Below are 144,179 nucleotides of genomic sequence, written 5' to 3'. Positions count from 1 at the left end.
CCAGTCTATGTGCTGTGGGCAACATACAGTAAACCTCTTCCACCTGGTGGGAGTTTCAGTATCTGCAAAACAGCTCAAAGGATATGGACAGAATATTATCTATAGCCCTGGAGGAGGAAATAAAGGTCCTTGACTTTGTTTGATGGCTAAAATATTGTTATTCTGTCTTGCTTGACAGTTTTCCTTTCTTTTTGCGTTTTCTCTCTTCTCTGATTAAATTTCCTTTTTTTTTTTTAAATTTACTCTTTGACTAAAGTTTTTCTACAGACAAAAGGAAGGCGGAGGACATGGGTGGGGGTCTATGCTGGGAAGGCTTCATAGGGTCCTACTCAGTTACACCCACCCTACCCCAGTATGACCTCATTGTGACTTAACTAATTACATCAGCACCAACCATATTTCCAAACAAGGTCACGTTGTATGAAATTGACATATGTCAAAGGGGAGACAATTAAACTCATAACAGAGGCATTGGGAAAGTAAAGGTAACTGAGCTAGGGGTGTGGGGTGGGAGGGAACCTTCTCCAAGAAGGTGGGGTTACAGTTGAGCCCTGTTGTCAGAGAGGGTCTTGCACTAGCTTGGCTTGAGACAAAGGGCAGGAATCCCAGCCCCAGGTGGTGAGGTTTAAGTCAAAGAACAACTGAGGGAGGTTGGGGTCTGCTCACTCATGGTCCCCATGACCCACATTGCAGAGGGATGTGAGGTGAGAGAAAGAAGGAACTTTCACTCCAGTGGTTCTCAGATGGAGGGCACATCAGCATCACCTACAGGGCTTATTAAAACACAGCTTCTGGGAGTAAGTCTAGAATGGGGCCCAGGAATTTGCATTTCTAACAAGTTATCAGGTGATGCTGATATGGCTGGTCAGACTCATCCAGGGAACCACACTTCAAGAATCACTGTTTTGCAGCCTGGGTCCATGTCTGGTTTATAAGCAGAAGCAATCTTAACTCTGCAAACAAAACAGAAAATGAAAACCAATACCTGTATGAATCTGTGCCAGCCAGAAATCTCATAGAGGCCTTCCTCTGAGACATGGGGCCCCAGTCTTGCCCACATAAGAATCACCCCTGTGTACGAGAGGGTGGAGAATAGGAAAAGGAGGTGTTGAAATCCAGATTTTTGGTTTCCACTTGCTGAACTCAAATTTCCAGGGAGAAGAGAGGGATAAATTAGGAGTTTGGGATTAACATAAACACACAACTACATATAAAACAGATAACCAGCAAGGACCTATTGTATAACACAGGGAACTATACTCAATATTTTGTAATAACCTACAAGGGAAAAGAATCTGAAAAAGAATACATATATTATATATGTACATATAACTGAATCACTTTGCTGTATACCTAAAACTAACACAACATTGTGCATCAACTACACTTCAATAAAAAAATTAAAAAGTATATCTATCAGTTAAAAAACATTTCCAAGGAAGGAGCCTTGGGCAAGTTCTTTTACCATCCATGCAAGCCTCAGTTTTCTCACCCTTAAAATGGGTTTGTCTGGGAGATTTGATGAACTAACAGGGTAGATTTCAAATGGTAGGGTGCGTCACCTGCGGGGCAGGGGTTTATAGTACAGAAGGATTAGTCCCACCACCAACGTTTCTGATTCAGTAGGTCTGGGGTGGGGTTGGAGAACTGACATTTCTAACAGCATCTCTAGTGATGCTGATGGTCCGGAGACCACTTAGAAAAGCACTGAGCTAAGGCTCTGAAAGGCTGGCAGAACAATGCCTGGTACTCTGTGAGTTTCATAATGGAAGCATCCCCCTGGGATTCTAAAGGTCAAGCAGGCTTAAAGATGCAGCTCTGGGGAAGTGTTGGACTAAATTGGCTAAGAGTAAAAAGCAGTCTGAGGCTTCCCTGGTGGCACAGTGGTTGAGAGTCTGCCTGCTAATTCAGGGGACACGGGTTCGAGCCCTGGTCTGGGAGGATCCCACAGGCCACGGAGCAACTAGGCCCGTGAGCCACAGACTGAGCCTGCATGTCTGGAGCCTGTGCTCCGCAACAAGAGAGGCCGCGATAGTCAGAGGCCCGCACACCACGATGAAGAGTGGCCCCCGCTTGCACAACTAGAGAAAGCCCTCGCACGGAAACGAAGACCCAACACAGCAAAAAAAAATAAATAAATAAAAATTATATATATATTATAAGGTTGTTACCAAAAAAAAAAAAAAGCAGTCTGTGTTGGAAGGAAGATCAAGTTCAGTACTCAAATGGTAGAATCCAGGGCACCTTTATTCAAAATGACATGATATAAAAGGAATTAGCCCCCCACTTCATACCCATTAAGATGCCTACTATAAAAATAAATACATAAATAAAATACAAAAAAAACCCCAAACAAGTATGCATGAGGATGTAGAGAAATTGGAATCTTTGTGCACTGTTGGTGGGGATGTAAAATATAGAAAATGGTATGGCAGTTCCTCAAAAATTTAAAAATAGAATTACCATAAGATCCTGCAATTCTGCTTCTGGATATACACCCAAAAGAACTGAAAGCAGGGTCATGAACAGATATTTGTACACCATGTTCATAGCAGCATTATTCGTAATAGGCAAAATGTGGAAGCAACCCAAATGTCTGTTAACAGATGAGATGAATGGATGTATATAAAATGTATAAATACAGAATGGAATATTAGTCCTGAAAAAGGAGGGAATTTCTGACACCTGCTTCAACATGAGGACAGTATGCTAAGTGAAATAAGCCAGACACAAAAGGACAAATATTGTACAATTCCATTTATAGGAGGTCCCTAGAGGAGTCAAATTCACAGAGACAAAAAGTAGGCTGGTGGGTTGCCAGGGGCTGGGGGAGGGGGACGGGGAGTTAGTGTTTAATGGGGACAGAGTTTCAGTTCAGGAAGATGAAAAACGTTTTGGAGACGGACGGTGGGGATGGGTGCACAACAGTGTGAATGTATTTAATGCCACTGAACTGTGTACTTAAAAATGATTAAGATAGGGCTTCCCTGGTGGCGCAGTAGTTGAGAGTCCGCCTGCCGATGCAGGGGACACAGTTTCATGCCCCGGATCCCACACGCCGCGGAGCGGCTGGGCCCGTGAGCCATGGCTGCTGAGCCTGCGTGTCCGGAGCCTGTGCTCTGCAACGGGAAAGGCCACAACAGTGAGAGGCCCGCGTACCGCAAAAAAAAAAAAAAAAAAAAAGATTAAGATAGCAAATTTTATGTTGTGTGTATTTTACCACAATTGTTAAAAAATAAATAAAAAAGAATGAACCTAATGCCTGCCATCCAATTAAAACTAAATATTAGCTTTTATTGAGAATGCAGATATCATTCCATTGTTATTAACATCGGGGTTTGACATGGTGCTGAGCCAATGAGCATGAGCGATCCTAAAAGCATGGTGGTTATTATTATCGACTATAATGGTTTGATTTGTGCTGGGATTTGTGCTAAGCCTTTTGCCCCATAAGTCCTCGTAAAAACACTCTGAAATAAGCAGTGTTATACATAATTCCAATTTACCAAAAGGGAAACTCAGGCACAGAAAGGTTGAATGCTTTGTCCAGGCCACACAGGATTCGAACCCAGAATTAACGGCAGAGTCCATTATGTCACTATAAAATTATAACAACAAACTGGGCCATCTCTGGCTTCCTGGGACTCATAGACTGGCTGTGTAGATTAGCAAAAAATAAGAAGTGACGTGCAGTTGTTGGAGAAATATAATTGAAAACCATGAAACCACAAGTGTGAATGTGACGCACTTCACAGGCAATTTGCTAAGAGATTGCGAGACAGAAAGACATCTCACCTTTTTCCACAGCCGTGCTGATACAACCTATTACATACACATTTGCAAGATAAAGGATAATTAATCCTCAAGTCAGAGGACTTGACAACACCATTTGCCACACCCACATCGTCCGAGATTCACCCTGGTAATTGGAGTGACCATTTGTGTTAGCTAATTGGCTTTATCCACAGCAAAACCAAATTTCTCATCTCTTGGTGACAGGAGGTAATTTTGCAACTTGGAGCAAGGGACCAGCTAAAGTTAGCATCCTATGCTCCCACAGAAACGGGGAGACGGGGAAATTTAAGCCTCTAATTTTTAATGTTTATTTGTCCTTCCACAGACAAGTCCAGGATATAAAGTGAAAGGGAGCGAAATGCGGACGGGGTTGTAGAGAACTCTGTACCTTCTACCTGCTGGCGGGATGTAAAGTGGTAAGAGCACTAATGAAAACAGAATGGAAGTGCCTTAAAAGGTAAACATTGAGCTACCATATGATCCGGCAGGTCACCTTCTGGGCCTATAAACTAAGACCACCAGAATCGAAAGACAGAGGCAGGCAAATGTGCTCTGCAGCAATATTTAAATAGCCAAGGCATGGAAGCAGGAAAAAGGACCATAAACAGGTGTATGGAGAAAGAAGAAGTGATATATCTACAGAATGGAATATTAGCCACGAAAAAAATAAAGCAATGCCATTTGCAGTGCCACAGATGAGCCTAGAGATGATCACACAATGTGAATTAAGTCAGAATGCAAAAGACAAATGTCCTGTGATATCACTTATGTTATCTGAGGAGAGAGGAAGATTGGGGGTGGTTTGCCTTGTTTTTGTTATTCAGGGGACTGCAAAGAATTCACAAGAATTGGGTCTTACAGGAGCAAGAGTGAGAAGGGTCTGAGGTGAGGGCAACTGAGGCATGAATAGAGACCCAGAAAGATTGAAAAACCACCTCCCACTCCCCTGTTTATGCTCCCAGGCTCCTGTCCTCGGGATAAAATCTTTACTCCTCATGTAGCCTAAAACCCCTGCTTTCTTTTTTTTTTTTTTTTTTAATGTGTGCTTTAAAAATTTTTTTTATTTATTTTTGGCTGCGTTGGGTCTTCGTTGCTGCGTGTGGACTTTTCTCTAGTTGCTGTCGTCTTCGTTGTGGTGCTTGGGCTCCTCATTGTGGTGGCTTCTCTTGTAGTGGAGCACGGGCTCTAGGCATGTGGGCTTCAGTAGTTGTGGCCTACGGACTTAGTTGCTCCGCAGCATGTGGGATCTTCCCGGACCAGGGCTCGAACCCATGTCACCTGCATCGGCAGGCGGATTCTTAACCACTGCGCCACCAGGGAAGCCCAACCCCTGCTTTCTGCCCTCCCGCCTCTTAGCCCCTTCCTCCAGCTACACTGGCCTTTGCTGTTTCTGGAGAGGTTTGGACCACAGGGCCTTTGCACTTACTATTTTGCTCTGCCTGAGTGTTCTCCCTCTCCCCAGGGCCGGCTCCTTCTCATCATTCAAGGTGTGACCGGCTTCTTTTACAAAAATAAATCAGGAATGCTCTGTTTTAGAATCCTCAGAGCACCAAAATACTTAAAATTACCTTGTTTGTTTAATGATTATGCTTCCCTCACTAGACTATATGTTCCATGACAGTGGCACCCATCTGAGGCCCCACAGCCTAGACTGGAATCCCAGCTCAGATGTGTGACATGGGGCCTCTCTGAACCTCTGTTTCTTCCTCCATAAGAAGAGGAACATAGAAGAGTTTCAATAAGGATTAAATAAACAACTCTTAGAACATGTAGGGGACACAGAATAGGGACTATATGTTTAAGCGTCTGCTGCTTTTGCTGGTTATGATAGTAATAATCCTTAGGTTCTAGCATAGAATTTAGCATATGTGAGACACTCAGTACATATTTATTGGATGGATACACAGATGGGTAGCAGATTTTTGAGCAGAGAAGGGCAGTACTGAGCCCTTTCCAAGCTCTACACATGGCTTATAACAAAACAGAAAGCCTGGCTGGGGGTGGCCAGGGGCTTCTCAGCTTATACCCCCAGCCTTCAAACTCCCACTTCAGAGCTCAAATATCAGATAAAACCAATGGGAGAGAAATTATCTAAGTAAATGTGGTCATGTCTGCCTTTGAAGAGCTGGAATCTTTAAAACCAAGTTTCATTTTAAAGGAGCCCCAGCTGACTCAGCTCTAAGCAGCCCGAGGGGAACACAGCCCTTGGCTCAAAGCCAGAAAATTTCTATCTTCAAGTTTCTATTTGTTCCAACTCACAATTTTATTTATTTTTTTCTCCTCTGCAGTCTTTGAAAGAAAAATGAATGCTCCCTGCATGCAAAGGAGGGGGAACCTCCCCACACTCCAGTCCATACTGCTTTATTGTTTTGTCCCCAGGGCTGCTTTTGTGGTCTCACAGCAGGAAGTTACCTGGAGGCTTTCTTCAGTGTTGTAAGCCTCTTAACCAATACTGTTTGATGAGAATTAAAGAATGTCAGAACTGCTCAAGTCTTCCCAAGGCTTGCCAGGAAGTCAGTCATATACTCCAGGCCTCCGGGCGGTCTCAGGGCTCAAATGTCAGTGAAAATGAAGAGAGAAAAGGATGGGAGTAAACGAGAGCTTGTCCTCTTTGTCTTCCTCCTCCCACTTTCCACTGGGGGTGACAGACGTGAGGAGTTGAAGATTTAAAAAAAGAGAGAGGGCTTCCCTGGTGGCGCAGTGGTTGAGAGTCCGTCTGCCGATGCAGGGGACACGGGTTCGTGCCCCGGTCCGGGAAGATCCCACATGCCACGGAGTGGCTGGGCCCGTGAGCCATGGCCGCTGAGCCTGCGCGTCTGGAGCCTGTGCTCCGCAACGGGAGAGGCCACAACAGTGAGAGGCCCGCGTAGCGCAAAAAAAAAAAAAAAAAAAAAAAAAAGAAGAGAGAGATGGAGAAAGAAAGGGAGAGAGAGAGAGATGGAAGGGAGAGGGAGAGAGGTAGGAGGTGGGGAGAGAGAGATAAAGTGAGGTGTCTGTTTTTCTACATTTCTATCCCATCTATCAAGCGCCTACTTTGTCCCTGTCACAAAATACAGCACAGGGACATGCAACAAATGTTTATTGGATGAAGAGTCCGAGGCATTTAAATCAGGGGCTCTCAAGCATATCTGAATGCCTGGAAGCTTTGAAAACAGTTCTACGTCAGCACTCCACCCCAGACTGGTATTTTTCTTTTAAAAAAGCTTTCGCAGGAGATTTTAATGCATAGCCAGGATGGAGAACCATTGATTAATATCAAAAGCCGTGCCACGCGGCTTGTGGAATTTTAGTTACCCAACCAGGGATTGAACCCAGGCCCTCGGCAGTGAGAGCGCGGAGTCCTAGCCACTGGACCTCCAAGGAATTAAAATCAAAAGTTTTGAAATGATGGCCTAGGCCTTGATTCAGGCCTAAAGATGATGTGTTTGTTTCGCTGCACCGTGTCTTAAAAATATTTGCATTCCTCAATATTTCAAACTCTGGTAGTGCATAAACTTTCCAGGTTTCCAATTTTTTTAAAAAAAGTCTGAAGTTCCAGCCATCATAGGTGTACCTCCCAGCAGAAGCAGAGCAGCACCTGTTCCTTTAGATGGAGCAGAAGGAGGTTTTCAATTTGTCACCGTTCCCACCACTCCCTGTTGCCCCCGGATGCTGAGTTGGAGGACCCAATTCCCCTCCTCTTCACAGTTGCACAGCTGGTTCTTCTTTGGAATAAAGTTTAGGAGAAGGTGAAATATTTGTCTACAGTTAGCATCTCCAAGTCAAGTGGGAAATGGGAGCCTCATATTCCCAGGAACACAAGAAGTATTTCTTTATAGAAGTCAAGTTTATTCCTCCACATTTCTCATACAAAGTTTGCCTTTCTTACAGCTTGTTCAATCACAGACACTATATGTCAGGAGGTGAAGTGTGTGGTTCAGAGAAATGATCCCAAAGTCTGCTTCTCAATACGATAGCCTCTAGTCACATGTGGCTGTTTTTATTTAAATTAATAAAAATTAGATAAAAATAAAAATTACGTTCCTCAGCCATAGTAGACACTTTTCAAGAGCTCAGTAGCTGTGTGGGACTGGTGGTTACTATATCGATGGTACAAAACATGTCTATTGCTGCTGAAATGTCCAGTGGTCTGTTGGAGAGCAATGCTCTGGAGTGAGACTTGCAGGGTTTAAAACCCTGCTTTGCTACTTCCTAGTTGTGTGACCTTGGGCTAGGTACTCTACCTCTCCTTGCCTTAGTTTCCTCATCTGTAAAATGGCTTTGTTTAACAATAGTACTGACATCAAAGTGTTGTTATGAGAATTACATGACAATACATGTAGAGCTTTTGGAACAGTGCCTGGCACATGGTAAATGCTTATTAACATTGTAAAAGCATTTAATATCTATGTGTTGTTAATACAAATAATTATTAATATCTATTATTAATACTATTATATATTTAAATAATAATATATTATATAATTTAATAATTACATAATTATATTATGTAATATTTATATTATATAATTATATAATATATAATTAAATATATACAATAAATACCTAGTATATATAATAAATGTAATATATTATACTATACATTATAAATGTTATGTAATTATATAATTATTATGTATTATTATATATAATTATAATAACCTATTATTATAATTATATAACATTAATTAACATTATTAACATTAACATTTTATTTATTTTACTAAAATAATTATTTACTATTATATATTACTTTTATATATTATGTATAATTATATGCTATAATAATCATAATTACAATAATCTATTATATACTTATATGTAATAACACTTGCATCTAATATTATTATTTATTTTACACTAATAATAATGATTAGTAATAGACATCCCTGGTCCAGATGAGTTTCCCATCCCCTTTTTTTTTTTTTTTTTTTTGTGGTACGCAGGCCTCTCACTGTTGTGGCCTCTCCCGTTGCGGAGCACAGGCTCTGGATACGCAGGCTCAGCAGCCATGGCTCACGGGCCCAGCCGCTCCGCGGCACATGGGATCTTCCCAGACTGGGGCACGAACCCGTGTCCCCTGCATCGGCAGGCGGACTCTCAACCACTGCGCCACCAGGGAAGCCCTCCCATCCCCTTTTAACCCTCATTCATAATCTGTAAAGTTTACGAATTTAGATTCATATAGAGTGTAAATTATCCACTCTATACTACATATGAAGAAACTGAAGATCAGAGAGGTTTTGTCACTTGCTAAAGATCAACAGCATCTGCAAGGTGTAACTGGGATACAGTCCAAGATTGTTAAATTCTGATGCCCTTGCCTATTCACTCTACCATGAGGTCTCTCAAGGTGAAAGGCTAAGCAGAGGTCCTGGGGTAGACATCACCAGGTGTGTCTGGCCTGTGGTGCACTGGCCAATTTTGCTGGAATGCAGGGTATGTGAAAGGGGGGTGGCACCAAAAGGAGGGGTAAAATCTTAGCTATAAGGAGGGATTGGAACCAGCCAGAAATTGAGCAACAGCCTGAGGATTTGAAGGCTTCATTTAGGGAGCAATATAGTTCTTTAAAAAGCATCTGATCTGCCTGCCCTTTGGCTTATGCCAGTCAAAAGAGCAGCCCACGGGGCTTCTCTGGTGGCACAGTGGTTGAGAGTCCGCCTGCCGATGCAGGGGACGCGGGTTCGTGCCCCGGTCTGGGAGGATCCCACGTGCCGCGGAGTGGCTGGGCCCGTGAGCCATGGCCGCTGAGCCTGCGCGTCCGGAGCCTGTGCTCTGCAACAGGAGAGGTCACAGCAGTGAGAGGCCCGCATACTGCAAAAAAAAAAAAAAAAAAAAAGAGCAGCCCACAACTATTGAGCAAAAACCATTTGCTGGGACCAATGCCCATGGTCCTTCTCACAAAACCCTTATGAGAACCTTTGGAGGAAGGTTTTATTATTGTCATTCCCACTTTACAGATGAGAAAACTGAGGCTCAGAGAAGCCCACACAGCTGGCCAAGGGTGGAATCAGGATTGCACCTCAGTGCCTTCTTTCTGACCTCGTTGCAGCACTGTTGGGCCAGGGACTTGCTTAAACTCTTACTTCAAGGAAGGTCTTACCATGGGTGCCAATTTCTGGTGCTGACAATGCATTTTCTCCAGAAGAATTTGCATAACAAGGATGTTGGGATGCCTTTGGCCTCTGAGAGCTTCCAAAGGTGTGTGACATCACCAAAGTCAGACCATGGCCCTGTGTGAACTGGTCCCTCTCCCCTAAGTGGACTGGCTCCTCCTCCTCTCCCTCTGCCTCCCTCCTCCTCCTCTTCTTCTCCCTTCTCCTCCTGAACATCCACTTAGAGAAATCCTTAGGGGCTTGTTCGAGGTGTAAATGCATTGTTATGATTAGAAGTGCTTAGAACAGGGACTATCACATCGCAAGTGCTCAATAAAATCTGTTGTTGATGATAATAATACTGTTGGATTATTATCATTGTCCACACAGAGATAACAAGACCTACCCCAATTTCAGGAGACTAGATGAGGAGAGAGTTGTAAAAGTTGCCTTAGGTTATGGAGAGGCTGTGACATACAGCTTTTGAGGGAGGTATGGACCCTGGTGCCTCAGACATCTTTGTGATGCTTGAGAAAATAGAAACAATTTCCCATGGTGGGAAAAACCTTTGGCAAAGGGTTTTGGGTGGAATTATGAAAGGAAACTGAAATCTTTTGAATTGTGTGTAATGTTATGTGTGTGTCTGTTAGTTCTCACTGGGGTCCACAATCTCCTGCCACAAAAGTTCAATAATCATTCATTCATTCATTCATTCAGTACATGTTTATTGATTATCTATAATATGCTAAGAACAGATTCAGAGGTCAGTATAAGAGGTGGTATAACTATTATGATTAATGATTATGTAAATCTTTATAATTATTAGTCATATTTAGGTAAGAAATATTATTGCAACTGCTCACTTGTGTATGTTTGGTAGTCAAAGAAACCGAGGCTCAGAAGGATTAAACAACTTGCCAAGAAACATAACCAGTAGGTGACAGAGGTGGGGTTTGAAGGTCTAGATCTGGGGGGGCGGGTCCAGGTCCACATCTGTCTTCAGCAGGAGAGGAAAGGTAAGGGAGGACATTTGGGGGTGGCTAAGAGGAGGAGAAAGATCTGGGGTGAAGGGGAGAAAGAGGACAGAAGAATTTGAATAGAAGCCCTTTTCCATCATTTATTCATTCCACAAACATTCATTGAGCATACTGTGTGCTAGGCACTGCACTGGGGATGTAGTGGTGAGCAAAACGGACATCGCCTTTGCCGTCCTGGAGTTGATGTTCCAGAGAAGAAGGGGTTGACAAACGAGCGAGGAAATGTATCATGTCTGGTGGTACTAATGCTTTGGGAAAAAGAGAAGAGAGATAGTGGGTGACAGGGGTGTAGGGATGGTTCTTGAAGAGATGACATCTGAGCTGAGGACTGACCGGGGTGAGAATGGACTCATGTAGATATTTGGCAAAAGGATGTTTCAGGCAGTGGGAACAGCAGGTGCAAGGGCCCTGAGGCAGGACTGAATTTAAGAAACAGTAACGAGATCAGAGTAAGGCACAGTGAATGAGTGGGAGAGAAGGAATTAGGGGAGGGACACAGGCTGGGGGTTGGGGATGGGGAGATAAATCAATAGGTCCTCAGAGGTCATTGTAAGGAATTTGGCTTTTACGCTGACCTAAATCCAGGGCCATAAAGCTTGGTCCATGGTGCTCTTATTCTTTTTTTTTTTTGCGGTACGCGGGCCTCTGACTCTTGTGGCCTCTCCCGCTGAGGAGCACAGGCTCCGGACACGCAGGCTCAGAGGCCATGGCTCACAGGCCCAGCCGCTCCGCTGCATGTGGGATCCTCCCGGACCAGGGCACGAACCCGTATCCCCTGCATCGGCAGGCGGACTCTCAACCACTGCGCCACCAGGGAAGCCCTCTTATTCTTATTTTTTAACAATGTTCTTCTGGCTGCTGCCTGGAGAATAGATTGGTGGGGGCAAGGGTAGAAGGCAGAGAGGCCGTTAGGAGGCTACTGTGATCATCCAGGACAAAGAGGATGATGACTGGGCTTGGGAGGTAGTGAGAAGCGGTCGACTTGTGAATAGATTTTAAAGACCTTGAAGGATTTGCTGATGGACAGGTCACTGGAAATGGGGTGCATGCATGCAGGGGATTCAGGTGGTTGAGAAGAGAAATTAAGCAGTGCCCCAAATTAGTATTTTCAGAAGGGTCGTGGGGTGAAAACCCTCAGTAGATAAAAGGAACAAGCATACGCTTTTTATCACGTTCATAGAAGCAGGGAAAATGTGGCTTTGCTCTTGAGTGATGGGAAATGTCCTCCATCCTTGTCAGATGGTCCAAGGGGCCTGTGAGAGGAAGCTCTGGGGCCAGGTAGGTATGGTAGGTGAGGAATTGGGAGATCCTGGATCTGTTGAGATGTGTGAGGTTGGGGAAGGGGAAAGTAAGAAAGATAACTACAGATCCCTTTTACTGAGCGCTCATTATGGTTGGGGCATGCACAGAGGGATTCAAAGAAGATATTAACTCATTTAATTACCTCTACAGCCCTCCAATGTGGCAGCCATGCTCATCCCCATTTTCCAGATGAGTAAAACTGAGTCAGAGCACATAGGAAATATACCAAAATTAATAGCCTCTTTCTGGTTCAACAAAACAGACACAGTCTTCCACGTTCCTGGAGGTGAAATTCTGGAAACAGGGACGGACATTAAACAAAGATGCAAATATATAACAACAGGTGGAACTAAAGGGATAGTGGGTGACAGAAGGAAAGTGGAATGAAACCAGCCAGGAATTTACCTGAGGCAGGTGTGTTGGAAGTAGAATCACAGAGTCATTGGATTTCTGACATCTCCTGCCTAAAAGTCTTCTGTTGGTGGGTTCAAGCTCCTGGAAGGAGGTAATAACAGATCTGGTCCTCAGGGTGAGGGCTGTTCTCCACCTGGTACCTTCGTTGAGGTCTCTAGAGTTGAAATATCCTTTCTTTCCATCCCTGGCCCAGCGTTCTCAGCTTGGTGGGGGCAGCTCCCTCTCTTTCCAGCTTGCCTGGCAACCCCGGCTTCCCTTTGATGGCTCTTGTGTTCCTTCTAGGCTGCATCTGCAGTTTGAGTCCATTTGCCAGAGCTGTGCAGTCCACTAAGATAGCCACTAGCTTCCCGTGGCTACTGAGCACTTGATATGTGGCTGGTCCAAACTGAGCATGAGACAAAGGCTTAGTTAAAAAAATTAAACAGAGTAAAGGAATGCAAAATTTCTCATTGACACTTTGGAAATGTCAGGTTCAATAAAGTACATCATTAGAACTAATATCATAATAGTGACAAAAACCCTCTTCTTGATCAAACTTTAGTCAGGCTCTTCTGAGTCCTCTTCTTGAGTTGACCTTGACCTTGGCTTTCTGTTTCCATTCTATCCTTGTCAAGGCTGCCTAGCCCAGTCTCAGCAAGAATCTGGCGAAGGCAGTTTATCAAGAATCCCCCTATCCTTGATATCTGATTATCCCTGACATCTGATCAGTTTCCTCATCCCTCACCTTTGCTGTACAAATCTTTGACCTACCTTTAGCAAGAATCCTGGTAGTTCAGTTAAGCAAGAATCCCCCTCCCCTTGAAGTCTCCTCAGTGATATTTCCGTGCATGGACCTCCCCTGACCCTGCTCCTTGGCTATAAATCCCCACTTGTCCTATTGTATTCTGAGTTAACCCTGATCTCTCTCCCCTACTGTAATTCTTCTATTAAATAAAGTAGTCCTCACCATTTTAACAAGTGTTAGAATATTTTTTCTTTTAACAGTAGAAAATTTAAAATTATCTTTGTGGCTTGCATTTGTGACTCATTTCTAAGGAACAGCCCTGCATTGGAAGGTGGCACAGTATCCTCCCCTCCTACCCTGGGGCAGATTTTCCTAGACCTACTTTCATTGCTGACTATGAGTTTAGTTTCTTCTTTCCATTCATCAATCTATCTCTCCAGTCTGCTTAGCATCCCTAGGTAAAGGTAATGGCTGGCACACCTATTTTTGAAAGGTTGCTCATTCCTTCCTTCCTTCATATATTCTGCCAGTGTTAAAGAAAAAAATACTTAATGACATTTTAAAAACATGGTAAAAAAGACTTTACACAAGGGGAAGACTATCAGGTATAGGGCCCACTGTGATGGAATTTTCCACTGGGGGAGTGCAATTGGGCTTAACTCCATAAACAACATGGGCCAGTGGAAAGTTATAGCTAAAGAGCAGGATGGCAGGTTGGGGGTGGGGCAGGGTCAATGGATAAAAAATTACTAAGAGGAAACATCAGGGGCAAGGAGGATTTTGGCAAAACCAGCTAGATAATAGATATCATTATATTATATTACTATATTAGGCATTAGATATTGAAAGTGATCAGGGTGGAGAGGTTCTTGCTAAAATTTAATTTTCCAAGGAAGTGCACACACGCGGCTATGAGAAGTTTCTGAAGTCTGATTAAAGTTTGGTCAAGCAAAGAATCTTTGTCACCAGCCAACCACCCAGCTAGCCTTCTGTGATATTGTAATTTATAATAAGAAGTATATATTTGGTCTTCATCCAGTTTCTGGCACAGAGCTCCTAAAACCCTTGGAAGTGTTGAAAGTGATCAAGTTGTCTTTTGTTATGTTAATGAGGTGACTTTTGGTCCTCACCTAAGGATGGGGGCTGGTTGCCAAGGACACCTAACTGTTGATTAGAGGGGGAGAGGTAAGGGGCTGGAGGTTGAATCAGTCTCCAAAGGCCAATGATTTAGTCAGTCAGGCCTATGTAATGAAGTGTCCATAAACACCCAAAAGGACAGGGTTTGGAGAGTTTCTGGGTCAGAGGAGATTTGGGGAAAATGGCAAGCCTGGAGAGAGCGTAGAAGTTGCATCCTTTCACAATACATTGGCCTGTGCATCTCTTCTATCTGGCTGTTCCTAAGTTTTATCTTTTTATAATAAACTGGTGATCTAGTAAGTAAACTATTTCTTTGAGTTTTGTGTGCCATCATTTCTAGCAAATTACTCAAACCCCAAAAAGGGGTCATGGGAACCTCTGATTTTATAGCCAGTTGGCTGGAAGCACAGGTAACGATTGCGCTTCTGAAGGGGGTGGGGGTGGGGAGGCGGGCTGTCTTGTAGAACTGAACTCTTAACCTGTGTAATCTGATGCTGCCCCTGGGGAGATAGTGTCAGAATTGAGTTGAAATCTGCTGGTGTCTGAGAACTGCTTGCTGGTGTGGGAGGAAACCACCACATACCCTCACCACATTGGAATTTGAGTCTCAGAGCACCGAAAGACCTTCTATATGCCAGGATTTATGCTGAGCCCTGGGATTACCACTCCTTGGAGAAAGGACTTCACGGTGTTCCAGGACAGCTTCAGATGCTAAGGACACGGTGATGAATTTGGCTGAGAGGAGAGACAATTTTCGGCAGCAGTGGAGAATCTGAATGTCTTAGTCTTCTCAGACTGCCAGAACAAAATGGACTGATAGCTTAAACAATCAAAATTTATTTTCTAATAGTTCTGGAGGTTGGAAGTCCAAGATCAAGGTGCCAGCAGGGTTGGTGTCTGGTGAGAGCTCGCTCCTTGGGTTGCAGGTGGCTGTCTTCTTAGCTTCTCACTGTGTTGTCATATGGCCTTTCCTCTGTGCCTTCATGGAGAAAAGAGAGCGAATCTTTTCCTATAAGACCATTAATCCCATCATGAGGACCCCACCCTCATGACCTAATCTAATCCTAATTGGATCCCAAAGGTCTCATCTCCAAATACCACCACACTGGGGGTTAGAGCTTTAATATATGAATTTTAGGTGGAAGCAAACATTCAACTGAAGCTTTGTTCTACACATCCAGGGTTGGAGATGCCTCGTAGGCATCCACAAAGAGATGTCAAGAAGTTTGGTACAGGAGAATAGAGCTCAGTGGAGAGAGAGAGAATGAGAGAGAGATTTTAATTTTAAGTAATTGACTCACACAGTTATTGAAGCTGACAAGTCCCAAAATCTGTAGGGTGAGTCAGCAAGCTGGAGACCCAGGAGAACAGATGGTATAAGTTCCAGTCTAAGTCTGAAGGCCTGAGCACCAGGAGAGCCAATGATGTGGTTCCCGTAAGAAAACCTGAGACCCAGGAAGAACCAATGTTTCAGTTTGAGTTCAAAGGCTGGAAAAAGCTCATGTCTCACTCCAAAGCTAGTTAGGCAGGAGGAATTCTGTCTTAGTTGGGGGAAGGTCAGGCTTTTGATCTCTTTAGTCTTTCAACTGATTGGATGAGGCCCACCCACTTTAGGGAGGGCAGTCTGCTTTACTTGGTCTACCATTTCAAGTGTTAATCTCATCCAAAAATACCCTAACAGAAATATCCAGAATAATGTTGACCAAACATGTGGGCATTCGTGGCTAAGTCAAACTGACACATATGCTTAACCATCACAGAAGACATTGATGATTCTTGTTGAATCTGTTATTCTTATCATGGTTGCAAAATGTTGGTTTTCTACCTCCACCATTTCTTCTGCATTTATTGGCTGGCATTCTACTGTGAGGAAAGCTTTCTTTTTTCCTTCATTTAGGTAAATATGATTCATTATTAATTTATGTTAGCATAAACTCTTGATTCTTAGTGCGTTCAACGGAGTATCATTGGTTACTATCATCATTTATGCTGATGCTCAAATGATCTCAGCTTTAGCCAATAGGAGCTCTTCCAGGATGCCTCCTTTGTCCTATCAACATGTCCCCATTAATATATGAGCACTTCCTTACTTTCTGGTACAAGATATCCCAGGACTTTTTGCTTTTGATACCCTCCAAGACAGGAATCTTTGTTTTGCTTGTTGATGTTTCCTAAATGTTTAAAACAGTGCCTGGCACACAGTAGGCACTCAATATATATTTGTTGAAAGAATAAATAAATGAATGAGTGAAGTGTCCCCGGCTAGAGTTTGAGAGGGATCAGAACACTCCTTGCTTGTCTGTCAACGCCCTTGGTCTCATGTATATTTGTCTCCTCACTAAGATCTTGGCGTACATATATATGGGTAGTTAAGGGAGTGTGGGTATGTCCATGAATTGGTATATGTCAATATACAAACTTCTGTCCTCTTGTGGTTAAATCTGTGTGCTGATCAGTTGGTGAGTGATGCTACTGTTTGCCTGGGGGTCATTCAGTATGTGGGGGTCAGTTCCTGGTGTTGCTTATTTGTGGGTGTACATTCAGGGAGCTGGGGGTTCCTGTGTAGAGTATCTGTTAGAAAAGTGTGTTTTGGTTGAGGAGACTGAATGTCTGTGAATATATTTGAGAGTAAGAATTTATATTTTTTAAAGTTTTAATTGCAACATAATTAACATGTTATATTAGTTTCGGGTGTACAACATAAAGGTTCAATATTTGTATATATTGCAAAGGATCACCACAGTAAGTTTAGTTAACACCCATAACCCCACATAATTACAATTTTTTTTCTTGTGAAGAGAACTTTTAGGATCTAGTCTCTTAGCAACTTTCATATATACAATCCATTATTATAAACTATAGTTACCATGCTGTACATTACATTCCCAGGACTTGTTTATTTAAAAACTGGAAGTTTGTATCTTTTGATCCCCTTCACACATTTTGCCCATCTCTTACCCCCTGCCTCTGGCAATTATCAATCTGTTCTCTGTATCTCTGAGTTATTGTTTTGTTTTTAGATTCCACATACAAGTGAGATCATATGATATTTGTCCTTCTCTGTCTGACTTATTTCACTTAGCATAATGCCCTCAAGATCTATCCATGTTGTTGCAAATGGCAAGATTTCCTTCTTTTAACAGATGAATAATATTCCATTTTATATATATGTGTATATATATGTATATATATATATGTACACACACACACACACACATATATATCACATTTTCTTTATCCATTCATCCATCGATGGACACTTAGGTTGCTTCCATATCTTGGCTATTGTAAATAATGCTACAGTGAACATGGGTGTGCAGATATCTTTTTTTTTTAAACAAAATTTTCACTTTATTTTATTTTATTTTGTGTGTGTGTGTGTGGCTGTGTTGGGTCTTCGTTGCTGTGAGGGCTTTCTCTAGTTGCGGAGAGTGGGGGCTACTCTTCATTGCGGTGCACGGGCATCTCATTGTGGTGGCTTCTCTTTGTTGCGGAGCAGGGCTCTAGGCACGTGGGCTTCAGTCGTTGTGGCACGTGGGCTCAGTAGTTGTGGCCTGTGGGCTCTAGAGCACAGGCTCAGTAGTTGTGGCGCATGGGCTTAGTTGCTCTGCGGCATGTGGGATCTTCCCAGACCAGGGCTCGAACCCATGTCCCCTGCATTGGCAGGCAGATTCTTAACCACTGCGCCACCAGGGAAGTTCCACAGATATCTTTTTGATTCAGTGTTTTCATTTCCTTCAGATAAATACCCAGAAGTGGAATTGCTGGATCATATGGTAATGCTATTTTTAACTTTTTGAGAAATCTCCATACTGTTTTCCATAGTGGCTGCACCAATTTACATTCCTACCAACAGTGCACAAGGAGAACTTCTTTATTTTTGCTTGTTAACATTATTACTGCTGTCAATTGCTATGTAAAAAACAAGCAAGCAAACAAAAAACTCCAAAATGTGGCAGCTTGAAACAACAACCAACATCTAATGGTTCCATGATTTGTCTGGGCTGATGCGGGAAATTCTTCTGGCCATAAAGTGTTAGCTGAGGCTACAGTCATGTGAAGCGTTGACTGGACTGGACCTTCCAGATGGTTCCCTCCCGTGGGTGGGAGCTTGGTGCTGGTTGTCAGTGGAGCTATTGACCAGAGCATCTTGACTCTCCTCCACTTGGTTTGGGCTTCTCACAGCATGGTTGATACAGATGTCCTAAGGCTCAGCTTCAGAAGTCTCACAGTGCCACTTCTGTCATGTTCTAAGTTGGCTAAAAACAAGTCACGCAGCTGAGTCCACCTCTCGATGGGAGGAAGGATTTGGGGCCATCTTGCACCCACTGCAGCTCTTGCCATCGTCACACATCACAAAATTAATGATGCTTCCTAAACATCATCAACACCCAGTCCATGTTGGAATGCTCCTGTTGTCTCTGATATGGCTTTTACGATTGGTTTCTTTGAATACAAGAACACAAGGTCCACATATTTGGTTGTTTCTGTCTTGACTCTTTTTTAAAATTTATTTTATTGAAGAATAGTTGATTTACAGTGTTATGTTCATTTCTACTGTACAGCAAAGTGATTCAGTTTTACATATATATATTCTTTTCATATTCTTTCCATTAGGGTTTAATCACAGGATATTGAATATAGTTCCCTGTGCTATACAGTAGGACCTTGTTGTTTATCCATTCTATATATAATAGTTTGCATCTACTAATCCCAAAATGCCAATGCACCCCTCCCCCACCGCCCCTTCCCCCGGGCAACCACAAGTCTGTTCTCTATGTCTGTGAGTCTGTTTCTGTTTTGTAGATAGGTTCATTTGTGTCATGTTTTAGATTCCACATATAAGTGATATCATAGGGTATTTGTGTTTCTCTTTCCAACTTACTTCACTTGGTATGATAATCTCTAGGTCCATCCATGTTGCTGCCAATGGCATTATTTCAATCTTTTTTATGGCTGAGTAATATTCCATTGTATATATGTACCACATCTTCTTTATCCATTCATCTGTCAATGGACGTTTAGGTTGTTTGCATGTCTTGGCTATTGTAGATAGTGCTGCAATGAACATTGGGGTGCATGCATTTTTTTTTTGTCTTTATTCCTGTCTTACCCCTATGTTCTTCATGACATTTTTTTTCTTAAATTCCATATATATGTGTCAGCATACAGTATTTGTCTTTCTCTTTCTGACTTACTTCACTCTGTATGACAGACTCTAGGTCCATCCACCTCATTACAAATAGCTCAATTTCATCTCTTTTTATGGCTGAGTAATATTCCATTGTATATATGTGCCACATCTTTATCCATTCATCCGATGATGGACACTTTGGTTGTTTCCATCTCTGGGCTATTGTGAATAGGGCTGCTATGAACATTTTGGTACATGACTCTTTTTGAATTATGGTTTTCTCAGGGTATATGCCCAGTAGTGGGATTGCTGGGTCATATGGTAGTTCTATTTGTAGATTTTTAAGGAACCTCCATACCGTTCTCCATAGTGGCTGTACCAATTCACATTCCCACCAGCAGTGCAAGAGTGTTCTCTTTTTTCCACACCCTCTCCAGCATTTATTGTTTCTAGATTTTTTGATGATGGCCATTCTGACTGGTGTGAGATGATATCTCATTGTAGTTTTGATTTGCATTTCTCTAATGAGTAAAGATGTTGAGCATCCTTTCATGTGTTTGTTGGCAGTCTGTATATCTTCTGTGGAGAAATGTCTATTTAGGTCTTCTGCCCATTTTTGGATTGGGTTGTTTGTTTTTTTGTTATTGAGCTGCATGAGCTGCTTATAAATTTTGGAGATTAATCCTTTGTCAGTTGCTTCATTTGCAAATATTTTCTCCCATTCTGAGGGTTGTCTTTTGGTCTTGTTTATGGTTTCCTTTGCTGTGCAAAAGCTTTTAAGTTTCATTAGGTCCCATGTGTTTATTTTTGTCTTTATTTCCATTACTCTAGGAGGTGGTCAAAAAGGATCTTGCTGTGATTTATGTCATAGAGTTTTCTGCCTATGTTTTCCTCTAAGAGTTTGATAGTGTCTGGCCTTACATTTAGGTCTTTAATCCATTTTGAGCTTATTTTTGTGTATGGTGTTAGGGAGTGATCTAATCTCATACTTTTACATGTCCCTGTCCAGTTTTCCCAGCACCACTTATTGAAGAGACTGTCCTTTCTCCACTGTACATTCCTGCCTCCTTTATCAAAGATAAGGTGACCATATGTGCGTGGGTTTATCTCTGGGCTTTCTATCCTGTTCCATTGATCTATCTTTCTGTGAACATTGGGGTGCATGTATCTTTTTGAATTAGAGTTTTCTGTAACAGACATGGGGTAACTTGTGATCTGGCAGGGTAGATTTAATAATTACAGAGGACTCCTATTGGTCTGTTTCTGGTTGTGTACTTCTTTGAAATGTGCAGTTGTAGAGAGAAATAACAGTGTAGTATGTTTCTAAGGGGATGGGTTTGTGTGAAAATCCTGTGGAGGTATGTTTCTGAGTCTACGTGTCCCTGAGGGAGCATACCTGTGGGGGGTGAGGACCTGTGACCAGCTACGTGTGTAGTGCAGGTTTGGGACGAGTGAGTCTGGGTGTGAATATCTCTGACCACAGATCAGTTTGGCTTTAGTGATAGGTGACTGTGGCTTTAAACAGGAGGACTCCACAGGCAAGGAAAAGAGGTAACATTCCTCTTTATCCTTTTCCTGAGAGGCTGGTCCCTGAAGTCCCAGGAAAGGTATTCACTCTGACCAGCTGATGACCTTTCTGCTGATAACAGGTGTCCCTGGAAGCTGGGTGGTACCCTTAGCTCTGTCTCTAGGGCCAACCACATTCAGAGAGAGAGAGAGAGAGAGAGTTTTGTTTACTTTAAACCCAATCATCCAGAAACACAATTGTGTTTTGTTCCACACGTCACTTTTTCTTCTACTTGATGTTGGCAAATATTTCCCTCTTGCTATGGGACTGGGCTCCACAGGAAGAAGCTGAAGATTCGCCCTGGATGTGAATCTGTCGGGGAGAGACAGACAAGTCCAAACGTGTTGTTCAACTCTTGGCTTTCTCTGTCCAGTGCAGACAATCTTGGTGCAAGGGTTCCCTCCTGGTGTGGGGGCTGGGGTCTCTGATCCTCAGATATCCCTCCCTAGACTTCCCCCACTGATGTATGAGGAATTTGGGGGCCATGACAGTGGCTGTACACTGGCTTTGGAGCCACCTGTTCTTTTTTTTTTTTCTTTAATTTTTTTTGGAGTATAGTTGATTTACGGTGTTGTGTTAGTTCCTGCTGTACAGCAAAGTGAATCAGTTATACATATACATATATCCACCCACTCTTTTTTAGATTCTTTTCCCATATAGGTCATTACAGAGTATTGACTAGAGTTCCCTGTACTATACAGTAGGTCCTTATTAGTTATCTATTTTATATATAGTAGTGTGTATATGTCAATCTCAATCTCCCAATTTATCCCTCCCCCCTACCCCAGCTGCTTCCCCCACTGGTAACCATAAGTTTGTTTTCTACATCTGTGACTCTATTTCTGTTTTGTAAATAAGTTCATTTGTACCATTTTTTTTAGATTCCACATATAAGCTATATCATGATATTTGCCTTTCTCTGTCTGGTTTACCTCACTCAGTATGACAATCTCTAGGTCCATCTATGTGGCTGCAAATGGCATTATTTCGTTCTTTTTTATGGCTGAGTAGTATTCCATTGTACATATGTACCACATCTTCTTTATCCATTCCTCTGTTGATGGACATTTAGGTTGCTTCCATGTCTTGGCTATTGTAAATCATGCTGCGTTGGGATGCATGCATCATTTCGAATTACGGTTTTCTCTGGATATATGCCCAGGAGTGGGATTGCTGAATCATATGGTAGTGGAGACACCTGTTCTTGATTCAGATCTCAACTCTGCTACTCACCAGCTGGAGGACACTGGACATGTTACTTAACCTCTCTGTGCCTCAGTTTGCTCCTCTGAGAAATGAGGGTAATTGTAATACAGCACTGCCCAACAGAAATATAACGTGAGCCACGTGTGTAATTTAAATTTTTTGAATAGCCGTATTTTTTTTTTTTCGGTACGCGGGCCTCTCACCGCTGTGGCCTCTCCCGCTGCAGAGCACAGGCTCCAGGTGCGCAGGCTCAGTAGCTGTGGCTCACGGGCACAGTTGCTCCGCGGCATGTGGGATCTTCCCGGACCGGGTCACGAACCCGTGTCCCGTGCATTGGCGGGCAGACTCTCAACCACGGCGCCACCAGGGAAGCCCTTGACTGATTTTAAAGCCCAAACTTGACTGTCTCCATGGCCTTTCTGCCAACAGCTCTTAGGAGGAAAAAAGGCAGATATTTTTCCACAGAAGGGACAACCCCAAGGGCCTCCTACGTAACTAAGGGGTTTCACTGTCACATGTGACCCCAGCCTGGGGCTTGCTAGCTGCCCGTGAAGAAAGGCTTGGGCAACACCAGGGTCTTCATTGCTCTGAGTGTCCTTCTTCTCAGTTTGCTCTGGACAAAATACCCACGCAGGAGTTTCCCATTTCTCAGTTGCATGCTTGAGATCTTTTTTTTTTTTTCTCTAGGCTTCTTGAGCTACAATGGACATATACCATTGTGTAAGTGTAAGATGTGCAATGTAGTGATTTGATACAATGATATATTGCAAAATTATCACCATCAGAGTTCAGCTAACTCCTCTATCACATCATATAATTACCATCTCTTTTTTTGTGTGTTGAAAGCATTTAAGATCTTATATAGCCAAAAAAAAAAAAAAAAAAGGGGGAGGAACTGAATATACGTTTTTCCAAAGACACACAGATGGCTGACAGATGCTGGGCATCAGTAGTCATGGGGAAAATGCCAATCAAAACCACAGTGAGATATCCCTTCACACTTTATTTTATTTTTATTTATTTTTTAAACTTACTTTTGTCTTTATTTCATTTATTTGTTTGGCCGGCAAAGCATGGCACACAGGACCTTATTTTCCTGACCAGGGATCGAACCAGTGCCCCCAGCAGTGGAAGTGGGAAGTGTTAACCACTGGACCACCAGGAAAGTTCCCCTTCACGCTTTAGAATGGCTGATATCAGAGACCACAAGTGTTGGCAAGGATACATGTTTGAGAACTTATCCTTTAGGGAACATTATCTGCCCCATTCCTGTGGCTTTCTCAAGGGCCTGGGGGGTGTGGCATTGTATTCTTGGAACTGTACATTCAATGTTTAATTTTTTAAAAGCTTTCCACTTCAAATCAGGCTTCTCAGTGTCTGCTGAGTCCATTAACCTCCCAGGTGTGTGTGCGTGACCCTGGTCACTCATCTGAAGAGGAAAGTGGTGAGTTAGCCCCAAGTCAGGAGGGGCCCAGCCCTCTGGGGATGCTTTGTCCTAGAATAGGTTCTTTTCTTCTGGGCGCTCACACCTGCTGTTTCCTCCCCCTCAGGTGTCATCCCAGCACTTAGCAAGGTGTGTGATGACCTGTCTGGGAAACACCTTTCTTCTGGTTGCAGGGAAATGAGTCTTGCTGGCTTTGAGAGATGGGCACTGTATCTATTCCCCACATATTTCTATATCATCAGCGTGGAGTCTGTCCTATTTCCTAGGATATGCCAGGCTGATCTGCAACTGTGATGCTTTTCTGGGAATATTACTGTTACAAACAGCACCCTGACATTTGCTAGCTCTGTGACGCTGCCACACCTTCTCCCTGAGTCTCAGTTTCCCTACCTGTAAGGTGTCTCTCGGTAACACCCACCTTGCTGGGTGGCTATGACAATTATTATAATTAAACAACAAGAATGACCTTTACCCAGATCCTGCTAGGCAGCAGGCACCAGGCCAGAAGGCTTTTCAAAGTCATGCTGGCATTTAATAACTGGCATTTAGGGATTCCTGTATTAAAAAATTTTTTTTGAGTAGGCTGAAACTGAGACAGGCTGGGACCTGAAACCTGGGACCTGGGACCCTTTGCTGAAGTGCTTGCACCTGGACACACATCTCCTCTCCTTGGGCAACACAATACAAAGAAACTACAAGGGACTAAAAATAACTGCGTGCATGTGCAGTTGGGGCAATTTCTGGACAAAAGATACAAAAGACCAAAAAACCCAACTGCCACTTCTGAGGAGTTGGGAGCAAAAGCAGGGTACTGCGCATGCACACTGCACACAGCACCACCAAAGGGTGGGCAGACCACCCCTCTGGCCTGACCCCTGGACACACCTCTACCCTCACCCCATAAAAGGGATCAGCTTGCCCCCCTCAGCGAGCATGGGAACCTGTTACATGTTTTCATTCCAAGCCTTGCCTGAATTTCCTGTCTGGCCTCTTGTCAATTTCTATTAATTAAGGAGTGTAAGAACCCTGGTTAGTAACAAAACCATTTCAATAAATTCCCTATGGACTCAAATGTTTGGTCCTTGGTGAGCCTAAAATTGCACTCCGAGGAAATTACTGAAGAAAAAATGGGGAAGGGGAGAGAGAAAGAAAAATAGAGGGAAAATATTGGCCTCATCTTGGGGTATTCCCTTAGGACAATGGAACATATAAGCTGGTTACATTTCTCCCTTTACATTGTCTCAGAGTCAGTTATACCCAATGTTGACTTAATATAAGGCGTTTTGTTAACATGAAAAATAGGCATAAACATTTTTAGACATTGCTTCATTTTTCTCCTCTGATCTCCTCACGTAAGTTTTAGCTTGCTGTGTGTAACTCTATATTCCTTTTTCACTTTGAATGAGGAGGGGTTTATGTGCATAAATACTATATTAATGAGAAAAATGCCTCAAAGATGCACAGACCATCCAATTTTTTTTAATTAGGGGTTTTTAGACTGAAGTCCATGAACTCCTGTGTAGGGTATAAATAGACTACAGATGGCCAGTAATCTTCCTGAATATTTAGGAGGGGCTTGGGTATCTGTGCATCCCCTCTCTGCACCCAGAGAATTAATAGATTTCATCAGATTCTCCAATGGATCCACAACTCCCTAGATATGATGCACCTCTGCTGTAGATAGTATAAATGTAATTCTTGGATCAAGCCAGACCACCAGAAAGTAACCTGTATCCCTCATTGGTATGGCCCACCATCAGCAAGCTTTAATCCATTGCGTCCAAACTGAGCTGATTCTGTCCCCAGGGGACATTTGGCAATGGCTGAGGACATTTGTTTGTCACACCTGGAGAGAGGGGCAGACGCTATGGCATCTAGTAGGGAGAGGCCAGGGATGCTGCTGAACATCTTACAACACAAAGAACAACCCTGACAACAAAGAATTATCCAGTAAGTTCCACATATCCATAGGGCAAAGTTGAGAAACCCAGCTTGAACAAAATCTTCTGTTGAAACCTCAATCCTGGCTTGCAGCCAGGGACGTTGCAGAAACTAATGGTTTGAAAGGCAACATTGCATTTATAGTACCAATGTCTCGGTGCACACGATCTGTTGGGCATCGCTCAGCACCCCATTTGGCCCAATTGCAATGATCCAGCTGAGAAATTTCTTTCAGAATCGGCGTCAGCCAAAGCTTGGGCTCTCTTGAGCAAGAAGTGTCACCGAACGCAATTTCATGTGCCTGATGCACAGTGAGGCCAAACAAACCTAAACGTCAGAGTTTGGAGCAGAGAAAGGTTTATTGCGGGGCCAAGCAAGGAGAATGTCGGGGTGTTGGGCAGGGGGGTGCTTATGTTCCAAAAAAACTCCTGAACTCCCCGAAGGATTTCAGCAAAGCATTTTTTTTAACATCTTTATTGAGGTATAATTGCTCTACAATGGTGTGTTAGTTTCTGCTGTATAACAAAGTGAATCAGCTCTACATATACCTATATCCCCATATCTCCTCCCTCTTGTGTCTCCCTCCCACCCTCCCTATCCCACCCCTCTAGGTGGACACAAAGCACCGAGCTGATCTCCCTGTGCTATGCGGCTGCTTCCCACTAACTATTTTACATTTGGTAGTGTATATATAAGGCAAGGTGAGAGAGAAGCGTGGTTGATTGCTGCAACCTTCTTGGTTCAGGAATCCTTTGTTCTTGCAGCTGCCCATGTAGGTCAGGTCATGCTGTTCCTGTAAACCTCCGACTTTTTTTTTTTTTTTTTTTTTTGCGGTACGCGGGCCTCTCACTGCTGTGGCCTCTCCCGCCGCAGAGCGCAGGCCCAGCGGCCATGGCTCACGGGCCCAGCCGCTCTGCGGCATGTGGGATCTTCCCGGACCGGGGTACGAACCCGTGTCCCCTGCATCGGCAGGCGGACTCTCAACCACTGTGCCACCAGGGAAGCCCTGTTCTGTAAATTTTTATCTCTATATGAATGGGAAAGTGTTATACCCTTGACGGTCAGAGCCTTGAGAACGAGCTATCCTGTATATTTCAGGCTATAGGCACCGTTCTTAACTCAGAGCAAAAGCCATGGAGTACTAAGGTTAAAGTACAGGAAACAGATCTAATATGGAGTCAGATTTGTTCTTCCCTATGACAGACGTGTGACTGTAATTTCTAGATACAGGGCATTTGTTCATTCAATAAGTATTTACTGCCTTGCCTGTCCATTGCCAGCTGCTGTTTTGGCTCTGGGGACAAGCAGTGAGCAAAATGGATACAATCTCTGCCTTCCTAAAGCTTTCACTCCAGTGAGAAGACAGACACTAAATGAGCTACATAATGTATGATATAATTACCGGCTACAAGGGAGAAGGAGTTACTTGGGTACAGAGAGACCAGTCTGTGCAAAGACCCTGGGGTAAGAAGGAGCACTGCAGTTTTAAAGAATCACTGGCTGGCAAAGTTGTGGGAGCCCTGAGAGCAAGAAGGTAAATCGTACAAAAAGCTAAGAAAATAGATGGCAGCCAGACCATGCAGCCTGGATCTGGCTGGCTGAGGCAGGCTTTGATCTTTGTCCTGGAAATGGAAAGTTAAGAAACACCTTAAGCTATAAAGAGGATGCACTGTAGAGGGCAAAGTAGATATAGAGAAAAAGGAGACTTTGCAGTTTTTTAGAGCTAATGATTGCTTTGGCGTCCATCCATCCATCCATCCAAATCACTGAATGTCAATTTTGCCTAAATACTCATGCTTTAAATCTGTGCAAGGACTGTGGAGAAGCAACAGCATCTGGGGGCTTGTTAGACATGAAGAATCTCAGCAGGACCTACTGTATTAGAATTTGCATTTAAACAAGTGATTTCCATGTGGATTAAAGTTCAAACGGCCCCACCATTAATATTACCAATACTGACAAGAGTCATCATGAGGCTTGGGATTTAGCATGGCCATTACCTGGCATAAGCTGGCAACTCAATAAATGGTAGTGCTACCATTTTAAAATTTGTAATATTGTAGCTTCAAGAATTGGGCTGCAACTCTGGCTGCTTCTGGGTAGTTGTTTGCCAGGCTCACTTGTAATGATGGGTATTTGTTATTCAGGGAATGTTTATAGAGGAGTGCCTCATTTTTAAACATTTTTATTGAAGTATAGTTGATTTACAATGTTGTGCTCATTTCTGCTGTACAACAGTGACTCAGTTATACACATATATACATTCTTTTTTTTTTTTTTTTTTTTTTTTTGCGGTACACAGGCCTCTCACTGCTGTGGCCTCTCCCGTTGCGGAGCACAGGCTCTGGACATGCAGGCTCAGCGGCCATGGCTCACGGGCCCAGCCGCTCCGTGGCACGCGGGACCCTCCCAGACCGGGGCACGAACCCATGTCCCCTGTATCGGCAGGCAGACCCTCAACCGCTGCGCCACCAGGGAAGTCCTACATTCTTGCTTTATATTCTTTTCCATTAAGTTTTATCACAGGAGAGTGGATATAGTTCCCTGTGCTATACAATAGGACTTTGTTGTTTATCCATTCTATATATAACAGTTTGCATCCACTAACCCCAAACTCCCAGTCCATCTCTCTCCCTCCCCTACCCTCTTGGCAACCACAAGTCTGTTCTCTATGTCTGTGAGTCTGTTTCTGTTTTATAGATAGGTTCAGTTGTGCCATATTTTAGATTCCACATATAAGTGATATCATATGGTATTTGTCTTTCTCTTTCTGACTTACTTCACTTAGTATAATAATCTCTAGTTGCATCCATGTTGCTGCAAATGGCATTATTTCATTATTTTTTATGGCTGAGTACTATTCCATTGTAGATATACACCACATCTTCTTTATCCATTCATCTGTCAGTGGACATTTAGGTTGTTTCCATGTCTTGGCTATTGTGAATAGTGCTTCTATGAACATAGTGGGTGCATGTATCTTTTTGAATTATAGTTTTGTCCGGGTGTATGCCCAGGAGTGGGATTGCTGGATCATATGGTAGCTCTATTTTGAGTTTTCTGAGGAACATCCATACTGTTCTCCATAGTGGCTGCACCAACTTACACTCCCACCAACAGTGTAGGAGGGTTCCCTTTTCTCCACATCCTCAAGGAGTGTCTCTTTTAAAGTACATTTGTGGTTCAGGATTTTCTAAATTACCAGAGAGGTAACACTTGTCCTCTCTCCTCTCTCTCTTCTCTCCAGGAGGAATTACTCACCTGGACACCAGAGTTCTGCTTAGCCTGGATGCAACCACAGGGATTCTGGGTGATCGTTATGTGTCCACATCTCAGCCTTCTGCTGAGGGGCTGTGCACAGATGTGCTCATCTCCCCTGGGAGACCTCCAGGGACACACTCACTGTCCAGAGTCAGGAACATTAGTGATTCTTCTGTGGATACCAAGAGGCAGCTGAACAAGAGAAAGCTGATCAGAAGGGCAGCATCCAGCTGGGGTCCTCTGAGTTCCCAGGGTCCAGGCGCCAGAAGCCAGGGATGGGACCCAGGAGGCACCAAGGTCCCAGTACATCCGGTGCCCCCTGCCCAGCCACACCCTCCTCGCTCAGAGCTGAGGCACCCACCAGCCTCCCGTTTCCGGACCAGGGGTGGTAAGTCCTTGCTGTTTTAATCTTCCAAGTTGACATTGCTCATTCAAGTGTTTTACCGTCTTTGATTCTGACCTGATTGGTTTAACAGATGTTGAGGTTGTGCCTGATACTGACGGTCAAGGTCACTGCGGCCGAATCCTTCCCGGCATCACACAGCTCAAACAGTGAAGATAGACTTCAAACAAGTTGTCCCAATAGATTGCGATGATGTGGAGGTGAGGAGAAGGACCCGGGGTCCTGGCAGGGGGCCTAACCTGGGTTAGAGAATCTGGGTTTCTTCCATTAGGCACTGAAATTGAAGCTGGAGGAGAAGGAGTTCACCAGCAAAGGCGGAGAGGTGGGAAAGACACAGAGACCTAATTGATGTTTTTTTCTCCTTCCTCCCAGCTGCCTCTTTCTTTCTTCCCCTCTCCACTTTCTCCTTCTCTGCTAACCTCAATTGCCTTCTTCTCCTTCTCCCTCCTCTTCCTCCTTCAACTGTTTAAAACCGATTACCATTCATTTCTTGAGTCCTTCAGGTCATGGGCAAAGGCCCTGTGGCTCTTTTTTTGTGCAGACCTCAAGCTCAGAATGGTTTTCACATGTTTAAAGGGCTAGGGCAAAAACAAACAAACCAACCCTAAATAAACTAACAAAAAACAAAACAAACAAACAAAAAACAGAGCAAAGAGGAATATGCAACAGAGACCACATAAGCACAGCTTATGAAACCTAAAATACTCGATGACTTTACAGAGAAAGTTTGCTGGGCCTTGGAGTATATGATGCATTTTATTTTCACTGTTTCTTTTTACTTTTGTTGTGTGTGGCTGCTAGAAAATTTTAAATTATATTGTGTTTTAAATTGCATTGTATTTCCACCAGAAGAACTGCTGCAGGGGGTTTCCAGCATCTGCTAGAGGGGCACACGTCCCCCCTCGGTTCTTGCTCATCTCTGCCCCCCAGTGCTCTCTGGTGAGTGTAGGTCAAGGTAGAGAGGGACAGGGGAAGCCAGTCGTTATTCTTGTTGGTTTCTGGCCTCAGACTTCCTGGGTTTGAATCCCTGCTCTTCTGTTCTCCGATTGTGGACACATTTCTTTCTTTTTAAAAAAATTTTATTGAAGTACAGTTGATTTACAATGTTGTGTTAATTTCTGCTGTACAGCAAAGTGACTCAGTTATACATGTATATATTCTTTTTCATATTCTTTTCCATTATGGTTTATTACAGGATGTTGAATACAGCTCCCTGTGCTATACAGTAGGACTTTGTTGTTTATCCATCCTATATATAATAGTTTGCATCGGCTAATCCCAAACTCTTAGTACTTCCCTCCCACGTCCCCCCTCCCCCTTGGCAACCATAAGTCTGTTCTCTATGTCTGTGAGTCTGTTTCTGTTTTGTAGATAGGTTCATTTGTGTTGTATTTTAGATTCCACATATAAGTGGTATCATGGTATTTCTCTTTCTCTTTCTGACTTACTTCGCTTAGTATGATAAGCCTCTAGGTCCATCCATGTTGCTGCCAACGGCATTATTTCATTTTTTTAAATGGCGAAGTAATATTCCATTGTATATATATACCACATCTTCTTTATTCATTCATCTGATGGACACATTTCTTAACCTGTTGACCCTCAGCATCTTCATCTATAAAATGTGATTGTAAGAGCAATGCCTTTCCTCTGGGTTTCTGTCAACATGTAATGAGATAACATATGGCAAAAGCTTAGCACAGTGCCTGGCTCACAGAAATCATTAGCAGGAGGACGGCTCCCTAAAGCCATTGGCTGGGGACCCTCTATGTCACAATCTCCCTGAGACTGAATGAGTTCTTCATATATTTCAGGAGAGCCAGTGCACTTTTGCCTAGGCTCTCCTGGTCTGGCCCCACCTGAACACTTCCTTACAGCCCTGCCCAGCTGCTTCTGTGGCCACTTGGGATCAGCAGCCCATCATGGTGTTACCTGAGCTGGCTGATACCCACAGGTGTGGCCGGGAGACCACGGAGGCCAGTAGGGCATGACAGTCACTAGACCAATTCTGCAGCTGAGGGAGTCCTCCTTGCAGCTGAGAAATGCCACACAGCCTCTGCTAGGGATGAAGGAAGTGCACGCTGACCCCTGCCTGGCCAGCCAGCAAGAGCTGGGCACAGGGTGGTGCTGGACATTTGGGGATGAATGTGGTACCCACTCCTGCCCTTGCTTTGTCTTCCAGCTCAAAGCACCAAGCAGACATGTCTCATTGGCACCAGCTTCATTCACTCATTCACTCTTTTGGCAAATATTTATTGAGCGTCTGCTTTGTGGCCACACTGGTGCCGAGCACAAGCGATGCAGAGCAAGCAAAACGATCAAGGCCTCTGCTCTCATAGAGGCAGAAAAAAGTGAACATGGAACTGGGTGAACAAGGGGCTGGGTGAGACTTCAGACAAGTTGGTCAGGGAAAGCCTCTCTGAAGAGGTGGCATTTGAGCCAAGACTCAATGGTGAGAGAGATCCTGCAAAGGGAAAAGGACTTCAGGCAGATGGAACAGCCTTTGTGAAAAGCTCTAAGCAGAAAATGTGTGTGGCATGGCTGTGGGGGCTTTAAGAAGGCTGGAGTGGCTGGGGTGTTGTGAACAAGAAGGGAGTTCTGTGAGATGAGGCCAACAGGATGGGCAGGCGCTAGCTTGGGTGGGGCATTTGTATCAGTCATCTATTGCTGCGTAACAAATTATCCCCCAAAATGTAAAGGTTTAAAACAACATTTGATATCTCACAGCTTCTATGGGTGAAGCATCTGGGTGCACCTTAGCTGGGTCCTCTGCCTCAAGTTCCCTCACAAGCTGCAGTCAAGGTGTCATTTGTGGCCTCAGTCATCTCAAGGCTCAACTGGGAAGGGACTTGCCTCCAAATTCACTGTTGGCAGGATTCGGTTCCCAGTGGCTGTTGGATTTAGGACCCTCGGTTTCTTGCTGGCTTTTGGCTGGAAACCACCCTCACTTCCTTGTCACGTGATCCTCTCCCACATGGCCACTTGCTTCATCAAAGCATGCAAGCCCAGAAGGCAATAGAGTTCGACAAGATGAAAGCATCAATCTTTTGTAACCTAATCACGAAAGTGACATATCATCACTCTTGCCATATTCTGTTCATTTGAACTGATTAATTAGGTCCAGCCCACACCCGAGGGGAGGGGTTCCCACAAGGGTGTGATTGTCAGAAATTGAGGATCATTGAGGACCCTCTGTGAAAGCTACCTAACAACAGCTGACTGAGCCAGTGTGTGATGTTGGGTCTTAATATGAGTGCAGGGAACTAAGTAGGCGTTTACATACGTTCTTTTGCCAGTCTGCCTCTGACAAGAAAAAGTCAAGGGATCTCGCAGTGGAAGAGAGAAGAAGACTTTGTAGCTCTAGAGGTCAGAATTTGGACCAACAGAGGGATGTTATCATGATTAATCATAAGAGTTTTGATATAACATGATTAATCATGAGTTGAATAAGGTAGTGAGCTCCCCGTCGCTAGAGGCATGCAAGTAGAGGCTGAAAGATTCCACATGGGGAATGTTGTAGCAGGTCCTTATAGTCTGGGCAAGACCTGAGCATTTTCATGTAATTAAAATCTGTCACTGTGGCACCATTGTAAAGACCACTCTTTGGAAGTTCTTCCTTGAAAGAAAATGGGTGAATAGTCCTGAATACCTAGGTGACAGTCTGAGCGGCTTCAACCTCTCAGATATGGATTCTTTGTCCCCATCCCTGCATGCCCAGGCTCAAGGACTCCTCAAAGTTTCCTTCCCAGAGATGTCAGTGCCACCACCTCCTTGGAGGAGGGTCCCTGGGGAAGGACATCTCAGCTGCAGGGTTGTGGATGCCTTTGTGAGTACATTCATCTGTTTAACAAATGCACACTGAAGTACATGCATGCAGGCTCTGGACTCAGACCTGTCTGGGTTCAAATCCTGCCTTTGCCTCTCCTCCACTGAATAATTGATCAAGTCAGACAATTCCTCTGAGCCATGGTTCCCACGTCTGTACAAAGGGGGAAATATTGTGTAACTGTTTAGTTTGTTGTGAGGCTTAAAGAAATAAAACAGTTCCTGCCAGTAAGTGTCTTTGTATACTGTAAGTGCTCAAAAAAAAAAGTGGTGACGATGGTGATGAGGGTTACCGACTTGTTTGTTGACTCATCTATTCACATGGTCGTCTGGCAAACATTTCTTGGAGTCTGGGCTTTCACATCCCTCTGTGCTGCTTGTGGGGAGCTGGGATCAGTTCTCTGAACCTCCCCCGTGAAGTCGCTCCTGACTGGTCAGTCTCCTGGTGTATCAGTTTGCTATGGCTGCTGTCCCAAATCACCACAAACATAACGCCTTCAAACAAAACCAGTTTATTTTTTTCTTGGAGTATAATTGCTTTGCAATGTTGTGTTAGTTTCTGCTGTAGAACAAAGTGAATCAGCTATATGTATACATATATCCCCTCCCTCGAGCCTCCCTCTGACCCCCGCCCCATCCCACCCTTTTAGGACATCACAGAGCACCGAGCTGAGCTCCCTGTGCTATACTGCAGCTTCCCACTAGCTATGTATTTTAAACATGGTAGTATATATATGTCAGTGCTACTCTCTCAATTCGTCCCACCCTCCCATTCCCACCCTGTGTCCACAAGTCCGTTCTCTACGTCTGTGTCTCTTTTCCTACCCTGCAAATAGGTTCATAAGTACCATTTTTCTAGATTCCATATATATGTGTTAATATACGATATTTATTTTTCTCTTTCTGACTTACTTCACTCTGTATGACAGACTCTAAGTTCATCCACATCACTACAAATGCTCCAGATTTGTTCCTTTTTATGACTGAGTAATATTCCATTGTATATATGCACCACATCTTCTTTATCTATTCATCATCTGTCGATGAATATTTAGGTTGCTTCCATGTCCTGGCTATTGTAAACAGTGCTGCAAAGAACACTGTGGTACGTGTATCTTTTTGAATTGTGGTTTTCTCTGGGTATGTGCCCAGTAGTGGGATTACTGTGTCATATGGTAGTTCTATTTTTAGTTGGTTTTTTTTTTTTTTTTTGAGGTACGCGGGCCTCTCACTGTTGTGGCCTCTCCCGTTGCGGAGCACAGGCTCCGGACGTGGCCACGGCTCACGGGCCCAGCCGCTCCGCAGCACACGGGATCCTCCCGGACCGGGGCACGAACCCGTGTCCCCTGCATCGGCAGGTGGACTCTCAACCACTGCGCCACCAGGGAAGCCCTATTTTTAGTTTTTTAAGGAACCTCCATACTGTTCTCCAAAGTGGCTGTATGAATTTACATTCCCACCAACAGTGCAAGAGGGTTCCCTTTTCTCCACACCCTCTCCTTGTAGATTTTTTGATGATGGCCATTCTGACGGGTGTGAGGTGATACCTCATTGTGATTTTGATTTGCATTTCTCTAATAATTAGTGATGTTGAGCACCTTTTCATGTGTGTGTTGGTAGTCTGTATGTCTTCTTTGGAGAAATGTCTATTTAGGTCTTCCACCCATTTTTTGATTGAAACAAAACCATTTTATTATCTTACAGTTCGGGAAGTCAGATGTCTGAAAATGGATCTCCCTGGGTTAACATCAAGGTGTCAGCAGGGGTGCATTCCTTCTGGAGACCCTCGGGGAGAACCTGTTCCTTGCTCTTTCCAGCTTCAAGAAAGTTGTTCACATTCCTTGGCTCATGGCTCCTACCTCTAGCTTCAAAACCAGCAGTGTAGGGACTTCCCTGGTGGTCCAGTGGTTAACGCTTTGTCTTCCAATGCAGGGGGTGTGGGTTTGATCCCTGGTTGGGGAACTGTGATCCTACATGCCTCGAGGCCAATAAACCCAAAACATAAAAAAAAACAAAAAAACAGAAGCAATATTGTAACAAATTCAATAAAGACTTTAAAAATGGCCCACATTACAAAAAAGAATCTTAAAAAAAAAAAAAAGCAGTGTATCATCTTCAAATCTCTCTCCGACTCTCGGACCTCTGCTTCCCTCCTCACATCTCCTTCTCTGACTCTGACCCTCACACTTCCCTCTTACGAGGACCCTCGTGATGACTTTGAGCCACCTGGGTAAGCCAAGATAATCTCTCCATCTCAAGATCCTTAACTCAATCACATCTTCAAAGTCCCTTTTGCCATGTAAAGTCACATTTGCACATTCTGGGGATGTGGATGTGGACATCTCTGGGAGGCCATGATTTTGCCAACCACATCTGGGTCCACTGCCTTGGCCCCCGCCAGCTGGCTCTCTAGATGCTTTCTAGGTCTCTCTTCCCATGAAAGGAAACTTCTGCCCCAGGTCACTCAAGTTTTTGGGCTTTGGTGTGTCATCCCATCTGTCTAAATGCTCCTCTCCTCTCCCTTTGTCTGGTATTACTCACCCTTCACTCTCCACACCACTCCTTCCTTCCCTCCACCCCACCCCCAGTTTCACCAAGTCCCCAGATTAGATTAAATCCCCACCTTGTAAATCACCTGAAGTCACAATGGCATGCATGCTATTCCTTACTGCCTGCCTCCTTCGGGTCACTCTAAAGCATCCTAGGGGCAGGGGCTGTGACTCTTGCTCACTGCTACATCCTCACACCTAGCACAGCGCCAGGCGTGTCGCAGCCCCTGGAAACAACTTGTTAGTTTGAATTGAGTCGTTGCCCTTTCTCGTCCTGCCCCGTGGCTGGCTTCCTTGTTGCTATATACAGGGGTATTCATTTCCTAGGGACGCTGTCACAAAACATCACAAGCTGGGTGGCTTCAATGACAGAAATGGAGTATCTCAGAGTTCTGGAAGATAGAAGTCCACCATCAATGTGTTGTCAGGGTTGATTCTATTTGAAGGCTGTGGTGGAGACAGAGTCTGTTTCATTCCTCTCTGCCTGCTTATGGTGGTTTGCTGGCAATCTTTGGCAACCCTTGTGTTATAGATGTATCACCCTGATCTCTGCCTTCATCTTCACATGGCCTTCTCCCTGTGCATGTCGGTCTCTGTGTCCAAATTTCCCCCTTTTATAAGGACACAGTCATATTGGATTAGGGCCCACCCTCATGACCTCATTTTAACTTGATGATCTGGAAAGAACCTATTTCCAAATACAGTCCAAAATCCCATGCACAGGTACTGGGGGTTAGGACTTTAACATCTCTGGGGGGGGACACAATTTAACCCATAACACGAGGCTTCTGCCCTCAGAGTCACCCACACTTGAAACCTCAATCATCTTTGCCTTCACTTTCACATAATTCAGAAAATATGGGTAAAGGAACTTACTAAGTAAAAGAGACCCTTAAGCTGAGGGCTGGAGACCCCATGGCAAGTCCTAGAAAGTGTCTTTTTTTTTTGGTCACACTGCACAGCATGCAGGATCTTAGTTCCCCAACCAGGGATCGAACTCATGCCCCCTGCAATGGAAGTCTGGAGTCCTAACCACTGGACCACCAAGGAATTCCCTGGAAGACATCTTAATCCTGCTTTCAGGATCTGCAAGTGAGGAAGAGCACATGTGCCTTTGGAATTCCTATTTCTCAGGCTGTATCACCTGGAGGAATGAAAACGAAGAGATTTTATTATTTATTTATTGCAAATAATTGCAAGAAAATATTTCCTTGGCTTGGCCCTGCTCTACCAACCTCTTCCACTTTTCTGAAGTCTCTCAAGTTCTCCCCCAGGTCGATTGCAGGAGGTGTCTCACAGACAGACACTCCCAGATAAGTGTAGCTTTGCTACACCGGTACGAGGTTTCTCATTTTAGCCCCAATGGCAATGTTGCAAAACAGGTACTTCCAATGTCGAGTTTTTTTTCCACCCACATGATTCTTTTTTTTTTTTATTGAAGTATAGTTGATTTACAATGTCCTGTTAGTTTCAGGTGTACAGCACAGTGATTCAGATATATATATATATATATATATATATATATATATATATATATATTCTTTTTCAGATTCTTTTCCCTTACAGGTTATTACAAATATAATATAGGTTATTATATTGAGTATAGTTCCCTGTACTATACAGCAGGTCCTTTTTGATTATTTTATATATAGTAGTGTTTATATGTTAATCCCAAACTCCTAATTTATCTTTCCCCCCCTTTCCCCTTTGGTAACCATAAATTCATTTTCTATGTCTATGAGTCTCTTTCTGTTTTGTAAATAAGCTCATTTGTACCTTTTTCTTTTCTTAGATTCCATATAAGCGATATCATATGATATTTGTCTTTGTCTGGCTTACTTCACTTAGTATGATAAATCTTTAGGTCCATCCATGTCGTTGCAAATGCCACTGTCCAGTTTGAGACGCACAGACGTGAGGTCATTGTCCAAGGCTGCACACTTGCAAAGTGGTGGAGCCATGATTGAGCCCTGTGTGTCTGACTCCAGGACTTGTGCCTGTAACCCTGCCTTAATAAATCACAGCCCCAAGTTGATGGGAGGAAAAGCAGGTCCAGAGGAAGAAAGGGCACAGCATGGTCAGAGGTGAATCTGACCCCAAATCCATATAGGCTATTATCTTTTCCCTTTTTTAAGGGATTAGAACTTATGCACAAAAACTTGCATGGCCCAAGGCATTGTTTTCCAATACCTTCTTATGAAAAATTTCAAACATACAGCAAAGTTGAAAGAATGTTGCTGTGAACTCTCATATAACCACCACCTAGATTCTACTTTCATATTTTGCCATACTTGCTTTATCACACATCTGTCTATCCATCCATCATCCACTCATCGATTGATCGATCCATCCATCCCTTCATCCCACTATCTGTCGTATCTAAGCATCTTAATTTTGATGCTTCCAAAGAAGTTGCATTATCAGTACCATCCCCCTCTAAGTAGTTCATCATGCAGAGAGTTAACTAGAATTCAATATTTGTATATAGATTTTTATCTTTTGAGATCAAATTTACCTTAAGTGAAATGAACAGACCTCAGGTGTAATTTGCTAACTTTGGACAAATGCCTACTTCAGTGTAACCCAAATTTCTCTTGAGCTGTAGAATATCACCAACCTCACCCCACAGAGATATAACATTATTACCCTCCTTTTTATTCTTTTATATGGAAGTATAATGTATACCCAGTAAAGTCCACAAATCCTACGTGGATACCTCAATGAATTTTTATATTAACTCTAAGCTTTTAACCCCTGGGCTGCACTTGGAGTCAGTTTTCTTCTTGCTAACTGGATTTTGTCCTTGGGGTAGATTCTTTGATATTAATATAAATCAATTAGGTTTTTCAATTAAGAGTGATTTTTCTCCCAGATGACAGTTGGCAATATCTGGTGGCATTTAGGTTGTCACTACTTGGGAGGTGCTACTGGCATTTTGTAGGTAGAGGTCAGGGATGCTGCTAAACATCCTACAATGCACAGGACAGCTTCTTCCCCCCACCAACCCCCAGCAAAGGATTATCTGGCTCCAAACATCAATAGTGTCAAAATGAAGAAACCCTGATATCAATAGACCTCAAATCTTCCAATCCATCCATCCTCCAGCATTACCCAGATGTGTCTGGATTTGAGACTGAATCAGCTTAGGCTTCATCAAGGGGTCCTGCACACCATATATAAATAACTACACACCAAGATCAGAAGGGGCATGAAGCATGAAAGAGGCACAGAAACCACAGAGGGGGTGCAGTGGATCTGTTTCATTCACCTCTTTATGCACAGAGCTTGGTGCCTGGTGACTGGTAAGTAAGTAAATGAATCGGTCAGGAAACTCCTTTATTATTATTTTTTTGCACACCTCCTGCGTGTCAGGTACCCTCTGTGGTATTCACAAATCTAGGGACTGTAAGAGATCCAAACCCAGATGTGTGATCGTGTGGCCAAGCTCTTTCACGGAGGAAGTTACAGAGTGTTCTGGAAACCGGGATGGGAGGTAAGCATGCTGTCTGTGGGAGGCGGAGGTGGGGGGGGGCCTTCATGAATCACAGGACCTGTAAACAAAGCCTTTGAAGGAATGTGTCAGGTGAAGAGAGGGAGAGCAGTCCTGACAGAGGGAACAGCCCGGGCAAAGGCTTGGAGGGGAGAGATCATGCCAAATGTTGTGGGCGCGGGAGGATGCTCTGGCGCTGCTTAATCCCTGGTTTATGGGAAACAGTGCGTTCAGGCGAATGCGCGGGGGCGGGGGTGGGGCTGGTCCCCGATCAAGATGTGCCTTAAGAGCCAGGCTGGGGACTTTGGACTTGATCGTGAGGGCAATGAGAAGGCACAGAAGAATTCAGACCAGGGGCGGGGCATGGACAGTTTCGCATTTTTGGAAGGTCATTCTGGGTGGGTGGAGGCAGAGGATGCGTAAAGAGGCCGTTTCAAAAAGTCAGAGATGACGAAGGCTTGAACTCAGGTGGCGTTGGGGGCAGAGAGTCAAGAATGACGTAGAAGTTTCCGAGGGTGGAAAGGAAGGGTCCAGGACAGGGTTTCACATAGCGCACCCCCAGAAGGCTGATTTCCCAAGGCTGCTAAGCCCTCATAGAGCTAAAGTAAATAGAATAGGGTGCCCTTCTCAACTCCACTGAGGAAATCCTAGGACTTTATTTTTTTATTCAGCAAGTATTTGAGGGCCCATTGTGTGTCATTCATGGGGGATAGAGCCATGACTAAGATGGACCCAGACCTGCCCCCCAGGGGGAAATGGAGACAATAAGCAAGTGAACAAATGGATGATACAATTTAGAAAATTGGCTTGGGCAGGAGGGGCACATAAAAAGAGAATGATGAAGTGGCACATGATGAATAAGGCAGGACAGTTTGCGGGGGTGATGAAGGCAGACCTCTCAGGTGAGGTGATATCTCAATGGAGGCTTGAGGGATGGGAAGGTGCCAGTTGTGTAGAGTCAGGCAGAGGTGAGAGCAGGTGCAAAGGCCCTGAGGTGGGCCTGAAGCATGAAAAGAAATTGTCGTGAGGCGAGTCAGGCACAGAGGGAATAGCATGTGCAAAGGTCCTGAGGTTGCAAAGCCCTTACATGTGCAACTTCCAGCAAAGAGACTGGTGTGGTAGATCAGAGAGAGAGCGGAGAGGAGAAAGAAAAGAAGACTAAGAGGTGGCTGAAGCCAGACCCGAGGGCTGTGAAGGTCTTGGTGAGGAATTTAGATTTTATTCCACATGTGGTATGAGGAGGACATTGGAGAGTCTGAACAGATGCACTGTGGAGAATGATTTGGAGCAGAGCAAGAAGGGAGGCAGGGAGCCAAGGAACAACATGTCCTCATTGTTCAGGTGAAAAACTATGGGCTGGCCCAAAAGTTCGTGCGGGTTTTTCCATGCGATGTAATGGAAAAACCCGAACGAACTTTTTGGCTAGCCCAATATTATTTGGACAGGCCTCAGTTCAGCACCGCCTTCTGCCAATTACATTTAAAAATTTCTAAATATTATATGATATCACTTATATGGGAAATCTAAAAAAGAAAAATGATACAAATGAACTTATTTACAAAACGGAAACAGATTCACCGACTTCGAAACACACTTATGGTTACCAAAGGGGAGACAGGTCCAGGGGAGGGATAAATTAGGAATTTGGGATTAACGTGTACACACTACTATATATAAAACAGATGATCAACAAGGACCTACCGTATAGCACAGGGAACTCTACTCAAGATTCTGTAATAATCTATAAGGGAAAAGAATCTGAAAAAGAATAGGTATAGGTATAACTGAATCATTTCGCTATACACTTGAAACTAACACAGCATTGTAAGTCAACTGTACTCCAATATAAAATAAAAATTAAATTAAAAAAATAAAAATTTAAAGTTAATTAAAAAAAACTTTTTGTTGAGGTATAACATCTACCCACTAAAGTGTACAATGCCCTGGTCATAAGTGGATGACTCAATGAATTTTTACTTACGTGTAACCTCCACACCGCCCAAGGTATAGAACATTCCTTTCCCCTAGAACATGGTTTCTCAAGCCACCACAGTACTGATGTTTGGCGTGGGATGATCCTTTGTTGGGAGGGGCTGTCTTGTGTACTGTAGGATGTTAACCTCGATCCCAGCCAACACCCACTAGATGCCAGTAGCACCCACATCACACCTCTTACTTGTTTTTTTGTTCCCTGGAAGTTTGTGCGTTTTGACTACCTTCACACATTTCCTGCACCCCCCCCACTCCCCACCTCTGGCAACCACCAATCTGTTCTCTGTATTACTGAGTATGGTTTGTTTAGATTCCACATGTGAAATCATACAGTACTTGTATTTCTCTGCATGGCTTATTTCACTTAGCATAATACCCTTCAGGTGCATCCTTGTTGTTGCAAATGACAAGATTTTCTCCTATTTATGGCTAAATGATATTCCAGTGTGTGTGTGTGTGTGTGTGTGTGTGTGTGTGTGTGTGTGTGTGTGTGTGTGTGTGTGTGATGCTTTCATTATCAATTCATCCACTGATAGACACTTAGGTTGTTTCCATGTCTTGGCTATTGTAAAGAATGCTGCAATGACGTGGAGGTGCAGATATCTCTTTGAGATCAAGATTTTACTTCCTTTGGATAAATACCCAGAAGTGGGATTGCTGGATCATATGGCAGTTCTATTTTAAAATTTTTAACTGTAGGGGCTGCACCAATTTACATTTCACCAACAGTGCATGAGGATTCCCTTTTCTCCACATCCTCACTAGCATTTGTTGTCTTGGCTTTTCTTTTTTTATAGCAATTTATATATACATATATATGTGTGTGTGTATATGATTATTTTAAGGTGCTGAATAATCATATATACATGATTATTTTAAGGTGCTAAACACTTTTTCTTTACTTTCTTTTTTTATTGAAGTATAGTTGATTTACAATATCATGTTAGTTTCAGGTATACAGAACAGTGATTCAGTTGTGTGTATATATATATATATATATATATATATATATATATATATATATATATATATATATTCTTTTTCAGATTCTTTTCCCTTATAGGTTATTACAAATATTGAGTATAGTTCCCTGTGCTATATAGTAGGTCCTGGTTGGTTATCTGTTTTACATATAGTAGTGTATATGTTAATCAACCTCCTAATTTATCCCTCCCCCCCTCCTTTCCCCCTTGGTAACTATAAGTTTGTTTTCTATGTCTGTGAGTCTCTTTCTGTTTTGTAAATAAGTTCATTTGTATCTTTTTTAAATTAGATTCCACACATAAGTGATGTCATATGATAGTTGTCTTTGTCTGGTTTACTTCACTTAGTATGATAATCTCTAGGTCCATCCATATTGCTGCAAATGGCATTATTTCATTCTTTTTATGGCTGAGTAATATTCCACTGTATATATGTGCCTCATCTTCTTTATGCATTCATCTGTCGATGGACATCTAGGTTGCTTCCATGTCTTGGCTATTGTGAATAGTGCTGCTATGAACTATCTCTTGTCTTTTCGGTGATAGCCATCCTAAGAGGTTGAAGTAACATCTCCTTATGGTTTTGATTTGCATTTTCCTGATGATTAGTGACGTTCAGCACCTTTTCATGCACCTGTTGGCCATCTGTATGTCTTCTTTGAGAACACTTCTCAGTTTGGACAGCTCAGAATGTCCCCAGACAGTGCCAAATGTCCCCGGGGAGCATAATTGTCCCTGATTGAGAACTGCTGCTCTAGAAATTTCCCTCATGCTCCTTTTCCAATGTCCCCATCCCCAGCACATCATTGGCTTTCATCCCCATCTGTGTTAGTCTTGCCTGTTCTTGAACACATTATGAATGGAAACATAAGCTGCCTCACTGCAGTCTTGTGTGATTATAGAGCTTCTTTGCACCTCAGTTTCTTTCTCTGTGAAGTGGGTTGATGAATGTACCACCTCATAGAACCAAATGAGCCATTAAAGCCTGTAAAGGAAGGAGCTCAGAAAACATTGAATAAATGCTGCTTGTTAATGCTGTGATTTAATGTCAGCGCCCTTAGCTCCTGGCACACTTCTTCCTGTTTTCCTAATGGCTGGCATACAGTAGGTCAGTAAACATTATTATTATTGTAGTCATTATCGCTGCTGTGGAGTGACAAGGACTTGAACCCAGGCTACCTCTAGCACCAGTCTCATACCCTCTTGACTTCTAAGCCTGACAACCTGGCCTTGCCCATTTTCCTGCATGGAAACAACTGTCTCAAGAATCACTGATAGCTTCTCCTGAGCTTCTTCTACCTCTGCTTTTTTTTTTTTTTTTTTTTTTGGTTGCATGCAAGCAGAATCTTAGTTCCCCAACCAGGGATCGAACTCATGCCACCTGTAGGGGAAGCATGGAGTCTTAACCACTGAACAGCCAGGGGAGTCCCTACCTCTGCCTTTTATATGACATGTGTATGGTAGTCTCTCCCTTGCCCTCAAAACCCACTGCTCCTGCAGGTTCAGTGACGACCGACCGTGTGGGTTACTCCTCCTGCTTCTCTGATGGTGCCTCTACCACTAGCTTCTCTCTCCCTTTCTGCCCAGGCAGTATCCTCAGCCTTCTGTCTTGCTCAGGCAGCCCAGCCCAGCCCTGACGTTTCCCTTCTTCCCCAAGCAATGCCATCGGAAAGCAAGGCTGGCTCAGGTCACACGGGCATTCTGGGTCCAGCAGAAGCCAGAGGTTTCTTTGCTCCTTCTCTGACCCTGCTGTTCTCTCCATGTCCCCACAGAAGGGCAGGCAGACCTCTGAGAGAAGAGCATCCAGAGACCTGCCCTCATCTTCCCCCATTCCCAAGTGGTCCTGCTGATGTAGCTCAGCGTCGTCAAGGGTAGAGAAGGGAATATGGATCCCACCCCATCCTTGTCATCGGTGCAGGAACTGCCAAGCCGGGGGAGACAGAGCAAAGAGAGGCAAAGGTTTATTTATAGTTAATTTATATTTATATTTATATCTTAATTTATAGTTAAGATGACTAAGATTAAATAATTAAATAATAATAATAATATCTGAAATAATTAACATTATTTATAGTGGGCAGCGCTCAGATCCCAGACCCGTGTTATCCAACTGAAAGAGAACCCAAGAACCCAAGTCACATACGTAATTGGAGATTCTCCAGTAGCCACATTAAAAGAGTAAAAAGACACTGGTGCTGTTCATTTTCATCATCTATTTTATTTAACCAGTATATCCAAATAGTTACCATTTCAATAAGTTACTAGTATAAAATGACTAAGGAGATATTTTACACGATTTTCTCATACTACATCTTCTAAATCCGGTATGCATTTTAAACTTTATAGAGCATCTCATTTCAGATGCTAGATTTTTAATCAGAACTCTTGATCTGCATTTAGATTTCATAAAACTCCAGTAGAAAAAGTCCATCCACTAATTATTAGGCACATGCTAATCAAAACTACAATGAGGTACCACCTCACACTGGTTAGAATGGCCATCATTAAAGTGTCTACAAATAACAAATGCTGGAGAGGGTGTGGATAAAAGGGAATCCTCTACACTGTTGGTGGGAATGTAAATTGGTGCAACCCCTATGGAGAACAGTATTGAGGTTCCTTAAAAAACTAAAAATAAAGCTAACATATGATCTAGCAACCCCACTCCTGGGCATGTATCTGTAGAAAACCATACTTTGAAAAGATACATGCACCCCAATATTCATTGCAGCACTATTCACAATAGCCAAGACATGGAAACAACCTAAATGTCCATCGACAGATGAATGGATAAAGAAGATGTTGTACATATATACAATGGAACATTACTCAGATGTAAAAAAGAATGAAATAATGTTATTTGCAGCAACATGGATAGACCTAGAGATAGATTATCATACTAAGTGAAGTAAGCCAGACAAAGACAAGTATCATATGATATCACTTATGTGTGGAATCTAAAGTATGACACAAATGAACTTATCTACCAAAAAACAACAGACTCACAGATATAGAGAACAGACTTGTGGTTACCAAGTGGGAGGGGGAGTGGGGGAGGGAAGGATTGGGAGTTTGGGATTAGCAGATGCAAACTATTATTTATAGAATGGTTAAACAACAAGGTCCTACTGTATAGCACAGGGGACTATATTCAACATCCTGGGATAAACCGTAATGGAAAAGAACATGAAAAAGAATGTACATATATGTATAGCTGAATCACTTTGCTGTACAGTAGATATTAACACAACATTGTATAACAACTATACATCAATAAAATAAATTTAAAAAAAGAAAGAGTACATTCACATGCTTAAGCTGTTCCAAGCCTACTCATAAATTTTCTAATAACTGAACTGAGGATAGTTCTTTTTAAAATTCAGATTAAACAAAATTAAAAATTCAGTTCCTCAGTCACACCAGCCACATTTCAAGTGCTCAGTGGCCACGTGTGGCTCATGGTGGGTGGCCCTGTTGGATGGCACAGATATAGAACATGAACATTATCCAGAAAGTTCCACTGGACAACAGTATGGCTTTAGACCAGGTTTTTTTTTGGGGGGGTTGTTTGTTTGTGTTTTTTTATCAGTGTCAGTATTGACATTTGGGGCTGGATAATTCATTGTCAAGTGTGTTTGTCTTTTGCACTGTAGGATATTCACCAACATCCCTGTTCTCTATCCACTAGATGCCAGTAGCAGCCCCCCTTCCCCTCATGACAACCAAAAATGACTCTAGACATTGCCAAATGTCCTCTGGGGGGTGGGGGGAATAACCCTTAGGTGAGAAACACTGTTCTCGATCAAAACAGAGTTCAAAGCCTAGTTCTGCTATGTGCTAGATGAGTGACTTTGGGCAAATCCCTAAGCCTCGGCATTCTCATCTGTGCAATGGGGCAATGAGTAGCAACCACCTTATAGAACCACTGTGAGGGTAAAACCTAGCTTCAGGGTCGTGGGGATGACTGGAAGCCATGCCCAGCGCATAGTAGGTGTTCAATAAACAGTAGTTGTGATTACCCATTGTGAACCTAAACCCATAAACCACTGTGCACCCGTTGTAAGAGCAGGGCAGCTCCTGGATGCTAAGGCCTCTCTGATGGTGTTTGGGGGTGCTCGTTGTCATGTCCTGGAGAGACAGAGGATTTAAATCGCTTAAATAGGCAGAGTTCGGAGAGTCCAAGGATCTGGGGTCTGATCCCAGCTCTGTCACTGATCTTGCTGGTCCTGGTACTTTTTGGGTGCCCAATTTTCCCCTCTGTGAGGTGCGGGGAGCTGACCACTGCGACCTTCCACTGGACCCTCTAGCTTGGCCTCTGTTTCTGATTGTTTCCTTAAGGAAGGGAGGAGGTGCCCGGGTAGACAACAAAGGGAGGGGGTTTGGACAAAAGCCAGACTCCACTTCCTGCTTCCTCCTGCCTCCAGTCTTTGCTAACACTGTGTCTTTTCCCTGGAACACTCCTTTCTCCACTCCCCACCTCCCCTGGCCCAGCTGGCTTCAGCTTATCCTTCAGGACTTGGTGTACGTGGCACCTCCTCCAGGAAGCCTTTCCTGATCCCCTGCCCCTTCCCAGTCTGGGACTGGTGTCTCCCACAGACTTCTATGCTTCTGCCACCCCACCTCGATCATTTGTCCATCTTGGCCAGGCTGCATGCCTGAAGTGTGGTAGGGGCTCAGCACAGTGTGTCTATGCTGAGAGCGAGTGAACGGCATCCGGGCAAGAAAGGTGGAGAGTAGGTTAGCAGGACACCGCATTGAGCATGAAGGACCGGGGGGTGGGGGTGGGGGTTGTTCAGATAAGCTCGCCTTGGCTACAGGTCCATGGAGTTTGGCTCTGGGTACCAGATGCAGGTGAGATGTGAGGTTTCGTGGGGTGGCCACTGCCTGCCACCTTCACACCCGTGTGTGCCGTCCCCTGGATGAGAAGATAAACCCACCTGTCTGGCTGTTAGAGGCTTGAGGGGTGGGCCAGGAGGGAGGGTGAGGGTCCCCTGAGCGCCTGGACGAGGGAGGAGCATGGGGGACACTGGGGATCACGTAGCTAAGGAGGGTCGCCCTGGCAAAATCTGTTTGGCAGACGGCGGGGGAGCAGGGCAGCTGTTGTAACAGCCCAGGCCTGGGGTGACAAGAATCCCTGGAGGCTGCAGCCTTGTCAAGGAGGAAGCAGAATCCCATGCCAGCCCGTCCTGCTCTTCTCTGCCCCTGGGGCCGCCGAAGGGCTTGGCTGGGGAGTGAGCACTGCAGCCCCCATGCTGGCCATTTGGGGCCTGGAGGGGTACAGGGGGGACACAGGGTAGCTCTGAGGGGCTCCCCAAGCGGACAACAACCCCGGCCCTCTGCTTCCCTGGCAGCCAGGGAGTTCCCACGTGGGAATGCAGTCTCCCACTCCGCACATTCCAAAACCCTGGGAGCCAGCCGCGCCTCCCCCAGGGAGGGTCCACCCAGCTCGGTCTGGTGGTGCTAGCCCCTGAGCAGGAAGTTGTCAGGTAGAACCCAGGGGACTTGAAAGATTAGGAGAGATCTATGGTCAGTCTCCTGTTCACCTTTAAGGCCAGCCGGACCCTTGGGTGGGGGGCAGGGGGAGGGGTGGGGTAGGGGGGTGTCTCTTGGTCTGGCAACAGGCTTTTCGGGAGCCAGGCTGAGTCTGGTGGGTGGGGATCCCCTGTGCCCCTCTTCACAGAGGGTATCAGTCGGCAGGCGTTAGTCGCCACGAGGGCACTGAATAATGCCAGCTGACCTTTGCCAGCCTCGGAGCCACTGCTTCCCCCTAGGGCAGGCCCTGCCCCCTCGGGAAGCTCAGCAAGGCGTGTCCTCAACGCCCTCCCAGGAGCCCAGCTGGCTCGACTGGGCTGGGTTCAGTCACTGGGACTCATTCGGGGTGAGGTGCACTTCCCGGGCTGGTGGGCAGGAGCATGGGCAGGGAAAGCCCTGCACACCTGGGGCGCCATCGGCGAGGGCAGCTGCTGGCTCTGACCATGACCCTCCTCCTCACCTGTGGGCCAGGTAAGCCGGGCTGAGCTGGGGGCAGCGGAGGAGTCGGACAGATTCCTGGAAAAGAGAGGCAGACGTGACAGGCTCCTCAGCTTCCCAAGCCCCCGCCCAGGGGCAGCCACAAGGGATTTTGCTTTTCAGCAAAGGCTTCCATCACAGCCAGCCAGGTGAGGCTATGTTTTCCAAACTGACTGGGAGACTTCACACAGTGGCTGCATCGTGAATTAAATATTGCTGGATCAGAGATACCCAGGCACCTCTTCTTTTGCTGGCTCACTTATATGTTTATTCCCTAGGGTGTGGGTGTGGTTTTTTTGTTTTTTATTGGAGTACAGTTGATTTACAATGTTGTGTTAGTTTCAGGTGTACAGCAAAGTGATTCAGTTATACATATACATTCATTCTTTTTTAGATTCTTTTCTCATATATGTTATCACAGAATATTGAGTAGAGTTCCCTGTGCTATACAGTAGGTCCTTATTGGTTATCTATCTGGGTTTGTTTGTTTGTTTTGTTTTTTTATTGACACCTCTGATCCCACTACCTGTGCTCAGCTCTCAGGTGGGAAATGAGCAAGTCACAGTCCCAGGCTTGCAGGAGTTCCAGGCTGGTGGGCGAGGCAGAGGGGTGCCCAGGCTCTCTTGGTACAAGGCTGAGCAGGAGCTTTGCCACCTTAGGGGTTCTGGAGGTGAGGGTTTGCCTAAACTGCAGGGTGGCGTTTGGCTGGCAGGGATTTCTACAGGTGCAATTAGTGGAAGAAGGAGAAGGGCACTCCTGGCAGGGAGAATGGGTGGGCAGAGGCCAGGAGGCAGGAAGGTGCAAGGTGTGTTTGGGTCATTCAATGTGATGTGAGCACAACTGGGCTGCTTGAAGGGGGGATGCTGAGGGGAGGGGTGGGAGCAGAAAGGCAGACTGTGAGGGTTTAGGGGAGGTATGTTCTTGGCTCTCAAGGGGCACTTTGCAGGCCTGTTGGTCACCTGCAAGATCAGGTTGGGTCTGGCTACCCAGAGAAACTCACTGGCCTCAGGAAAAGCTGGGGGTCCAGCTTGGTGTTGGGCTCTCCCCCCAACGGAAAGAAGGTCCAAGATCCTCCACGTGTGGCTCCAGGGCTGCCTAGACCCCCGGACTGTTTTACTCCAGCTGCCTCCTTGGGCAGGAAGTCAGGGCTTTCCAGCCAAACCGCTCTGGTGTCCAAGACAACCTGAGAACGGGCATCTACTATGTGCCAGGTGCTTAAATATCTGTTCGTTTACTCCTCCCAGGAGAAAGGACTGTCCTCAGTGCTTGTCTGGGAAATGGAAGCCACTAAGGCCTGAAGGAGAGTGATGGTGGGGTCATCCTGCTTCCCCATCCTGAGGACCTCAGGCCCTGGACACTGGCAGCCCAGGAGCCACCCGGAGTAGGTGGGCCGCCTCCTCACCCACTCAGGCCTCGCTGCAGCTCCTGAAGCAGATGGAGAGGGCCCCCCAGCTCCCCAGCCCTGAGTCACCCAGGCCAGCTCTTGCCCCTGGAAGAGCTTTGCGGTTGGATGCCATTGTAAGGCGCCCACACAATGGCCTGAATTGTGGGTGGGTTTGTACCAGACAATTCCACCACCTCTGATTGGGCGTGTCCCCCTGAGCTGTCCCCAAAACACGTCATCACAGAGGCTGTTTAACTGCTTTTGACCCCAAGGCTCCCTCAGAGTCTGATGCTGAGGGCTGTTTAAACTGAGCAGACTCTTGCTCCTGCCCCAGTGAGGGCTGGTTGCCTGGACTAAGGGCTGACACCCCTCCCCAATTCCCCATCAATTCCACAGTAAACAGGACGCCTGTCAGGGCAGGGATCCCCCTGGAATATCAATTCAGACATCCTTCAGGACTCTTGACTTTAACGCTGGGAAAGACTCCCTTAATCCCTGGGCAGAGATGAAAAGAAATCTAAATCCAATGCTGACAGGCTGTGTGTCCTTGGGCTTGACACCTAACCTCTCTGAGTTTCTATCTCCCCAAAGAGTAATTTAAAAAATTCCAGAGCCGGGGGAGATCCACTCCCCACTCACCTCTCCCTCCACCCTGGACCCATCTGGTGCATCTTCATCCACATCTGCATCCTGTGCTTTTTCCCTCTTTGCCCCTGTGGCTGAAACACCCCAAGATCCCAGAGGACTGCAATAATCATCATTTTGTATTGTGTGCCTACTATGTGCCAGGACTTTTTTTTTTTTAACATTGTTATTAGAGTATCATTGCTTTACAATGTTGTGTTAGTTTCTGCCGTGTAACAAAGCGAATCAGCTATACATATATATATATATATATATATATGTATATACTACCAAATGTAAAATAGATAGCTAGTGGGAAGCAGCTGCATAGCACAGGGAGATCAGCTCGGTGCTCTGTGACCACCTAGAGCGGTAGGATAGGGAAGGTGGGAGGGATACGCACGAGGGAGGGGATATGGAGATGTATGTGCCAGGGCTTTTACCTGCGTTATCTGGATTGAGCTTGTGTGGGTGAGAATAGGGGCATACTGCTTCCCATTTTACAGAAGAGGAAACTGAGGCTCAGAGAGGTTGAGCCTTTTGTTTAAAGTCACACAGCACTGATCTGAACACCCATTTCTAGATGATTCCTAAGTCCTGACCTTTACCCTCTGCCTGGGAAGAGACTGAGGGTTGAGGAGGATTTCTCCTCTCCTGGCTGTTTCCTGGCCCTTGAGTACCTCCCCCAGGGGAGATAACTGTTCTCCATTGCCCCTCCAAGCAGTACCCTGACAGCATAAAGATCTTGCTGTGTTTTTGAGCCCCTTCCTGGGTCCCTGGACAACAGTCATCGCCCCAGTCCAGGCTTGGCTGATATCCGAGGTCCAGGGAGGGAGATTATCAAGGGACAGGGCATTGGAGGGAGTAGGTGTGTGCGTGGAGGGTATCTGGAGCTGAGAGGTGGGTTCCAGAGTGTAACTTGCTCTGGCCAGAATTTCAGAATCTTTCACCACCTATGACTCAGCTCCAGGAAAAGAGGAAAGGTTTGCTCATGTTTCCTACCGATCACAAGGAATAGAGTCACCTTTCTTTCCAGTTACTGTGTGGCCTCCCCCAAAAGGAAGGTGCTGGATGCAGGCAGGCAGGGCAGCCCTGGGCTTCTTTATACCTAGGTTGTCCTTCTGGTCACTTGATGCTCCCAAGGTTGCCCCAGGCGAGCAGGTAAATGAACCCCTCCCGCCTCCAGGGAGACCCAAAGTTCCAGAGCAATGTGAATGGCCATCCCCATTTCAGAGGTGAGGGTACAGAAGCTCAAAGAAGGTTTCTCATGTGACCAGGGTAGATCTGGGCTTCAAACCCAGTGTCTGACTCCAAACACCACAGTCTGCATCCCACTATCCAGGTCTGGCTTCTGGGCACAGGTACCAGCCCACTTCCTCACCTTCCTGCCCCTGCTCAGGGCTCAGAGCTGTCCCCAGGGACCTTAATGCATCATAAGCCCAGAGCTGTGGGAGGCAAATGCCAGGCCAGCTGTGAGCAAGAGAAAGATCCTTGCTGAGCTGATATTCTAGCAGGGGGAGACAGACCATAACCCATAACAATAGTAAGTAAATTAGGTATTTAAGTATTAAGAAGGTGATAAGGAGAAAAATTTGGGACAGAGAATCTGGGATGCTGGAGTGTGTTGGGGGGCGGGTTGCTCTTTTCAGTGGGGCGGGGTTGGGGGAAGGCTCCCTGAGAAGCAAAGACTTGAAGGGGGAGGACGTTGTTGCTGTGGGTCCATGACTAACACATCCCAGTGAAACCCAGTGCAACATGGGGATAGATGTGCTCTGATGTTATTTCTGCTTTAAAGATGGGGAAACTGAGGCTCCATGAAGTGAGCTGGGGCAGAACCAGGATGAAATCCAGGACTCCAGGACTTGAGCTCCAGCTGTGTGTGTGCGTGCATTTGTGTGTGTGTGTGTGCGTGTGTTACTGAATTTGCATGTGTGCAAAAGTATGTGGGAGAGTGCGTGTGTGTGTGTGTGTGTGTGAGAGAGAGAGAGAGAGAGAGAGAGAGAGAGCTCTTTTTTTCTTGCAGGGGCTCCTCCTCTTTCTCTCCTGGCAACATGTCCTCACTTTTCTCAGGTGGGAAGAAGAGCCCTTAGGTCTCTCCTTCCAGGGCACATAGGACTTCTGCCCTGGGGAACAGTTGGTGCTGAAATCCCCAAAGGAGCACCCCCACCAGCAGTCCCTTGTAGGTGCAGGATGGGCCAGCAGGGCAGGGGAGCAGTGGACTCTGCCCATTATCGGAGGCCCCTCCTGCAGGTGGGGATGGGCTTGGCATTTCCCCTGCTGTCCTGGGCTGGGTGCCCCCTCCCTGCACCCCTCTGCTGGGTCCATGCCTGGGAGGAGATGCCCAAGGAGCTGCCCCAGCTCGTCTGACCCCATACCTGCGTGGAGCCGGGCCTCACAACAGTCAAGGGAACAGACGTTGCAGTGGGGCAACCTGCCTGGCTGTCCCCCACCCTCTCTGGACCTCTCATCCCACACTGACCAGTCTCATCTACCTCCATTGGACCACGCTGCCCCTTACAAGGGCTGTTCTGGGACAGCTGTCCTTTGGGCGTCCAGCTTTGTGACTCCCCAGTATACAGTGAATCTGACCCCTGCTCCCCAACATTGATTCTTATCCTGGTCCCCACTTTCTCTGATTCTGACCCACTCCCTAAGAGTAACTCTGATTCAAGTTACCTCCTCCCTCTAATAATAATAATAATAAATAATATTGTGATAAGTGCTATGCTAAAATGAGTTGTAATAATATTATTTTTATTATTTTATTATTTTTAATTTAATTTTATTTTGTATTTTTAAAGTTTAATTCACATAAAGTTCAGTCTTTGGTGAATTTTGACAAATCATATTCATACAACAATCGAGAACACTGTCGTGTGCTGGACACTGTTTTAAGCCCTTTGCATAGATTAATTCATTTAGTACTCTTAGCGACCTGATGAAGTACATACCATTATCATTTCCACGTTGCAGATAAGGAAACCGAAACCGAGGCACTGTTAGCTATGTGACTTGCCTAAGGTCAAGTCACTGGTCCGTGGTAGAGCTGGGCCTCTATTCCAGGAAACCTGGCTCTGTAAATCCCCAGTGATACTGACACCAGCTCCCTTGTGAACTCAGACCCCGCCAACCTCCCAGTGACCCCAGTGATGAGAGAAGAGATGGGGTTGGGAAGGAAGCCAGGCAGAGCTGGATAGCAGAGGATGAGCTGAGGCAGGAGCATCTAGCAGACTTTTTAGACGGGGATCCATAATAAGAAATACATTGTACCCTATGACCAGTTATGTGTAAGGCAGCCTGTCCCAGTACCTGGAACATAGTAGGTACGCAGTAAATATTCATTGCACGAATAAAGGAGGAGGAGACTACTGGTCTGCAGCCTCATTCCCCAGTCATGACAGATGCCTTGATAACCTGAGGGGATGCTAGTTCATCTGCACTGTCCAAAGTAAAACCCAAGCTCAGGTTGCCAGCATTGGCATGAAGACAAGCAAAACATCTTTTCTGACAGCGGCAACCTCCTCTCAGAGCCCCAGGATGAACTCAGTCCTCAACTCTCCTGAGGCTCTTAGAGAAGCATCCAGCTTTGCCCCCTCTCCCTCTGTACCCGCCTCCATCCTCACAGGGCCCTCTGGAAGAGCACTTGGGTTTGTGTACCCACATGCCCCCCCACTTCAGCCAGGGCTCTGTCCCCAATCCTGTCATGGGTCCAGCTTCTCCTTTTGGGGACATTCTTGGGGACAATGTCCAGCTTAATTTTTGAGTCCCTATCTTCTTCACAGCCTGTCTCTGAGAACATGGCTGATCTGGGGCATGAACCTTGGAGGACGCTTCAGGGACAAAGAACTGTCTTTTTAAAAATTTTTATTGGAGTATAGTTGATTTACAGTGTTGTGTTAGTTTCAGGTGTACAGCAAAGTGAGTCAGTTATACATATACATATATCCACTCTATTTTAGATTCTTTTCCCATATAGGTCATTACAGACTATTGAGTAGAGCTCCCTGTGCTATACAGTCGGTCCTTATTAGTTATCTATTTTATATATAGTAGTGTGTATATGTCAATCCCAATCTCCCAATTTATCCCTCCCCCCATTTCCCCCTTGGTAACCATAAGTTTGTTTTCTACACCTATGACTCTATTTCTATTTTGTAAATAAGTTTATCTGTACCATTCTTTTTAGATTCTCCATACAAGCGATATCATATGATATTAGTCTTTGTCTGGCTTATTCACTCAGTATGACAATCTCTAGGTCCATCCATGTTGCTGCAAATGGCATTATTTCATTCTTTTCATGGCTGAGAAATATTTCATTGTATATATGTACCACATCTTCTTTATCCATTCCTCTGTCGATGGACATTTAGGTTGTTTCCATGTCCTGGCTACTGTATCAATAAATAGTGCTGCAGTGAACATTGGGGTGCATGTATCTTTTTGAAGTATGGTTTTCTCTGGACATATGCCCAGGAGTGGGATTGCTGGATCACATGGTATCTCTATTTTTAGTTGTTTAAGGAACCTCCATACTGTTCTCCATAGTGGCTGTACCCATTTACATTCCCACCAACAGTGTAGAAACTGTCTCTTAGAAACACAATTGCCAGCAGCAACCATGCCTTAGCCTACAACCCAGGCAGTTCACAGCCCCCCATGCTGGGAAGAAACCCACCTGGATGAAGGAAAAGCCCTGGGCTTTGCCTCCTTCCAGCATCACTCAGTTTACAAGGAATGAGCCTCTGCCTTCTGTGGTGTCGTGGGCGGTGTGGGTGGGCAGCTTTCCCCTGGGTGGATGAGCAGGAATTCTGAATTCTGGCTGCATTCCTGTTTCAGGATCTGTTCTGAGTTGTCTGAGACTCCCTACTTCCTAGATTTATTACCCTCATCGTCACAGTCAGTTTCATTTTTGCTTTTTATTCCATCCTCCTCATCCTTTTTTTTGGATAAAAGTATGTTAGAAATTTATTAGAAATATAAATGTATTAATCTTACAAAAATAAGAATTGACATTTAAAATGTGTAACAAAACTCCAAGTTTTTTTCTGGTTAAATATTCAGAATCCTAAGAACATATTTCCATACATGTGTTTATTTAATGAATATTGTGATAGGGTTATCACAATAGATGTATTTACCTAATATTTTAGGTTTGCTGAATGAAACAAATTAAAGAAGAACAAGAAAAAGTCAGATTGACAGACTTTAGAAGAAAGAGATCAAACCTATCATTATGGTTAAGAAGTAGTATAGCTGTAGGGTCTTTTTTTTTTTTTTTAAACCTTGAGTCCCTAAGCTTTGTAGGCTAGTCATCATCCCCTGGGTTATCAAGGGCAAACTCCTGCAAGATCCCCCGGAGTCTGGGGGTCTTGCCCTCAACCGCCACCTCAAAGGAAGCCATTTATGTCTGACTGCACCCCTGCTACTTATAAGCAAGGCTGGCTCCTCAGCTCTAGGGGTGAGAGAGCCTGCAATTTGCCTGCTAGGGAGGAAGGACCAGGCCTCTGGTATCTGGGACCTGGCAGGGTGGATGCAACCAAACAAAGAGGTACTCCCGGCAGCAACCGGCAGTGGGATGGGGAGTCCAAAAAACATAGACCCAGTCATCATCGTTGCCCTCCATTAGCTACATTACCTTGGAAAGTGTTGCCACTCTGTGCCTCAGTTTGTCCATCTGTAAAATGGAAATAATTTCACTGACTAACAAGGCATATAGAAAACACCCAGTGCAGGCCTGTGACCCTCTGGAGCCATTCAGAACCAGTGACTAAAGATAATAACACCAGGAAGCCCCAGGAGACAATAAATTCTGGACCTGCAGTTCGCTGCATCCCTATTGCACTTTCCTTGTATTCATTTTCGAGTGCTAGTTTGCATGTTTGAGCACTTAGCTCAGTGGGACCTGGATGAGTGCTACCTGCATCTGAGAGGTCCCCTCCCCTCTACTGAGCTTTAAGGGCAGAAAGCACCCTAACCTGGACCCTGAGAAAGAAGCATTCTGCTTAGGATAGGACAGAAGGCCCCAGAGAAGTCGGGTCACAACAGAACTGGATGTGGACCCTCACTCAGAGCCTTGCCGCTACGGAGCTGAATCCCTGCTCACCCTTGGGGCAAGAGGAGGAGGCAACTTCTTGCTTCTTCTAGTTGAAGTCCCCAAAGGATTCAGGCTGTGCATAAGGCCACCTCTCTTTAGGATATGTGCCTTCTTATTAGGGGTTCAGCCAGTCAGTATGAGGGGGACTGGGATGGCCCTATCTTATCACAGACTCTTCTCCTCCCCTGGGTTCTAGGAAGCTGGCTCCTTCCAACCCAGAAGCTTATAGGGTGGAAATAATGATAACAAATTATTATATTATGTGGATAACTTAGTGCCATTCAGCAGGGGTGTGTGTGTGTGTGCTGGGGTTCTTGGCATTGGTGGCTGTGTGTCCTTGGGAGTAATGTCCCCAATGTTCTTGTTCCATTTGCTTATCTCTGTCAGGGCTTCTGGGAGCATTTACACAGAAATCAATCCAACTCGATCATGGTGTATTATTCTGCCATTTGCAGCAACATGGGTAGACCTACAGAATATTATGCTTAGCTAAATAAGACAGAGAAAGACAAATACTGTATGATATCACTTATATGTGAAATCATGTCACTTATATGTGAAATCTAAACAAATATATAAATGAATGTATATGTGAAAGAGAAACAGACTCAACAATATGGAAAACAAAAGAGTGGTTACCAAAGGTGAGAGGGAAGGGGTGAGGGGCAGGTTAGGAGTAGGGGGTTAAGAGATACAAACCACTGTGTATTGGGTTGGCCAAAACGTTCGTTCGGTTAATGAATACGTTGTTCAATAAAGTTCTTGGTGAAAATGAAAAATGTGCCTTTTATTTTTGCTTAAAACCAAACGAACTTTTTGGCCAACCCAATATAAAATAGATAAGCAACAAGGATATATTGTATAGCACAGGGAAGTATAGCTGTTATCTTGTAATAATTTTTTTTTTTTGCGGTACACGGGCCTCTCACTGTTGTGGTCTCTCCCGTTGCGGAGCACAGGCTCCGGACGCGCCAGCTCAGCGGCCATGGCTTACGGGCCCAGCCGCTCCACGGCATGTGGGACCTTCCCGGACCGGGGCATGAACCTGCATCCCCTGTATCGGCAGGCAGACTCTCAACCACGGCGCCACCAGGGAAGCCCTCTTGTAATAATTTTTAATGGAGTATATATAAGCTGTAGAAATGCTGAATCACTAGGCTATACATCTGAAACTAATATAATATTGTAAATCAACTATACATCAATTTTAAAAGTCACCTCATTAACATGACAAAAGGCACCCTTATTGCTCTCATCATGCAGGAAATTCCAATGGTATTAGGAGCTCTTTGCCCGAAATGGGGACAAAGACCAAATACATATTTCTTATTATAAATTACAATATCACAGCTTTAAAGAAGACTTTCCAGAGGAGGAGATGCTTGAACTGTGTGGGTTTTTTTTTTCATTTATTGAGGTAACATTGGTTTATAACATTATATAAGTTTCATGTGTACAACATTATATTTCGACTTCTATATATACTACAGCATGCTCACCACCAAAAGCTTAGTTTCCTCCATCACCATAGGGTTGATCTTCTTAACTCATTTCATCCTCCACCCATTCCATTTCCCTTCTGGTAACCTGTACTATGTTCTCTGTACCTATGTTTTTGTTTTTGTTTGGTTTAGTTTGTTCACTTATTTTTTTTAATTCGGTTTTATTTATGCAGTATTTTATTTATGTTTGTTTTTTATATTCCACAACTAAATGAGATCATATGGTATTTGACTTTCTCTGTCTGACTTATTCCATTTAGCATAATACCCTCTAGATCTACCCATGTTGTCACAAATGGCAAGATTTCATATTTTTCATGACTGAGTAGTAGTCCAGTGTGTGTGTGTCACATACATTCTTTATCCTTTCATTCATTGATGGGCATTTAGGTTGTTTCAATATCTTGACTATTGTAAATAATGCTGCAAGGAACAGAGGGGTGCATATATTTTTTTCAGATTAGTGTTTTGATATTCTCTGGATAAATGCCCAGAAGTGAAATAGCTGAATCATATGGTAGTTCTATTATTAATTTTTTGAGGAATCTTTAGACTGTTTTTCATAGTGACTGCACCAATTTACATGAACACCAACAGTTTACGAGTGTTCAGTGCAATCCCTATCAAAATTCCAATGACATTTTTCATAGAAATAGAATTTTAAAATCCTAAAATTTATATGGAACCACAAAAGACCCCGAATAGCCACAGCAATCAGAGAGGAAAAAGAAATAAAAGGAATCCAAATTGGAAAAGAAGAAGTAAAATTGTCACTGTTTGCAGATGACATGATACTATACATAGAGAATCCTAAAGATGCTACCAGAAAACTACTAGAGCTAACCAATGAATTTGGTAAAGTAGCAGGATACAAAATTAATGCACAGAAATCTCTTGCATTCCTAGACACTAATGATGAAAAATCAGAAAGAGAAATTAAGGAAACACTCTCATTTATGATTGCAACAGAAAGAATAAAATACCTAGGAATAAACCTACCTAAGGAGACAAAAGACCTGTAGGCAGAAAACTATAAGACATTGATGAAAGAAATTAAAGATGATACAAACAGATGGAGAGATATACCATGCTCTTGGATTGGAAGAATCAACATTGTGAAAATGACTCTACTACCCAAAGCAATATACAGATTCAATGCAATCTGTATCAAGCTACCAATGCCATTTTTCACAGAACTAGAAAAAAGAATTTCACAATTGGTATGGAAACACAAAAGACCCTGAAGAGCCAAAGCAATCTTGAGAAAGAAAAACAGAGCTGGAGGAATCATGCTCCCAGACTTCAGACTATACTACAAACCTACAGTCATCAAGATAGTATGGTACTGGCACAAAAACAGAAATACAGATCAATGGAACAGGATAGAAATCCCAGAGATAAACCCACTCACTTATGGTCACATTATCTTTGATAAAGGAGGCAAGAATATACAATGGAGAAAAGACAGCCTCTTCAATAAGTGGTGCTGGGGGGCCTCCCTGGTGGCACAGTGGTTGAGGGTCCGCCTGCCGATGCAGGGGATACGGGTTCGTGCCCCGGTCTGGGAGGATCCCATATGCCGCGGAGCGGCTGGGCCCGTGAGCCGTGGCCGCTGGGCCTGCGCGTCCGGAGCCTGTGCTCCGCGGCGGGAGAGGCCACAGCAGTGAGAGGCCCGCATACCGCAAAAAAAAAAAAAAAAAAAAAAAAAAAGTGGTGCTGGGAAAACTGGACAGCTATATGTAAGAATGAAATTAGAACACTCCCTAACACCATACACAAGAATGAACTAAAAATGGATTAAAGATCTAAATGTAAGGCCAGACACTATAAAACTCTTAGAAGAAAACATAGGCTGAACACGCTATGACATAAATCACAGCAAGATCCTTTTTGACCCACCTCCTAGAGAAATGGAAATAAACACAAAAATAAACAAATGGGACCTAATGAAACTTAAAAGCTTTTGCACAGCAAAGGAAGCCATAACCAAGACAAAAAGATAACCCTCAGAATGGGAGAAAATATTTGCAAACGAAGCAACTGACAAAGGATTAATCTCCAAAATATATAAACAGCTCATGCAGCTCAATAACAAAAAGACAAACAACCCGGAGATCGGTTCAAGATGGCGTAGTAGAAGGACATGCTCTCACTCCCTCTTGCGAGAGCACCAGAATCACAGCTAACTGTTGAACAATCATCGGCAGGAAGACACTGGAACTCACCAAAAAAGATACCCCACATCCAAAGACAAAGGAGAAGCCACAATGAGACGGTAGGAGGGGTGCAATCACAATAAAATCAAATCCCATAACTGCTGGGTGGGTGACTCACAAACTGGAAAACACTTATACCACAGAAGACCACCCACTGGAGTGAAGGTTCTGAGCCCCATGTCAGGCTTCCCAACCTGGGGGTCCAGCAACGGGAGGAGGAATTCCTAGAGAATCAGACCTTGAAGGCTAGCTGGATTTGATTGCAGGACTTCGACAGGACTGGGGGAAACACAGACTCCATGCTTGGAGGACACACACAAATTAGTGTGCACATCGGGACCCAGGGGAAGGAGCAGCGACCCCATGGGAGACTGAACCAGACCTACCTGCTAGTGCTAGAGGGTCTCCTGCAGAGGCAGGGGATGGCTGTGGCTCACTGTGGGGACAAGGACACTGGCAGCAGAGGTTCTGGGAAGTACTCCTTGGTGTGTACCCTCCCAGAGTCTGCCATTAGTCCCACCAAAGAGCTGGGTATGCTCCAGTGCAGGGTTGCCTCAGGCCAAACAACCAACAAGGAGGGAACCCAGCCCCACCCATCAGCCAAAAAGTGAATTAAAGTTTTACTGAGCTCTGCCCACCAGAGCAACACCCAGCTCTACCCACCACCAGTCCCTCGCATCAGGAAGCTTGCACAAGCCTCTTAGATAGCCTCATCCACCAGAGGGAAGAGAGCAGAAGCAAGAAGAACTACAATTCTGTAACCTGTGGAAGAAAAAACACATTCACAGAAAGACAGACACAATGAAAAGGCAGAGGACTTTGTACCAGATGAAGGAAAAAGATAAAACCCCAGAAAAACAACTAAATGAAATGGAGATAGGCAACCTTCCAGAAAAAGAATTCAGAATAATGATAGTGAAGGTGATCGAGAACCTCGGAAAAAGAATGGAGGCAAAGATCGAGAAGATGCAAGAAATGTTTAACAAAGACCTAGAAGAATTAAAGAACAAACACCTAGAAGAATTAAAGAACAAACAAACAGAGATGAACAATACAATAACTGAAATGAAAAATACACTAAAAGAATCAATAGCAGAAAAACTGAGGCAGAAGAACGGATAAGTGACCTGGAAGACAGAATGGTGGAATTTACTGCCACGGAACAGAATAAAGAAAAAAGAATGAAAAGAAATGAAGACAGTCTAAGAGACCTCTGGGACAACATTAAACGCACCAACATTCGCATTATAGTGGTCCCAGAAGGAGAAGAGAGAGAAAGGACCCGAGAAAATATTTGAAGAGATTATAGTCAAAAATTTCCCTAACATGGGAAAGGAAATACCCACCCAAGTCCAGGAAGTGCAGAGAGTCCCAGGCAGGATAAACCCAGGGAGAAACATGCTGAGACACAGTAATCAAATTGACAAAAGTTAAAGAGAAAGAAAAATTATTGAAAGCAACAAGGGAAAAATGACAAATAATATACAAGGGAACTCCCATAAAGTTAACAGCTGATTTCTCAGCAGAAACTCTACAAGCCAGAAGAGACTGGCATGATATATTTAAAGTAATGAAAGGGAAGAACCTACAACCAAGATTATTCTACCTGGCAAGAATCTCATTCAGATTTCACGGAGAAATCAAAAGCTTTACAGCCAAGCAAAAGCTAACAGAATTCAGCACCACCAAACCAGCTCTACAACAAATGCTAAAGGAACTTCTTTAGGTGGGAAACACAAGAGAAGAAAAGGACCTACAAAAACAAACCCATAAGAATTAAGAAAATGGTAATAGGAACATACATATCGATAACTACCTTAAACGTGAATGGATTAAATGCCCCAACCAAAAGCCAGAGGCTTGCTGAATTGATACAAAAACAAGACCCATATATATTCTGTCTACAAGACACCCACTTCAGCCCTATGGACACATACAGACTGAAACTGAGGGGATGGAAAAAGATATTCCATGCAAATGGAAATCAAAAGAAAGCTGGAGTAGCAATACTCAGATAAAATAGGCTTTGAAATAAAGAATGTTACAAGAGACAAGGAAGGACACCACATAATGATCAAGGGATCAATCCAAGAAGAAGATATAACAATTATAAATATATATGCACCCAACAGAGGAACACCTCAATACATAAGGCAACTGCTAACAGCTATAAAAGAGGAAATCGACAGTAACACAATAATAGTGGGGGACTTTAACACCTCACTTACACCAGTGGACAGATCACCCAGACAGAAAATTAATAAGGAAACACAAGGTTTAAATGACACAATAGACCAGATAGATTTAATTGATATTTATAGGACATGCCATCCAAAACCAGCAGATTACACTTTCTTCTCAACTGCACACGGAACATTCTCCAGGATAGATCACATCTTTGGGTCACAAATCAAGCCTTGGTAAATTTAAGAAAATTGAAATCATATCAAGCATCTTTTCCGACCACAACACTATGAGATTAGAATCAATTACAGGGAAAAAAACGTAAAAAACACAAACACATGGAGGCTAAACAATATATTACTAAACAACCAAGAGATCACTGAAGAAATCAAAGAGGAAACCAAAAAATACCTAGAGACAAATTACAAGGAAAACACGACAACCCCAAACCAATGGGATGCAGCAAAAGAAGTTCTAAGAGGGAAATTTATAGCAATACAAGCCTACCTCAAGAAACAAGAAAAATCTCAAATAAACAATCTAACCTTACACCTACAGGAACTAGAGAAAGAAGAACAAACAAAACCCAAAGTTAGTAGAAGGAAAGAAATCATAAATATCAGAGCAGAAATAAATGATATAGAAACAAAGAAAACAATAGCAAAGATCAGTAAAACTAAAAACTGGTTCTTTGAGAAGATAAACAAAATTGATAAACCTTTAGCCGGACTCATCAAGAAAAAGAGGAAGAGGTCTCAAATCAATAAAATTAGAGGGCTTCCCTGGTGGTGCAGTGGTTGAGAGTCTGCCTGCCGATGCAGGGGACGTGGGTTTGTGCCCCGGTCCGGGAAGATCCCACATGCCGCAGAGCAGCTGGGCCCGTGAGCCATGGCCGCTGAGCCTGCGCGTCCAGAGCCTGTGCTCCACAATGGGAGAGGCCACAACAGTGAGAGGCCTGGGTACTGCAAAAATAAATAAATAAAATAAAATAAAATAAAATTAGAAATGAAAAAGGAGAAGTTTCAACAGACACCACAGAAATACAAAGCATCACAAGAGACTACTACAAGCAAGTCTATGCCCCAAAAATGGACAACCTGGGAGAAACGGACAAATTCTTAGCAAGGTATAACCTTCCAAGACTGAACCAGGAAGAAATAGAAAATATGAACACACCAATCACAAGTAATGAAATTGAAACTGTGATTTAAAATTGTCCAACAAACAAAAGTCTAGGACCAGAAGGCTTCACAGGTGAATTCTATCAAACCTTTAGAGAAGAGCTAACACCCATCCTTCTCAAACTCTTGCAAAAAATTGCAGAGGAAGGAAAACTCCCAAACTCATTCTATGAGGCCACCATCACCCTGATACCAAAACCAGACAAAGATACTACAAAAGAAGAAAATTACAGACCAATATCACTGATGAATATAGATGCAAAAATCCTCAACAAAATACTAGCGAACAGAATCCAACAACACATTAAAAGGATCATACACCATGATCAAGTGGGATTTATCCCAGGGATGCAAGCATTCCTCAATATACGCAAATCAATCAATGTGATACACCATGTTAACAAATTGAAGAATAATAGGCATATGATCATTTCAATAGATGCAGAAAAAGCTTTTGACAAAATTCAACACCCATTTATGATAAAAACTCTCCACAAAGTGGGCATAGAGGGAACCTACCTCAACATAATAAAGGCCATATATGACAAACCCACAGCAAACATCATTCGCAATGGTGAAAAACTGAAAGTATTTCCACTAAGATCAGGAACAAGACAAGGATGTTCACTCTTGCCACTATTATTCAACATAGTTTTGGAAGTCCTAGCCATGGCAATCAGAGATGAAAAAGAAATAAAAGGAATACAAATCGGAAAAGAAGAAGTAAAATTGTCACTGTTTGCTGATGACATGATACTATACATAGAAAATCCTAAAGATGCCACCAGAAAACTACTAGAACTAATCAATGAATTTGGTAAGGTTTTAGGATACAAAATTAAGGCACAGAAACCTCTGGCATTCCTATACACCAACAACGAAAAATCAGAAAGAGAAATTAAGGAAACACTCTCATTTACCATTGCAACAAAAAGAATAAAATACCTAGGAATAAACCTGCCTAAGGAGGTGAAAGACTTGTACTCAGAAAACTATAAAACACTGATGAAAGAAATCAAAGATGACATACACAGATGGAGAAATATACTATGTTCTTTGGATTGGAAGAATCAATATTGTGAAAATGATTATACTACCCAAAGCAATCTACAGAGTCAATGCAATCCCTATCAAATTACCAATGGCATTCTTCACAGAATTAGAAAAAATTTTTTTACAATTCATATGGAAACACAGAAGACCCCGAGTAGCCATAGCAATCTTGAGAAAGAAAAACGGAGTTGGAGGACTCAGGCTCCCCAACTTCAAACTATACCACAAAGCTACAGTAATCAAGACAGTATGGTACTGGCACAAAAACAGAAATATTGATCAGTGTTAGAGTACAGAATACCCAGAGATAAACCCACGCACATGTGGGCACCTAATTTAGGACAAAGGAGGCAAGATCACACAACGGAGAAAAACAGCCTCTTCAATATGTGGTGCTGGGAAAACTGGACAGCTACCTGTAAAAGAATGAAATTAGAACACTCCCTAACACTATACACAAAAATAAACTCCAAATGGATTCAAGATTTCAATCTAAGACCAGACACTATAAAATTCTTAGAGGAAAACAGGAAAAACACCGTTTGACATAAACCACAGCAAGATCTCTTTTGACCCACCTCCTAGAGTAACGGATAAAAACAAAAATAAACAAATTGGACTTAATTAAACTAAAAAGCTTTTGCACAGCAAAGGAAACCATAAACAAGACAAAAAGACAACCCTCAGAATGGGAGAAAATATTTGCAAATGAAACAAGAGACAAAGGATTAATCTCCAAAATATACAAACAGCTCATGGAGCTCAATATCAAAAAAACAAACAACCCAATCCAAAAATGGGCAGAAGACCTAAATAGACATTTCATCAAGGAAGACATACATATGGCCAAGAAGCACATGGAAAGATGCTCAACATCACTAATAATTAGAGAAATGCAAGTCAAAACTACAATGAGGTATCACCTCACACCGGTCAGACTGGCCATTTTCAAAAATCTAGAAACTATAAATGCTGGAAAGGGTGTGGTGAAAAGGGAACCCTCCTGCACTGTTGGTGGGAATGTAAATTGTTACAGCCACTGTGGAGAACAGTATGGAGGTTCCTTAAAAAACTAAAAATAGAACTACCATATGACCCAGCAATCCCACTACTGGGCATATACCCTGAGAAAACCATAATTCAAAAAGAGTCACGTACCACAACATTCAATGCAGCCTATTTACAATAGCCAGGACATGGAAGCAACCTAAGTGTCCATCGACAGATGAATGGATAAACAGGTGGCACATATATACAATGGCATATTACTCAGCCATTAAAAGAAACGAAATTGAATTATTTGTAGTGAAGTGGATGGACCTAGAGACTGTCATACAGCGTGAAGTAAGTCAGAAAGAGAAAAACAAATACTGTATGCTAACACATATATATGGAATCTAAAAAAAAATTGACACTGATGAACCTAGTTGCAGGGCAGGAATAAAGAGGTAGACACAGAAAATGGACATGAAGCTGGGAAGGCAAAGCTAGGGCGAAGTGAGAGTAGCACTGACATATATACACCACCGAATGTAAAATGGTTGGCTGGTGGGAAGCAGCAGCATAGCACAGGGAGATCGGCTTGGTGCTTTTCGATGACATAGAGGGGTGGGATAGGGAGGATGGGAGGGAGGCTCAAGAGGGAGGGGATATGGGGAAATGCATATGCATATGGCTGATTTGCTTCGTTGTACAACAGAAGCTAACACAGTATTGTGAAGCAATTATATTCCAATAAAGATCTATTAAAAAAATAATAAATAAAGAGACCTAGGAATGAAGGCTCCTGGTCTAGGAATGCATAAGAGCATGGCTGGTCAAGAGGGACCCAAGTCCTTGACTGCGACTGTCTTGAGCAACTTCAGTGTATTGGCTGTGCACAAAGTCTGGTGTGGGGAGAACAGATTTCCTATTTGAAGCTGATATCCTTGAGGTAATTGCCTATGGTTGGGCCTGAAAAATCACACACAGCTTTTTACCTACAAGCCAGACTCCTCAATAACTACAATAATTTTGCTGGATTTAACTCATGTTATATATGAATATTTCAAAATGAATAAAGGTATAATAGAGTGATGAAGACCCTACTCGTTCTAAGGAGACAGATAGTTTTAAAAATTTATATGTTGAGACCAATCAGATCAGAAGTCCCCACAATTAACAAAAAGCTTTCCATCCCTTATGACCATCTTGAGGGTTTGATTTAATGTAAAAAACACAGTTACTCTTTAAATGCCTTCTCAGAGACAAATGAGGGCATTGCTAAGCCAGTATCTAGTGAGAATGTTCCTCATAGGTCCGTATTCTTAGGGAATGCAAAGGTAACACCTCTATCTTTTACTTCAGGCCCCGATGAGTCTGTGGCAATCACCTGGATCCTCTCTCTTCATCCCTGGGGTCAAGAATTGGATTGTTTAAGGAAGTAAAATGACTAGGTTTGAAATCGATTTCTTTGGCTTCTTGTCACTCTAAAGATGTTGGTTATTTTTTTTTCTAGAGATTGTATTAACGGAACACTGTTATTGCTTCACCATAGTAATTTATATGATTAGTAGCCAATCAATTCAGCAGGAGAAAATGCCACAGGGTCAGTTCCCTCCACACTTTCTCTTGCACCAGGGTGAAGGATCTTTCTAAATCGGAGATCCTCACTGGAATTTTGTGTTGACAGGGAGGGCACAGATAGACTTGAGGTGACACGGTTTTCTTTTGTTACAGTAGGGGAAGGGATCATGGCCCTTGGCTATGCCAAGTTGGTGAGGATAATGTAAAAAAGAGTGCTCTTAGAAGGTCGAGCTTTCCTTATCCCTGTGGCAGTTACATGCCCTTTACCTCAAGGACAGGAAAAGGGTTCAGAGAGGGAGATGAATTTGAAAGAGGATGAAGGTAAAGGAAAAGAATTTTATCACCCTTCTATTCTGTTGCTTCTCAAATATAAATCCTTAAGTGGCTTTTCAGTGAACTAAGATTTGGGACATCTAGCGGAGGCTCGAAGTTATAAGCTGAAACTGGTTCCGCAAGGGCAGGCTCCAAGGAGAAAAGTAAAATAGGGTAGGGAAAGCCTCGTGCATGGGTAGAGTCCAGGTTCATCACATCCTTCCTTGTACAAAGAGCCCTTCTTTGTAGGGTATGTAGTACACTGAGCTCCAGGTAACAATTTCTTCTGAGTAAACAAGAGGGTCAAAGCCCTCACCCCACTAACCCTAACACTTTGATCCATATTTGGGGATGGTCAGTATGTTCCCTGGTGTCCAGAATCTTGAAATGTGGTAGGAGAGGGTTAACATTTTCTTTTCTGGAGAAATAGGAAATAGTTTGAGTTGAAATCACAGGAAGGAACAAATGATACTGTCAATCAGGACTCCTGTACCGTTTGCATATCTCCTATCTATTCACTTTCCAATCACAGGTATGTCCACAGGAAGCCCAGAAATGGCTACAGCCTTCAAAATCATAAGCTCCAAGGAGCCCAGCACCAGCCCAGAAATGAAGTACACTCTGGGAAATTCTTGGAATACTTCAACAGCAACTGTCCCTATGAAGACCACAGTGGAACCAGTCACACTTCAGTCCACAGCCATAGAGAGTAGCAGCATCAGCCTCCCTCACCTGCCCACAGGATTCATGACACCAGCCAAGTCACCAACAAAAGGGACAGCAACTACAGAATGGGTCTCACTCTCCCCATCTGCGGTTTGGGCCAACCCCCATCTTGGGACTCCAGAAGGGGCCAAAAAGCCATTGGGCACAGTGTCCTCTGTCTCCCGAGACTCAAATCCTAAAGGCAACATAGGGACTGGTCCACAAACAAGCCCAACTCTGATTCCAAGGACAACTGGAATGAATTTATCCATGTGGCTTGGCTCCACTGGAGGGACCACCGTGGACACACATGTCTCTCTGAACACATCTTCCACTGGTCCTGAAGACTCTGTGGCCATCCCGGACTCTGTGACAACCCAGAGGGTAACCATGAGCTCAGTGACAGATAAATCTGAATTTATAACCAAGACAAGGGTCAACATCACAGTCATTCCTTCCACTGTTCTGAGTAAAGATACAATGACAGATGAACAACAGGCAAGTATATCTGTGAGTGAGGCATATTCATCAGCTAGCCCATGGTCAGAGCAGACAACTGGGAGTAACCTGATTCTTGGTAAATCCCCTGAGGCCAAAGACACATTGCATAAAACCTCCGTAGAACAAACCACATTAGCATCTCTGACCTCTGAAAGCCAAGACATTACCAGCATCACCAATGCCTCAGGAGGAAAAATGAGCTCTTCACCGTCTGTCACATTCCCCTCCGTGGGGTCTACAACACTGGCGACCATCACAAGTTTAGTAACTAGTGATGTTGCCTCTACTCTTGGGCAACTATCACAGACCTCATATCCTGCAGGAGTGAGCAACATGGAGGTAACCATAGCTCCCACTCCACTTGTTACCACCACCATGACCACTATGGAAACCAATTCAGTCCTGACTACCATGCCCGGCCCAAAAGGAAGTGTGAGCACCACGGACAGCACCCTGGCTACAGAGACCAGCACATCTGCCCTACAGCACCCGCCCACCTGGTCATCCACAGCTGCTCCTGCCCCAACATCAGGCCCCAGGACTATCACAGACATGGCTTCAATCTTGGAAGTCACAGGTTCTCCTAAAGCAATTTCTGCAATGAGCACAACTTCATCCATAGCGTCAAGCACTGAATCAGGCTCTGTGTCTACCCCCCATGGCCTTGTGACTGTCATTGGAACCAGCCTAGCCATCCCATCCTCCTTTGCTTCAGCTGAAAAGACAGAGGCCAGCACAAGTGTAAGGACATTGAGTCCTTTAGACACAACTGCATCTATGCCCATCTCAACTTCTGGTGTCGAGAGGATGAGCACCTCAGTTCCTGACATTTTAAGCACAAATTGGACTCCCAGTAGAAGAGAAACAGAAGCCTTGCATGTTTCAGTGGCTTCTATGGACCATCCAAATACAAAGACTATCCCAAAGATCCTCCCATCCACTCCTCTGCCTGATTCTCTGTCCACTCTTGACTGGGCCACTGGGAGTTCTGTGTCATCAGCCATAACCTCTGCCTCAGTTCTTCAGGAGGTTACAACTCCTTCAGGACTCCCTTTGGAGAACATGATCAGCCCAACTACCTCACAGCTGCCCTCCTCCATAGAGGACATTACAAGTGAGGTCACACCTGTTACAATGGTAAATAGCTCTAAAGTCACTTTATCAGGGAGGCCAGATCTTGCCAGCAAAGAAGTAGAGCAGAGTTCTACCCAGCTTCACATCACAGCTTCTGCAGATCCAGGGTATATGTCTAAACCAGAAGCAACAACTCTGGATTTAATCCCATACACAGTAAGAACTCCATATCCAACTCCCTGGGTGAATGGGATAAGGACTCCTACAACAGAGGCAAGAGCTACACCTCATTCCTGGATGGGGGAAGAAGAATCAAGCTCAAGCACATCTCTGAACACCGAGGTGATAAATGTCTCTTCTGTCTCAGGAGGGACCATCAAGGAGGTTACTGACTCCCCAGGCTTATTAAAGACCACAGATCTACTGGGCATAAGCTTGGAATCTGGGACAACTTGGAAAAATGGCACATATGAGAGAATAGACACTTCTGAACCTACCACAGACAAAGAGACAATTCACCCATCTACAAACACAGTAGATACAACAGTATGGCCCTCAAATTCTAAACATGATCTTCATTCCACTGTCCCAGCCCACTCAGAGTCATCCATGGGCACATATCCAATGAATACTACCTCCATCATGCTGAATACCATTGTTTCCACATCAGCAACTACCTGGCCAGAATCCACAAGGGCTGGAAGAGAGCTTGATTACCCCCTGACCACTGAACTGAGGGAGTCCAGTATTTACATGGATACCAACTCAACCGCAGAGATAAGCAGTGTCCATTCCCTAAGTTCTTTTGCTACTACTAGGGTGTCCGGGACAGAAGTCACTACCTCTGACAGAATTTCCAGCCCAGATCTAGCTCAGTCCACAAGGTCATTAGACATCACCAGGTCCTCTACCTTCCCTGACATAATAGACTCTGAAAGAATGACCATCACCATGCAAACAGGTCCTTCTGGGACTACATCGCTGGGTGCACCTACCATGGACACATTAGCCACAGCCTCCTTGTCAGGGACTTACTTGGCTGTGACTCAGGGATTTCCACAGTCAAAGATAACCACTCAGATGAGCAAAGGTCCTGAAGGTGTGTCATGGACAAACCCTCTCTCTGTGGGAGAGACCACCTCTTCCTCTTCCCTAGCACCTATCTCTGACACAACCTCATCTTCTCATGTTTTGTTGACATCACAAGGGCAAAGTACCTCCTCTACTCTACCTGTGGCCTCAGGTCTCTTGCCTGAGAACTTTGGCTTGGGGAAGACCAGAGACATGTTGAAGACGAGTTTGGAAACTGATACCAATTTACCCCCAAATTTGAGGAGTAGTTCAGATGAGATGTTTGTCACCACAGATATAGAAGCAATTCATCCTTCCACAAACACGGCAATGACACATGTAGAGACTACCAGTCGTGAACATGAATCACATTCTCCTGTCCTGGCCCACACACAGCCATCCAAAGCTACATCTTCAGTGGTTACCTCCTCTACCATGTGGGACATTACTGCTCCCACATCAATGTCTGGCTCATCTGAGACTATAAAGATTGAGAGAGAGTCAGTGTCCTCTCTGAATACTGGACTTAAGGAGACAAGTACCTACCAGGAGACCAGCTCTGCTACAGAGACAAGCACTGTCATTTCCAATGTGTCCACAAATGATGCTACTACTGAGGTCACCAGGACACAAGTTACCTCCTCTAGCAGGATATCCATCCCAAACCCTGCTCACTTCAAAACTTCTCCAAACACACCTACAGAAAGCAGAACCAGCCCCTCTATATCCATGTTCATGACAGAATCTTCGGGAATGACCATCACCACCCAAACTGGTCCCCCAGGGGCTACATCACAGGACACACTTACCTTGGACATATTGACCAAGGTCTCTGGGGCAGGGACTCATTCAAATGTGGCTCAGAGTTTTACACACTCAGAGATGACCACTCTCAGAAGCAGAGGTCCTGAGGGTGTGTCTTGGACAAGCCCTGCCTCTGTGGAAAAAAACAGGTCTCACTCTTCCTTAGAACCCATCCTTGCCACATCCTCACCTTCTCCTGCACCTTTCACATTACAAGGGAATAGTACCTTCTCTCCTGTTTCCATGACCTCAGTTCTCACCTCTGGCTTGAGAAAGACCACAGAAATTTTGGACACAAGCTTGGAACCTGTGACCAGTACACCTGAAAGTGTGAACAACGTCTTGCATGAGATACTGACCACTTCCGAAGCCACCACAGTTACAGAAACAATTCATTCTTCAACAAGAACATCAGTAACCGATATAGGGATCCCTAGTTCAGCACATAAATCACAGTTCACAGTCCCAGCCAACACAGAGCCATCTAAAGCCACATCTCCAATGGTTATCTCTTCCACCATAAGGGACATCACTGTCTCCAAGTCAATTTCAGACTCTTCCAAAACTACGAAGACTGTGACAGAGTCAATATCCTCCTTGACCCCTGGACTGAGGGATACCAGCACCTATCAGGAGAAAACCTCAAGTAGAGATCCTTCCAAAAACACAGCCATAATCAATGTGGCGACCAGCAGTTATGAACATGAATCACGTTCCTTTGTCTCAACTGACTCAGAACCATCCAAAGCTGTATTTCCAATGAATACAGCCACCACCATAGGGAAAACCACAGTTTCCACCCCAAAGTCTAGCTACTCTGACACTACAAGAATTGAGACTGAGACAAGTCCCTCCTTAATGTTTGGACTAAGGGAAACCAGCACTTCCAAGGAAACCAGCTCATCCACAGAGCCAACCATTATCCTTCCTGGTGTGAACATTAGTTCTATTACTAAGGTGACAAGGACAGAAGACATCTCCTCTAGTGGTGTACTCAATCCAAGCCCTGCTATTTCCACCATGTCACCAATAAACTCCACAGAAATCATCACAAAACTTTTCACTTTACCCACAATGACAAAATCAACAAAAAACACTGTAACCACTGAAACAGGTCTTCCTGCAGCTACATCACAGGGCATACTTCCCTGGGACACATCAACCAAAACATCCATGGTAGGGATCCATGCAGCAGTGACTCAGAGACATCTACACACAAAGCTGATGTCTGCCATTAGCAGAGGTGCTGAGGTTGTGTCTTGGCCAAGCCCTGCCTCTGTGAAAGAAACTGGCTCTCCATCTTCCCCATTGACTGAAACTGCTATGACAACACCCTCACCTGAGCCATCCACATTACCAGGGAGGAGCCCCTCCTCTCCTACCCCTGTGACCTCATTTCTCACCCATGGTCTGGAGAAAACCAAAGACACATTGGGTACAAGTGTGGAAGCTGTATCCAATTCACCTTCAAGTGATATCGGCACAACCATTGAGATACTGTCCACCTCTGAGGTCTCCACAGGTACAGATGCAATTCAGCCCTCCAAAAACACAGCTGGGACCCACCGGGCCAACACAAGTTCTGGACATGAAGCACATTCCTCTGCCCCAGCTGACTCAGAGCCATCCAATGTCATGTCTCCAATGGTTACTCCTTCCCCCTCTAGGGACACCCATGTTTCTACATCAACGCCTCACTCTTTAGAAACTACAATGTTTGAGATAGACTCCACATCCTCTCTGACTCCTGATCTGAGGAAGACCAGCACCGTCCAGCAGAACAGCTCAGCCACAGAGAAAATCGCCGTCTTTGGGAAGACCAAAGACAGATTGGGTACAACCTTGGGAGCAGTGACCACGTTACCTCCAACTTTGAGTAGTCCCACAGTTGAGATAATTTCCACCTCTGAATTCTCCATAGATACAGCGAAAAGTCTTCCTCCCACATACACAATAATGAGTACTGTGGGTTCCAGCAGTTCTGGACATGAACTAAGTTCCTCTGTCCCAATTTTTCCTGAGTCCTCCAGCACCACATATCCTATGGGTCCTGCTTCTTCCGTGTATGAGACCACTCTTTCCACATCAATGCTTTCCTCCTTTGAGACGAAGACACTTTCCCATCTGACTCCTAGACTGAAGGAGACAAGAATAGCCTTGGATTCCAGCTCAAGCACACTCACAAACACACCTTCATCGCCTCTGTCCACCCATGGTTTGAAGGGTCCCAGGACTGATGCTACGTCTTCTGTGAAAGTATCAGCACCAGATCAGCCTCTGTCTACACAGTATACTGACATTCCAGTGGAAACAGTCACACGCTTTTACACTTCTCCCTCCATTACAGGGTCTGCTGGCATAACTGTCCCAGAATCCAATCTTTCTGTGCCTGTATCAGAAAATACACATTACCTAAGCACAGATATGCTGTCTTCAGCTGAGACCACTTTTGCTAATAACACACTAACACCTTCTTTGTCAGAGGCCATGGCTTCCTTTGCTACATCTGGAGTTCCAGGTGCCATCTCAGTCAGTCCATTTTCTAGGACAGAATCAGGCCCTGGGGATGCTACTATGCCCACCACTGCAGAGAGTCTACCTTCTTCAGCTTCAATACCATTCCCCTCTTTGACCTTCCGTACCACTGATTCTTCAACCAGCCCACTCCCCCATTGGATTACTTCCTCACCAGCTACCCCAAGAACAGCAGACACCAACCTTGAGGCAGAGAGCCGAAGCACTGCTGCATTACCCTTGTTTACAGCCAGTACTTTGCAGACTTGGACCCAGCCAGTCAGGACATCTTTACCACCCATTATGGGTACCAGAATGACAGAGAGTGTTGGTTTGGGAACAGTGACAAGTTCTTCTCAAGTTCTTCCACACTCAACCCAGTTGTCAAGTAAGGACCCATTGCTCCTACACTCTCATTATTTGGGGCTCATAGAAAATGGCTTCTTTTCCGACAGGTAAAAAGGAGTTAATTAGGGGGCCTCCCTGGTGGCGCAGTGGTTGAGAGTCCGCCTGCCGATGCAGGGGATACGGGTTCGTGCCCCGGTCTGGGAGGATCCCATATACCGCGGAGCGGCTGGGCCCGTGAGCCATGGCCGCTGGGCCTGCGCGTCCGGAGCCTGTGCTCCGCAACGGGAGAGGCCACAACAGTGAGAGGCCCGCATACCGCAAAAAAAAAAAAAAAAAAAAAAAAAAAAAAAAAAAAAGGAGTTAATTAGGAGTTTATTACTGCACCAGAAATTCCTTTAGCAAACATATATGTTGATCTATTTTCATGTCCAGGCATTGAAATAAGCACTGGGGAAACAAAGCTAAATAAGCAAGTAGTTGAATAATTATAGTACCATGATGGATGTTGTAACATTACAGCTAATGTTGATGATGACAATAATGATAACAACAAATGTTTATAGAACACTTATTCTGTGTCAAATGCTATTCTATTAAGTTCCTCATTGGAAGACAGTTTGAGAAGGGACTATTATAAGCCCATTCTACAAATGAGTCAACTGATACAGAGAGAGGTTGAGTAATTTGATCAAGATCATTAAAGCTGGTAAGTGATAAGAACTCAGACTATATGGCACTAGGAACCCATGTTCTTAGCCATTAGGCTAGGCAGGAGTGGTCTGAGAGATAGGAGAAAAAGCAAGAGATTCTGGCCTCACAGAAGCCAGAGGAAGAGAGAGTTTTAGGAAGGAGGGATGGTCAGTTCCATCAAATGCTACAGAATAGCCAAATTGAAATGAGGTGAGGTGAAATGACCCAACATGTGGGTCCTCAGGGATTCTAATGAAGGGAGCATCAGTGAGTTTTAGAGGACTGAAACAACAGATAAAATAATACATAGATAAAAGGAGAGATTCCTCCTTTAAACTAACCATGTTTCTATATTGAGAAGAGAGTCAGCAAGGGAGAAGGGAAAGAAAAAGGTGAGTGAATGAAAATCGAGGGAACAAAGTACCTATGGATGTGGGAGGTACTTAGGACCTAGAAGGAGAAACACCATCTCCAAAAGAACAGTAGATGAGGTAGGGAACTTCTTGGGAGGATTCCATTCCTTGGATAAGTTGAATTTGATGCCAGATTTTGTTCTGGACACAAATCCAACATGGCCCTCCAACTACTCCAGCACCTGTTCACTAGACAATATGTACCGAAGGGTGATTTGATTATTCCCCAAAATACTTTTAACAATTCACAATCAGGTTAGACACACTGACGGCTATTGACCCATGTCTTAAAACGTGGCTTGATAGTTGAGTGATGGGTGTTCAGTAAGCAAGTGATGAGTGGAATGGAAAGAAGGTAGGACTGTGGTTGGATGGGAGGAAGGAAGAAAGGAAGAATGGAGTGATAGATAAATGAAAGAAGAAAAGATGGATGTATAGAAGGAAGGATGAATGTATAGAGGGAAGGATGAAATAAGGAAGATGGATGGAAGAAAGGATTGAAGGAAATAAAGATGGAAGGAAATACTGTAGGGATGAAAAGTTGCAAAGAAAGGAGAGAGGAAATATGAAAGGAAAGATGCATGGTAGGAAGAAAGGATAAAAGGAAGGATGGATGGAAGAATAAATGGGTAGATATAAGGATAGATGGACAGAAAGATGGATGAATCTCTGGGTGAATGGATGGACACAGCCCTGGTTCCAATCCATACAGATGGTTGAGAAGAAATGTGTTGTATAGTCAAATTAAGTGGATCTATTTAGACCATGTTCTCCTTCTAGATGAGATGAGTTACTCTAGGTCTCTTCCCTACCCTCTCCTGTAGGGACTGATGGCACTGTGGAGCATATCACAAAGATACCCAATGAAGCAGCACATGGAGACACCACTGTCCATGTCCCACTGGCATCCACGTCTGCTAGTCCTAGAGGTAGGTTCAACTTTGCTTACTTCCCAGTAATCCGGCTTATGCCTTTGTTTCCTGTTCCAGAGGGATGAAATGTTTGTTTCTTTAGAGAAAGAGCTATGTGGAGTTGCCATGGGCTTCCCTGTCTCAACTGGATCTTTGTCAAGTTGTTACCAGGTAGATGTTACTTTTCATTCCCTCATAACATGCTGAGTGAGTTTAGTTCAAGGTTGGATATGTCAACTTCACAAATCCAACCCAGGTTAACTTAATTCTGAAAGTGCTTATTAATAATTTACTGTGTGTTAGAAACTATGACATAAACTAAGGATGCACAGATGAAAATAGATCGGCATTGCATCCATGGAGCTCTCAGTCCAGTAGAGGAGACAGCAAAGGAACAAAATAATTATGATGCAAATAAAAAAATTTTTTTATTGGAGTATAGTTGATTTACAATGTTGTGTTAGTTTCAGGTGTACAGAAAAGTGAATCAGTTACACATATACATATACCCACTCTTTTTAAGATTCTTTTCCCATATAGGCCATTACAGAGTACTGAGTAGAGTTTCCTGTGCTATACAGTAGGTCCTTATTAGTTATATGATGCAACTTTAAAGTATTTGAATGGTAGAACGAAGGCTTCATGGAGGAGGTAACATTTGAGCTGGGTTTGAAAGGATGAAGAGGAATTTAGCAGGAAGACAAGGAGAATTGATGAAGACATTCTGGACAGAACGGAGAGCTGCATGCAAAGGCACAGGGAAGGGTAAAATCTGGACATATTTGGGAGGTACAAATAATTCATCTTTGCTAAACTATGAAATATACAGATGAGATGATGGGAGATGAGACTGTAGACGGGCAGAAAACAACATTCAGAAAACCTTTTAAGCCCTTGTAATGCTTGGATGCCCTTTAACAAAAGGACAAAAAGTTTGTGGCCAAAAAAGTCTGACAAACATGTTGCTCCTGGAAATTCCCTGGCAGTCCAGTGGTTAGGACTCTGTGCTTCCATTGCAAGGGGCACGGGTTCAATCCCTGGTCAAGGAACTAAGATTCCACAAGCTGCGTGGTGTGGCAAAAAAAAAAAAAAAAAAAATGTTGCTCCTTCCTAGAGGGTAATAACATGCATAAGCATGTTAAAGGCTCTGAGATATCCTGCTGTAAAGAAACTTGTTTAGCCTTATTCAACACAGGGTTTTACATAATTATTTGACTATAATTTTTTCCACTGAAAAGCACCTACTAACATGTTACAGTATTATTGGTCTGCATGAGTGTTTAAGAGGTGCATGTGTATATAGCAAGGAGTTCTCCTCACCACATGGCTAAAAGGTAAAGTTCCCCATATCCATTAAGTTTCTTCCAACATTTTAAAATTATTTATTTATTTATTTATCTGTTTATTTATTTTTGGCTGCTTTGGGTCTTCGGTGCTGCACGTGGGCTTTCTCTAGTTGCGTCCAGCAGGGGCTACTCTTCATTGCGGTGTGTGGGCTTCTCATTGCAGTGGCTTCTCTTGTTGCAGAGCATGGGCTCTAGGCATGAAGGTTTCAGTAGTTGTGGCACGTGGTCTCAGTAGTTGTGGCTCGGGGGCTCTAGAGTGCAGGCTCTGTAGTTGTGGTGCACAGGCTTAGTTGCTCCGCGGCATGCGGGATCTTCATGGACCAGGGGTCGAACCCGTGTCCCCTGCATTGGCAGGCGGATTCTTAACCACTGCGCCACCAGGGATGTCCCATTTTCCAACATTTTTAGAGACCAGACCATTTTACCAGTACATTTTGGAAGCTTTTTGCCAGATTCAGGCTTTGGACAGAGTCACCACCAGTCAGGTTATTAGTCTTATCCTGTGACCCAGGTATCTTTGGTTGTCTCCCTCCAGAAGCAGACATGAGGTAAGGATGGGGGCAAGTAGTTTATTTTAGGTGGGGGGTGGTCCCAGGAAGCGCTGGAGAAGAGAAGGAAAGGAAGTCAATGCAAGGTGCTTTCCTGAGCAGGTCACAGTTTTGGGCAAAAGAGTGTCAGTTCCACTAGGGACCTCTAGGAGACAGCATAGAACACCTCACCTGGCCAAGTGGCTGGAGTGTTTATCATTCAACTTCCTTCCATTGTTGGCCATGGGCTGCTTGGTCCTGGAGGTAACCCTCAGCACTTCCAGCCTGCCGGACACACAGGCTAAGTGAAAGCCCTTAGGTGCAGAGCTACAGGGGCTGCATTAGGATCCCGTTGTGATTACGTACTGCAGCAGTGAGTGCTTACGCGATATGAGTGAGGCATTGCCAGTTGGCTACACCAGATCACTTGGAAATGGATCACTGAGCCTCAGGTGATAACCAATATTTAGATGGCAAAGTTTATGAGGGATAGCTAACCATATTCATTGGCTTCTTTCAATATAGAGCGGGATTTCTCAACCTCAGTACTATCGATATTTTGGGCAGATAACTACTTGTTTCAGGGGGCTGTAGGATGTTCAACAACATCCCTGGCCTCTGCTCACGGGATGCCAGTAGCACCCTCCATATACACACAGCTGTGACAACCAAAAATGTCTCCTGACATTGCCAAGTGTCTCCTGGGAGCAAAACTGCCCCAGGCTGAGACCACTAAATTAGAGAATCCTGAGGACCCCACCCTCCATGGTCATTTTCTCCTTACATCCTTCCTTTCCATCCTGGCCCCCACGAGATCCTGAAACTCGGTTAGGGAATTAATAACCTGCAGTGGTTGAGAGCATAGGTCTAGGATTCAGAGAGAACTATGTTCAAATTTCCACACTATCAGTCAGTAGCTGTGTGATCTTGGCAAATGATAATCTCTGAGTTTCTGTCTTTTCCCTGGTCTGTAAAATGACAACAATAATAGGATATACACTCAGTGTTCTTGTGAGGCTCAAAAATACAAGGCATGTTAGGTAATTTGCTCCTCATCATCAACATCATCATCTTCATCATCAAATACATATTAAACACATTAGGACGTCTACTCTTGGAGATATGTTTTTTAGGGTATACCCAGCAACACAAGGACATTGTTCCACCATCAGAGTCCAAATCCTCCTCCTTTTGTCCCTCTCCCTGCAGCAACCTCCAGTAGGCTTTGTGGTCTTTATAGAGAAGCCTCCTTGTAGTTCTTCCTCCTTCCTGGGGACCTTTATCTGAAGGCCTGGTCAGTAGCTGCTGTCTCAGCCAATGTCACTCTACTCTTCCTCAGAGACTGAATTCCAGTCACCTTGGCCAGCTAGCACGGTTCCTGGCAAATTCAATTCAGTAAACATTTATTGTATATTAGAAGTCCAAAGAGTAGGAGTAGTAATAATGTGTGGTTGTAGCTACTAACAGTAGCAATAACTCTAGCAATAGTAGGTAATAGCAGGCAGCAGCAGCAGTCGTAGCAATAACAGCAGTAATAGGTGGTAATAGTAGTAGTAACAGCAGTAATGGTTGGTAGCAGCAGTGGTAGCATTAACAGTATTAATAACAGCAGAAATGGCAGGTAGAGGCAGTGAGAGTAGTAACAGTAGTAATAACTCTAGCAATAGTAGATAATAGTAGACAGTAGTAGTACTGGTGGTAGTAACAGTAGTAATAGGTGGTAATAGTAGCAGTAACAGCAATAACAGTAGTAATAGGTGGTAACAGTAGTAGTAACAGCAGTAATGTTAGGTAGTGGCAGTGGTAGTAGTAACAGTAGTAATAACAGCAGAAATGTAGGTAGAGGCAGTGAGAGTAATAAGAGTAGTAGTAGTAGGTAGTAGCAAGAGTAGTAATAACAGTGGTAATAGTAGATAAATAGTAGTGGTAGTAGTGGTAACATCTTATTACAAAACAGGAGGCATTGTGCTTGGTGCATTTTTATCAAGACTCTGAGATGACCACTGTACTTATTCCTACTTTATAGATAAGAAAATGGAGGTCTAGCAAGATCTGACAACTTAAAGAGCCACACATCTGTTTAGTGGAGGAGCCAGAACACTAATGTGGTGTAAGAGCCCAAGCTCTTAAGCACAAAGATACATGATCTCTCTCAAGTCAGAGGAGACCTGCTAATGTGCATATTCATCCATGTATTTGTTCATTCATTCATTCATTCATTCAACAAATATTTGTTGAGCACCTACAATATGCCAAGCAGTCAGACATTAGTAGAAATTACCAGGCAGACTGGGAGAGGTGGTACAGTGCAGGTTCAGACAGTATGATGAGGAAACATTGAGAAGGGAGAGGTGGATTCCTACATGGATTTGTAAAGGTAGATTTGAGCTAGGGTTTGAAGAAGGGCAGAACATAAATCCTATGAGAGATGGGCATGGCAGGTAGAGAAAACAGCTTGAACAAAGACTCAGAGGGAGAGTACAGAGAACATCTGGGAACAGGGGGTGGTCAAGAATTCATGGAGGAGTTCCCACATCTACTTCTCTGACTGATATGCATTGAGGAGACAATAAATATATAAGAGAAATTATAGAAAGTGACTAGAACTTTGAGAACTTTGTTTTATAAATACAAAAAAAACCCAACCCTGAAACCCATTTAAAAAAATCCATTTGTGAGCTTCCGGGTAAGATGGCGGAAGAGTAAGACGCGGAGATCACCTTCCTCCCCACGGATACACCAGAAATACAGCTACACGTGGAACAACTCCTACAGAACACCTACTGAACGCTGGCAGAAGACCCCAGACCTCCCAAAAGGCAAGAAACACCCCACATACCTGGGTAGGGCAAAGCGGAGAGATCCCCACACAGAGGATCGGTGCCGAGCGGCACTCACCAGCCCGAGAGGCTTGTCTGCTCGCCCGCCGGGGCGCGCAGCGCTGGAAGCTGAGGCTCGGGCTTCGGTCAGAGCGCAGGGAGAGGACTGGGGCTGGCGGCGAGAACTCAGCCTGAAGGGGGCTAATGTGCCACAGCTAGCCGGGAGGGAGTCCGGGAAAACTCTGGAGCTGCCGAAGAGGCAAGAGACTTTTTCTTCCCTCTTGGTTTCCTGGTGCGCGAGGAGAGGGGATTAAGAGCGCTGCTTAAAGGGGCTCCACAGACGGGCGCGAGTCGCGACTGAAAGCGCGGAGCCCAGAGACGGGCGTGGAACGCTGGGGCTGCTGCTGCCGCCGCCAAGAAGCCTGTGTGCGAGCGCAGGTCACTGCCCACACCGCCCTTCCGGGAGCCTGTGCAGCCCGCCACTGCCGGGGTCCCGGGATCCAGGGGCGGCTTCCCTGGGAGAACGCACGGCGCGCCTCGGGCTGGTGCAACGTCACGCCGACCTTTGCCGCTGCAGGCTCGCCCCGCACTCCGTGCCCCTCCCTCCCGCCCGGCCTGAGTGAGCCAGAGTCCCCGAAGAGGCTGCTCCTTTAACCCTGTCCTGCCTGAGCGAAGAACAGACGCCCTCCGGCGACCTACACGCAGAGGCGGGGCCAAATCCAAAGCTGAGACCCAGGAGCTGTGAGAACAAAGAAGAGAAAGGGAAACCTCTCCCAGCAGCCTCAGAAGCAGCGGATTAAAGCTCCACAATCAACTTGATGTACCCTGCATCTGTGGAATACATGAATAGACAACACATCATCCCAAATTGAGGAGCCCGGAGTCAGTGCTGTGCCTCTGAGGTGGGAGAGCCAACTTCAGGACACTGGTCCACAAGAGACCTCCCAGCTCCACATAATATCAAACGGCAAAAATCTTCCAGAGATCTCCATCTCAACACCAGCACCCAGCTTCACTCAACGACCAGCAAGCTACAGTGCTGGACACCCTAAGCCAAACAACTAGCAAGACAGGAACACAACGCCACCCATTAGCAGAGAGGTGGCCTAAACTCATAAAAAGTCTGCAGACAGCCCAAAACACACCACCAGACGTGGACCTGCCCACCAGAAAGACAAGATCCAGCCTCATCCACCAGAACACAGGCACTAGTCCCCTCCACCAGGAAGCCTACACAACCCACTAAACCAACCTTAGCCACTGGGGACAGACACCAAAATCAACGGGAACTACGAACCTGCAGCCTGCAAAAAGGAGACCCCAAACACAGTAACATAAGCAAAATGAGAAGACAGAAAAACACACAGCAGGAGAAGGAGCAAGATAAAAACCCACCAGATCTAACAAATGAAGAGGTAATAGGCAGTCTACCTGAAAAAGAATTCAGAATAATGATGGTAAAGATGATCCAAGATTCTATTTCCCAGATCCAAAATCTTGGAAATAGAATAGACAAAATGCAAGAAACAGTTAACAAGGACCTAGAAGAACTAAAGATGAATCAAGCATCGATTAAAAACACAATACATGAAATAAAAAATACTCTAGATGGGATCAATAGCAGAATAACTGAGGCAGAAGAACGGATAAGTGAGGTGGAAGATAAAATAGTGGAAATAACTGCAGCAGAGCAAAATAAAGAAAAAAGAATGAAAAGAACAGAGGACAGTCTCAGAGACCTCTGGGACAACATTAAACGCACCAACATTCGAATTATAGGGATTCCAGAAGAAGAAGAGAAAAAGAAAGGGACTGAGAAAATATTTGAAGAGATTATAGTTGAAAACTTCCCTAATATGGGAAAGGAAATAGTTAATCAAGTCCAGGAGGCACAGAGAGTCCCATACAGAATAAATCCAAGGAGAAATACGCCAAGACACATATTAATCAAACTGTCAAAAATTAAACACAAAGAAATCATATTAAAAGCAGCAAGGCAAAAACAACAAATAACACACAAGGGAATCCCCATCAGGATAACAGCTGATCTCTCAGCAGAAACTCTACAAGCCAGAAGGGAGTGGCAGGACATAATTAAAGTGATGAAGGAGAAAAACCTGCAACCAAGATTACTCTACCCAGCAAGGATCTCATTCAGATTTGATGGAGAAATTAAAACGTTTACAGACAAGCAAAAGCTGAGAGAGTTCAGCACCACCAAACCAGCTTTACAACAAATGCTAAAGGAACTTCTCTAGGCAAGAAACACAACAGAAGTAAAAGACCTACAATAACGAACCCAAAACAATTAAGAAAATGGGAACAGGAACATACATATCAATAATTACCTTAAATGTAAATGGACTAAATGCTCCCACCAAAAGACACAGATTGGCTGAATGGATACAAAAACAAGACCCATATATATGCTGTCTACAAGAGACCCACTTCAGACCTAGGGACACATACAGACTGAAAGTAAGGGGATGGAAAAAGATATTCCATGCAAATGGAAACCAAAAGAAAGCTGGAGTAGCAATTCTCATATCAGACAAAATAGACTTTAAAGTAAAGACTACTAGAAGAGACAAAGAAGGACACTACATAATGATCAAGGGATCGATCCAAGAAGAAGATATAACTATTGTAAATATTTATGCACCAAACATAGGAGCACCTCAATACATAAGGCAAATACTAACAGCCATAAAAGGAGAAATCGACAGTAACACACTCATAGTAGGGGACTTTAACACCCCACTTTCACCAATGGACAGATCATCCAAAATGAAAATAAATAAGGAAACACAAGCTTTAAATGATACATTAAACAAGATGGACTTAATTGATATTTATAGGACATTCCATCCAAAAACAACAGAATACACATTTTTCTCAAGTGCTCATGGAACATTCTCCAGGATAGATCATATCTTGGGTCACAAATCAAGCCTTGGTAAATTTAAGAAAATTGAAATTGTATCAAGTATCTTTTCCGACCACAATGCTATGAGACTAGATATCAATTACAGGAAAAGATCTGTAAAAAATACAAACACATGGAGGCTAAACAATACACTACTTAATAACGAAGTGATCACTGAAGAAATCAAAGAGGAAATTAAAAAATACCTAGAAACAAATGACAATGGAGATACGACGACCCAAAACCTATGGGATGCAGCAAAAGCAGTTCTAAGAGGGAAGTTTATAGCAATACAATCCTACCTTAAGAAACAGGAAACATCTCGAATAAACAACCTAACCTTGCACCTAAAGCAATTAGAGAAAGAAGAACAAAAACATCCCAAAGTTAGCAGAAGGAAAGAAATCATAAAAATCAGATCAGAAATAAATGAAAAAGAAATGAAGGAAACGATAGCAAAGATCAATAAAACTAAAAGCTGGTTCTTTGAGAAGATAAACAAAATTGATAAACCATTAGCCAGACTCATCAAGAAAAAAAGGGAGAAGACTCAAATCAATAGAATTAGAAATGAAAAAGGAGAAGTAACAACTGACACTGCAGAAATACAAAAGATCATGAGAGATTACTATAAGCAACTCTATGCCAATAAAATGGACAACCTGGAAGAAATGGACAAATTCTTAGAAATGCACAACCTGCCAAGACTGAATCAGGAAGAAATAGAAAATATGAACAGACCAATCACAAGCACTGAAATTGAAACTGTGATAAAAAATCTTCCAACAAACAAAAGCCCAGGACCAGATGGCTTCACAGGCGAATTCTATCAAGCATTTAGAGAAGAGCTAACACCTATCCTTCTGAAACTCTTCCAAAATATAGCAGAGGGAGGAACACTCCCAAACTCATTCTACGAGGCCACCATCACCTTGATACCAAAACCAGACAAGGATGTCACAAAGAAAGAAAACTACAGGCCAATATCACTGATGAACATAGATGCAAAAATCCTCAACCAAATACTAGCAAACAGAATCCAACAGCACATTAAAAGGATCCTACACCATGATCAAGTGGGGTTTATTCCAGGAATGCAAGGATTCTTCAATATACGCAAATCAATCAACGTGATACACCATATTAACAAACTGAAGGAGAAAAACCATATGATCATCTCAATAGATGCAGAGAAAGCTTTCGACAAAATTCAACACCCATTTATGATAAAAACCCTGCAGAAAGTAGGCATAGAGGGAACTTTCCTCAACATAATAAAGGCCATATATGACAAACCCACAGCCAGCATCGTCCTCAATGGTGAAAAACTGAAACCATTTCCACTAAGATCAGGAACAAGACAAGGTTGCCCACTCTCACCACTCTTATTCAACCTAGTTTTGGAAGTTTTAGCCACAGCAATCAGAGAAGAAAAGGAAATAAAAGGAATCCAAATCGGAAAAGAAGAAGTAAAGCTGTCACTGTTTGCAGATGACATGATACTATACATAGAGAATCCTAAAGATGCTACCAGAAAACTACTAGAGTTAATCAATGAATTTGGTCAAGTTGCAGGATACAAAATTAATGCACAGAAATCTCTGGCATTCCTATATACTAATGATGAAAAATCTGAAAGTGAAATCAAGGAAACACTCCCATTTACCATTGCAACAAAAAGAATAAAATATCTAGGAATAAACCTACCTAAGGAGACAAAAGACCTGTATGCAGAAAATTATAAGACACTGATGAAAGAAATTAAAGATGATACAAATAGATGGAGAGATGTATCATGTTCTTGGATTGGAAGAATCAACATTGTGAAAATGACTCTACTACCCAAAGCAATCTACAGATTCAATGCAATCCCTATCAAACTACCACTGGCATTTTTCACAGAACTAGAACAAAAAATTTCACAATTTGTATGGAAACACAAAAGACCCCGAATAGCCAAAGCAATCTTGAGAACGAAAAATGGAGCTGGAGGAATCAGGCTCCCTGACTTCAGACTATACTACAAAGCTACAGTAATCAAGACAGTATGGTACTGGCACAAAAACAGAAAGATAGATCAATGGAACAGGATAGAAAGCCCAGAATTAAACCCACGGACATATGGTCACCTTATCTTTGATAAAGGAGGCAGGAATGTACAGTGGAGAAAGGACAGTCTCTTCAATAAGTGGTGCTGGGAAAACCGGATAGGGACATGTAAAAGTATGAGATTAGATCACTCCCTAACACCATACACAAAAATAAGCTCAAAATGGATTAAAGACCTAAATGTAAGGCCAGACACTATCAAACTCTTAGAGGAAAACATAGGCAGAACACTCTATGACATAAATCACAGCAAGATCCTTTTTGACCCACCTCCTAGAGAAATGGAAATAAAGACAAAAATAAACACATGGGACCTAATGAAACTTAAAAGCTTTTGCACAGCAAAGGAAACCATAAACAAGACCAAAAGACAACCCTCAGAATGGGAGAAAATATTTGCAAATGAAGCAACTGACAAAGGATTAATCTCCAAAATTTATAAGCAGCTCATGCAGCTCAATAACAAAAAAACAAACAACCCAATCCAAAAATGGGCAGAAGACCTAAATAGACATTTCTCCACAGAAGATATACAGACTGCCAACAAACACATGAAAGGATGCTCAACATCTTTACTCATTAGAGAAATGCAAATCAAAACTACAATGAGATATCATCTCACACCAGTCAGAATGGCCATCATCAAAAAATCTAGAAACAATAAATGCTGGAGAGGGTGTGGAAAAAGGGAACACTCTTGCACTGCTGGTGGGAATGTGAATTGGTACAGCCACTATGGAGAACGGTATGGAGGTTCCTTAAAAAACTACAAATAGAACTACCATATGACCCAGCAATCCCACCACTGGGCATATACCCTGAGAAAACCATAATTCAAAAAGAGACATGTACCAAAATGTTCATAGCAGCCCTATTTACAATAGTCCGGAGATGGAAACAACCTAAGTGTCCATCATCGGATGAATGGATAAAGAAGATGTGGCACATATATACAATGGAATATTACTCAGCCATAAAAAGAAATGAAATTGAGCTATTTGTAATGAGGTGGATAGACCTAGAGTCTGTCATACAGAGTGAAGTAGGTCAGAAAGAGAAAGACAAATACTGTATGCTAACACATATATATGGAATTTAAGAAAAAAAAATGTCATGAAGAACATAGGGGTAAGACAGGAATAAAGACACAGACCTACTAGAGAATGGACTTGAGGATATGGGGAGGGGGAAGGGTAAGCTGTGACAAAGTGAAAGAGCGGCATGGACATATATACACTACCAAGCGTAAGGTAGATAGCTAGTGGGAAGCAGCTGCATAGCACAGGGAGATCAGCTCGGTGCTTTGTGACCGCCTGGAGGGGTGGGATAGGGAGGATGGGAGGGAGACGCAAAAGGGAGGGGATATGGAAACATATGTATATGTATAACTGATTAAATTTGTTATAAGGCAAAAAAAAAAAAAGATGAAAAGACAGCCCTCTTAATGGGAGAAAATATTTGCAAATGAAGCAACAGACAAAGGATTAATCTCCAAAATATACAAGCAGCTCATGCAGCTCAATAACAAAAAAACAAACACCCCAATCCAAAAATGGGCAGAAGACCTAAATAGACATTTCTCCAAAGAAGATATACAGATTGACAACAAACACATGAAAGGATGCTCAACATCACTAATCATTAGAGAAATGCAAATCAAAACTACAATGAGGTATCACCTCACACCAGTCAGAATGGCAATCATCAAAAAATCTACAAACAACAAATGCTGGAGAGGATGTGGAGAAAAGGGAACCTTCTTGCACTCTTGGTAGGAATGTAAATTGATACAGCCACTTTGAAAAACAGTATGGAGGTTCCTTTAAAAACTAAAAATAGAACTACTATACGACCCAGCAATCCCACTACTGGGCATATACCCTGAGAAAACCATCATTAAAAAAGAGACATGTACCACAATATTCACTGCAGCACTGTTTACAATAGCCAGGACATGGAAGCAACCTAAGTGTCCATCAACAGATGAATGGGTAAAGATGTGGCACATATATACAATGGCATATTACTCAGCCATAAAAAGAAACAAAACTGAGTTATTTGTATTGAGGTGGATGGACCTACAGTCTGTCATACAGAGTGAAGTAAGTCAGAAAGAGAAAGACAAATACCGTATGCTAACACATCTGTATGGAATCTAAAAAAAAAAAAAATGTTCTGAAGAATCTAGGGTCAGGACAGGAATAAAGACTCAGACATAGAGAATGGACTTGAGGACACGCGGAGGAGGAAGGGTAAGCTAGGACAAAGTGAGAGAGTGGCATTGACATTATATACACTACCAAATGTAAAATGGATGGCTAGTGGGAAGCAGCCGCATAGCACAGGGAGATCAGCTCGGTGCTCTGTGACCACCTAGAGGGGTGGGATAGGGAGGGTGGGAGGGAGATGCAAGAGGGAGGGGATATGGGGATATATGTATGCGTATAGCTGATTCACTTTGTTATAGAGCAGAAACTAACACAACCTTGTAAAGCAATTATACTCCAATAAAAATGTTTAAAAAAAAAATCCATTTGTGTGGGACTTCCCTGGTGGCGCAGTGGTTAAGAATCCACCTGCTAATGCAGGGGACATGGGTTCAAGCCCTGGTTCAGGAAGATCCCACATGCCGTGGGGCAACTAAGCTCATGCGTCACAACTACTGAGCCCACACGCCGCAACTACGGAAGCCTGCGCACCCTAGGGCCCATGCTCTGCAACGAGATGCCACCACAATGAGAAGCCCGCGCACCGCAACGAAGAGTAGCCCCCACTCGCCGCAACTAGAGAAAGCCCGAGTGCAGCAACAAAGACCCAACGCAGCCAAAAAAAAAATTTTTTTTAATCCATTTGTAACCTCATTCCTTAGCGAATGGCAATGTTAACCACAGTCTTGTGGGTTATCTATGCTTGGCCAAACTTCCCAGGATCTCCTTCTCACTTCCTGAATAGTTTATCAAAAAAGGTAAAGTTCTTAGACTTACATGAACTACAGTTTAAATCCTGGTCTTGACACTCTAGATGTAATTAAATATCAAAAATCTCTGCGTACTGGTTCCAGTAGCTACTTACTTGATGATCTTGGATATATTGTTTAACCTCTTATCTGTAAAGTGCGGGGAGAAATATCTACATCAAAATAGGTATTGGGTGCATTAAATAAAGTCAAGTCTTCGGACGTACTATCTAAAAATTTTAACCTCCCTGAGGATCGGCTCTTTCATCCATAAAATAAAAGTGATTACTATGTAATCATAATTTTAAAGGTTTAAAATGATAATTAATATAGGATACTTAACAAATGAGAGGTCTCCAGTTATTATATTATTATTTGTAACCGAAAGTGGGGCCCACTGCTTACTGCTCAAAAGCCAATAAAGAGGCAAGTTTGGTGGAAAGGAAAGTTTGCTTTATTTTGGATGCCAGCAACTGTGGGGAGAGGGGAGGGCGGACTCCTGTCCAAAGGCCAACTCCCACCCCCACAACCAGTGGGCAAGAGCTTTTATGGATGGAGGGAGGGGGCTACATGCAGAAACAGCACAGTCAGCTCTCACAGTCATCTTGAAATTGGTCATCGGTGGTCTGACCAGCGTCATCTTGATTGTTTTAAGTACAGTTAATCTTCAGTTTTAGGGTTGGTTTGTTTCCATTTCTTTGAGGCAAATTCTTGGAATTGTGTCAGCTTATGTCATGGCTACGGTCTGGTCATCATGTAGTTAATTTCTTCCACCTGGTAGGGGTTTCAGTCTCTACAAGACAGCTCACAGGATATGGCTCAGAATATTATCCATAGCCCTTGAGAAGGACCTAAAGGTCCTTGACTTTGCTTAATGACTAAACTATCATTTAGTCTTTTTTTGTCTGCTTTTCTTTGCTTCTGCATTATTCTCACTTCTCTGATTAAACTTATTCTTTGGCTAAAGTGTTTCCACAGACAAAAGGCAGGCTGAGGACGTGGGGGTCAGAGACAATAGGGTCCTGCTCCATTTCAGTATCATATTCTCAACTGTCAGTTCCCAACCAGAGATGCGTATGAAGAAACTGCCTGTGGTGATAGAACACTTGCCCAGATGATAGCCTGATTGACAGACTCAGGATCTCTGTGAGGGTGTGTTCAGAATAGATAGGTATTTTTTTCAAAGCTAAACAAATAATTATCATCACAGCTCTGGTTAAAAAATGAGCAGTGGTCTAATTTTCTGGATCATACTTTTTCTCTCTGCCTTCTCCTACTTTCACTCATTTTAGATTAGAGATTATTCCAATATGGTCCTGAGGTATTTATACTCTCTTGAACTTGGGCAATATAGCTGCCACCTATGTCTATAGTTAATAAAAAGAGCAATTAGATTTATTCGGATATCAGAGAGCTCTTTCATTTTATGTGCATGGATCTTTTTTTTTTAAAGATTTATTTATTTTATTTATTTTTGCCTGCTTTGAGTCTTAGTTGTGGCATGCAGGATCTTCTCTGAGGCATGCAGGATCTTTCTTTGCAGCACACGGGCTTCTCTCTAGCTGTGGCATGCAGATTTTCTCTCTCTAGTTGTGGTGCACAGGCTCCAGGGAGTGTGGGCTCTGTAGTTGTGGTGCGTGGGGTCCAGAATGCATGGGCTCTGTAGTTTGCGGCATGCAGGCTCTCTTGTTGAGGCCTGTGAGCTCAGTAGTTGCAGCACGCAGGCTTAGTTGCCCCACGGCATGTGGGATCTTAGTTCCCTGACCAGGGATCAAACCCACGTCCCCTGCATTGGAAAGTGGATTCTTTACCACTGGAGTACCAGGGTAGTCCCATGCATGGATCTTTTTTTAAGGAAAGTTTTACTCCATTATGTTTTTGAGTTTTGTTTCTGTTGTTATTATTCTGATTTCTACCTGAGGAAAAAATAATAAACCTTATGTCGGTTTCCATTTTCAGTTTTTTCACTGTTCTCTTTTTATTTTCATGCTCTTAATATTTATAATAAACTCATAAACTGATTTTTTAATATATTTTCTTGGCCGCCGCACAGCATGTGGGATCTTAGCTCCCCAACCAGGGATCAAACTAGTGCCCCTTGCATTGGAAGTATGGAGTCTTAACCACAGGACCACCAGGGAAGTCTGATGTTTTAAAATTCTGTTCCTGTTCTAAATAAATACTTTTAAACAAACAAACAAAAAAAGAATTCATGGAGGAGTTACAGCCCAAGATGAGTCAGGTAAGGTGAGGGAATGCCAATCATAATTCCTTTTCCCATTCCAGAAGCATCACTGGCACACCCCAGGCAGACATTTCTCTCCCTTTCCTGATGTGGAGAAAAAATAAGCGATTGCCAACCCAGTAAGTAGTAATCATGTGTCCCTCCTACAATTCACAGGACTATCAACAGGAGGAACAGAGAGGGCAGAGACCACTGCCATGGCTCTGAAGACCACTTCCACAGTGACTTTGACTGCCAGAGTCTCTACTCCCACTTCAGGTATGCTGTCTCTCCTTAGGACATCAGATAAAACAGCCAGCATAAGCGCAACAGGAATGATCATCACAACCCCAGATGTTCCAAAGATGACAGCCTCATTTGTCACCAGACCTGGAGACAAGACCAGCACAGTAGTTCCCATGACAACCCCATCTACTTTCAATAGAGGACCACAGACTACACCCTCACTGGTCCCGAGTTCTGGGGCAGAGACCAGTGCAGCTGTTCCAACTCTGACTGTTTCCTTTGGTGAGCCAGAGACCACAACTTCATGGGTCACCCATCCTGCAGAGACTAGCCCAACTGTTTCCAGGGAAATCCTGAATGTTTCTCATAGTGAATCAGACAGCACACCCCCAACAGCTACAAGTTCTGGGGAAGAAGTCAGTTCAGCTGTTCCAACTCCAACTGTCTCCTCTAATGTACTGGGGATGGTGACCTCACTGGTTACTAGTTCTGGGACAGAGACCAGCTCAGTTGATCAAACTCTGACTGTTTCCCCTGGTCAGCCAGATGCAGCAACCTCATGGCTCCATTCCACAGAGACCAGCACACCTGTTTCCAAAACAACTCTGAATTTTTCCCCTAGTGAATTAGACACCACATCTTCAGCAGCCACCATTCCTGGGGCAGAAGCCATTTCAGCCACTCCAATGATGACTGTCTCACCTAGCATACCAGCGATGGTGACCTCACTGGTCATTAGTTCTGGGACAGACACCAATATAATCTTTTCAACTCTGACTGAGTCCCTGCATGAATCAAAGTCAACAGTCTCCTTGGTCACCCAACCTGCAGAATCCAGCCCAACTGTCCCCAGAACAACCCCCGATGTTTCCCATAGCACACCCTCAATGGCCACCAGCCTTGGGACAGAAGCCAGTTCAGCTGTTCCAACTAAACCTATCTTCTCTGGTATACCAGATATGGTGACCTCACAGGCCACTAGTTTTGAGATAGATGCTAGTATGGCTATTCCAAGTCTGACACTTCCTCCTGTTGAGCCAGTGACCACAGCCTCACTGGTCCCTCAACCTGGGGTGCAGACCAGTCCGGCTGCTCCAACTCCAGCTGTCTCCTCTACTGTGCCAGGGCTGGTAACCTCACTGGTCACAAGTTCTGGGGCAGAGACCAGTGCAACTTTTCCAATTCCAACTGATTCCCCACACAAACCAGAGACAACAGCCTCTCACGTCACCCACTCTGGAACAGAAACAAGTTCAGCTATTCAAATTATGACTGTTTCCCATGGGAAGCCAGATACAACAGTCTTACTGGTCACCCATCCTGAAGAGACCAGCCAAAGTATTCCCAGGACAACCCCCAATGTTTCCCATCATGAATCAGACACCACATTCTCAATGGCCACCAGTCCTGGGGCAAAAGCCAGTTCAGCTGTCCCAGCTATGACTCTCTCACCTGGTATGCCAGGGATGGTGACCTCACTGGTTACCAGTTCTGGGGCAGAGACCAGTACAACTTTTCCAACTCTGACTGATTCCATGCACAAACCAGAGACAACAGCCTCATGGGTCACCCATACAGAAACAAGTTCAGCTATTCCAACTATGACTGCTTACCCTGGGAAGCCAAATACAACAGTTTCACTGGTCACCCATCCTATAGAGACCAGACCGACTGTTCCCAGGACAACCCCCAATGTTTCCCATAGTGAATCAGACACCACATTCTCAGTGGCCACCAGTCTTGGGGCAGAAGTCAGTTCAGTTGTTCCAACTCCTACTGTCTCAGCTGGTGTACCAGATATCATGACTTCACAGGTCACTAGCTCTGAGACAGACACCACTATGGCTATTGTACCTCTGACTCTTTCTCCTGGTGAACCACCAACCACAGTCTTATTGGTCACCCATTCCAGTGCAGAGACAAGCACAAGTTTTCCTGCTTCAACTATTTTTCCTCACTTACCAGAGATCACAGCTGCACCATCCATCCCACCTGGGTTGGGGACTAGTACAGCTCTTCCAAATCAGACTGTTTCTCTCAGTCCACCAGAAACATCCTCTCTCTTCACCACAACTGTGACCAAGACAGCCAGAGTTAATCTAACTCCAACAGCTTCATTTGGTGTTCCTGCAGAAACAGCCTCACTCTCCACCCATCCTGGGACAGACATCAGCGCAACTATTTCAACTTCAGCTCTTTCCCGTGGTTTACCAGAGACCATAGGCTTACTGGCCACCAGGCCTACAACAGAGGCCAATACAAGTACCCCCGCTCTGACTGTTTCCCCTGGCGTTCTTGGTCCTTCCAGGACCCCTGCAACAACTGTTGGGCTTTATCCTGTACCTTCCTGGAGAACAGAAACCTCACCATCCGCAACCTCAGTTGGACTCCCAGAATTTCCCAAGACCGTGACAGGGGATACCGTGACCTTGATAGCATCAGAGACCACAACACCACCTAAAACCAGTCATGGGGAAGGATTAAGTACAACCACTGTCCTGAAAACCACCACTGTTGAGACCACTCATTTAGCTGCCACAGGTTCAGGTCTCACTGTGGCCGAGACCACAATCACCTTCAATACACTGTCTGGAAGTCCTTTTGCCCCTGTGACCACACCTGGAACCTCTACCTTGGCCTCTGTGAGTGTGACTACAGGAACAAGTAAGAATAACTTTTTCATTGCAGTCAAATATAATTTATTTATATATATATATGAAATAATATTTGCCATCGTAACCATTTAAAATGTACAATTCAGCAGCATTAATTACAATGACAGTATTGTACAACCACCTCTACTGTTTTCAATCACCCTGAACAGGGTATGTGAACCCATTAAGCAAGAATTCCCCCTTCCCCACTCCCTCTAGCCCCTGGCGACCTCTAATCTACTTACTGTCTCTATGAATTTGCCTATTATAGATACTTCATATAAGTAGAATCATCCAAAGTATTTTTGCTTTTGTGTCTGGGTTATTTTGCTTAGCATAATGTCTTCAAGGTTCATCCATGTTGTAGTGAATATCAGAACTTCATTCCTGTTTAGGAGGAATAATATTCCATTGTATGGATGTAGCTCATTTTATCTGTCCATTCATCTCTTGATGGACACTCAGGCTGTCTCCACCTTTTGGCTATGGTGAATAATGCTGCTATGAAATGAAAGAGTGAACAAATGAAAGATGAGTATCTCAGCCCTAATATCTGGGGATCCACTGCAGTTCACATTTATTCATTCAACAGACTCGTATGTGTGACCATTCTCTCCCAAGCCATGTTCTGGCCATGGAGATAGAATACACAGGTTCTGTCTCTGAAAAAGTCATAATCAAGTGAACTAAAGATTACTTAGGAAAAAAAAAAAAAAAGATTGGGCTTCCCTGGTGGCGCAGTGGTTGAGAGTCCGCCTGCCGATGCAGGGGACACGGGTTCATGCCCCGGTCCGGGAAGATCCCACATGCCCCGGAGCGGCTGGGCCCGTGGGCCATGGCCGCTGAGCCTGCGTGTTCAGAGCCTGTGCTCTGCAGCGGGAGAGGCCACAGCACTGAGGCCTCTCTTAGGGACACAAGTGAAGTAAGTCAGAAGGAGAAAGACAAACACCATATGATATCACTTATATGTGGAATCTAAAATATGACACAAATGAAACTATCTGTGAAACAAACAGACTCACAGAATGTAAAGGATCCTGTGTTTCCTTCTTAGGCTGCAGTTATGAGTCATGCATTGGTTGATTCATTCATTCATTCAATGTATACGCCATGAAAATAAATAGGCACTGATGATACACTGTGATAACTGCTATAACAGGGGAATTTCAAAAGTCTGTGGGAATCCCCATAAGGGATACACAGTTCTCTCTTGGAAAGTTTTCTAGAGAAAGTGATGAAGAAACTGAGATCTGAAGGAGAACAGGACCTAGTTGGGGGAAAGAGATGGGCAGCTGTGCTACATGTGTCTATAACCTAGAATATAGAAAGAACATGTCATTGTAGGAGGCTTTAAGAAGTTTGGTGTGGCTGGAGCATACACCTTGACATGAGACATGGGGAAGCTGTAGCTAAAGATGTGGGCAGGGACTTTCCTGGGCACTGGAATGGTTTGTGGAGGAACAGGACACACTCAGAATTCTACTTTAGAAAGCGCATCCTCTCGGTGTTACAAGGACAATGATTGGGGACGGGGAGGAAGAACAGAGGCAAGAAGACACATTAGGAACCTAGGTCAGCAAAGGTGTGTGATAGATGCCCACTGAGATGGTCAGCACGTGCACCTGCCAACTCTGCCCCAGAGAAGCCCAAGCTCCTCTTCACCACATCCTAGTGAACTCTCATAATGCTTGGTGGAGAGTTGGACAGGCAGACAGATGAATGGATTCAAGGTGGACAGGTAGATGAACGGTCTTCTGTAGGCCACTTTTAAAAAAAATTTTATTGAAGTACAGTTGATTTACAATGTTGTGTTAACCTCTTCTGTACAGAAAAATGACTCAGTTATACATATACATATTCTTTTTCATATTCTTTTCCATTATGGTTTGTCACAGAATATTGAATATAGTTCCCTGTGCTCTACAGAAGGAACTTGTTGATTATCCATCCTATATATAATAGCTTGCCTTTGCTAATCCCAAACTCCCATTCCCTCCCTCCCACCTCCCCCTCCCCCTTGGCAACCACAAATCTGTTCTCTATGTGTGTGAGTCTGGTTTTGCTTCATAGATATGTTGATTTGTATCAAATTTTAGATTCCACATATAAGTGATATCATACAGTATTTGTCTTTCTCTTTCTGACTTGCTTCACTTAGTGTGATAATCTCTAGGTCCATCCATGTTGCTGCAAATGGCATTATTTCATTCTTTTTGAGTGTAGCCCACTTCTAAAAACCCACCTCAGTCCACATTGCCAGGAATAAGTAGACTGGCTGTAATGACTTCTTTGTTAAAAACTTCATACTTTCTTTTTATTCTAGAAGTGGAGTCATCAATTCATATACCAACAGACCAACCAACAATCAGTCCCAGCTTCCAGAACTTCCAGCTGAATTTCACTGTCACCAACTTAATCTATTCCCAGGACATAGCCCCAGGCACCCCCAAACACCAGCAGAACAAGAGAAATATTGAGGATGCGGTGAGAATGGGGTCGTTTGTCCACCCTGTTCCCATGTAGAGACTGACCTATGGACACTGGGTAGTCAGAGGGTGACTTTTTTTTTGATGTGCACATTTAATTTTTTTTCAGTTTGGCAATCTAGACATTTTTTAAACATCTTTATTGGAGTATAATTGCTTTACAATGGTGTGTTAGTTTCTGCTTTATAACAAAGTGAATCAGCTATACACATACATATATCCCCATATTTCCTCCCTCTTGCGTCTCCCTCCCACCCTCCCTATCCCACCCCTCTAGGTGGTCACAAAGCAACGAGCTGATCTCCCTGTGCTATGCGGCTGCTTCCCACTAGCTATCTGTTTTACATTTGGTAGTGTATATATGCTGGACATTTTTTAAAATTGAAGTATAGTTGATTTACAATATCATGTTAGTTTTGGGTGTACAGCACAGCGATTCAGATATATATATCCTTCTTCAGATTCTCTTCCCTTAAAGGTTAATACAAAGTATTGAGTATAGTTTCCTGTGCTATACAGTAGATCCTTGTTGGTTACCTGGAGGGTGACTTTTTTTTTTAACAATTCATGAAGACAGGTTCTTATTCCCATTTTACGAACTAAGAGACAGCCATAGAGAGGTTCACTTGCTAGCCCAAGTCACACCCTGGAACAGGCCCTGGGCTAGTGTTTTCTTTTTCGTTTTCGTGTTTGTTTGGTTTTCTTTGGCCGCACCACTCAGCATGCGGGATCTTAGTTCCCTGACCAGGGATCAAACCCATGCCCCCTACAGTGGAAGCACAGATTCTTAACCACTGGACCGACAAAAAAAAAAAAAAAAAAAAAAGATGGGGAAGTGTGCTCTTTGGTTAATTGGCATTCTCCGATGCCACTGGGCCATGGATTCTGACCAAAAGGAAATGTTGCCCTGTCTTTCAGCTCAACCAGCTCTTCCGAAACAGCAGCATCAAGAGTTATTTTTCTGACTGTCAAGTTTCAGCATTCAGGTGAGTTCCAACTCAGGACCCAATCATTTTGGAGGTTTGTTCTGTCCTTTGAAAGTGTCCCACTGCCATAGTCTCTCAGTTCCTAGCTGTTATGGAGGAGAGCCCTAGGAATATAGAGCTGTTACCCAAACATCAGCTTGTTCCTGAACCAGCAAGTACAACGGGCTAGAAACTCAGAAGAGCTTGTGTCAACCTAGGTAGGCATGAAGTTGTCTGGTGCTGGGGGCCATGGAATACAGAGTGTAGCATTCATGTCTTAAGAAATCAGCCACTGAAGGCAGAATCCATGGGAAATGGGGGTTAGAACCAGATGACTTAGAATCCAGCAGTCTAACCGTGCTGTCCAATACTGTAGCTACTAGCCATAATTATACACGTCTTGGGATATGTTTCACATACCATAAAATTTACCTTTTTGATGTATGTAATTTAGTGGTATATTTATATAGTGGTACAACGATCCCACTACCTAATGGAGGGAGGAACATTTTCATCACACCAGAAAGAAATCTTGTACCCACCCATTAGCAGTCACTCATTCTTCCCTCACCCCCACCCCCTAACAAACAATTTACTTTCTCCCTCTGTAGATTTGCCTATTCTGAACAATAGGCATTCCATTTGTATGAAATGTATATAAACGGAATCATACACTATGTGGTCTTTTGAGACTGATTTCTTTCACTTAGCATAATGTTCTCAGGATCATCCATGCTGTAACATATATCAGTCCTTCATTCCCTTTTAGGACTGAATAATATTCTATTGGATGGCTGTACCACTTTTATCTGTACATCCACTGATGGACATTGGATTGTCTCCACTTTTTGGCTATTATGAATAATGCAGTTATGATCATTAATATCCAAGTTTTTATGTGAACTTATGTTTTCAATGCTTTTGGGCATATAAATAGGAATGGGCATTGTAGGGTCATAGGGTAACTATGTTTAATTTTTGAGGAACTACTGAATTATTTTCTACAGAGGTTCCACCATTTTATATTCCCTTCAGCAATGTATGAAGGTTCCAAATTCTTCACATCCTCACCAACGATTATTACTGCCCTTTATTTCCCCACTATAGCCATCCTAGTGGGTGTGAAGTGGTAGCTCACTGTAGTTTTGATTTGCATTTCCCTAATGATTAGTGATGTTGAGCATTTTTCATATATTTATTGACCATTTTTATATCTTCTTTGGAGAATTGTTTATTCAAGCCCTTTACCCATTTTTAAAATTGATTTATCTTTTTAATGTTGGGGTATAATAGTTCTTAATATAGTCTAGATACTAGACTCTTACAAGATACATGATTTGCAAATATTTCTCCCATTTGAAAGGTTGGATTTTCATGTTCATGATAGTATCTTTTAAAGCACAACAGTTTTTCATTTGGGTGAAATCCAATTTATCTACTTTTTCCTTTGGATTTTTGTGCTTTTAGTACCATATCTAAGTAAGCAATGACTAATCCAAGGTTATGAAGATTTACTCTTAAGTTTTCTTCCAAAGGTTATATAATTTTATCTCTTACATTTAGATCTTTAATTTATTTTCAGTTAATTTTTGTACATGCTGAGATAGGGGGCCAACTTCCTTCTTTTGCATGTGAATATCTAGTTGTCCCAGCTCTATTTGTTAAGTAGCCTATCCTTTCCCTGTTGTTTTGGAAACTTTGTTGAAAATCAATTGTCCATAATTGCATGACTTTGCTTACAGACAGTAAATTTTATTCCATTGATCTGTATGTCTATCTTTTTGCCAGTGGCAGTGTTTTGATTACTGCAGTTTAGTAGTAAGTTTTGCAGTTGGGAAGTGGCGCTGTCCAGCGTTGTTCTTTTTCCATATTGGTTTGGTTATTCCAGTCCCTTGAAATTCCATATTAATTTTAGTATCAGCTATCAATTTCTGCAAAAGAGCCAGCTGGGACTTTGATAGGGATTGAATTTAATCTTTAGGTCAATTTGGGGAGTGTTATCATCTTAATAATATTAAATCCCCAATTCATGAACATAGGATGCCTTTTCATTTATTTAGGTCTTTTTAAAAGTCTTTGAACAAAGTTTTATGGTTTTGAATATACAAATCTTACATTTCTTTTGTTAAGTTTATTCCAAAGTGTTTTGTACATTGTTTGATGCTATTGTAAATGGAACTGCTTTCTTAACTTTATTTTCAGAATGTTAATAACTAGTGTATAGAAATACAGTATAGATTTTTGCATATTGCTCTTTTATCCTACAATCATGCTGAACTAATAGGATTTAGTAGTGTGTGTGTGTGTGTGTGTGTCTGTGTGTGCGTGTGTGTTTCTTGGGATTTTTCTATATACAATATCATGTCATCTGCAAATAGAGAGTTTAACATCTTCTTTTCCAACCTAAATGCCTTTTATTTCTTTTTCTTTCCTAATTGGCCCCATAAGAACCTTCAGTGTGATGTGAATAACATATAAGATGAGGGCAGACATACTTGTCTTGTCCCTGGTCTTAAGGGAAAAGTTTTCACTCTTCCACCATTAAGTATGATGTTAGGGGTAGTCTTTGCATGAATGCTGTTTATCAGGTTTGTAAAGTTTCTTTCCATTCCTAGTTTGCTGAGTTTTTTTTAATCATGAAATTATATTTTGTCAAATTCTTTTTTGTATCTATTGAAAACATGTGGGAAAAAAAGAAAACGTGGTATTTGTCCTTTATTTTATTAATACGGTATGTTACATTGATCAATTTTTTTAGATATTAAGCCAACCTTTCAGCTAGAGGTAAGAGTTTAAGACCTTCTCAAGTCTTGCACCGGACTCTTGTGGTCTTCTAGATACCCAGGAATACATTGGAGCTTTTCAAAGCCCCCTGTAGACACCTCATTTCCCAATTTTTTCTTTTAAGTTATTAGCTCACCTCTTGCTTGCCTCAACTGGTATTGCTCCCTTGGGCATAGTGTAAAACAATTACCACTGACTGTGGCAAGTGCCATGGGGTTAGGCTTTCCTCACTAAACAAGCTCTGAACTACCATATGACCCAGCAATTCCACTACTGGGCATATACCCTGAGAAAACCATAATTCAAAAAGAGACATGTATCACAATGTTCATTGCAGCACTATTTACAATAGCCAGAACATGGAAGCAACCTGAGTGCCCACTGACAGATGACTGGATAAAGATGTGGCACATATATACAATGGAATATTATTCAGCCATAAAAAGAAATGAAACTGAGTTATTTGTAGTGAGGTGGATGGACCTAGAGTCTGTCATACAGAGTGAAGTAAGTCAGAAAGAGAAAAACAAATACTGTATGCTAACACATATATACGGAATCTAAAAAAAAAAAAAAAAAAAGAAAGAAAAGGTTCTAAAGAACCTAGGGGCAGAACAGGAATAAAGACGCAGACGTAGAGAATGGACTTGAGGACACAGGGAGGGGGAAGGGTAAGCTGGGACGAAGTGAGAGAGTTGCATTGACATATATACACTACCAAATGTAAAATAGCTAGCTAGTGGGAAGCAGCTGCATCGCATGGGAGGATCAGCTCGGTGCTCTGTGACCACCTAGTGGGGTGGGATAGGGAGGGTGGGAAGGAGATGCAAGAGGGAGGGGATATGGGGATATATGTATACATATAGTTGATTCACTTTGTTATACAGCAGAAACTAACACAACATTGTAAAGCAATTATACTCCAATAAACAAACTCTGAGTTAAATAAAGACAAGCTCCGAAAATGAGGCTTTTTCAAGGAGCTGCAAGATAGGTCAAATAGTGACAATTCAATGGTGATGGGTCTTTTGGGGAGCTCTAAACCCATTATGGTTTTCAAAGTTACTGAGCCCCTTGTGAGAGCAGGATGAGAACTGTGCAAGTTATAACACCATAACATTTACTCCATTTACCAAGATTCAAACATTTTTTCTTAACTAAATGCTGCTTGAATTGTTGCAAGCCTTCGGTTAATTTTTAGACTTCTGAAAAAGTTGATTTTGACCATATTTGCCAGTGCTCTCATTGTTTTTACAGATTTTCAGAAGTCCTTACTCCAACATTTCAAAATGTTCTCCCTGCAGCTACTTATTTATAAATTAATTCAATTAAATAAAATGAGACATTCAGCTTCTCACTCACACTAGCCATATTTTAAGTGTTCGATAACAACATGGGGCAAATAATGACTGTATTGGATAGTACAAACACAAGTGTTTACATCATTGCAGAAAGTTCTCCTAGACAGGACTAGAAGCAGGGAACCAGGAATCGGGGTAGAATTCCAGATACCCTTGTTCATCCCTCGTGTCCTTCCAGGTCTGAGCCTCCCAGCAACCACACTGGAGTAGATGCTCAGTGTAACTGCTCACCATTGCCTCAGAGACTGGACAGAGTTGCCATCTATGAGGAATTCCTGCGGCTGACCAAGAATGGTACCCAGCTGCAGAATTTTATCCTGGACAGGAATAGTGTCCTTGTGGATGGTAAGGCTCCCTGATCATTGGGGCAGAAGTGGGGGCTTCCAATTTCCTCACGTGGGGACTTTCCTGGGAATCTGGAGACTTGGGGATGAGTCAGTACTGAACTTTCCCAGGCTGGCAGGAGGTGCATACTCCCACAGATTTTACCCACTACTGAGGGAGAGGAAAGGACATTCAGTGGGATATAAGAGACACTCGCCTTCTCCTAGACTGCACCATGCAATAGAACTTTCTTAGTGAAGGAAATGTTCTATATCTGTGCTATCCAGTGCATAAGCCACGTGAGGCTCTTGAGCATATTAAGAATGGCTATTGTGACTGGCTTTTATGGTTAATGATTTTTAATAGTACCACCAGATTTTTAAAATTTTACTTAATTAAAATTAATTTTAATTTAAAAAGGCACTTGTTGAAGTAAGTCAGAAAGAGAAAAATACCATATGCTAACACATATATATGGAATCTAAAAGAAAAATGGTTCTAATGAACCCAGGGGTAAGACAGGAATAAAGACACAGACGTAGAAAATGGACTTGAGGACATGGGGAAGGGTAAGGGTAAGCTGGGACAAAGTGAGAGAGTAGCATTGACATATATACACTACCAAATGTGAAACAGATAGCTGGTGGGAAGCAGCCACATAGCACAGGGAGATCAGCTCGATGCTTTGTGACAACCTAGAGGGGTGGGATAGGGAGGGTGGGAGGGAGACCCAAGAGGGAGGGGATGTGGGGATATATAGCTAATTCACTTTGTTATAAAGCAGAAACTAACACAACACTGTAAAGCAACTGTACTCCAATAAAGATGTTAAAAAATTTTTTTTAATTTAAAAAAATTTTTTTAAGTAAAAAATTAATTAATTAATCACAGCATACATTTTGTAAACCTGGTTTGAATGGAAGTAAGAATAAACCTCCAAGTGGATGTAGAAAAAAATAAAAAATAAAATAAAATAAAATAAATTAATTAAAAAGGCACTTGTTCCTGCTCGTATCAGGCAGCATATCTTAAGAATCTGCCTGGGGTTGTACGAGCAGGGGGACCTGAAACCCTTTCCCATTGCCCAATGGGTGCTATGTGTCCCTACCCTCATAGAGTTCGTGTTGTAGTTGGAAATAAGAAGAATAGGCAATTTAAAATTATAAATTATTTGATGTGAACCAGTCCATACTTGGGAGTGGTAATCAGAAGGCTTCCTGGAGGAAGTTACAGTATAGGTGAATCCTGGAAAATAAGCATTAAAAACTCAGTAAAGGAGAAGGGAGAGAATGTATTCATAGCCAGAGAAGAGAGTTTTGAGTGGGAATTTATAAATTTAAAGAGATCCCATGGTCTTGTCAACTGTGATGATCCATTCTCCCCTCCACTAGCATAAGATGGTCCAGCCCATCATCAGTCATCCATTCCCAGAGGTATGATTTGAAATATCACTCTTGTAGTGTGAAAATGGCTTTGTTATTATGTAGCAAAATATCATTTTCCAGTGATGCAAACTAAAATGGAGTGAATCATCATTATGGCTACATGACTTTAATATTTCAATGGAATTATGGGATGATGGAAGGGTAGCAAGTGTTAATAATTTACACATTGGGGGCCTCCCTGGTGGCGCAGTGGTTGAGAGTCCGCCTGCCGATGCAGGGGATACGGGTTCGTGCCCCGGTCTGGGAGGATCCCATATGCCGCGGAGCGGCTGGGCCCGTGAGCCATGGCCGCTGGGCCTGCGCATCCGGAGCCTGTGCTCCGCAACGGGGGAGGCCACAACAGTGAGAGGCCCGCATACCGCAAAAAGAAAAAAAAAATAAAAAAAAATAATTTACACATTGGGTATGATACTGTTTTAACTGGATAAATTATATATTGTTATTTCTAGGTGATGGACGTTTATAATGTGGTTCTATTTTTCTGTGTATTTGAAAAGTTTTATTTAAAAAAGTAAAACACACTCACATGCATTCTCCATTTCATTCAGTTTCAGGGTATTCTCCCAATAGAAACAATGTCTTGACTGAGAATTCGGGTAAGCCTCAAAGACGCTTCAGCCCAGGATGGGGAGGGAATATTTTGATTCTCTGCCTCACTAAAGGGAACCATGTACCCAGGGTATTAGATGATGATGAATGCTGGCCAACCCATGCTAAGGACTTTGAGGCACAGTAGGGGGAATCAGGAGCCCTAGGGGAATGATAGGAGGTGGCTCACACAAGCACTTGTCTCCCCAGACCTCCCCTTCTGGGCCATCATCCTCATCTGCCTGGCAGGACTCCTGGTGCTCATCACGTGCCTGATCTGCTGTTTCCTGGTTAGCAAGAAAGTGTTGTTGCCTTCTTACTATCAGGTTGTAAGAGCTCTTTATATATTACAAATACCTGTCTTCTGCTGGGGATATGTTTTGCAAATATTTTCTCCTAGTCTGAGTGTAGTTTGCCTTTTCCTTTTCTTAACAACATTAGTCATTAGGGAAATGTAAATGAAAGTCATAATGAGATACCACTACACATGAGAATGGCTAAAATTAAAAAGATGATAACAAGTGTTGCTGAAGATATGAAGCAACTGGACCTCGCATATAGTGCTGGTAAAAAATAACATGGACACATCTTTAAAAGTTACATTGGGGTTAGTAGATGCAAACTATTACATATAGAATGGCTAAACAAGGTCCTACTGTATAGCACAGGGAACTATATCCAATATCCTGAGATTAAACCATAATAGAAAAGAATATAAAAGAATGTATATATGTGTATAACTGAGTCACTTTGCGGTACAGCAGAAATTAACACAACATTGTAAACCAACTATAGTTCAATTAAAAAATAAATTTTAAAAGAAGTTACATACATCTATGCAACCATCCAGTCCTAGAAATTTATCCAAGAGAAATGAAAACATATGTCTATACAAAGACTTGTACACAGATGTTCATAATAATATTTGTACTAGCCAAGACTAAAAACAACCCAGAAGTCCATCAACAGGTGAAGGGATAAACAAACTGTGGTATATCCACACAATTCAATACTATTTAGCAATAGTACTGGATTATTAACACATGCAATGATTAATCTCAAAATAATTATGCTGAACGAAAGAAGTCAGATGAAAAAGAGTACTTATAGTATGATTCCATTTATAAACAAACTCTTGAAAATACTAGCTAATCTCTGAGGCCAGAAATCAGATCAGTGGTTGTCTGGGAATAAGAATGTGTTTGTAAATAGCAGGGGAGGAGGAACTGCAAAAGAACATGAGGACAATTGGGGGGATAATGAGCATTCCTTATTTCGATTGTGGGGATGGTTCAATAAGTTTATAATCCAAACTTATCAAATCATTCACTTTAAATGTATGCAGTTTACGGTATGTCAGTTATACACCAGTTAAGTTGGGGTGGGGGGAGGAAAACAGAAGATATGAAGGGGATATCAGAGAGAAAACGGTAGAAAAAAAAGAGAGTTAAAAGGAAGAGAGAAGAAGAGAAAGAGGTGAAAGAGGGAGAAAAGAGAGGAAAAGGGCTGGGAGAGAAAATTACGAGAAAAAGAGAAAAAAGGAAGAGAGACACACAGGAACATCAGGTCTCTGTGGCTGTGGGCATGTCCCTCCCCTGTAGCCCCCGATACTTGGCAATGACTGGTCCATTCTGATGCCCTCTGCTCACCCTCACAGGTCACTGTCTCCAGGCAGAAGGAGGAGGAAGACTGCGAGGCTCAGCAACAATGCCTGGGCTATTACCTGCCACACGTGGACCTGAGGAAGCTGCAGTGACATCTGCTTCAGTCCCCTTTTCCCAGTCAGGTTCCAAAGGAGCTTGGCCGGAACAGAAATAAACCACATCGGTCAGACACAACCTCTGGGCCTTTCTTGACTTGGCCCCTACCTGGTTCACACTGCACTGAGATTAAAGTTTTCCCCTTCATTATGTCCTAAAGACAACTGCAACTTCTGTCTTATGTTTTCACACCGTATCATCCCTCAGGGACACAAGGATTGGTGAAACAGGCACAGACACTATCAATGAACAAAATCAACATCCCACTTAAGTGTGAGGTTTGCCTACCTAGTCACCCACTACACACGTCTCTCCTTGACTCCTGCGCAGCCATCACCCCATCTCTATTCCTCCATATTCTGCACCCCCTTCCCTGAAGCCCGGACAGTCTCAAGTTCCCCTTGAACTACTTCGTTCTCTGATGTTCAGATTCACCAGGACGTCCAGAAAATCTGCCTTGGTGACTCCTTTCCCTCATCCCAGGTCCTCCAAGGTGGGAAACAGACCAAGAAGGAATGAGTGGGTCTGACATGACTCTGCAGTCAGACTTGGGACTTGGGAGCTGAAATGACTAGGTATCTGGGAAGACTGAATCCCTGAGTAATACCAAACTCTAGAGAGATAGGGTCTGCTTTGGATTTAAAGATTAAAACTCCCTAACAGGCAGTGCGAAGCATCCCAGGCATGAAACAAATACTACAGATGCTCTATTATTGTTTTACTACAGATGCTCTATTATTGTTTAACACCTCGCTCTCAGAAACTATAAATCCCTCAGACAAAAGTAAGTCATGATAAAGAGGATTTGAATAATACAACATGCTTGATGAGGCAAACAGGCAAATAAATCCCAACAAGCAGTGACTTATTGTTAGATTAATGATGCTGAAAACAGTCTCTTTTGATATCATGATACCCCAAATGGCATGTCAATTTTCATGAATCAAATTTTCAACACATAAACATCTTTAAAAATGAGGAAAAGTTTGGTTATCTCATTATATGCAACTCTGAATTAGCATGCAACACAAAAATAGAGACCTAGTAGTAGATATCTTATTTGAGAACATATTTATAACAGCTCTTTAATGAAATATTATTTTGGAATCTACTGGGTGTTATACAAAAAAGCATAATCCATTGTGAAAAGGTAGGTTTTATTCTGTGATTGTAAGGGCAAAAAAACTAAATAACCCCATAACTTTGATAACTCTCTATTGACTTTAAAATACAAATAAATAACATACATAGAGAGGAAAATGAGATAACAACATGAAGGGGAAAGATCTCCTCTTCTCACCAGAAACCAAATCACTCCCCTCAAAAAGATCACTATCTAGGGAATTCCTTGGCAGTCCAGTGGTTAGGACTCGACGCTTTCACTGCCGTGGGCCCGGGTTTGATCCCTCGTCGGGGAACTAAGATCCCGCAAGCTGAGGGGCCAGCAAAAACCAAACAAACAAATATAAATAGATCACTGTCTATATTTTCTATGCCACGCAAAAGAATTTAATGAAAGAAAAGTATTGGTTTGTTTTAAAGTTTCAAAAGCTCAAAGCAAGAAAAACTTACAGACACTGCAGAGAGTCATTAATAAAGTGCTGTGGTGTACCATTTCATCTGCACCATTTTCTCTTTTTTTTCAACAGTCTTTGTCAGGACATCCTTCTTAGCCCCTCACTTTTTCTGCCTTGATAGCTAGCCTGTCTGCAATCAATGCTATCCTCAGTCTCTCTCTTGCTATCTTCACTTTCCTGTTTCCTGGTATCTTACTCAGTCACCGGAAATTGTTTGCAGAGGAGCTGTGAGATACCCAGACCAGCTCCTGGAATCATCTCTGCCAAATCTGAAGACTGGGCAGGGGTGGGCCTGGGGCTGGAGTTCAGACCACCTGTGAGAACTCCTGGCAGAGATTCACCTGTGCAACTAGTTGCAAGTTTTTGCAAGGCTCTGGCAAGATCCAAAGTACTTAAGGGTTCTCTGGTTCCACTGAAGGCCTGGAATCCATGCAGTCTCTTCTGCCAGAGCACTTGCTGGGGCTTATCCAAGGCTTCCTCCCATTGATGGCATCTGATCTCATTGCCAGGATAGGATGTGATTCTAGTAACCAGCCTCTTGAATATGTACAGACATTCTCAAAGGGATGGAGGTGCTTAAGCCACGCTTTGGATTGGTTTCTACAATCACATTGCTTCCTCTGTGAAGTCTTGACCATCAGGCTTCTTTTCTTCTTATCCTATAAAATTAATCATGAAATTGTACAGGACAAAATAGTTCTAACCTCTTATTCCTAAGGAGAAACAAATATTAAATATATATATATATATTTTTTTAACATCTTTATTGGAGTATAATTGCTTTACAATGGTGTGTTAGTTTCTGCTTCATAACAAGGTGAATCAGTTATACATATACATATATCCCCACATCTCCTCCCTCTTGGGTCTCCCTCCCACCCTCCCTATCCCACCCCTCTAGGTGGTCACAAAGCACCAAGCTGACCTCCCTGTGCTATGCGGCTGCTTCCCACTGGCTATCTATTTCACACTTGGTAGTGTATATAAGTCAATGCTAGTCTCTCACTTCGTCCCAGCTTACCCTTCTCCCTCCCCGTGTCCTTATATATATATTTTTAAGTGCCAGTGTAGCCATTGCCCGGGGAATTAAAAACTCTTATTCACAACACTGCCATTTTCAGGAAAGATCCAACAGTTGATGTGATTCCCTTTTTTGGAGCCTTCACCGGTGGGTTGTTGCTTTACTTTAGGCATGATAACCCTAAGAAAACTTCCAACGGAATCACCATTCTGAAGCATAACATATTTCACACTTCTGGTACCCTGTAAAAAACGTTTGCATTGCACTGGAAAGCAGCATCTGGAGTAGATCTATTTCCTCTTCTGGTTCATTTTCAAGCCCTATTATCAAAAATCTCTTCTCTAGATGGAGAATGCTACTCTTGGTATGGATTTTACTGGCATTCTTCCCTCAAATTCAGATTTCTCACAAAGACGTTTGTAACAACAGCTGGTCACTGCTATGCCTCAGTGTGATCTGACGTTCACTTTCCATTTGAAGGCAAAGGAGGGAGACAGAGATGAGGGAGTGAAAAAGAGAGCTGGCTTCCCCAGCCCCCGGAGCTGCTAGACAGTGCTGCTCTGTTCTTCCCTACTGCTGCCTGCACACTGGTCGTTTCTTTCAACTTTCGCTACTGTGTTAAGCATAAAAGAAAATCCAAATCTGTTAGGTATTGCAGGCTCTCTGTTACATGTCTTTACCCACATTTATCTTGCTCCGTTTTTCCACAACCAGGAGAATATAAACACAGAGCTTTTTACTAAACTTTAAAGATTATTAAACACAGGAACTAGATCTACATTTCCAAAAGGAGACTGATATTTCTTCAAAGTCCCAGACCAGGGCTGAGTGTGGTACATCATTAACAGTCAGTGATGACAGTGAAATATATATATATTTGACCCTGTTTGGCTGCTTCTGTAGTGGATACTTTATGGGGTGACATGAGCCAACGTGTGACCTGGCGGATGAATGCAAACAGGTTTAATTAGATCAGAGACACAAAGGGCTATTCCCTCCTTTGATAACAAATAAAGCAGCTGTAAGCGCCTACAAGAGCAGGCGAGAAACAAAGGCAGCAAAACAGAACCATAATTGGTCCTTCTCCTAGCTGGCCTATGATTTACCTGTAACCTGGGAAGTGGCAGCTGAAGCAGGAGGGAGACTCAGCTAGAAGCCAGCTACAGAATATGAATTGCTTGGGGATGGGGAGGAGGGAGGTAGCAAAATCTCTGTTTTGTAGCCCAAATTTACTCAACTATTTGTTACACATCACAGAAGGCTGCTAGGTTTTAGCCTGCTGCTCCCAGACCTGGTCCTGATTTCACCAGCTTTGCACGCTAGGAATCCCATAAAATAAATCACCCCCTACTGCCGGATCCCACAGACAGCTCCGCCCGGGTAACGCCACCACAAACCGGCTCTGGCCTTAGTACAGGGCATCCTCCAAGCCCAGGGTGGGAGGGGAAGCGGGTAGGAGGCAATGGCAGGCGACGGTACTCCGATTTTTCTCCACCCCCGCGCGCGTCAGAAGCGTCGATTTTTGGATCCAGGTCTAGCAGGGATTGTCAGGCAAGTCAACAGTTTACCCCACTTCAGAAAGGACGAAAGATTGAGCGGGCGGACAGGAATCTCCCCCTGCCAAAGGGCTCCTCCCTGCTCCCTCTTCCTCCTCCGTCCAAGATAAGAAGCTCAAGCCAAAGCCTAAGCATTTCTCCAACTCTCCGTTTTCCAAATGGCCCAGGAGCCCAGACACGGACCACAAGGTGGTGGAGGAGGGAGCGGGAAGGGAGGGGGCAGCAGGTGCTGCAAACAGCTTCGCCTCACATCTCCGCACTCAGCTCGCGCATCAGTGCACCACCGCCTTTCGGTCCTCCTCCTCCCGGCCTGGCGCAGTCTGCGTGGCGTTGCGTTCGCCCTCCTCCAGCTCCGCGGGGTGCAGGTGCTTGGCGAGCTCCCGCAGCGCCGCTGCATGCCCGAAGTGGTCGTTGTGCCGCTTCTCCATAATCAGGTCCTCCAGGCTCTGGAACTCGAGCTCGTGGTTGCGCTGGGCAAAGAGCTGGATCTGCACCCCATAGGGCTGCTGGCCGAAGCGCGCGGCTCGTCGCCGATCTTGAACCCGCGCTGGCCTAGGGGGCACCAATCGGGTGAAGCTCTCGGAGTGGCGTCTGCTCAGCTCACGCTGCGCACCGTGGCGCTGGGGCTCCGCGGCTCGTAGCTGTAGATGGTTCACCACGCGGCTCGCGTCGGGTGGGAGGCTGTTGCTCACCTCCAGCCGATGCAAATGCACCACCTGGAAATTGCCCACGTATACAGTCCAGTGCGGGTACTGCGCCTGCCACACGAACTCCCCCAGGTCGCCAGGTCGGCACTGTTGAGCAGGTTCTCGGGCGTGTAGGTGCTCAGCGCCACAGAGCCCGCGCAAAGCTCTTCTGGTAGATGCAGTCGTGGCGGTAGAACTCGGAGCGCCCCACCTCGCGCAGCCGCGGGTCGGAGGTACACGGCGGGGGCAGCGGCTGCGCGTCCCTGCAGTTGGGCCAACAGCCGCCGCCGCCATCCGGCTTCTGGGGCAGCGGCTGCGACTCCACGGCCTCATCGCCATTGGATAAGATGTAGGAGATTCCGATGTGGGGCCCGTCGGGTCGGCTGTGGGAACTTCCTAATAACTTAGGCGGGTCATTTTCTCCGCATGGTTTCCCATCACACTGCGGATGCAAGATCACACCGCCGAGGGAGGAGAAAGCGGAACCGCCACTAGGGTCACTGGCACAGGTCTCCGGACAGGGACTGAGACCACCCGCGAGAGGTGGAGGCCGTGGGGAATTCTGGGAAGGGGGGCGCTGCACCCTGAGACTTCTAGGGGAGTTTGCAAGTGTGGGCTCCGCAGTTCCTCTCCTGGCGCGGTGGCAGCGAGGCTGGGCAGGGGGAAGGGACACACGTCTTGCCCTTTACAGCTACATCGCGCCTCAAGACTTGAAGGTAGGAGGGCACTGCCTGTTCACACCATCCCCTCCCGCCTGCTGGGGCTGCTGCTCCCCCTCAACCTGCTCTCGGGGAGGTGGGGCTCCACAAGAAGGAAGCAGACTTGCTGCCTGCCATTGGCAGCTCCTGCTCAGCCCTGTGAGCAACAAGCACCAGATCAGGAGAGCTGGGGTTGTACGTAGATCCTGCTCCCGGCTTCCCCAGGGGAAGGAAAACAGACTATTAATACAGGGAGGTCGGGCCTCCCTGGTGGCGCAGTGGTTGAGAGTCCGCCTGCCGATGCAGGGGATACGGGTTCGTGCCCCGGTCTGGGAGGATCCCATATGCTGCGGAGCGGCTGGGCCCGTGAGCCATGGCCGCTGGGCCTGCGCGTCCGGAGCCTGTGCTCCGCAACGGGAGAGGCCACAACAGTGAGAGGCCCGCATACAGCAAAAAGAAAAAAAAAAAAAAATACAGGGAGGTCTGTTGTTCCTCAGCTAACAAACTGCCTAGAAGGTAACAACTGTATAACTTTCCCCCTCAACCAGATTCAAAATGTACTTTCAAAGGCCAAAGCATTTTTCACGGCGGCCACTCCTGTCCCTCCTCTTGCACACGTGCCAGAGGGGCTGGGAGTTCCTGGGTGAGCTACAGACCTCCATCCTCCTGGTAGTTCACGGTGATGCCACCAACTGTCCCCTGTTGTTGCAGGCAAAGATGAATCAACTCTAAAACTAAATGAGGCCTGAAGGATGGGTACCCTCCAGGAAGATACAGTGTAGAAGCCTGTGAAATCCATGGTACCTACCAGGGAGAAATGTCTCCTACGTGGCCACATTGCTGTCCACCTACCCCACTTCCAACACCGCCCAACAGGTACTGGACCAGTGGTTCACTAGGTGAGTGTGGCCCCCTCCTCAGTACAGTGGTGACTCTGCCCACTGCTAGCTGTGTGTTTGAGAATGTGACCAAATGTCTCTGAGCCTCGGTTTGCTCCTCAAAGTGGGGTGGTAGAGGATAAACCTCACAGAGTCCTCCTTGTAGGGACTACTGGATCACCTACGGCAGGTGCCTGTCTGGTGCCTGGCTCTGTAGAAAGGGCTGCTGGACGTGCCGGGGTTGTTCCTCGTTATTATTCTCCCCTCCCCCATGAAAGGCCATCTGCCACACCCCACTGGTCTGTGGCCTTCCTGAGTTTAGAAAAGCACATGGAAAGCAACCTGCTATTCCAATGCAAAGGAGGTTTGAGATTCCATCTTGCTGATCCTGGTCCTTGTCCTTGGTGTGGCCAGAGTAGGGATCTCTGTGGGAAGGATGAGAGGCCCCAGGCCCACTCAGATACCTGGGATGGTTCTGGTTGAAGTTCATTCATTCCACAGTATATATTAAGCATCTACTACATGCAGGCACTTTCTGAGACACTTAACAAACTCAGTGAATGAAGCAGACACAATACCTGGGCCTCAATATAGCAGAAGAGTCACAGTCATACTAGACATCATTTGCAGGTCCTGCCCACTGTATATCACATGTGATGCCCTCATCTAGATCTGCAAGCAACCTCCCATATTCTAACTGGGATGATGAACAACAGGACCAACTAAAAACCTGAGTGGTGTCTGGGCCCAGAAGAAGGGCCGCCTGTCCCCACAAAACAGATGGGGAGAGTATAGGGGCTGTGTGTAGGGAGTGACTGGCAGAACCTTGGATCTCACACAATCTTTTGATTTCCCTGGGAGGGCTGAGGTCTGGAAGCTTCTGCTTCAGAACAGGAGGAAAGAGAACTGTATATGGGGTCCCAGGTCCCTTGAGAATCAAAGGGGAGGATGCGTTGAGCATCCCCTGAAATAACCATCCCCACCACAGTCCCATCTTGATCTACCTGGCCCCCTCCACATCCACCACTCCTGACACCCACCATCAGGCCCAGGACAGGAGACGTGGGAGAAATGTGCTCACAGGTCTGCCTCAATCCTCAGTCCTGACTCCCAGATGCATGGAGGACTGAGGTGGGAATGCATATTTGGTCCACAAGCACAACAAGAAAGGCCTCAAAAGATTCAGGCCAATGTTTCCAAGACAATGAAAATTAATCTGTACAGAGGCCAACAAGGTGCTCATTAAGCCCAAAGTAGTCAAATACAAGATGTTAATAAGTGCCAGCCCTAAATTAGACAGTCTCACCCATATCATCCACCCCAGTCTCTGGAAGTATGTTGTTTTTCTTTTCCCATATAGTCAAGAGTACGACACTGTGGTAATCACAGACCATGAATGAGGCCAAGGTCAAAGCCAAGGCCAAGGTCCCAAAAAGTTCCCCCAAAGACTCCAGGAAAAAAGCTTTTGTCTATCAACTTTGAGGATCAAAAATGGTACAAAACTTGGACTACTGCCCACCTGGGCAGGTATCTCCCTATGCAATTTATAAAAATACAATATAAATTCCATCCCTCACCCCCCACTTACCACAAAAGAGAGATAATCATATAGTTTTTACCCTGAAATATGTTAATACAATAAATTATGTTAATATTTAACTGTCCTTGCCGTTATGGAATAAACCCTACTAGATCATGATGTATGTCTTTTAAATACACAGCTGGATTTATTTTGCTAATATTTTATTCAGAATGTTTGCTTCTCTAATCATGTGTTAGAGTGGGCTAATGTTTACAATAGCAAAAAAAAAAAAGAAAACAAACAACATCCATCAGATGGAGAACAACAGAATAAATTATGGTGTAGTATACTATGGAATGTTACTCAGCTTTTTCTTAATTTTGAGAGGTCCATTGACTAACCCAAAGAGATAACCACGATATACTCTTAAATGAATATAGCAAGTTACAAAAAAGTCTATATATGTGTATATATATGCTTATATATTTTTGAGCAAAGAGAAAGATGTCGAAAAATACTCAAAGTGTTGGTTAATGTTGGCTACCCCAAGAAGTACAGTGGAGAAGGGAGAGATCTGAGAGAGGAGGAATATATTAACTTTTTCTTTATTCACCCCTGGTTTGTTTAGTGATTGCAAGCAGAGTATTTCTTTTGTAATTTTTTTTTCAACAAAGGTAGGATGGTGGTGGGGGGAGGAAACACCAGTTACCTATTAAAAGTGATGTCAATTAACATCTGTTGAGAACTAATAAATAGCTACAATTAATACATCCAAAAACGAAAATAGAATAAAATTATCAAAAGCAAGAAGAAGAATCATTATGAAGTTCATTTACCTGAAAATACAAAGCAATCAATCTGGAACCAAAGTTACATAGATGTGGTCTTTCCCAAGTGCTTTAAGCAAGACATCTTCAGAAAGAACTAGTTTTTCATTTACAACTAGCACAAAATTATCAGTTCATGGATATGAGGACAACCAAGGATAAAACAAAGAGAAAACGAGTCAAGTCCATTTAAAGGAAAATATTTAAGGAATAATTGTACCCACCATACATACACAGATTAGCAGAAAAAGGCAAAATATTACAGAAATCATTGACGCTTGGGGAAAAAATGACATTCTGAATAGTCAGCTTGTCATCTACACTAAAGAAAGAGGGGCAAATTTTTTCCTAGTGTGTTATTTTATATTTTACACCGTAAATAGACAAGTCCTTTTTACTAAATAGATCATAAAGTAAAACCAACCACTTTGACCGATCGCCACATACGAAAAAAATTTAAATGAAAACTTACAAAAAGCTATCAACATGGAGCATGGGGCCGGGTGGTGGGGGGAGCGATAAAGTTCTCACACTCAGAAAGTTGCAGTTACTCACAAAAGTGAGAAATGTTTGTAAAACTTGAAAATATTTACATAATCGAATTTTTAAAAATTGTCAAAGGGCTCATTGTCTCTAGAAAAGCTGTGGTTTGCTATTTCACCGAGGAGATTAAAATTTAATTTTTGTCAGCTCTGTGGTGGTTAAAGGAGAATAGTACACAAAGAAATGCGTACTAGGAGTCTGCCCAAAAGAATTTTTCTCCTAAAAGTTTTTGACTAAGTTTACGGTTATTCAAGTACTCTTTCTCTCAGCTCTTATCAAATCCTTCATAAAAGAAAATTTCAGGACACAAAATAAATCAGTAGCCGAATCGCCATGGGCTCCGTTGGCTGCCCACTTCGCCGTCTCCCGCTCGCCCCGTCCCTCTCCCTGAAGCTCAGGCGCTGGAGACGAACGCCCCCCTCCCCGAAGCCACCTTTCCCGCCCGGCTCGCCAGTCTCTTACCTGCGGCTCCGAGATGCTCTTGGCACGTGGGGGTCAAGACCCAGGCCCCGGGGTCTCCTGTGAGGCCGACGCCGCCCGCCGGCCCGCAATTCCCCGAGCACCTCGCCGCGCTCCGCTGCCTGCGGTGAAACTGCGCCCGGCAAAGCGCGGCGGCCCTCTCCTGTCAGCGGCCCTCTCCGGTCAGCGGCCGCCTCACAGACGCCGGCTCTCCGCCTCAACTCGGCGTCAGCTCTCAGCCCTGAAGTGAGCGCTCAGCTGGGACGCGAACGCGGCCGGGGGCGGGGCCGCGCGGAGCATGCGCGGAGGGCGAGACCGGAGGCCGTAAGGGCGACCCGTGACCTGCGCTCAGAGAGCTCTCAGCTTCCACCTGCGGGGGGGTTGGGTATCACTGGTCCGCGTCGCCAGAGCCCAATTGAGCGGCACCCGGGAACCCGCAGCTCCCGGCCTCCCGGTGGCGCCGCCTTCGCGACGGGGCCGTCGCACCTCCAAAGAACGGGCAACTCCGCCCTCTCCACAGTTTGTGGGTGATGAGCAGCTTCGAGAGAGAACGGAGACCAAACCCTTCTCTGCGCGGAGAAGGTGAACCCTGGCCCTGCCGCCCTGTGAGGTTTGGGCATTCCTCTTTTCCTCAGGGGCCTCTGACTGGCGGGGTCCTTGGTATTTTGTGAGGAAGAAGAAGGGGAATTCAATAGATCTCCAGGCCCTAGATAGTTCAGCTCTGCCCCCAGGGGTGAGGTCGCGCTGGGTGATGCTGTTGTCACGTGCGCCCATTTCTGGGCCAGTCCTCCTGCTTTGAGGGCCGGAACGTTCCTTTAGATGCCCCCCTCCCCCACCTCAGTCACCTCACACGCACAGGTGAGTCATTGGTCGTTATAAATGTCAGTTATTCTTTCCTTGATGCTGAGCTGTAATCTGTAGACTGCTTGAAACGCCACAGTTGGGCTGAGGTGGGAATCGGGGATGAGGTGCAAAAAGCAGCCCTGGGGGGTGGGGTGGGGAGGGAAGAGAGAGAAAGCCGACTGTGTTGTCTAAAATCACCGCTGAAATTCACCAACGCCAGCCTGAGAGCCTGAGGTGAAGCTGTGACACTCCTCCTGTCACTGCCAGGTTGGACAAGAAAGTAATGCGGTTTTGAGAGCTAGTCAGCAAGGCACATAAAGCCCCTATGTTAAAGCCTCCTTGAAGGTCCCATTTTCCCCATTTGCCTCCACCTAGATCCTCTTCCCTTTGACTCTTCTTTCCCTTGCATCATAGAAGAGCAAGCCAACTGTGGAAGATATCTGGACATACGTTTTCCTCATGGGCTGTAAGATGAAGCAAAGCAATCACTGTCACATACTCTTTCTGGTTAGTCTTTACTTCCATCAACTGAGACGACCTTTTGTGATCATCTGGCCCCTAATGAGAAGCCATGATTGGAAATAGATAAGCCAAGTTACTTCAGTCAAGCAACCTGGTGTCCCTGGTGTTTCTAAGAGAGGTTGGTTTGGTAAATCCTTTGAATCTACTTCAGGACTTTTTTTTTTCCCCCCAAAGTTAGTATGAATTTCAGAATAATACAGGAGATTGAATATGAAACCATTTCCAAAAGCTAGTCTCTACAGTGAGTGCTTGAAAAGTTAGAACTAGAGCAGCTTTGAACACTACGGCTAAAATGGCAGGGTGAAGGATTGGTAGATGGAATTTTTGGGTGATAATTCCAAAAAGTTAGATTACTCTAAAACGGATCTGTCTATGGTGATGGAGGCAGAGTAGTGATTACTCTGGGGGAACTGACTTGAGAGGGGGCAGGAGGGAGCCTTCTGGGTTAATGGAAATGGTCAATATCTTGAGTGGTTAATGATTACAAAGGTTAACATAAGTGCAAAAAGATTTGTGTGCTTTACTGCATATCAATTCTAAAACTTTTTTTTTAAATTTTATACACACAACGAGGCATTACAGCATGATCATGATTGGAATCTGGAAACTTGGGTTTGAATCTCAGTGTCACTCACCAATTACCAGCTATGTGAACTTGAGCAAGTCTCTGAGCCTTCTTTTTTTCATCTGTCTAATAATATGGGTGATGTTACCTCACAGGATGGTTGTAAGGATCAAATCAAATTATGTTTGCAAAATACTTGGCACTAAGCCTGCTAAATAATAAGTGCCTGGGAAACAGTAGCCATTGTTACATTATTTTTCTTACACTCACATTTACTTTACTCCTCTGGTCTTTTAAATTTATTTTAAATATTACTTTGTACCACTGAACTAATGATATTCCTTTCCCCCACAATAACAAAAGGCAGTCAGAAGTGTCAAGTGTTGGTTTTCAAACTAGTTCAGGTGGCAGGACTTAGAAATTCGGGTAGTCATTGTGGAACCCTATGAAATGTTGATGGATTTAATTCTTCCACATGGACTTGACACAAATTGACTAACATTAAATTTGGCTATATTTTGTTTATGCAGATCTCCCACATATTAAAAAATGTATTTTAAGAAATAATATGTCTGCCTTTTCCCTTTTTTTAAATTTATTGAAGTATAGTTGATTTTGCTTTTTTCCTTTCAAATTTGTTGGCAACTCTTCACGAGATAGAAAGTATCAAACATTTAAGAACAATTCACAAAATGCAAACCTTTAAATCCATTCTTCCTGAAAATTAAGAAACCACTGTTAATTGTTCAGTTTTAGCAGCAGAGCTCCTTAGTAGGCAAAAGCAACAGGCAAAAAGCACATCTGTTTGTCTGGCACAGACACTTTTAGGCACAGACCTCTTCCTCAGTTCTCTACAGAGTTTGGAAGTACTTGGTATTGACAATGTAAATTCTGTAAAAGACATTTCAACTGGGAAAGGGGGGAAAATTAAGTTCCATTTGGAACTTTCTACAGGTGGAACCCTAGTTTATTTCCAACCCATTCCCTCCTAGTTTATTCATATACTCCTGAACACATGTACAAAAGCTGATTATGAAAAAAATTAAATGCACAGTATATCACGAGAGCATTTTTCCCCGAGAGAGCTGAAAATCACTATTCAATTCCTAATTGCAACTCACCTTTAAGATCTGATCTTTGAAAAAGTACTTCCAGCTTGTATTATATTTTCTGATTTTGTCCTAATTAGAGTCACTGCTTTGTATATAGTTAATGACTCCATCTTTGCTCAGTTGTATTAAGTTTAAGAAAACTATGTTTCTTTTTTTTTAAATACATTTATTTATTTATTTTTGCTGTGTTGGGTCTTCGTTTCTGTGCAAGGGCTTTCTCTAGTTGCAGCGAGTGGGGGCCACTCTTCATCGCGGTGCACGGGCCTCTCACTATCGCGCCCTCTCGTTGTGGAGCACAGGCTCTAGATGCACAGGCTCAGTAGTTGTGGCTCACGGGTCCAGTTGCTCCGCGGCATGTGGGATCTTCCCAGACCAGGGCTCGAACCCGTGTCCCCTGCATCGGCAGGCAGATTCTCAACCACTGCGCCACCAGGGAAGCCCCGAAAACTGTTTCTTATTACTAGTATCAGCATTTCCATTTTCTATTCATATTTATAAATGGTGATAAAAATGTAATGAAATGTTCAAACAGTCATATAAACAAATACCCATAAATGAAGATGCTGCCAAAAATAAACTCTTGACTGGTAGGCTGTGCCATTGTGTAAGAGCTTAAAACGTTCATTCACCAGCAAATGCAAGTATGTCACAATTCCATGTATTAAAAGATGACTAAGGAATGGCATTGTAAAAGAAACTTTAAGTTGATCTAAAGTTGAAACCGCAAACATTGATGACCACCTATTTTGCACTCATTGTTGACACATTTTTTCAAAGACAGTATACTAAAGAAATTACAATTCTGTCATCATCAAGGGTATTTACTGTACCCAAATACAAATATGACACCACTGACCCACCACTAATAAGAAGTTTGAGTCGATTCTCCAGTATTGTATGGGTTTTATTGAGCCTGCAGATCCCTTTACTCAAAGCATGTAAATACTTACAAGGGAGTTAAATATTAGGAGGAGCCATTGGCAGCAAAGGGAGCATGACTGGCCTTTACAGAGAATGACCACACAATCATGGTTTGGTACCACAGCCCTTATCAAGTAGCAATGAGTAAAGGGAAGAATACAGTAGAGTTGTGTAAACTGTCTTTATTTTCTTTCATATAATGGAATACCCCTAATTTCTTTGAATCCAAAATGGCTTCAGACAAGAGATGAATTTTTAAAAAATATAATGGAATTATAGCTTTGTTGATGTGAAATGTAAAGAGTTTTCAATTATTTAAAAAAAAAGGTGAGAGGAAGAAAAGTGAGGGGAAATAAAGGTTTCAATTGGACTTTATCCAACACATCTGAAGCCCATGTCACAGTTTCTCTAGGTTGAGTGAACCAAGCCTGATGCACAGTGTGAAAGGAACAAAAAAGGAAGTCAAGAGTCAGAATTCAGCAGAAGAAAGGGAGCGGGGCATTTTCATGTTACGTTGCCAACCTAGTAATTGTAATGAAACTTCATTCAGGTGTAACTTGGCTATCTGAGAATCTCATCTATCTAAAGTACAGCAAAGAACCAAGGAAATAAAAGAGATGGAAAAAGACCTCTTCAGAAATAAAACAGAGATCACCAAAGTCCATGCCCTAAAGATCAAGCCCATTACTCCTAGAGATTCATCAAAGCCCTTTCTCATAGGTTATTAATCTTTACTTGGATTCGATTTTAAAGGACCTGGCAGTCTGGTTTCCAAACTCATAAAAAATTAAAATTGGTAAACTAGAAGTGGGAGGAGAAACTATCCCATGTGGGCATGCAGGTGGCAGTAAGAAGACTGGAAGTCTATAAGCAGGACAGAGATTTAAAAAAAGGCATAAAAATTGACTTAATGATCAAAAAGCACTGCAAATTAGTGTCTTTAGCCTAGGAGGAAAGAGTCCTACACCTCTATAGGCCTTGTGGAAGAAATATTAAAATCTGATTCAATATTAACCTTTAGTAATCAAGAAAATTAAATTATATTCAGTATACAGACATTCTCTGAATTATGCAGCACTCAACTTTATGTAAATAGCTCTATAAGGCACACAATAAATTTTTGAAATTTTGAAGATGATTTTATATGACACTGAGAAATACAAAGAAGTCAAGTGTATGTTAATGGTTAAATAAATTATGACATGAAAATTTAATGGGCAATTATGAAATCATAAAAACTATTAGTGAAGAAATTTGTATGACACATGAAGTTAAAAAAACAGGACACAGAATTGTATATGCAGCATAACCTTAATAATGTGTAAAATACGTAGAAAGAAGATCTTTTGATCTCATTAATAACAGCCACAGAAAAAATTTTTTAAACCTCAGAACAAACTCTATGTGTAATACACACACAAGAAAAACTAAATATTCACTGAAGGAAACTTTAAAAACTGCGTAAACGAAAAGGCATACCACATTCCCTAATGGGAAGACTTGATCTGGTAAAGGTGCCATTTTACCCAATTAGTTTACAAATTCAATGTAATTCCAATCAAAATTACAATAGGATTTTTAACAAAATTGATATGCTAATGCTAAAACTCATCTGGAAGAATACATACTTAAGAAGAGCTAGACATTTTTTAAGCATACTGAGGGGCCTCTAACTACCAGGTATCAAAATATACAATCACAGTCATTAAAGGATGATATTGGGTCACAAACAGAAAAAAAAGATTAACAGAAGAGAAAAGATCATCAGCTACTGACACAAAATTGGGATAGCATTTCAAATAATTGAGAATAGGTGTTGGGACAACTGGTTATCCATTAAAAAAAAAAAAACAGCTGGGCTTCCCTGGTGGCGCAGTGGTTGAGAGTCTGCCTGCCGATGCAGGGGACAGGGGTTCGTGCCCTGGTCCGGGAAGATCCCACGTGCCGCAGAGCGGCTGGGCCCGTGAGCCATGGCCGCTGAGCCTGCGTGTCCGGAGCCTGTGCTCCGCAACGGGAGAAGCCACAACAGTGAGAGGCCCACGTACCGCAAAAAAAAAATAAAAGTAAAAATAAAGTTTCAAATAATAACAATGACCAATATTTCCCTCTTCTTACTAATATGACTGACTGGGGCTTCTCATGAATTAAATTTAATTCCATCAAATTGTTTTGGCCTTTGAGAAAACGAAGTTTACAATTACCAATGATAGGAGAAAGGTTAGCCCTCAAAGCATTCAATATACAAAAAATTCTTGATGTCTTCAATAGCAATCAAATCATATAACATAAGCCAAAATCCTGAACACAACGTCTTAGACTGCTCTGCCATCCTGACTGCCTCAAAATCCTACAGAAGTCCAAAGTACCCTTTATGATACACTTCATGGTCACGTGTACCTTGCGGTCATTCTTATTATCAGAATTCATTACCCTCCTCTCTTTGCTACAGGTGTAATCATGCAGGTCACTGGCAAGTGGGCACTGAAAAAACATAATTTAAGTTTGGGGTATTAATTATGAGTGAGAAATTAGTTTCATATTAGATATTAAAAAATAAAATATGCCTGAGGAAAAATTACCTGAACTTTTATGGAAATGATAACACTGACTCATAATTTATAAAGACGAAATGAAGAAAACCTCAAAGTTTATTTGAAAATCCACAATTATAATGGGACTTTTTAATATATCCTCTCAGGAAATAAAAAACATGTGACAGCTTAGAAAAGAGTTAATAATATATTTCAATGAAAGAAATACAGAAGGTTTCCTTTGACAAAAAAATGCACACACATATTTGAAAACATTGAGACATAAATTCAGCTACAAGGAATAGGAGACACCCACGGTCTTGCTGACATGAGGAAGGTGCTTATTCTCACATGGAAGGACCAGGTGAAGGCAGCCAGTGCACAGTGCAGCAGAGGAACACTCTCCCATGTCGTTCTTTTCTGGCTGCACCTTAGTAAATGCAAATATTCTCACTAGCACTAATAAAAGCATAAGGCGTTTCCTGTGCAAATTAGACCTTATGTGGATATAAGTAGAGAAGAGGGGAATCAGATAATACTTCCAAGCGTGAAAGTCTGAATTAGTCTCCTGAGAGACACAAAAGAACTTACCAAAAAATCCAAACTTTAATGGATCTTTGATGTGGATCTTGGAAAGACATCAGTGGAAACCCACAGCTCTACAAAAATGGAAATCAAACAGTTGGTGGTGGTTTTGAGGATACTCTTGATTACAAGGTCAGCAATCCAGAAAATAGGCTGGAAGATGGTATCCTTGAAGTTCCTATATGTATCAGTCTCTCTACCTGTATGGTGGCTCCAAACTCTGACTAATGCCATGTTCGCTTCTGCCTTCCAAATCCTATGCAAGTGAGGCTATTGGTGAATTCTAACATGGAGCCATAAGGGGGATGGATTCTGTAAACTCTAGTTCCTAACATTATCCACAGGGAGGATATCTCCAATTTTACATTTTTTTGGTCCTATCGTATCTCTCTTCTTAAATCAAACTCTATTCACCAAATACCAGTCAGAATAAAGGACAAAAAGCAAAGGCCCAAATATGAAAATAATTATTCACACGAAACTATATTCTTTTTTTTTTTTAATTTATTTATTTATTTATGGCTGTGTTGGGTCTTCGTTTCTGTGCGAGGGCTTTCTCTAGTTGCGGCAAGCGGGGGCCACTCTTCATCGCGGTGCGCGGGCCTCTCACTATCGCAGCCTCTCTTGTTGCAGAGCACAGGCTCCAGACGCGCAGGCTCAGTAGTTGTGGCTCACGGGCCCAGCCGCTCTGCGGCATGTGGGATTTTCCCAGACCAGGGCGCGAACCCGCGTCCCCTGCATTGGCAGGCAGACTCCCAACCACTGCGCCACCGGGGAAGCCCGAAACTATATTCTTTCATAAACTTGACACACACAAAAAAATTTGTTCCAACTGTTTATTCATATGGAAAGTGGAAAAAGGCTCAGATACCCATCACCCCTAAAGAGGAGCTTTGTCAGTAACAAAGGTGGAATATATATACTGGACTAGGGATATCTAGAAACCACCACAAAGCCAGTAGGAAAAACCAAACTATCATTTTTCAGTGGTCCTTTAACACAGAATAAAACATTATTTAAAAATTAACCTAATTGCTTATTAGAAACACACTTTAATTCATGCATGGATCCAACAGGCTCAAAACTGAGAGGAAATATTAATTTAAGAAAAAATGACCACCTATTACTCATATGTACTATTGTTGAAAACAACTTGCAGAATTATCTCACTTCGATATTCATTTCTAAAAACCAGTAGAAATCCACAGTCCAGTGATGCACTTCAAGGAAAAGGTTTGATAAACATAATATATTTACAACATTAATAACAAGTCTTTAATGCTGAAAGTTTTCTAGAACATTATACATAAACCAATTTCCATCAAACTTGGTCATGTTACTTACATTTTTTTCTTCTTTTCTGTAGGAGCTTTCATATGTAAGAATGTGGGCCCATGAAGACTTACCATGCTGTTTAACTTCTTTTGTTTTTTGGGTTTTTTGGCCACGCCATGCAGCATGTGGGATCTTAGTTCCCCAACCGGGGATTGAACCTACAGCCCCTGCATTGGAAGCACGGAGTCTTAACCAGTGGACTGCCAGGGAAGTCCCTTACCATGCTGTTTACATTCAGGATTATCCAGTGAGTCTTTTTGTGCCTTCTGAAGGAATTAAGATGACTGTAGGCTTTCCCACATTCTTCACATTTATATGGTTCTCTCCACTGTGCAGTCTCATATGTCTTAGACAGTTTGAGTGACAAATGAAGGCTTTTCCACATTCACTACATTTATATGGTTTCTCTCCAGTGTGAATTTTTTCATGTGTGTGAAAGGAATGGTAATAACTAAAGGCTTTACCACAATGTTTACATTCATAGGGTTTCTCTCCAGTATGAGTTTTTTCATGTGTTTGTAAGGAATAGTAATAACTGAAGGCTTTACCACATTGTTGACATTCATAGGGTTTCTCTCCAGTATGAGTTTTTTCATGTTTGCGAAGATAACTGGGACACACAAATGCTTTATTACACTGTTTACATTCATAGGGTTTCTCTCCAGTGTGCATTTTCACGTGCCTTCGATAGTTTGTGTGACAAATGAAGGTTTTCCCACATTCCTTACATTCATAAGGTTTCTCTCCACTGTGAGTTCTTTCATGTTTTCGAAGAGAACTGGGACAACTGAATGCTTTACTACATTCTTTACATTCATACGGTTTTTCTCCAGTGTGATTTCTTACATGTACTTGGAAACCTCTTTGAGAACTGAAATCTTTACCACATTGTTTACATTCATAGGGTTTTTCTCCTGTGTGAGTCCTTTCATGTGTTTGAAAGGAATTGTAATATCTGTAAGTTTTCCCACATTCCTTACATTCATAGGGTCTCTCTCCAGTATGAGTCCTTTTGTGTATTTTCAAGGAACTATAATAACTGAAGGCTTTACCACATTGTTTACATTCATAGGGTTTCTCTCCAGTATGAGTTCTTTCATGTATTTGTAAGAATCTGTAATCTCTGTAAGCTTTACCACAATATTTACAATCATAGTGTTTCTCTTCAGTGTGAGTTCTTTCATGTTTTCGAAGGTAACTGAGAAAGCTGAATGCTTTACTACATTTTTTACATTCATAGGGTTTTTCTCCAGTATGATTTCTTTCATGTACCTGGAAGTCTACGTGAGAACAGAAAGCTTTACCACATTGCTTACATTCATAGGGTTTCACCTCAGTATGAGTTCTTTCATGTTTCCGAAGAGAACCAGGACAAATGAAAACATTACATTTTTTACATTCAAACGGTTTCTCTTCTGTGTGAGTCCTTAAATGTGTTTGAAAATTTTGATGGTATCTATAGGCTTTTCCACATTGTATACATTGATAGGATTTTTCTCCAGTGTGGGTTCTTTCATGTATTTGAAGAGAATTTGAAGAAATAAAGGTTTTGCCACATTCCTTACATTTATGAGGAGAATTTCCAGGGTGCGTTACTTTGTGTCTTTGAAAACTCCTGAGCCACATGAAGGTTTTCCCACATTCCATACATTTATAGGTTTTCTTTCCATTGTGATTTCCTTCATGTTTTTCAAAATACTGGAGATAATGGAAGACTTCCCCATGTTCCTTACATTTATATGGCTTCTCTCCATATTTCTGATATTCATATGGTTTATGTCCAGTGTGACATCTCATGTGTCTATTAAGGGATGAATGATGCATGAAGACTTTTCCACGTGCACTGCATTCATGTGGTTTCACTCCAGCAGTTTTCTTGTTCAGACTGAGATTTGAAATAAAGCAGAAGTTTTCTCCACATTGACTACCCTCTTTATTTTCACAGAGTCTTCCTACCACATGATTTCTGTAAAATAGGAGAAGCACATTATCAATGATTTCTTTATTAATGATTTTATATTTATTAGAATACTTGAACTACATTTTTATGATTTACCTCCAAAGTGTAGATTTCCTGCCTTGCCTAAATTATCTGGAATTGAATATACTGAATGCCCTGCAAGGGGACTTCACCCTTGCTATCATCAAAACAGTGATATTCATACATAGGGTTTATTAATACTGTTTCCAAGTGAACTATTTTGCAAACACTGAAAATGTATGTCATATATAAGAGGGTATTTTGGTGAAAATCTTCTAAGAATAAATACATTTGAAGTCAGGCTTATTTCTTTTGTTTGCTTGTTTTAAAAATTTCATAATATACCAGGACTTTGACATGAGAGTACTTTCTATTGTGAGAGAGACTCACCTTGGTTTTCTCCTCTGATTTTTGTACTGATCTTCAATGTCATGATCTTCCCATTTCCTCCCTAAAATGCAAACCCAGAAAAATGACTCCAAAATATTAGGAATTATATAAAAATTATTAGATTCTAGTTGTATAATGAGCTGTGACCATGCCTAGCTTATTTACCAATGTGCTCCCTTTCCACATTCTACATGAACAATGTTCATGGGCAGGAAAACTTGTTCTCTGACAAAGTAAAGGAAAGTTGTCATCCTTACCTACTGAGGCCAGGTTCCTCAAGGTTTCCCACATCACATCTCTATAGAGTTTCTTCTGTGAAAAATTCAGTAAAGCCCATTCCTCGAGGGTGAAGTTCACAGCCACATCCTCAAAAATCACTGAGTCCTAAAACATACCAAATATGTGTATGGTAGGATGAGTAAGACTGACAGCATTGGACAGCTATACTCCATTTATAGGCAGGTTATTTATGATTCTGCTATTTCCAAACCTTTATTCTATGACTTGATCATCAGAAACTCTCTGTCCACACTTACTTCCTCATAAATTTAACAGCATCATGAACACATGGATATTACACACTTTTATAGTGATTATATTACATCTTATTGCTCTCTAATGGCAGGGTCTAGAGTATGTTGGGAAATGACACAATGCTATATAAATGAAACAAAGGTTATAATTTTAAGACCATTCATTCCCTGTGAGAAAACCTTTCATCTCCTTCTTTATTACCTACTGTTCACAGCACTCCATGAAGCAGATCTACATGAGGTTTCAATGAATAAAAACATGGTAGAGGCTTCCCTGGTGGCGCAGTGGTTGAGAGTCCACCTCCCGATGCAGGGGGCACAGGTTCGTGCCCCGGTCCGGGAGGATCCCACATGCCGCGGAGCGGCTGGGCCCGTGAGCCATGGCCGCTGAGCCTGCGCGTCCGGAGCCTGTGCTCCGCAACGGGAGAGGCCACAACAGTGAGAGGCCCGTGTACTGCAAAAAAAAAAAAAAAAAAAAAAACATGGCAAAGAACTAGAGGGTTTCCCTTCTGTTTTCATCACCAAACATGAGATTCCAGGAGGCCTGTGGAAAGCAAACTTTTAACAAAGCCTAGCTGGCCATATAGTTCTGGGTACTCCAGGCCATTAGAAGTAATCAGATGCAGCTGGTTGAATGCAAATATTCTGTGGAGAATATTACTTTTAACTTGTATAATATTCACCACAGATACAATTCTTCCTCTTTCTCTGTTCTATTTGATGGGTTAGAAAGTAATTTGGATCTTAGAGCTCAGACATGAAGAAGAAGACTTGACAACTTAGATTACAAAATCCGTATACTCATGTGCCTCAGGGCAGCTTCTAGCCAACTTTTGGCAAACATAGACACAGACACTCAATCAAGAATATGCAAGAGGGGCACTTCCCTGGTGGCGCAGTGGTTAAGAATCTGCCTGCTGATGCAAGGGACACGGGTTCGAGCCCTGGTCCAGGAAGATCCCACATGCCGCAGAGCAACTAAGCCCGTGCGCCACAACTACTAAGCCTGAGCTCTAGAGCCCACGTGCTACACCTACTGAAGCCTGCACGCCTAGAGCCCATGCTCCAGAACAAGAGAAGCCACCGCATTGAGAAGCCCACGCACTGCAACAAAGAGTAGCCCCTGCTCCCCGCAACTAGAGAAAGCCTGCACACAGCATCGAAGACCCAACACAGCCAAAAATAAATAAATAAATATTTAATAAATAAATAAAATGCCGGAAAGCTCTTCCTGGCAGAACCATTAGAGTCTATCCTGAGCTTTGCTGTCCTTGAGGAACAGGTTAAGAGCTGCAGATTGCACAGAGTTCACTGAAGACCACAATGGTTTAATGCTGAATTTCCCCATGATTATAAAATATGTATACGTGTCAGCAGTGCTTTTTTCCCCCCAAAAAATAAAATCTCCAGTCTCCAATCAGGAGGAAGTGTTTCCCGACCAGCCACTCCAGAAGCTGCCCAGCCAATTTCTGTCATTTCTAAGATCCTCATGGAAGAAAGGCGCATGATACCTCAACCCCTGAGCATAAGAATCCCTCAGCTCAAAACAACACACACTCCCAAGAGGTGAAAGGATTTATTCCTCTATAAATTTTGTTTCTGGGTAGAGTAAGGCAGGCCTCTCAAGAGGGCATGAAACAGCTAGAGAGAGCAAGGAAAGGTATGTGGAGTTGTCCTTTTACTAACTTGCTGTAATATTCACACACAAATTTTTGTCCAAACATAAATTTCCATTTTTCACAAGCACATACCTAAATATCAGTTGATGGATAATATGGTAATTCCAGGTTTAATTTTTAAGGAACTTACTGTTTCCAAGTGGCTGTACCATTTGTGGAATGAAATATTAAACTGTTGACAGAAAAAAACTCACCTAACTACAATTGTGTGTTGAACAAAATTATCCTTTAAAAGTAAGGGAGAATTCAAGATTTCTGAGACAAACAAATATTGAGGGAATCTGTCACCAGTACACCTACTTTGCAAGAAATCTTAAGGCAGATTCTTCAAAAGGAAGGAAAGTGATAAAGAAAGGGAGACTGTTTGAGAAGGAATAAAATGAAGGGAAAATCATATCACTTTAAAAATTTAATCTGACAGATAACACTTTGTTCAACATAATACTAGCAACAACGGTTTTGGTTATTATGCTTATGGATAAGTGAAATGAATGACAGCAATTTACAAGGGCCAGGAAGGGAGGAATTTACACAACCAGTGAAGTGGTCAGTCTTACTTGAAAGAGGACATGGGTTAATTGTAAATGTATTCTGCATATTCAAGGGAAACCAGTAAAAAAGTTTAAGAAGTATAATCGATATGCTAAGAGAAAAGAATAAATGGAATCAAGTAATATGCTCAAAGCTAGAGAAGGCAGAAAAAAAGTTAGGAGACAAAACAGAAACAAAGAACAAGGGCAAAAAAGAGAAAACACAAAAAATTATGGTAGATATTAATCCAACTATGTCAATAATCACTTTAAAAGTCAATTGTCTAAATACAACAACCGAAAGACAGATACTGACACAGTGGATTAAAAAAACACTCAATTATATGCTGTTTGTAATATAACTATGTTAACAATAAATCAATTAAGACTCAGATGAAAAGATATCTCATGTTAACATTAAAAGACAGCTAGAATATCTATATTACTTTCAGACAAAGCACAGGGATAAAGGGGGGCATTACATAATGATAAAGGGGTCAAGTCTAAGGAGACAGAGCAATCCTTCCTGCTATGTGCATAATAATACAGTGACAAGTTGTATCAGGGAAAAATGGATAGAACTACCAGGAAAAACAGGTAAATCCACTAATATAGGTGGAGACCTCAACTCCCCTCTATTAATAATTAAGAGAACCAGCAGTTTACCAAGAAAAACAGAAAAGCCAGAGTTTAACTGAACATTGCCCTTACACAACTGGATTTAATTGAAAACTATGGAATACATCATCAAAGAACAGCAGAACACACATTCTTAACAAATTCACATGGAAAAGTGATGAGACAGAACACAAACCAGAACAGGAAACACACCTTACCAAATCTGAAAGAAGAGAAATCATACAAAATATGCTTTCCAACCACAAAGGCATTAATATAGACATTAATAACAAAGATATTAGGAAACCCTCAAATACTTCAAGATTAAACAATACATTTCTAAGTAACTCATGGATCAAAGAAGTCTAAAGAGCAATTAAAACTTATTTTGAACTAAATGAAAATGCTACAATTTACCAAAATTTGTGGGATTCACCAAAAACTACCTAGAGGGAAGTTTATAGCATTGAAGGCATATAATTGAAAAAGAGATCTGTGATCAGTGAGTAAGCCTCTATCTTGTAAACTAGAAAAAGAAGAGCAAATTAAAGTACAAAAAGAGAGACTTCCCTGGTGGCGCAGTGGTTAAGAATCCACCTGCCAATGCAGGGGACACGGGTTCAAGCCCTGGTCCGGGAAGATCCCACATGACACGAGCAACTAAGCCCATGCGCCACAACTACTGAGCCTGCGCTCTAGAACCTGCAAGCCACAACTACTGAGCCCGCATGCCACCACTACTGAAGCCCGTGCGCCTAGAGCCCATGAGCCACAACAAAGAGAAGCCAACGCAATGAGAAGCCCACACACTACAGTGAAGAGCGGCCCCCGCTCACAACTAGAGAAAGCCTACACACAGCAACAAAGACCCAATGTAGCCAAAAATAAATAAAAATAATTTTTAAAAATAATAATAAATAAATAAGTAACCTATTTAACAAAATAAAGTACAAAAAGAGAAGTAATAAAAATTAGAAAAGAAATCAACAATATGAGAAATCAATTGAGAAAAATCAGTAAAACCAAAAGCTGGTTCTTTTAAAAGATTAATAAAATGGACATACATCTATACAAGCTGAGAAAAAAAAGATACTAATATCAAGAATGAAAGGAGGGCTTCCCTGGTGGCGCAGTGGTTGAGCATCCGCCTGCCGATGCAGGGGACACAGGTTCGTGCCCCGGTCCAGGAAGATCCCACATGCCGCAGAGCGGCTGGGCCCGTGAGCCATGGCCGCTAAGCCTGTGCATCCGGAGCCTGTGCTCCGCAACGGGAGAGGCCACAACAGTGAGAGGCCCGCGTACCACAAAAAAAAAAAAAAAAAAAAAGAGTGAAAGGAGAGGAAATCTGACAAAATTCAAAATCCATTTATGACAGCAAACTAGAAATAGCGGGAAATTTCCTCATCCTGAGAAAGATCATCTACAAGAAACCTGCAGTTAACATGATACCTCCTGGTGAGAAAAAAGATGCTTTCCTGGTAAGATCAGGAAGAAGGCAATGATGTTCATTCTCACCAGTATTGATCAAAACTGTACTGAAACTGTATTGATCAAAACAAAGAAAGAGAAAGGTATACAGAATGGGAAGTAAAAAATAAAACTGTCTTTGTTGCACACAACATGATCTAAAAATCAACAATAATAAAGAAACCCCATGAACTAACACATGAGTAGATTAAGGTTTAAGGATAAATGGTTAATACACTAAAGTCAATATTTTCTTATAGATCCAAACAAATATACTCAACTGATCTTTGACAAATGATCAAATGCAATTCAAGGAGAAAACACAGTATATTCAACAAATAGTGCCAGGAAAACTCAACATGCATATACAAAAAAACCCCACAACTCTACATATGGATCTTATACCTTTCACAAAAATTAACTCAAAATGGATCCCAGATCTAATGTAAAACGCAAAATTACTAGAAGATAACATAGGAGAAAATGTAGGCAACCTTGGATTTGGTGAAGAATTTTTAGATAAAACACCAAAAGCAAGATCAATGAGAGAAAAAAAAATAGTAAGTTTGACCTCATTAAATGAAAACCTGGTCTGTGAAAGACAGCATTAAGAGACTGAATACACAAGCCACAGTCTGGGAGAAAAATCTTTGCAAAACATTTATCTGGGGACTTCCCTGGTGATCTAGTGGTTAAGAAAACGCCTGCCAATGCAGGGGACACAGGTTTGATCCCTGGTCCCAGAACATCCCACATACCGCGGGGCAACTAAGCCCGTGGGCCACAACTACTGAGCCTGCGTGCTCTGGGGCCCGCGTGCTGCAACTACTGAAGCCCATGCACCTAGAGCCAGTGCTCCACAAGAGAAGCCACTGCAATGAGAAGGCCGTGCAGCACAGGGAAGAACAGCTCCTCCTCGCTGGAACTAGAGAAAGCCCGTGCACAGAAACTAAGATCCAGCACAGCCAAAAAAAAAAAAAAAAGGAAAAGAGAGTTAGCATGGAAAAAAAAAACATTTATCTGATAAAGAACTAGTATCCAAAATGTCCAAAGAACTCTTAAAACTCAACAATTAGAAGATAGGCAAAAGATCTGAACACACACCTCACCAAAGAAGGTATACGGATTGTAAATAAGCATAAGACAAGATGCTCAACATCATATGTCATTAGGAATTGCAAATAAGGAGGAGATATTACTAGACACTGCAATGGTTGAAATTCAAAACATTGAGAACCATGACCAAATGATGGAGAAGATGTGGGACAACAGGAACCCTCATTCATTGCCAGTGGGAATGGAAAACCATATGCCTACTTTGGAAGATAGGAGGTTTCTTAAAAAACTAATCCTATTCTTGCCAGACAAGCTAGCAATCCGGCTCTTTCGTATTTCCCCAAAAAGAGTTGAAAAAATTATGCTCATAAAAAAAACTTGGGGGACTTCCCTGGCGATCCAGTGGTTAAGACTCAGGGCTTCCACTGCACGAGGAGTGGGGTTTAATCCCTGGTGGGGGAACTAAGATCCTGCATGCCAGATGGGAAACCACAAAACAAAACAAAACAAAACAAACAAAAAACCTAAAAGAACTCTCTCAAAACAAAAAAACCCACAGAAACAAAAAAATAACTTGCACGTGAATTTTTTTTTTTTTTTTTTTTTTTTGTGGTACGCGGGCCTCTCACTGTTGTGGCCTCTCCCGTTGCGGAGCACAGGCTCCGGACGCTCAGGCTCCGGACGCTCAGGCTCAGCGGCCATGGCTCATGGGCCCAGCCGCTCCGCGGCATGTGGGATCTTCCCGCACCGGGGCACGAACCTGTGTCCCCTGCATCGGCAGGCGGACTCTCAACCACTGCGCCACCAGGGAAGCCCTGCACGTGAATTTTTATAACAGCTTTATTCATGATTGTCAGGACTTATAGGTAAAAAGATATTCCCCAACTGCAAATGGAAAATTAATCATGGGAACATCCATACAATAAAATATATCAAGTAATAAAAGGAAATGAGGTATCAAGCCAAAAAGATGTGGATAAATGTTAAAAATCATATTGCTAAGTGAAAGCAACCAATATGACGAGTCTACACACTGTATGATTCCAGGCACAGTTCTGGAAAAGACAAAACTGAGAAAGTGAAAGATTTTTGGTTGCCAGAGATTTGGGAGTGAGAAGAAGGAATGAATGAGTAGGTGGAACATGAGGGATTTTTAGGGCAGTGAAAGTATTCTACAGGACACAGAAATCATGGACACATGTAACTGTCCGTGGATACATTGCCAAAGCCTGAAGACAGTATAACAAAATATAAAAAATAAGGCAAACTATGTGGAGGTAGAGGGTTATGTGGGAACTCTCTGTACTTTCTGATCAAGTTTTCTGTAAACCTGAAGTTGCTTGCTGTAAAAAAAAGTAAAGTCTTTTAGGAAAAAAAAAAGATAAAGACAGCTGCATTAATATTCATCCCTGGTGACTGATGACTGAAAAAGGCCATCTTCAGTCAATTGATCTGAAGTTATTTCAATGAGCCATTTTGGCGCTCTGAGATGAGGCCCGGAGCCTGAGACCTGGAAAAGAGAGGGTAAAACTACACTGAATGCCGTGTTCCACAGTCCAGCACTGTATATTCTGAAAAGTGAAATGAGTGCCTTCGTTACTATCAGTAGTGCCTGGGACTCTGACATGGATAAGAGTGTTCTGGCCCTGTGTTGTGGCCTCAGTATACATACAGACAAGTGTTATCTTGATTTCTATTGTGGGTATCTGTTAGGCAAGAGATTTCCAGAATTCTTTGACCACAAAGGGGCAACTCTTAGACAATCATTCAGGGGTCTGTAAACACATGCTGACGAAGGCAACTGCTGGTCAGGGCTAAGACGACAGCCTGATGTTTGGTCAGTTGTGGACCCTTGAGTCCCATCCTTCATCAGGCTGTGCTAAGTGAGGGATGAAAAGCAGCACCTGCCTGAGCTGGATCATGTCTGATCGTGGTGATGCTGTCTCTAATGTCTAAAACTCCCACTGCTTTTCACTCGGGGACTCCTAAGGAGCTCACAGGGAGCCTAGGGGTCTAGGAAGGGGGTGACCTTCTTCAGAAAGGGGCTGAAGAGAGGGGAGGCCACCCCTCCTGCAGGTAGGTTATGGCAGGGGGCCCAGGTTTAGCTGTATCTTGTCTCAAGGGTGTCTCTGTAGCTGAGCTCTTGGGGTGCTTTCACAGGTCCCAAATCATAATGGGAATCTGGATGAGGGGTCACATGCTCAGGGCTATCTATTTTTAGCACAGCTCTGCCAGAAGGGATAACTGCAGGGACTTCCCTGGTGGCACAGTGGTTAAGAATCTGCCTGCCAATGAAGGCGACACAGGTTCAAGCCCTGGTCTGGGAAGATCCCATATGCCGCAGAGCAACTAAGCCCGTGTGCCACAACTACTGAGCCTGCGCTCTAGAGCCCGCGAGCCACAACTACTGAAGCCCGCGTGCCTAGAGCCCGTGCTCCGCAACAAGAGAAGCCACCGCAATGAGAAGCCCGTACACCGCAACGAAGAGCAGCCCCCGCTCAGGCTTCCCTGGTGGTGCAGTGGTTGAGAGTCCGCCTGCTGACGCAGGGGACACGGGTTCGTGCCCCGGTCCGGGAAGATCCCACATGCCGCGCAGCAAGGCCAAAATAAAAGGGGGCGGGGGTTAAGTAAGTTTTGAGTAGTTTTTCTCGTATCAATTAAAATAGGAACTCATTGCCTTACTAATATCACAGTATTTAAATTTTCAAAGCTCTCTAGGGTCACATATACTCAAATGACCTACAAAATGTAAAATCCACCTGAAAACTCAAATACACCCATCTCTTATCTTGAGGGTCTCTTGCCTAAAAGGAACAAATATTCTGCTAGGTTCCAGAATTCCTTGCCTTCCTCCCATTGTTTCTTTCAATCAATTTGCATCTTCAAAGTCCAAGAATGAGAAATCTTACACACTCACACAGGAAATAATATCACAAACTACCAAGGGAAACAGAATTAAGAGTTGCAATATCCAAGATGTAAATGCATACAAGGAAAGAAATGCAAATATTCGAATCAAGTGAGAGAAGCAGCCTGCTTCCCCATATTTCAGAAGCAGCCTTGCTTCCCAAATTTGAGGTCCATACTCCCCTTGTTGGGACACAACCCCTAGAGTGGGTCAGTCGCTGGTGATGGAGGGTAGGGACACCTGAGCAGTGTCAGGAACAAACTCGGGGAGCTCTGCACACTCTCTTCTCAAGACATAATGGAAATACTCCCTTCTCTCAGGCTTCTGTTCTCACAAGTGAGGAACTCTTGGGCAGAAAGTATTTCAGATTGTGACCCAAATGAACTCTCCAATTCATAAACACTCTGTCCAGAAGACAGATCTCCTGACTTCACAGACTTCCTCTATGTACACAAATTACTCCCAGTGCCTTTACACTGTGGATGCAAAGTTCAAGCCTACCTCTAGAAACAGGCCGTAGGAAAAGACAATTACAATCTCAGAAACAGCATCACTCTCTAGCCCCCAACAAACCCCTCCTACCATGTACACCCCCAGCTTTTCAGGTCTCTGTAGCTTCTCAGCATAAAGGCTTCTTCCACAGTAAGTGTGAGCAGATAGGACACCCACAGGTGAGGCTCTCTAGAAGAACCAACTAGGCCTTCAAGTACTTCCCTTTGCATGGGGGGTGGGGGGGCTCGCTTAGCTAAGAGACACTGACTTCAGGTCTCTGCTTCCCAGCTAGTTGCTCTGGACCAGCATCGATACTTTAAACACAGAAACCCAGTATTTGAACAATCCGGTAAAATCACTTAAACCCAGTGTTTATATATAGTATATATAGTATAAAGGATGAAAGAAGATTGTAAGGCGTTCTTCTAATTCAATAATAGAAACCCCACACAAACATCCATTCATTTCAGAAAATAAATGTCAGTTGATTATTATTTCCATGGGAAGAAACTGTGTGGAAAACAATCATAATTGAACACACTACTAGATGTTGGAAGCGTAAGCCCTGATATTGCATTTGAAATCACCCAAAAGAAAAAAACAGATCTCAGGGACTTCCCTGGTGGCGAAGTGGATAAGACTCCGAGCTCCCAATGCAGGGGGCCCAGGTTGGATCCCTGGTTGGGGAACTAGATCCCACATGCATGCCACAACTAAGAGTTGACAGGCCACAACTAAGGAGCCCGCCTGCCACAACTAAGACCCGATGCAACCAAATAAATAAATATATATTTTTAAAAAAACCAAATCTCAGAATGTTACTACACTCCATCACGGGAAGAAAAAAATGAAACCAAAATTTTAACAAATGGAAGTGGAATAATGGAATACTTTATTTTTTCTGAAATCTACCTCTTTCTTGCCTCTTTGGAAATATTTTATACACTCTTCCAATCTATTGATTAAGTATATTTTATATTTATTTGGAAAATGGAAACTTAAAAAAAAAGTGAATAAAGACACAAACTCAGGGAGGTGCAGTGCTGAACTGGATCCGTGATGAAAGGACAGATCACCCAGGAGTCTCCAAAGAGGACTCTCTACCCAAAGGACTCAAACAGGATGTCTGTGCCCAGGATAGGTCCTGGGGAGGAAAGGCATAAGGCTTTTATAAAACGTAGTTCCAGGTGGTTAATCTCTGATTTCCTCTCATGGAAAATACCCACAGGCAAAAAAACCAAATCTTTAAAAAGAGCCATTCATGGCTCAGTGGAGAAATGATAAACAAAATACTGCGAAGTTTAAAACGCACCACGGAGAATAAGAGGTAATAATGATGCTATGAACTGGAGAGGGAAGATCTGGAAATTTAGGCATTTATTGCCAGCCCTAGGAAAATCAATCTTGGGGGACAGGGTCGTGCTCCTCAAACTTAGAAAAGTGAGGGGGAAACGGTCTCCTGGGGAGATAGGAGAGACCCCACAGACCACGGTTCCTCCCACGCACGAACCCCGGAGACCGAGTCACGAGTGTCTCAATGACCTTCGCCGTGATCAGCGCACAAACTAGAGGAGAAACGGCCGCCTGCCGAGCCGCCACGCTGCGCCGCGCCACCTGCATACTCAGGCCCCCGAGCCCCGCAACTCACCATGTTTCGGTTTCTCGGCTTCCGGGTGGTCCACCCCACGATTCCCGAGCAGCAAGTGCAGGTCACAGCAACAGAATATGCTGCCGAGCCATCTCTACTTACGGGTACCGAGAAGCAATCTGACCGCGAGAACACGTTGACTCCAGCTCGCAGTCCACGGCACCCACGCCCCCAGCGAAGCGTCGCCCTCACGTACGTAACCGGCGACTCCCCTGACTGGGCAGTTCGTAAGGCCCCGCCCACCCTGCCTGAGTGACAGCAGGCCGGCGGTCGGGTCTTTGAGCAGAGCTCTTATTGACAGTAGGCGGGAGCTTGCCCCTCTATAGACGCTGCCGCACTGACCCGAAAGGCCGCGAGCCCTCACTGAACTGTGACACTGCCTCATAAACACGGTCACTTAAAAGTGGCCTCACCATACGTAATAATGAGTGTGACTCCACTTTGATCTTTGACCATTTCCTGTGGGCGACTTCCGTCCATCCCTCCCCACCCGGACTCGTTCGGTGCTTTATAAAGCCCGCCGGCCTCAGGGGCGCTTGGCTCTGGTGGGAGGATGAACCCCGCAGTCCGAGACCAGCCCTGAAGCCTCAGACACTAGCATGCGTGAAACACTGAGAAAGAGAAACCACCGGAAAACCTTTTCAATGAAATTCCTTTAATACTCATTTTTTGATAGATCAAAGGAGGCAAAACTGAAAGAACACTGCTGAGTAAAAAATAACAGATGGTGAAGGTATGAAGGATAAAGAATATCAATAGACTTTCACCACTGCCCACAGGCCATTTATGAATCTTCTTGATGATTCCAAGGATGTTTATATTATTACTAAATCTTACCACAAAACGTCTTGTACGTTTTTCCTCGAATATATCTGATGATAAAAATTCTAAGAAGTAATTAAGGTTGGAAAAGAACATACCTTGTGTATATTTGTTTGTCCTATAATGTAGCAATTCATGGTTTGGGCAGCAAAAACTGGTAACAAGCCAGTGTGTATTTAGAAAGGATGTTTTACATAAATTCGTCATCATATGCACTTTTAAAAGACAAAGGGTATGGATATGAAAAGACCTGGAGGATTTATCAATAGAACAAATAAGCAAAGTATATTGCAATATATGTACCATGTTACCTTTTCTATAACCTGCTGAGACAGGTAGACCTCTGACCACCGCCCAAGGTTTGGTTGAGTAGTGGAGACTACCACACACCTACCAGAAATATATGAAAGGGTTAATTACTTGATAACTCGGGGGGGAGCAGGGTAGGCCTCTCAAGCAGGTGGGAAATGCCTTCAGAGAGCAAGGAAAGGAGCCTAGTCTGGGTTTTTATTGAGGTTAAGAGGTGAGCTAGGATGGGAATTCACACACACAGTGGTGAATCTCTTGCCAGCACTGACAGAGCCAGTTGTCACTTTTTTTAATCACTTTGTACAGATGTGGGGCACAAGGGGAAGAAGGAGGGATGGACCCTAAAGTTGTCAGCTGTCAGATAATAAAAATATATATACTGGTTTCTGCCCCCCAGTTCCTGGCACAGAGCTCCTAAAACCTTTGTAAATTCCTAAGCGATAAGAGCACTAGGAACACCTCTAGTTCTCATATTTGGTGTTTGACCCTGTCCCTGACACAGGGCTCCTGGAACGCTTGAAAAGTCATAATTGATAAGAGCACTAGGACCATCTTTGTTCTATTGGAGCACCTCTGCTTGGGCTCCCAGTTGGGGGCTGGTCACCAGAAAGAGCAAGCCATGATTAGGAGCTTGGAATTTTCAGCCCAACACCCCATCCTCCGGAGAGGGGAGAGGGGCTGGAAATGGAGTTAATAATTGATCATGCCTATGTGAAGAAGCCGCCTGGTATGGGGTTTAGAGAGCTTCTAGGTTGGTGAGCACATCTACGTACGGGGACGGTGATGCACCCTAACTCCACAGAGACCCTCTCAGACATCACCCTATGTATCACTTCATCTGGCTGTTCTTCTGTATCCTTTATCATGTCCTTTAATAAACGGGTAAATTAAGTGAATGTTTCTGTGAGTACTGTGAGCTGCTCTAGCAAATTAATCAGACCCAAAGAGGGGGTTGTGGGAACCTCGGATTTATAGGCAAGTCAGACAGAAGTTGTGAGTAACCTAAGAACCTACACTTGCAACTGGCATCAGAAGTAGGGAGGAAGGAGTCTTGTGGGACTGAGCCCTTAACCAGTGGGACAGGATGCTATCTCTGCCTTGATACTGCTAGTATTAAGTTGCAGGATACCTGGCGAGTGTCACAGAGAATTGTTTATTGTGGAGAAAACCCCTCACACATTTGGTATCAGAAATGTCAGAAGTGATTGTTCTGGATGAGTATAAAGGAGACACACAGGAGGAAAGAACTGGGATTTTGCCCACTGAGGAAGACTACTTGGTTTTTCTAACACACCAGCAGTCAAATATTAAAAAAATGGAGTCAGAGACCTTGGGTTTTCATTTTTCCAGGTAAGAAGCTTAGAAGGTGACATTCCCATCTTCACTATTAAAAAAAGCAAACAAACTTAAAAGCAACCGCTCTTCTTAGATCTATCAAAGAATGAGGTTGCAGGGTAAACCGCTGCCTCCAAAATTTGAAAGAGAGAAAAATAGCTCTTCTGAAATAGGCCCAAAATATTCTGTTTTGCTTAACAAGGCCTGTCCTCAAAAGATTCTATTTCACTAAAATCTAACTCCTGGGATTTTACTAGCCAAACTGACACGGTGGGAGGGAAATTGTCAGTTTGAGCTTCCTCTATCCTCTCTGCCTCACCTAAGTTGAGGATAGCAGTGGGGCCTCAGAAACCCTTGGGAGGTTGGAGAATTCCCTGGCGGTCCAGTGGTTAGGACTCTGCAGTTTCACTGCTGAGGGCTTGGGTTCAAACCCTGGTCTGGAAACTAAGATATTCCATGAGCCATGTGGCGTGGCCAAAAACAAAACAAAACAAAACAAACAAAAACTTGTGAGGTTGACAGGTTATTTTCCCCTCCTGACTTCAAACATGCAGTGTGTTTTCTGAAAGCATTTATCCAACTCTCCAAAACCAACTGGATGGCCTACAATTCAATTCAATTCTGCTAATAACTCATCAGAGTTAAGCTCAGACTCCACAGTATAAGGACTCCTCAGTCCCATGAGCTGCCCCCACGTTACATGCTAGCTGCAAATGGCAGGGGGAGGGCAGCCTACACACATTTCTGCATAGCCCACTACAAATTCAGAGGCTCCTTGAACACCTCACACTTGTTGATTGTCTAGAACGACCATCAGAGTGAAGAAAAGCACTTTACTTATTATTACCAGTTTATTGTAAAAGATAACAAGTCAGGAACAGCCAAATGTGAAGGGTGCACAGGGCAAAGTGGTGGTCGGAGGGTAGGGTGCTTCCATGCCCTCTCCTGGCATGACAGCCTCCCAGCATGGTGACGTGTTCACCAACTCAGATCTCTCTGAATCCCGAGGTTTAGACGTTTCCATGGAGTTTCCTTATGTCGACCATTGGTGAATAACTCGATCTCCAGCCCTTCTCTCCTCCCCAGAGGCTGGGAACTAAGCTGAACATTCTAAGCCTCTAATCAAAGCTTGGTCTTCCTAGCAACCAAGCCCCATCCTGAAGCCATCTAGGGGCCTGGAAACAGTTGCCACATTAGGACATAAGATGCTCTTATCACACTTATCACTCAGAAAGTCCAAGGGCTTTAGGAGGTCTTTGCTAAGAACCATGGGCAAAGACCAAACATTTTTCTTATCATACCACAGAAGGTCACACAGCCCAGGGATACAGGCTCATTAAAATGCTGAGACCAAATCATAGGATTATAGAACATTTCCTCTCCACCCACAACATGCCACTACATCAAGAAAACTCCTGTTTAATAACAGTTGGAAATACTGAAAGAACTGTATGTTTCCAAACTTATTTAAGAAGTCTATATAGTATCCTCAAAGATGTCATGGGAAACAAAAGCAAGGAACCTAAGGATACTCTAGCCACTGGCAGTTACAAGAAATAGTAAACATAGCCTAAATCCTCAGATAAACATAAAACCTTACACTAAAGACCTAGTTACCTCAGTTCCTCTTTACAGTACATCATGTCCAGCATTCAAGAAAAAGTTAAAAGGCACAATAGAAAGCTTAAAATTTTTTTCCAGTGGATAAAGAAGATGTGGTACATATATACAGTGGAGTACTACTCAGCCATAAAAAAGAACAAAATAATGCCATTTGCAGTAGCATGGATGCAATTAGAGATTATTATACTACGTGAAGTTAGCCAGAAAGAGAAAGACAAATACCATATGATATCACTTATATGTGGAATCTAAAATATGACACCAATCAACCTATCTATGAAACAGAATCAGGGACATAGAGAATAGACTGGTGGTTGGCAAGGAGGAGGGGGGTGGGAGAGGGTTGGATTGGTAGTTTGGGATTAGCAGATGCAAACTGATATAGATAGAATGGATAAACAACAAGGTCCTACTCTATAACACAGGGAACTATATTCAGTATCCTGAGATAAACCATAATGGAAAAGAATATAAAAAAGAATGTGTATATATATATATATATATATATATATATATATAAAACTGAGTCACTTTGCTGTACAACAGTAATTAACACAACATTGTAATTAAACTATACTTCAATTAAAAATAAATTTTAAAAAAGAATTAATAATTTTTTTTCAGGAAATAGGACAAACAAAAGAACCTGATTCAGATGTAGCAGATATCTTGCAATTACCAGATATTTGAATCAAGCAACCATGATTAGGCTGAAGCCTCTAATAGAAATAGTGGATGCATGCAAGGATAGGTAATATTTGCAGAGATGGAAACACTAAGAAAAAAACAAAAGAGAAATGCAAGAAATGTAAAACAAAAGAAAAACAGAACAGAAATGAAGTATTCCTGGGTAAAGGGGGGATGCTCATCACAGTGGAAATGTGTAAGGAAAGAACCAGTAAGCTTGAGAAAATGTCAATAGAACCTTTTATTTTGTGCAGGTCTCAGCCTATGAATAACCAGTGTTGTGGTTGGACCAACCTTTGTGGTTCTTATTATGATTGCCGGTTGCCCTTCAGCAATAACCATCAGGAAACTTTGAAAAAATAAAGGTTTATTGTTTATAGGACCTGCAAATCACACAGCCCACCAGGGGCCACGCAGCGAGATTGTGGGGTATGGTGGGGAATGACGGGGGGGGCCTGGGGTTCTGTTTTTATTGGGGTAGAGGGTGCGGGCCTAGGGTTCAGAAGCTCACTCTTTATTGGTGAATTTAAAATATAAGAGCAGGAATTTAAAGTGCAGTAAGAGGAAAACAAGTGGCTCAAATGATCAGTTATTGAAGTCAACCAAGATCTCTCAAACAAAGGAGTCTAAGTGGGGGGAGGTGGCCTGGCTCTTTGTGGCTGGCAAGAGCTGTCTTTGAAGTGGATGCCTCTGAAGTGGATGCCTTGGCAATCAAAGCTTAAGTCAAGCACTTGCATTACAAAAAGAGAAAACCTAACTGTCAGTAATTACACTGCATTTTTCCAAAACTGAAACGCAAAGAGGTGAGAAGGACAACAAAGGCAGAACAAAAGTCCAAGAACTTTGGGAAAATCACAAAAGGTATAACAAATACATAGCAAGAATATATGAAAGAGAAGAAAGATACAAAGAAACAATAAATAAGTGAAGCAAACCACCGACCCAGGAACCTTATTTAAACAAACACTCCCAGGAAGCTCAAAAAATGAGCTAGACTGGAAATTCCCTGGTGGTCCAGTGATTAGGACTCTGTGCTTCTAGTGCAGGGAGCCTGAGTTAGATCCCTGGTCAGAGAATTAAGATCCCACAAGCCATGCGGCCATAGAAAAAAAGAGCAAAACTGTATACTGGGGCTGGCTGACGAGTAACAGTGCTAGACGGGACCAGGATATGTGGGCAGTGAATTTTCTTAAGTTAGACTTTCCTTTTTTACAGATTTATTTAAAATTAACAGAGAAATTTATGCATGCTAGATTTATTATCTGACAGCCTTTTTTAACTTTTTTTTACATAGGAAATCATTCTAAGATTGAATTCCTTTAAACACTAATGGTTACAAAATTATAAAGCATACAAAAAGGAAAGAAAATTTTCAAACTCTTTCCAACTTAAAGGATATGCAGCATCCTAGTTTCTCCTTTCCCTATTTCTCACACGGGGGTATTTTCAGGAATGAGTAGAATATTATAATGCAATAGTGGTTTTAGTTTAGCCCTTTGAGTAGTTTTCCTCACATCAATTAAAATAGAAATTCAATTACTTTAGTCTTTGAAATTTAAATGTTCTCTAGGGACATGTATATACAAACACTGATCTAAAAATGAAAAATGTATCAGAGAACTTAAATATATTCATCTCACAAGTTGAAGTTATCTTGCCTAAAAGGAACAGAAATGCTTCTTAGTTCTGTCGACTACAAATTGGCACTTGCCATCTGCCTCTACAGGGGTTAAATCATGCTCCGCTGCAGCTGCTGACTTTCAACACCCCCTGAAAGGAGTTCAGGGTGAAGAGCAGAAATGAGCAACTCTGTGCTCTGGGAAAAACTGGCAGAACAAGTCCTCAGATAGTTAGATATTTTCAGGAGATGATTTTATGAGCCCAATTCTGTATCTCCTCACATCTAGAAAAGTACTAAAATCCTTCATGGTGACGTCTGCTCCTCGTGACTAGCAGAAACCTTC

General features: G+C 43.3%; 3 protein-coding genes and 1 pseudogene across 4 annotated transcripts; 1 reads left to right on the top strand and 3 right to left on the bottom strand.

Annotated features, from left to right (window-relative positions):
* Positions 1 to 27,160: 27,160 nt before the first annotated feature.
* MUC16 (mucin 16, cell surface associated) lies at positions 27,161 to 106,120 on the top strand (the record flags this gene model as incomplete). The annotated part of the gene is made up of 16 exons (XM_082623241.1): positions 27,161 to 27,239; positions 29,023 to 29,424; positions 39,186 to 39,306; positions 40,406 to 40,505; positions 46,441 to 46,635; positions 46,820 to 46,943; positions 48,162 to 48,281; positions 67,938 to 74,462; positions 76,350 to 76,454; positions 91,521 to 91,622; positions 96,567 to 96,727; positions 97,648 to 97,715; positions 102,018 to 102,184; positions 104,157 to 104,204; positions 104,407 to 104,525; positions 105,854 to 106,120. The coding sequence occupies 16 exons, from the start codon at positions 27,161 to 27,163 to the stop codon at positions 105,950 to 105,952; spliced, it is 8,535 nt and encodes a 2,844-aa protein (XP_082479367.1). The 3' UTR covers positions 105,953 to 106,120.
* Positions 106,121 to 107,625: 1,505 nt separating this feature from the next.
* On the bottom strand, positions 107,626 to 108,171 carry MBD3L1 (methyl-CpG binding domain protein 3 like 1; the record flags this gene model as incomplete). Its single annotated transcript, XM_082623240.1, is given in 4 exon segments — positions 107,626 to 107,728; positions 107,730 to 108,083; positions 108,085 to 108,138; positions 108,140 to 108,171. Coding segments are annotated over 4 exon segments (543 nt in total).
* Positions 108,172 to 110,382: 2,211 nt separating this feature from the next.
* Positions 110,383 to 111,234, bottom strand: LOC309805311 (protein LRATD2-like; annotated as a pseudogene). The gene has a single exon. The product of its transcript is annotated as a protein LRATD2-like (transcript).
* Positions 111,235 to 123,624: 12,390 nt separating this feature from the next.
* LOC309805310 (uncharacterized protein) lies at positions 123,625 to 139,436 on the bottom strand (the record flags this gene model as incomplete). The annotated part of the gene is made up of 6 exons (XM_082623239.1): positions 123,625 to 126,103; positions 126,509 to 126,569; positions 126,766 to 126,892; positions 137,440 to 137,687; positions 137,853 to 138,033; positions 139,344 to 139,436. The coding sequence occupies 6 exons, from the start codon at positions 139,434 to 139,436 to the stop codon at positions 124,378 to 124,380; spliced, it is 2,436 nt and encodes an 811-aa protein (XP_082479365.1). The 3' UTR covers positions 123,625 to 124,377.
* Between the last annotated feature and the right edge of the window lie 4,743 nt (positions 139,437 to 144,179).

The sequence above is a fragment of the Mesoplodon mirus genome (assembly GCF_964341445.2).
Source record: "Mesoplodon mirus genome assembly, chromosome: 5".
NCBI lineage: Eukaryota > Metazoa > Chordata > Mammalia > Artiodactyla > Ziphiidae > Mesoplodon > Mesoplodon mirus.
The sequence above is the reverse complement of the archived record's forward strand: the minus strand, read 5'-3'. Positions and strand labels throughout refer to the sequence as shown.